At 43.9% G+C, this 140,706-nt stretch overlaps 10 protein-coding genes, 5 long non-coding RNA genes and 2 pseudogenes across 23 annotated transcripts; 10 read left to right on the forward strand and 7 right to left on the reverse strand.

Moving 5' to 3' along the window:
• The first annotated feature begins 13,745 nt into the window (after positions 1-13,745).
• On the forward strand, positions 13,746-18,955 carry LOC120700873 (7-dehydrocholesterol reductase-like). Its single transcript, XM_039985082.1, has 13 exons — positions 13,746-14,259; positions 14,404-14,629; positions 15,001-15,056; positions 15,669-15,771; positions 15,852-15,917; positions 16,002-16,115; positions 16,277-16,403; positions 17,436-17,536; positions 17,671-17,796; positions 17,882-17,946; positions 18,045-18,126; positions 18,202-18,284; positions 18,490-18,955. Exons 1-13 carry the CDS (start codon positions 13,985-13,987, stop codon positions 18,554-18,556), a joined length of 1,491 nt encoding a protein of 496 aa, XP_039841016.1. The 5' UTR covers positions 13,746-13,984; the 3' UTR covers positions 18,557-18,955.
• A 483-nt stretch (positions 18,956-19,438) lies between these two features.
• LOC120700882 (oligoribonuclease-like) lies at positions 19,439-24,484 on the reverse strand. The gene is made up of 3 exons (XM_039985088.1): positions 24,271-24,484; positions 20,159-20,249; positions 19,439-19,865 (listed from the first exon to the last, which is right to left on the reverse strand). Exons 1-3 carry the CDS (start codon positions 24,367-24,369, stop codon positions 19,744-19,746), a joined length of 312 nt encoding a protein of 103 aa, XP_039841022.1. The 5' UTR covers positions 24,370-24,484; the 3' UTR covers positions 19,439-19,743.
• Positions 24,485-25,404: 920 nt separating this feature from the next.
• LOC120651931 lies at positions 25,405-26,679 on the forward strand. Its single transcript, XM_039929577.1, has 7 exons — positions 25,405-25,564; positions 25,690-25,782; positions 25,862-25,903; positions 25,986-26,054; positions 26,140-26,235; positions 26,333-26,401; positions 26,490-26,679. The coding sequence occupies exons 1-7, from the start codon at positions 25,463-25,465 to the stop codon at positions 26,652-26,654; spliced, it is 636 nt and encodes a 211-aa protein (XP_039785511.1). The 5' UTR covers positions 25,405-25,462; the 3' UTR covers positions 26,655-26,679.
• A 344-nt stretch (positions 26,680-27,023) lies between these two features.
• LOC120654128 (protein FAR1-RELATED SEQUENCE 5-like) lies at positions 27,024-28,733 on the forward strand. Its single transcript, XM_039931694.1, has one exon. It carries the CDS (start codon positions 27,024-27,026, stop codon positions 28,731-28,733), a length of 1,710 nt encoding a protein of 569 aa, XP_039787628.1.
• An 807-nt stretch (positions 28,734-29,540) lies between these two features.
• On the reverse strand, positions 29,541-35,074 carry LOC120654140. The gene is made up of 15 exons (XM_039931702.1): positions 34,521-35,074; positions 33,355-33,987; positions 33,095-33,262; positions 32,841-32,915; positions 32,533-32,743; positions 32,389-32,454; positions 32,201-32,263; positions 31,294-31,392; positions 30,856-31,042; positions 30,577-30,763; positions 30,372-30,470; positions 30,115-30,267; positions 29,910-30,022; positions 29,745-29,817; positions 29,541-29,651 (listed from the first exon to the last, which is right to left on the reverse strand). The coding sequence occupies exons 2-15, from the start codon at positions 33,985-33,987 to the stop codon at positions 29,541-29,543; spliced, it is 2,238 nt and encodes a 745-aa protein (XP_039787636.1). The 5' UTR covers positions 34,521-35,074.
• Positions 35,075-35,105: 31 nt separating this feature from the next.
• On the forward strand, positions 35,106-38,281 carry LOC120700893. Its single transcript, XR_005685959.1, has 5 exons — positions 35,106-35,697; positions 35,808-35,957; positions 37,052-37,162; positions 37,589-37,807; positions 37,893-38,281. It is a non-coding gene; the product is annotated as an uncharacterized LOC120700893 (long non-coding RNA).
• Positions 38,282-41,793: 3,512 nt separating this feature from the next.
• Positions 41,794-43,268, forward strand: LOC120700912. 2 transcript variants are annotated; one of them, XR_005685962.1, is made up of 3 exons: positions 42,142-42,304; positions 42,389-42,870; positions 43,199-43,268. It is a non-coding gene; the product is annotated as an uncharacterized LOC120700912 (long non-coding RNA). The 2 variants fall into 2 exon arrangements; XR_005685961.1 differs by lacking the exon at positions 43,199-43,268 and having other exon boundaries at positions 41,794-42,304; positions 42,389-42,951.
• A 106-nt stretch (positions 43,269-43,374) lies between these two features.
• LOC120700900 lies at positions 43,375-47,104 on the forward strand. 2 transcript variants are annotated; one of them, XM_039985106.1, is made up of 4 exons: positions 43,375-43,871; positions 44,086-46,057; positions 46,158-46,276; positions 46,371-47,104. In XM_039985106.1, exons 2-4 carry the CDS (start codon positions 45,412-45,414, stop codon positions 46,923-46,925), a joined length of 1,320 nt encoding a protein of 439 aa, XP_039841040.1. In that variant the 5' UTR covers positions 43,375-43,871; positions 44,086-45,411; the 3' UTR covers positions 46,926-47,104. The 2 variants fall into 2 exon arrangements, with proteins under 2 accessions (XP_039841040.1, XP_039841036.1); XM_039985102.1 differs by having other exon boundaries at positions 43,375-46,057.
• Positions 47,105-47,711: 607 nt separating this feature from the next.
• LOC120700921 lies at positions 47,712-49,353 on the forward strand. Of its 3 annotated transcripts, XR_005685965.1 has the most exons (5): positions 47,712-47,843; positions 47,930-48,088; positions 48,157-48,604; positions 48,702-49,002; positions 49,165-49,353. It is a non-coding gene; the product is annotated as an uncharacterized LOC120700921 (long non-coding RNA). The 3 variants fall into 3 exon arrangements; XR_005685964.1 differs by having other exon boundaries at positions 47,930-48,604; positions 49,078-49,353; XR_005685963.1 differs by having other exon boundaries at positions 47,930-48,604.
• Positions 49,354-50,646: 1,293 nt separating this feature from the next.
• LOC120651938 lies at positions 50,647-50,962 on the reverse strand. The gene is made up of 3 exons (XR_005666369.1): positions 50,928-50,962; positions 50,796-50,828; positions 50,647-50,694 (listed from the first exon to the last, which is right to left on the reverse strand). It is a non-coding gene; the product is annotated as an uncharacterized LOC120651938 (long non-coding RNA).
• A 656-nt stretch (positions 50,963-51,618) lies between these two features.
• LOC120651946 lies at positions 51,619-55,436 on the reverse strand (annotated as a pseudogene).
• Positions 55,437-60,689: 5,253 nt separating this feature from the next.
• On the reverse strand, positions 60,690-66,993 carry LOC120700934. The gene is made up of 11 exons (XM_039985130.1): positions 66,977-66,993; positions 65,090-65,302; positions 64,891-64,995; positions 64,709-64,780; positions 64,553-64,621; positions 63,830-64,396; positions 63,670-63,738; positions 63,518-63,586; positions 63,373-63,438; positions 63,221-63,289; positions 60,690-63,133 (listed from the first exon to the last, which is right to left on the reverse strand). Exons 2-11 carry the CDS (start codon positions 65,280-65,282, stop codon positions 62,157-62,159), a joined length of 2,256 nt encoding a protein of 751 aa, XP_039841064.1. The 5' UTR covers positions 65,283-65,302; positions 66,977-66,993; the 3' UTR covers positions 60,690-62,156.
• A 6,553-nt stretch (positions 66,994-73,546) lies between these two features.
• On the reverse strand, positions 73,547-77,000 carry LOC120700942 (gamma-glutamylcyclotransferase 2-2-like). Its single transcript, XM_039985137.1, has 9 exons — positions 76,523-77,000; positions 76,091-76,227; positions 75,883-75,959; positions 74,758-74,814; positions 74,591-74,647; positions 74,470-74,510; positions 74,323-74,394; positions 74,141-74,220; positions 73,547-73,971 (listed from the first exon to the last, which is right to left on the reverse strand). The coding sequence occupies exons 2-9, from the start codon at positions 76,197-76,199 to the stop codon at positions 73,808-73,810; spliced, it is 657 nt and encodes a 218-aa protein (XP_039841071.1). The 5' UTR covers positions 76,200-76,227; positions 76,523-77,000; the 3' UTR covers positions 73,547-73,807.
• A 3,151-nt stretch (positions 77,001-80,151) lies between these two features.
• On the forward strand, positions 80,152-85,648 carry LOC120700953. 3 transcript variants are annotated; one of them, XR_005685969.1, is made up of 2 exons: positions 80,152-80,685; positions 85,156-85,648. It is a non-coding gene; the product is annotated as an uncharacterized LOC120700953 (long non-coding RNA). The 3 variants fall into 3 exon arrangements; XR_005685968.1 differs by having other exon boundaries at positions 85,159-85,648; XR_005685967.1 differs by lacking the exon at positions 85,156-85,648 and adding an exon at positions 81,159-81,798.
• Positions 85,649-97,279: 11,631 nt separating this feature from the next.
• On the forward strand, positions 97,280-100,147 carry LOC120700964 (glutathione S-transferase T3-like). 3 transcript variants are annotated; one of them, XM_039985160.1, is made up of 5 exons: positions 97,280-97,859; positions 97,968-98,098; positions 98,434-98,569; positions 98,659-99,003; positions 99,401-100,147. In XM_039985160.1, exons 3-5 carry the CDS (start codon positions 98,441-98,443, stop codon positions 99,980-99,982), a joined length of 1,056 nt encoding a protein of 351 aa, XP_039841094.1. In that variant the 5' UTR covers positions 97,280-97,859; positions 97,968-98,098; positions 98,434-98,440; the 3' UTR covers positions 99,983-100,147. The 3 variants fall into 3 exon arrangements, with proteins under 3 accessions (XP_039841094.1, XP_039841090.1, XP_039841085.1); XM_039985156.1 differs by lacking the exon at positions 97,968-98,098 and having other exon boundaries at positions 97,280-97,543; positions 97,614-97,859; positions 99,401-100,059; XM_039985151.1 differs by lacking the exon at positions 97,968-98,098 and having other exon boundaries at positions 99,401-100,059.
• A 265-nt stretch (positions 100,148-100,412) lies between these two features.
• On the reverse strand, positions 100,413-101,689 carry LOC120700988. Its single transcript, XM_039985170.1, has 3 exons — positions 101,346-101,689; positions 100,886-101,133; positions 100,413-100,806 (listed from the first exon to the last, which is right to left on the reverse strand). Exons 1-3 carry the CDS (start codon positions 101,433-101,435, stop codon positions 100,572-100,574), a joined length of 573 nt encoding a protein of 190 aa, XP_039841104.1. The 5' UTR covers positions 101,436-101,689; the 3' UTR covers positions 100,413-100,571.
• Positions 101,690-109,636: 7,947 nt separating this feature from the next.
• LOC120654153 lies at positions 109,637-110,094 on the forward strand (annotated as a pseudogene).
• Positions 110,095-140,706: the final 30,612 nt, after the last annotated feature.

Here is a 140,706-nt window from a genome sequence, read left to right on the forward strand (position 1 = left end):
TAGTACTCTGCCCTGAGAACCGATGCGAGTACTTAATTTATGATCCGGCGGGTCAAGGAGCCGAATGGAAGAAATTCTGGTTCCATGTTAGGAACTTTGAATCCCCACTTCTAGAAAGGACTGCTGGTGCCCCCCAAGTCCAGGAGAGTTGGTCGAGTAGAGAACCTAGTGGCAAGCAAGTTGAAACCATTCTTCGTGCGATTGCCATTATTAAGAAGAAGGGAGTATTGGAGATCATGTGGTCTTCTCATTTATCGATCGCCGGACGCAGCCTCTCCAGCTGTGAAAGCATCCTGCCTTTAGATATGAAGGTACGCAGGATTCTACTAGGATGTCCTCATAACCAATGGCTCAGTCTGAAGTAATAAAGAGATGCTGCAAAGTACTCGATAACTTCGACAAGTCTTTGACGCTTCCAATACTCTTCTCGGCACAAAATCCTCCCGAGAATGCCTGGGTACATGCTTTGGATACCATGTCGAGTACTTGTACTCAACCATTTTTGATCTTCTGACTAAGTATTAGCTTCTTTCTGCAGAAAAATTATAAATCCTAGTATTGTATGCCTCCGACTTTGGCAAATGCTGATTCTGACGACAGCAAGAAACGGAAGGTGGCTCCCGGATCAATGTTGCAGTGGAAAATTCCTCGTCTCGATGCCGACCAGTAAGTATATAATATTTTGTTGATTGTATCCCTTTTGCCTCAACTTTCTTATTCAGATTTTTGCTTGGCTAGTGTCCAACATCTTTCAGCGCATGAAAAAGATCAAGTCCAAGACTTCCGCAACTGGGTGTCGAGTGTTTCGGAAGGAACTAGTCGATCAACCCCCGATTCTCCTATAATTGGGTTGATCAAGACCCCGGCTGCCAGTTTCCCGAGTGCAGACACAGCTGAGAGACCAAGCGAACCAAGCCATGAAACATTTGATACTCCTGCGGCTGCTGAAGGAGCCTCCAAAGCTGGTGGATCTGGGAGTTGTGGAGCAGAAGGGTCAAAATGTCCTTCCGTTCGACTGGTACCATTCCAGTCTATGCCTCCGTCAGCCCAGAAAGAGTTGGGAAAGGAACTATTTGATGATCCACTATTGTCTCTAGACAACATGAAAAAACTTGCAGATTGTATGCAGTGGAGCTTTAAATTTACCAAGGTGAGTCTTCTGCCACTACTTGTCTTTGTCGAGTAGTTGTTGATATCTGACCAAATTCACCTTGTATGTCTCAGGATGTAGCCAATCGATCTTTCTAGAAGTCTCATGCTTTATATAAGACTGTAGACAATCGAAAGATCTTAGAGGAGCAAAAGGCCATGATTGCCAAACGACTAGATGAAGCCCTTGCTGCTCGGAACAAACTTTATGAAGCAAGTCAGCAGCATCATCTGGAAGTTTGTGACATGAAGCGCCAGATTAAGAGCATTGAAGAAGAAAAATCGAAGCTTCAAGAGGAAAATTCCAGGCTTCAGAAGCAATTGCAGTCTGCCCAAGCCTGTAAGCACTCGATATTTTTTCTTGATTTTGCTTTGTCTTATCAATTTCTGAGATATCTTCCCATCAGGTTCTCCGGAAGGCCATACTCGATTAATAGCAGCAGCTCAAGCTCTTGTGGATGTGGTTGCTACTGAAGAAGAGTCGTCAAGTAGCAAGTTCTTGGTGGAGCGTTTGGAAGAAGCTCCCCAGAAAATTTTTGATGTCATGACGACTACTTCCAAAAATTATCTAACCCATTTGATAGGAGTTGTCAAGTCATACTTGCCTCAGTTTAATTTAGCTCCGATAGCTAAAGGAATAGCTCCCAGTTGCTCTGATGAGAATTTCCGAGAGTATTGTAAGGAATCAGAAGTGATTGCGGAGGAAATTTTGAAGAACATGGCAGAGTAAACTGCTTGTAACAACTCTTATAATCTTCAGTGAGCTCTTGTCGTTGTTCATAGCTTGTATCCTATTGGTGTGTCTTCAGAAGCATAATCTGATACCGTAGGATAAGTATGAGCTAGTCGATCAATTGAGTAGAATACCCACATGGAGTAATCCTTAAAGTTAATCAGTTAGGATGAGTCCCGTCGGACTATCCAAATAGAAAAAACTTGTAAAGACATCCAAAAACTACTCGAGCAAGCGAGTAGTATGTCCTAACCAAGGACTGGAGTAATCCGTAAGACATAATTGTTAGGTACGAACCCTGTCGGGTTGCCCAAGATGTAAATGTCGAAGGGATATCCAAAAATTACTCGAGTAGGGCGAGTAAGGTGTCCTTTAACAAAGGACTGGAGTAATCCTTAAGGCAAAACTATTAGGTATGAACCCCGTCGGGCTATCTAAGACGTAAATGCCAGAAAGACATCCAAAACTTACTTGAGCGAGGCAAGTAAGGTGTCTAACTTGTAGACTAGAGTAACTACTAAGATTGACCTGTTAGGGCGAACCCCGTCGAGTTGCCCAAGATGGACAAAATACAGTAGTATCCATAATATACTCGGGCGAGTGAGTAGTTTTGCATTTACAGCAATGCTAGAGTTCCTCATAGTTGACCTGTTAGGATGAACTCCATCGAGTTATCCAAGATGGACAACTAGTAAAGGTATCCATTCACCTTCTCGAGCTAGGCGAGTAGGTTGTGCCCTTTAAGGGAAAGGATGCGGCTTGTGTAGTTGTTCTGATGGAAAACTGTGTAAGCTTATCCTGAACTAATGATGCCATAAAATTGCCTTTAATGTAGTCGATATGCCAATAAGGATCCTCACTTTATTAAAGAAATTAACTAACACCACTAAGCTACTTAGATCAGGGATAAAACTTACACAGGTGCTCGATGTTCCAGGAATTCGGTACTTCATTACCATCTGCATCAGTTACGATGAACCTGGTCTTGTAACCTTAGTTACGATGAAGGGACCTTCCCATCTGGAGTTTAACTTGTGCAATCCTGTCTCATCCTGAATCCGGCGAAGTACTAGATCTCCAATGTTGAAGGATCTTTGCTGGACGTTGCGATCATGATAGCGTCTGATTCCTTGAAGATATCTAGCCGATTGAGTTAAGGCGTTGACTCTGGCCTCTTCGACTGAATCTAACTCCAATTGTCGAGCTTCATCTGCTTCTCCTTCTTGATAGGCTTCTACTCTTGGGGATCTCCACATGATATCAGCGGGTAGTATAGCCTCTGACCCATAGATAAGGAAGAAAGGAGATTGTCCAGTTGCTTTGCTTGGCTGGGTTCGCAGCCCCCAGACTACATGAGGTAGTTCTTGAATCCACTTGCCGCCTTTCTTGGTGTTGGCATCATAGAGTCTTTTCTTCAAGCCGTTGAGTACTAAACCATTGATGCCCTCAACTTGTCCATTTTCCTGAGGATGAGCTACTGAAGCATATTTGACCTCAATGCAGGAGTTATCATAGAAATCCCAAAAAGATTGTGACATGAAGTTGGAGCCAAGATCTGTAATAATGGTGTGAGGAAAACCAAACCGATGGATAATGCCGGAGATGAAATCCACTGCTCTATCTGATGAAATCTTGACAATGGGCTTGTACTCGATCCACTTAATGAACTTGTCGACTGCTACCAGCACATGATTGAATCCTCCTGGAGCGACGGTTAATGGTTCGATCATGTCCAGACTCCAATAGGCGAACAGCCATGATGGAGGGATTGTTATCAAGTTGTGTGCTGGGACGTGAGTCTTCTTGCCAAAGAATTGGCAGCCAGGACACCGTCTGACCAGGTCTTCTGCATCCGAGACAGCTGTTGGCCAGAAGAATCCTAACCTATACACCTTGCCAACTAGTGTCCATGATGCAGCGTGGTTGCCGCAAACTCCTTCGTGTATTTCTCGGAGGATGTCTTTACCTTCTTCAAGGGTAACACACTTCATGAGGATGCCTGAAGCAGAGCGCTTGTATAGGTTGTCGCCAACGAGGATGAAACCCTTACTGCGCCTGGTGATGTGGGCAGCTTCAGCGCTTTTAGGATCAACATGTGGTGGAAGCTTGAATTATTTGATGAAATCAATAAACTGAGTTCGCCAATCTTCATCAATCATCAGCACTTCTCTGACTGTGGCCGGGGCCTCCGTGCCAGTGGCTTATTTGCTTTGTTCCTTGACTGATGGGTGGTGAAGTTCATGGACAAAAACTCCTGGTGGAACAGCTGCTCGAGTGGACCCAAGTTTGGAGAGGACATCAGCTCCCACATTGTTGTTGCGATCGACATGGTGGATTTCCAAACCTGAGAACTTGTTTTTGAGCTTTCTGATTTCTGCAACGTATGCGTCCATTGTATCCTTGTTGACGTCCCATTCTTTATTGACTTGTTGAACGACAAGTAGAGAATCGCCATAGACAAGTAGTCGCTTGATGCCGAGACATACTGCTAGTCGGAGGCCGTGTAGCAATGCCTCGTATTCAACTTCATTGTTGGAGACCTTGAACAAGATTTGGAACACATACTTCAATTGTTCTCCCTTGAGAGAGATGAACAAAACTCCTGCGCCGCCTCCATCGGTCTTGAGTGATCCGTCGAAGTACATCACCCAATGCTCTGGAATGCTCTGGGGTGCTGTAATTTGATTTTCCCGCCATTCAGCCAAGAAGTCGACTAGTGCCTGTGACTTGATTGTTGTTCTTGGCTTGAAGTTGATTTCCAAAGCTCCCAGTTCAACTGCCCACTTTGAGATTCGTCCAGTGGCATCCCGATTGTGGAGTATATCCCCCAATGGGAAGTTAGTTATGACTGAGATCTTGTATTCGTCGAAGTAATGCCTGAGCTTCCTGGAGGTGATTAGAATTCCATACATAAGTTTCTGAATTGATGGATATCTAACCTTTAATTCAGAGAGTACTTCGCTGATGAAGTAGACTGGTCTCTGGGCATCGTAAGCGAGGCCTTCCTCCGGGCGTTCGACTACTATCGCTGTACTGACTACATGGGTAGTCGCAGCGATGTAGAGAAGTAATTCCTCACCGGGTAGCGGGGCTGTTAGAATCGGTGGTGACTGGAGATGATGCTTGAGATTCTCGAGTGCTTTCGTGGCTTCTGTAGTCCACTCGAATTTATCTTGTCACTTTAGGAGTTTGAAGAAGGGTAATCCCCATTCGCTAAGCCTGGACAAGAATCGATTTAAGGCTGCCATGTAGCCTGTAAGCTTCTGGACGTACTTGATGGTAGCTGGGGCGTCCATGGCCATGACGGCATTGATCTTCTCTGGGTTAGCTTCAATTCCTTGGTTGCTGACGATGAATCTGAGTAGTTTTCCAGAGGGTACTCCAAAGACGCACTTGGTTGGGTTGAGCTTCCAGCGGAATTTTCGGAGGCTGTTGAAGGTCTCTTCCAGGTCAGTGATGAATTGATCTTGGGTCTTCGTTTTGACAACGACGTCATCAACATAGGCTTCAATATTGTGATGTAGCTGGTCGGAGAAGCACAGCTGTATCGCACGCTGGTAAGTAGCGCCAGAATTCTTCAACCCGAAGGACATGGTCTTGTAGGCGTATGCCCCGTAAGGGGTGATGAAGGCCGTCTTGATTTGGTCTTCTTCTTTTAGGGCGATCTGATGATACCCTGAGTAGCAGTCGAGGAAGGATAAAAGGACACATCCTGCTGTCGAGTCGATTACTTGATCAATACACGGTAGCCCGAAAGGATCCTTCGGGCAATGTTTGTTTAGATCAGTGTAGTCGACGCACATCCTCCACTCATTGTTCTTCTTCTTCTGGACGAGCACAGGGTTGGCCAACCAATCAGGGTGGTAGACTTTCTTGATGAACCCAGCTGCGAGTAGTTTTGCCAGCTCTTTCTTGATGGCTTCTCGCTTGTCCTGTGAGAACCGCCGTAACCGTTACTTTTTTGGTGTTGCTTTAGGGTCGACCTTCAAGGCATGCTCGATCAACTCCATGGGCACCCCTAGCATATCCGCTGGTTTCCACGCGAATACATCTCGGTTGGCCCTAAGGAAGTTGACGAGCTCGAGTTCCTATTTGTCACCCAGTCCTGCTCCGATGATGGTTGTTTTGGAGTCGTCTCCCTCTTGTAGCTGGATAGTCTTGGTGCCCACACCATTGGTTGGTTTAACCGATGATTGGCTTGGCTTCTTGGAAGGCATCGACTCCTTGAGTGAGAGTTCTTTAGCGGCAGCGAGTATTTCGCTGACAGAGCTAGGAACCCGGATAGTTGAAGCATGATCTATTGCTTCCTTGTCGCACTCGAAGGACTTGAGGAGGTCTCCCCGTAGTGAAAGGACTCCTGTATTGCCTGGCATCTTGAGGAGCAGGTAGACATAGTGCGGCACTGCCATGAACTTGGCTAGTGCAGGTCTTCCCAAGATAGCATGATAAGAGGACTCGAAGTCGGCTACTTCGAATTTGATGTACTCTGTCCGGAAGTTCTGTTCTGTACCAAATGTGACTGGGAGGGTAACCGAGCCAATTGGAGTAGAGGAATTTCTGGGGATGATACCGTAGAACAGAGCCTTGCTTGGAGTAAGTAGGCTCATATAATTGAGGCCCATCTTTACCAGTGTGCTTGCAAAGATCAGGTTGAGCCCACTTCCGCCGTCGATGAGTACTCGAGTAAGCTTGGAGCCCTGAATGACTGGATCGAGTACTAGCGGGAACTTTCCAAGTCCAGAGAAGCTGGTCCACTGATCCTCCCTAGAGAAGGTAATGGGGACCTCGCTATATTTGAGTGGCCTCTGAATTGCTGGTTCGACTGAGAGGATCTCTCTGAGTAGGAGCTTCTGAGCTCGCTTGGAGAAGCTAGAATCTCCTCCAAATATGACGTTGATGACATTTTGCCGCTATTGGAAACCATCACGGTCTTTCTTGTCGTCTTCATCATCTTTGTCTTGTTCTTTCTTTGTAGCAGTTGCAGATGCCGACTGGAAGGATTTGCGCAGGATTGTGCACTCCCACATCGAGTGGTTGCTCTTGGGGTGGATTGGACATCTTTTGTTGTGAAGTATCTTGTCGAACTGGTCCTGCGGTTTGTCACCCTTCTTACCACGCGGTGTGTGATCCATAGTGCCCGACAGTGTCGTCAGGCTTACGCTTACGCGTAGGATCCCGCTGGTTGCTGGGCCCTCCACGGTCGTTGTGGTGCTTCCCGTTGTTGTCGTTGTTGCGGCGGGAAAGCGACTGCATTCTTGCTCCTCTTCATCTGCCCTGCGCTGCATCATGTCACGTAGATCTACCACCGTTTTGGGCCGATTATGCCCAAAGTCGCGGTATAGTGACTGGACGGTGATGCCGCTCTGGAAATAGTCGATGACGTCGTCGGCGGTGACGTTGGGGATGGTGGCTCTTGTGTCGAAGAAGCACTTGACATAGGATCTGATCGACTCGCCTTGCTCCTACTTGATCATGGATAAGGCGTGACGAGTAGCTACTCGATGTAGCGACCCTTGGAAGTTGTCGACGAATGCCTTCTTGAGGTCCTCCCACGAGTGGATTGACTCGCGCGCCAAGCTTTCGAGCCACGTGAGGGGTGCGGGCTCCAGGGCCATCGGGAGATAGAGGACCTTGGTGTTGGTGTCTCCCCCTGCAACACTAATAGCGGTCGAGTATAAATGTAACCATTGAGCAGGGTCTTGGTTACCGTCGTACTTTTGGATGTTCGTAGGCTTGAAATCCTTCGGGTACTCGATGTTGTCGAAAGCCTTGCTTAGGGCTTGGAAGCGGTCGGAGTTGTCCGTAGGTTGCGCTCGGCGTCTTGCGTTGATGATGTCCCGTGCGTCCACAATGGAATCGGCTACCTCTTCCCTGTTGTTCCCACGGTTGTTGTTGTTTCGGTTTGGCTGAGGGCCAGAAGCTTGATTTGCTTGTGGTTGGCCACCTCTGGGGCGATGACTACTCGCAGCTTCCTGATCCTTTTGGTTTCTTCGGTTCTGCTATTCCTGCTGCTGTTGACGCTGGTGGCCTCGGGGGGTACAACTTGCTTGAGGTATTGCTGTTGCGGTAGCACTTGATCGTGTACCGTGAAGCGAGGACAGGGGGTTCTGTTTCTCGAGTTGTTCAACAGCATTTTTGGTGAGATTTATGGCTCGTTCCAACTCGGGATTCTAGGGCATCGTCATGAGTCGCAGGGTTGCTTCTGTCATTGCAGCGATAGGTGTTCTGAAGATGGGATCCGCAACATTGTTGAATTCGTTGTTGGGGTTGCGTGGCGGGAGATGACCACGTTCGGCCACACGAGTTCTGCACACTTCTTTGCGTTGATTCCTTTTCCTGCGGGCTGTACGAGTGACTTCGTCTTCATCAGCCGGAGCATCTTGGGTCAGGTTGTCTGCTGAGATCTGATCCAAGGCTTCGTTTGGATCATGGTGGCTTGGACCACCTCCGGGCTGGATCATTACCGGAACCAAACGCTCGTGAGAGAAGCTTTCTAGGTCTGATTCGTAATCAGCTAGGACAGTTCCACCGGAGCCAGTTTTCCTATCGGTTTCGAGGGGAGTGCCGTGTTGAAACGGGAGATCATCAATACTGGCGACTTCTCGCAGGTTGTCGAGTAGTTCTGTGAGGGTATGACCTCGGCAAGATTTGAGTTGCATCTTAGCCAGCGCATTGGTGATGAAATCCAGACTGTCTTGAGGTGACTCTACTGGATCTGGGTAAACGTCAAAAACGGGTGCCTCCCGGCTAGCGGTGGTTGATTGGTTTTCGACGTGAAGTAGGCGATCAAAGCTATTTTCATAGGAGGATCTAATCATCTGTTTGTAAACAGACAATGAATTGCACAAACCAAAGACGGGTTGCGTGATAAGAGTCCCAATCCGAGTGGATTTCGGTTTGAGATCAATCTGAGTCCGAGTAGAACTCGAGTTGTTTTCGAGTTTCGGCTCGATCTCCTTGGCAAGGTCGGGAAGCAACATAACACCGCGATCATGAGATCTAGCGAGCTTGTTGGAGTCTTCCGATGTTGAGCTCTTCGGCGTGGGAGAGTTGGTTAAGTGGCTATCGAAGCCGCCTGAACCATTGGCGACGCAAACCCACGAACCGAATATGAAGGTGGCGCCTCTGGGAGGCGTCATGGTGCTGAAGGAGAAAGTGGCCATCGAACTCGCCGAGTCCCATACTTGGTGCGCCAGCTGTCGGTATTTACCGCCAAGCCTGCTCAGGGATACCCTTAGCAGTAGGGTTTGTAGGTATGGATCGACGGCTCTGGAACTCGATGGCGCAAGGAACACAAAGATTTAGACAGCTTCGGGCCGCGAGTTGCGTAATACCCTACGTCCTGTGTGGTGGTTTGTATTGCCTTATGTGTAGATGTCTTTCGAGGGGCCTGCCCGCCCTTATATATCCGGGGGACAGGGTTGCATGGAAAGTCCTAGCTGAATACAGTTGGAGTCATTCTACTACACGATCGGGTAGTTTCCTTGTACTGCAGCTAGTACTACGCCTATTCGGGTAGTTACAAAATAGGTAAGGTACATCCATGAGCTATCCCTTACTCTAGAACATTATATGCCAGTGAGCAGTCCCGCTGTCACGGGTCTGACAATGACTGTAGAGAACTGTGGCCAAAATGCAGACATGGTGAGAACTGCTTAGTGCAGATGTGCACCGACGGGATGGATGGCGGTCGGCGTTTCTTCAAATGCCCCCATGCATGGGCAATTCTCGATTGTTTCATCTCTTTATCTTCATTGAGACACCTTACATGAAATTTATTTTGCAGTCTTCCGATGCTCCAGAAAACTGTGGTTTTACTAGATGGGTCGATCCTGCACCAATTGATTCAGTTCAGGAGTTCATCGAGTACCTCCAGATAAAGATCTTTGATCTGGAATGCATGGTGAACCATTATGAGGAAGTGAGCGAGGGTAATAAAAACGACGAAGATGATGATACCAGCAATGCTGTCGCTTCACAGGATGAACCATGCACTATTCCTTACTGCAACTGCCCTTGTCACAAGAAGAAGGGCCCTACGCCTCCGCCACCACCGCCTGCACCACCTGCATTAGGTGGATACTACGAAGAAGGCTCAACGCAGTTTGCTATGTGGGGGTACGGCTACTAGGACTACCCTAGTGCTAGTGACATGCTGCATCGTTGTGTTTGTTGTGTTTTCTTAAATTACCTAAGGCATGTTAGGTTAGTTCAGAATATGTTTACCGTAGTTTGCAACGGGTTCTGCCATGCCACTGCATGTGTGATGTGTGTTTCATTACCGTTGTATTATGATGTAATCCCGATGGTTGACATTGTGTAATGCAGTTCTTAGTTCTTAATTCTTACCGTTATATTTAATGTGTAGTTCACAGTATTCTAGTCATCTGAAAAGCTCCGAAAATATTAAAGACAAGTTCAAAGGTTTCATAGATTCCCGGCTAGCACTGCAAATTAATGGTACAAGTTACAACACAGAGAGTCAAGCTCTCAACTGAAAACATAAATAACTAACTGCAGTGGCATGTGCACGCGACAAGGTAATTTCTTGTTGCATCTAAACCTACCATGCCTTAGGGAATGTAAAATGCCGGGATTATATGGTACTACTCTACTGAGTGCACCGTGGATATTTGCCTTTCCTAATTGTTTCGGACCCGGCTTTCTTCGCACGGTGTGCCCTCTCTCACTTTCTCTCCCTATCAGCTTCATGTTCCGCCGCCGCCTTACGATCCACCTCCTCCATCCTCTTGCGGATATCTTCTTGCTCTTTCTTGCGCTTCTCCTCTTGCTGTTCCTCGTGCTTCATTCGGCGCCAACGTTCTGCAGCCCACCTTATTTATTGTTCCACAAAGTCCTTTGTCTGCTGCGACTGCACGGTGTCGAACCACTGCATAAAATCACAAAGAGGCGGAGGAGACTTTATCCAACAAAAATTAGAATCATAACTCAATATTAGGTCACAAATAAAAAGAGCGTCCGTTGTCCTACTACCTTAACTCGGTCTTTGCCGTATCACTTAGGTGGATCATATTCGGAGTTCTCACACATAAAGAACATCATGCCGTAGTCATCTCCTAAAACCTCAGATTGCATAAACTTGCACAACGAACCGCATAAGCACATTGGCACATCAATTCCTTCGGGTACGGTGGCTTTACACTTGCTCCACGGAATGTAGATTGATCCGGACGAAGACATTGGCGCTATAGTGTGGTGCGCCAAATGACGAACAATGATTTCAATAATGCACCTATTGTATACCAAATCGATGCGTGAAAATATAGGAGGGGATAGAGGATACCTTGCTCTTGCAAATACGCGGTTCCAATCGGAGTTTCCAAGATCCAATTTCTTGATTCGGATGGTTCGGCGAGTGGGAGTGGAGAAACTAACCAAGAAGATGGTGAAAGAATGGATGAAACCTCGGGGAAGAAAGGCAAGGGCCTATAAAAATTTACACTCGGCGCCGTGGGCTTTGGCGCCGAGCTCGGCGCCGTGGTCTTTGGCGTAGAGAAGTACGGCCACGTCAGCAGCCACGACGGAGTTAACGACACAGTGGCAGAGAGCACTGCGCCATGGGCCCGAGACATTAAAGCGCGCCACAGCCCATGGCGCCGACCCGGGGGTCTAGAAGCACAAAACGTTTCGCCAGGGGTTTATTTGTGAATTTCTTTCGTGCGAAGGGCTTCGCGCTAAAAAGCAAAAAAGGGAGTTCTTTTTTCCACCTCCGTTCGTCTAGTTCATTCTGTAGATGAGTTTCTGATCAGCTTCGCCAACAGAGCTGTTTTCACTCGCACTGTTTGGTACAGTTTCACCGGGAGCAATAATTGTGTTGGTGTTTTAAAAGGGAGTAGGTTTGCAATAATTGTATCCAATTTAATAACATTTCAATATGAAGTCCAAATGTCCATAGTACGGCTCTGTTTAGTTCCAAAAAATTTCTTGTAATACCCATCATATTAAATTTTTTGACATATGCATAAAATATTAAATAAAATTAAAAAAATAATTAATTACATAGTATAACTGATTAGCACGAGATAAATCTTTTAAGCCTAATTAATTTATAATTAAATATTATTTATCAAGTAATAATAAAATATACTACAGTATCAAAACTCAAACTTTTTCACCACTTAAACGTACCCGTATTCTTTTCTCCCCCCAACTTGCACGAGGTTGGCCTATCGACAGCCGCATGCTATGAATACTTACCTGCCTTTCCGTTTACTTGTCTGTTGTCACCTTTTTACTGAAGTAAATTTGACCATCCATTTTTTCTACAATATATTTATGAACATTTAAAATTTATACACTAATAGATTCATAATGAATCATACTTTGTTAGTGTGATATACTTTTAAGTATCTATAAATGTTTTAAGGAAAAATGCCCGTCAAAATTGCTACAGTAAAAACAAACAAGTGACGATTATTTATAAAAACGAGGTTGGTACAGGGACAACCGGATAACACGAGTCGCACGAGACACGACAAGCCGTGCGCAGAGCGCTCCCCCGTGGCGGATCCGCGGGCCCACCCGCGCCTCGCTGTGGCACGCGAACGGCGTGGCGGCCCCAGATCCGGATCGGGGAGTACCCCCGCCCGCCGGCACCACTGCTCTTCCAATCTTTTTCCCAGTCAAGTCGCTTGCCCCTCCCCCTCCTGCTGCTCCCCGGGGGTTTTACATTTTTACCATTATAACGAATGTCACTCATCAGATTATCACTCTTAGAATGACACCTACAACTATACCAGCGGAGAGAAGTTTGAGTTTCATTTTTACCACATTTGCTGATGTGGCACGCCACGCCAGCCGCACGCGCTGGCACCCGGTCAGCAGGCTCAAGTGAAATGTCCTTCCTGCCCTTCATCTGCCCCTCTCTCCGACAGCTGGGTCCCGCAGCTCATCTCACTTCCATGTGGGCCCCGCACGACAGCTCTGTCCCCTACCTCCAGCACCAAAGACACGCCAACAATGGCCATGGCGGCAGGCGCGGAGGCCGAGAGCGCCCCCGGCACCGGATCCAAGGGCGAGGGCGCAGGACAGCACACGGGATGGCCTCTCCCTCCTCACGTCCTCCCTCCCTCCCCCGAGCTCGCAGCGCCCCTCCTCCCTCCCTCCCTCCCTCCGCTCGCGCCGGCCATGGCGAGCTGGGACGGGCGGCCGCGGCGGCGTGGCGAGCTGGGGCGGCCGCGAGCTCCTTGTCCTACCCGTTCTGCAGGGCCCCTCTTCGCCGGCCTCGCCCACCTCTGCTTGCGGCGGCGGCGTGGGACAAGCCCGGCGGCGGCGGCAGGGGACGAGCCCGACGGCGCGCGCGTCCTCCATCCTCCTCACTCACCGGCGCCTCCCCACCCACGAGATGACACGTCGCCGCCCGCGCTCTCTCCTTCCCCTACAGCGGCGAATCGGCCTCCCCTGCGCACCTCCACCTCGTCGTGGCTCCTCCTCGCGTGCGTGGTGGCGTCCATGGCGCGCGCGCAGGCCGGTGCCTGCCCCTGCCTCCCGGAGCTGCCGTGGCGGAGACTCGGCGGGGAGGACGTGGAGAGGAGCGGAGCGGGACGCGGCGTGGCGGGGTGGGGCGGGGTGGAGCCGCCGCGGCGGAGGCTCGGCGGGGAGGACGTGCGGCGGCAGGGCTCGGCTCGGCTCCGGCCATGGCCACGGTGGTCCTCCTCTCCCTCCCGGCCACGGCCGTCCTCCACTCCCTCCCTCACCAGCGTGTTGCCGGCCTGCGCAAGCTCCCTCCCTCCCCACGGCCAGGCAGAGGCGCTCACGGTGGTGGAGGCGGCGTGGGTGGGTCGCGGTGGCGGCGATGCCGCGGAGCAGGGCGAGGGGAGGACAGAGCAGTGGCTTTGGTGCTGGAGGTAGGGGACAGAGCTGTCGTGTGGGGCCCACATGGAAGTGAGATGAGCTGCGGGACCCAGATGTCGGAGAGAGGGGCAGATCAAGGGCAGGAAGGACATTTCACTTGAGCCTGCTGACCGGGTGCCAGCGCGTGCGGCTGGCGTGGCGTGCCACATCAGCAAATGTGGTAAAAATGAAACTCAAACTTCTCTCCGCTGGTATAGTTGTAGGTGTCATTTTAAAAGTGATAATCTGATGAATATCATTCATTATAATGGTAAAAATGTAAAAACCCCCTGCTCCCCTCCCTCCTCCCCAATCCCCACACCCATCTCACTCTCACCCCCCGCGCCCGCGCACACCGCCGCGCGAGATCGCGAGGAGGCCATGGCCAAGGCCAAGCCCTCCTCCTCGGCCGCCGCCGCCAAGCCGGCCGCCGCCGCGGCGCCGGCCACGGTGCACTCGGCGCTGGTCACCTACAGCTCCATGCTCGCGCTCCTCTCCCTCTGCCCGCCCTTCGTCATCCTCCTGTGAGTGCCGCTTCTTCCTCTTGCCCCCCTGTTCGTTCCAATCGCGCCGCGTTCCTGGCCCCCCGCTCGGATCGACCCCGAGTCACACGCACTAAGAGCGGATTCGGCTGTTTGTTAGCATTGATTTTGCTCGGCGCGGTGCAGGTGGTACACGATGGTGCACGCGGACGGATCGGTGTTGAAGACCTACGAGCACCTCCGGGAGCACGGCCTGGTGGAGGGGCTCAAGGCCATCTGGCCCATGCCCACCGTCGTCGCGTGGAAGATCATCTTCGGCTTCGGGCTCTTCGAGGCCGTCCTGCAGCTGCTGCTCCCCGGGAAGCGGTTCGAGGGCCCGATCTCCCCCACGGGGAACGTGCCAGTCTACAAGGTCCGTGCTGTCACTCCTGGTGTCAAACTTGATATGCATTTTGCCCCTTAGCTAAAATCGAATTGTTCCACATTGCCTGAAATGGAGGAGGGTCCATTGCCCATTGCTACCTTATTTGTAACATATTTTTCCTGGTGATTGCACATGCTTTTCTCTCTTAATTACTACTAACTTGAACAACATTGAACAAAAATTGCCCGACTACCTGCTGCATCAGTGACAATAGGAGTAGCGTCTTTAATTGTTATTTGTATCATGGTCAATCTTGTTTTGGGATTCATTGGATTCACTCTGAGCAAACTAGTCCATAATAGGTCAAGCTTTTAGTACTTGCCTAACATTTTGTTTATTACCCTTCTCTTTGTTGTCAGGCAAATGGCTTGCAAGCATATGCAGTGACCTTGATAACTTATCTCGGTTTGTGGTGGTAAGGCTATCCTTTTTCTTTGGTGGACCTGCTATCCTTGTAAAATCAACTTATCTCTCTCTCTCTTTTTTTTTGGTAAAAAGTATTTAACTGATCTTGGATAGATCATAGATCATTCGCCATAAACATGATGGTCCCGTGTCAACTGTTACAAGCTTACAATGTGATCTGACTCATACCAGATATAAAATTATTCCACTGCCATTTCTTTCCTTTCAAGAGGTGTTGAAGGGCATAAGTGAGATGAATAAATGTTGACATCCTACAGTTTACCTGTTATCAACACTCCATGCATGTATCTTGGCTATTCATCCATCTCGCAACTAGAGCAAAATAAAGTTCTGGAACCTTGGATCTCATGGACACCAAAGTAACAGTAATTTTCTAAGTGGTCAATTACTTCCCTGTATTATCCTTGTAGTTTTTCTGTCTTTTGGTAATTCCTCTTGCATTTTTATGTATCTTTGTGTTATACAAAAATAGAAAGTAGTTTGCTATATCTCCCCAACTTTTTAACACACATTTCCATTTTCAAATTTTGTATTGAGTCTCAGAAATTGTGTACATTAGCATATGTTACCACACACTGACAAAAAGAAAGTTTTGTGTCAGGTTTGGAATATTTAACCCTGCAATAGTATATGACCACTTGGGGGAGATATTCTCTGCTCTTGTTTTTGGAAGCTTTGTATTCTGTATTTTTCTGTACATAAAGGTGAGCTTAGTTAAAAATATCTTTGTTTCCTTTATTAGCTACTATGTTTCATTTCGTTAACATTTTCTTTTCCTTGCCAGGGTCATGTAGCTCCATCTTCATCTGACTCAGGATCATCAGGGAATCTGATAATTGACTTCTACTGGGTACGCATTGTTGAATATACATGCGTTTGATAACAAATTATATGCTTCTTTGCTGGCCCATTGTTATAACGCATAATTTTCCAGGGTATGGAACTGTACCCTCGGATTGGCAAGTACTTTGACATCAAAGTCTTCACAAACTGTCGTTTTGGCATGATGTCCTGGGCTGTTCTTGCTGTAACCTACTGCATAAAGCAGGTCAGAATATTATAATATCATCTGTTGTGCTAGTTCATATTTTTTGGTATTATTGCTCATTGATGTGTTGTTGTAATACCTTGCCAATTAAAAAATGGAAAGTCTGCATTATATAATGAAGTTATCCCTTGGATTTACGGTTGATTCTTTGAAACTTGCAGTATGAAATGAATGGCAGAGTCGCAGATTCTATGCTTGTGAATACTGCACTGATGTTGATCTATATCACTAAATTCTTTTGGTGGGAATCTGGATATTGGTGTACCATGGACATTGCTCACGATAGAGGTATACAACTCTATTGTGCGTTTAATTGCAATTGTTTTCTCACTAAATGATATATGATTATTTTATCAACTAGCTATCTTTTTATCGAAAGTTCTGCATGCATGTTTAATTTGTTTCACATTGATAATTTTTCTTCTTAAAAACTAATGTTCAATTTGTTTCGCATTGATAATTTTTCTTCTTAAAAAGTAAGTGAAATAAGATTCTATTTGAACAACATTAACTTCATGTGTGGAAGTGCTCACATAATGTAATTGCTCGAATGTGGTCACAAAACTGCAAGCTATGTTGGTCGTCTACTGCCGCATGTAATGAAGAAACAATTGTCATGACAATTTAATAAACTCGAAGGACAATCGATATTATCTAAATTAACCAAAAAAACTAGACCAACCTAGGAGGAACGAGGCAGCTTTGTATTGAGAAGAAATAATTGCCAGAATTCGCCTTGACAGGGGCTTGAACTTTGGACTGGGCGTACATTCTCACTTTCAAGCCAGAACCAACTAACTGACCCTAACTCAGTTCCTATGTGATAAACATAGAATTCTGGTGTATAACACACAAAATAGATCGTTTTTTTAATAAGATCACAACCATTTCACTGCCGTCGAACCATCGGGCACTGGGCAAAATCCTTATTATGAGTTACTACAATTGCCAGGTGGTTCAGACACAAAATTGATCCTACTGAGCAAGGATTTCGAACCCTTAGATAGTGCATATTAAATGGTTTAGAATCTATTTAAAAATAATGATAAAGGAGTTTATATAATTATATAAGGGCCTGAACCATCAATTCCATTGGTGTGTGAATCAAACGCATTGATGGATGGCCCTACTATAATGAACATGTTTGTTTCTTCTAAATTACAATTGTTCCAGGGGAACAGTGGGTTCATAAGAAACCCTCGATATATTAGGATAAGTTTGTATAAAAATTTAGTTTTCAATTTATTAAGTGCACTCTATAAATTGCTTGGTGATATATTTTATTGTTCTCATTATTTTTCTGACATGATTTCCCACCAGCTGGTTTCTATATTTGCTGGGGATGCTTGGTTTGGGTTCCATCCATATACACCTCTCCTGGAATGTACCTTGTAAACCACCCTGTGAATTTGGGTCCCCAGGTTCTCTACAGAAGCCTTTTCTTTACTTTTCTGTACCTTGTAGTTTCTTGATATGCTGTTTGCTTTCTATCCATTGCTTATTTACGAGCTTAATCTCAAAGGCTTAATTTTGTCCTCTGCAAATATTTCTGCAGCTTGCACTCTCAATTCTTCTTGCTGGAATTTTGTGCATATACATAAACTATGATTGTGACCGCCAGCGCCAAGAATTTCGACGCACAAATGGGAAATGCTCAGTCTGGGGCAAGGCTCCATCCAAGGTTAGAACAATAACCTAACTGGTTCCAAAATTAATCCATAGTAAATTCATGCCTTAATTGCTTCTCTTTTGGCGCAAAATTTCAGATTGTTGCCTCATATCAGACTACAAAGGGAGAAACTAAAACCAGTCTTCTCTTGACTTCTGGATGGTGAGTTTTTGAATTCTTTACATGGTTCATAGAAAATTTTGTAACCATATGTTGCAATGAAATGTAACGGTCAGAGATTTTGTTATCTATTTTAAAAGGTGGGGCCTGTCACGACACTTCCACTACGTCCCAGAGATATTATCTGCATTTTTCTGGACTGTTCCTGCTCTTTTCAGTCATGTAAGCTTGTCTTGATTGTGCTACACGTGCAAATTTATTCAGAATTGTTGTGACTTGGTCCTTTTGTGTTTGCAGTTCCTACCATACTTCTACGTGATCTTTCTTACAATATTATTGTTTGACCGAGCAAAGAGGGATGATGATCGGTGCTCATCAAAGTAAGTAAACATGACAATCGCTAACAGATCAGTTAAATATTTGTCTTTGTTCTTGGTTAGCATTGGCACAAGATTAATGTTCATTTTAGAAATATTGTACCCATTCTATTAAGAAAGATTAATGTTCCAGGATACTTGGTTACAAATTCAGCACTTTGTATATCTCGGATAAGTAATCTGATGCAAGTTGCCTGCATTCCCACAGGTATGGAAAGTTCTGGAAGATGTACTGCAACAAAGTACCTTACAGGGTCATCCCTGGCATTTACTGAGCATCTAAGATGCTGCAACTCTCTTCAGCTCGGCAGATGCTTCCAGTCTTCAACTTCATCTGCCACAGCTTGTGTAACTTCAATGCTATTAGCTTCCCTTGTATGCAGTATTAGATGTAGGCAGCTCGGCATCTACCTTGAATGTGATGTACCCAGGACTGGATTGTTTCTTTCGCCGTTCCTAGTACGGGAGGAATTAAAGTGCAGGACAGTACTCTGCCTTGTCGGGTATTTTTCGCTTAGAGTCACAAGGCAGCATAACAATAAGGCACCGAGATGCTCGCTTGAATAATACTGTGCTGTACGAAATGTAACTATAGTTGCTATGGTTCAAATATTTTACCTTTGCCAAAACATTTTGTGCATTGTGTATGGGTATGTAATAGCTTGTATGCTGTTCCTGCTTGCTTCTTGGTTCAATTCCTTTTTTTTTTTGTGTGTGGGTGTTTGGGGGGGGGTTGAGTTCTGTTTGCAACATGTTGCTTGAGAAAAAAGTACCTGGGCATTTGTTTCATTATTTTATTTTAACATGCATCAGTGGTATCTTTAAGATCGTAAGGAACTCAACAAAATTAGGCAAACGGCACAATTTTAACTAAGGATCTGATCATGCTAGCATTCTAATAAATAATATGCTCGAGCCTGAAAAACAAAGGAAGAGGTGCGCTATTACTCGAAACATCATAACATATGCCTAAATATTTGTAGATATAAATATAGAGGGGATTATCTGTGTGCATCGTTAAAGATGAATCTCGTGGGAAATGCTCATATTCATTGTTACATCGATAAAAACCATGTGCATTTTTATCTAGGGAACCAGAAACTGCATGGCCCTTCAAGTTGCTTAGAAGGATATCACACACTTGCAGGGGCACAAGCTATGCTGAGGCTGAGGTGGCATCTATGCCAATCATAGACACCATGCCATTTAACATAGGAAGTAGCCAAGTAATTGCAATCTATACATGTAAATGTACGTGATGCAGTAACGAGGAGGTTCATCTAGTAACGTTCAGAATCCCACCAAGAATACGCCATAAGTCCCAAATACTAAACAATGTATACAGAACATCAATGGAACCTTTGCATGTGAGCTCAAAAGCGGCATGAGACCTTCAACCTGAAAAGCTCTCAGTCGATTCAATTATTCAACACGATGGTGGCTGCATACTTCACTCATGCAGCTACCGCTTGGATTTCTGTGGTTTGAAAATGTTGTCCTTGTAGTACTTTAGTTCTCTGATGCTTTCTTTGATATCATCCATTGCCCTGTGGGCCTTCTGCTTTCTTGGAGTTTGCTTCCTTTCTGTGGATGGTAAAATGACAAAAGAGCAAGTTCAGATTTCATCAATTCACAAGTCTTTCAAGATTACTTACATTCACAGTGGTCCTTAAAGATGCTAGCATATGGTAAACCACAGCCGCATTACCTTACTGGATTGCTGCAAATTCTAATTTGGTATGTCCAAATAGCTACAAATGAAAACTATAGCGACGCTAAAACATGTAACATGTTGCCACTTCTAAGCATTTTGTAACTACCAACTTCAGAAACTTGAAGTGCTTATTCATGGCCATCGGTCATCAGATTTAGTTTACCTTTGGGATACCATCGCATGCACAGAGCCATCACACTACTCACATCAACAATTACATGAGAGAAAATGGCTGCAAGCTGTGGCATATACTTCTGGCAGGAAAACAGAAAACATAAGTGTCATCCACCAAGAGCTGAAAATACCTCAAAATTGAAATGGAAAATGCTTTCACAAAGTGGGGATAGCCATCCTTTTTTATAATGAGAAATATGTTATAGTTAATGTGCTCCACATCCGTTCAGTCATGATTACATGACATGTTTTGCCAAGTTTCCAAAGCCTTAAACCCAGAGTATCAATATTTTAAAATTAATTACAATAGAAATATTAACATTGTAATTTTATTAACTTTATAGGCACAATCCAAAAGAAAATAGTGATAATTTGTGAACACAGGTAGTAACAAGCATTATTTTTAACATCCTTAAAATGTTATTTAAGCACCTCATCACCTAAAACCCAGGTACTTTAACATCCCTAGATAGTCTAGATGGTGAATTTGAGACTAATTGGTTAGTGGGAAAAGCAAAACCACGTCAATATCAGCAGCAAAATTTCCAAAGAAAGCATCGGGGTAAAAATTATCTTGCAACAACAACAACAACAACATAGCCTTTTTTCCCAAGCAAGTTGGGGTAGGCTAGAGATGAAAACTAAAAGAAATAAAGGTCATGGTTCAAGCACATTGATAGATAGTCTCCAAGCGCTCCTATCCAAAGCTATCTCTTTAGAGATATTCCAATCCTTAAGGTCTCTCTTAACCGACTCATCCCAAGTCAGTTTAGATCTACATCTACCACTCTTTACATTATCAACCCGCTCAAGAACCCCACTACGCACCGGCACCTCAGGAGTCCTCCGTTGAACATATTCAAACCATCTCAGCCGATGTTGGGTAAGTTTCTCCTCAATTGGTGCCACCCCGACCCTATCCCGAATAGCTTTGTTTCGGACTCTATCTCTCCTTGTGTGCCCGCAAAACCACTGCAACATCCGCATCTCTGCCTACGTTACCCCGATACTCTAGAGGAGGTGCGAATTACGTATCCGATACGTATCGGATACCGATACGCGGCGGATACACAACGAATACGTATCGGAGAAGTATCCGTAAAAAAATAAATGAAACATAAATCGGATACTTATTTGGGTACGTATCGGGTACTCTATTGAACGTATCGCAGAGAGAGAGCAGAGGATCTGCTTCTGATCGACCGATCCAGAGAAAGAGAAGGTTATATGGGCTGTTTGCTAGTCTTTTGGTTTTGCTTTCTTAGTTTCTTCTTCTTTTCTTTTTTATTTTCATTTTCCTACCATTAAAATGCATTAATATTTATTTTATAAAAATTTACTAAAACGTATCCGCGTATCGGGTTTTTTGGGAAAATGACGTATCCCCGTATACGTATCGGCCCGATACCGTATCCGTGCTGCATAGATCTCTGCTACACTCAGTTGCTGGACATGTCGCCTTTTTGTAGGCCAACATTCAACACCGTATAATATCGCCGGGCGAATTGCTGTCCTATAGAACTTGTCTTTTAGTTTTTGTGGCACCCTTTTGTCACAAAGGATGCCGGAAGCTTGACGCCATTTCAACCAGGCAGTTGAAATTCTATGCCTAACATCTTCATCAATGTCACCATCCTTTTGTAGCACCGATCCTAAATACCAAAAAGTATCCTTCTGGACCACCACTTGCCCATCTAGAGTAACGTCTCCCCCCTCATGCCTAGTCATGCTAAAATCACACATCATGTACTCAGTCTTAGTCCTACTAAGTCCGAACCCTTTCGACTCTAACGTGCGTCTCCACACCTCTAACTTCCTATTGACCCCTGTCATACTCTCGTTAACTAACACCACATCATCAGCAAAGAGCATACACCAAGAGATCTCACCTTGTATATCCCTTTTGACATCATCCATCAATAAAGCAAATAAATAAGGGCTCAATGCTGACCCCTGGTGTAGGCCTATGTTAATAGGAAAGTCAGTGGTGTCACCATCACATGTCCGGACAAACGTCGTCGCATCCTTGTACATATTCTTGATGAGGGTAATGTACTTAGTTGGGACTTTGTGCTTCTCCAAGGCCCACCACATGACATTTCTCGGTACTTTGTCATACGCCTTCTCGAGGTCAATAAAGACCATGTGCAAGTTCTTCTTCTACTCCCTATATCTCTCCATCCATTGTCGTATTAAGAAAATCGCCTCCATGGTGGACCTTCCAGGCATGAACCCAAACTAGTTTTGGGTCACACTTGTCACTCTTCTTAGGCGATGCTCACCCTCTCCCAGAGCTTCATCGTATGGCTCATCAGCTTAATCCCACGGTAGTTAGTACAACTTTGAACATCGCCCTTGTTTTTGAAGATAGGTACTAATATACTTCTCCATTCTTCCGGCATCTTGTTTGACCGAAAAATGAGGTTAAAAAACTTAGTTAACCATACTATTGCTCTGTCACCTAGGCATCTCCACACCTCAATGGGGATACCATCAGGGCCCATCACTTTACCTCTCTTCATCCTCTTCAAAGTATCCCCGATCTCTACCTCCTAAATTCTCCTCACAAAGCATATGTTGGTATCGTCAAAAGAGTCATCTAACTCAAGGGTAGGGCCCTCACTCTCCCCATTAAACAACTTGTCGAAGTACTCTCTCCATCTATCCCTGATCTCCTCATCCTTCACTAGCAGTCGATTTGTCCCATCCTTGATGCATTTGATTTGGTTGATGTCCCTTGTCTTCCGCTCGCGGATCCTAGCCATCCTATAAATGTCATTCTCTCATTCTTTCGTGCCTAGCCGCAGATACAGGTCATCATACGCCTTACCCTTTGCTACACTCACAGCTCGCTTTGCAACCCTCTTCGCTAATTTATAGCCCTCGATATTGGCTGCACTCTTGTCAAGGTGGAGGCGCTTGAAACACTCATTCTCCTTAATAGCCCTTTGCACCTCGTCGTTCCACCACCAGGTGTCTTTCCCCTCCTGTTTGCCTCCCCTACTCACGCCAAACACATCTGAGGCCACCTTTCGAACACATGTTGCCATCTTTAGTCACATGTCATCTGCATCTTCTCCTTCTTCCCAAGGCCCCTCACCTAGCATCCTCTCTTTAAACGCTTGTGCCGCTTCTCCTCTAAGCTTCCACCACTTTGTTCTCGCAATCTTGGCACGTTTGTCCCGGTGGACACGTACCCGAAGACGAAAGTCCGCCACCACAAGCTTGTGTTGAGGGACAACACACTCCCCAGGTATCACCTTACAATCTAAGCAATCACGTCTATCATCCCTCCTAGCAAGGATAAAGTCGATCTGCCTCGAGTGTTGTCCACTACGAAACGTCACAAGATGAGATTCCCTCTTCTTAAACACGGTATTCGCTATCAACAAGTCGTAGGCTAACGCGAAGTTCAACACATCCTCCCCCTCTTGACTCCTGCTACCATACCCAAAAACCCCCGTGCACTCGCTCGAACCCTACATTAGTCGCACCCACATGGCCGTTGAGATCTCCTCCTATGAAGAGTTTCTGGCTGGTAGGCACGGTACTAACCATGCTATCTAGATCTTCCCAGAACTGCATCTTGGTGCTCTCACTAAGGCCTACCTGAGGGGCATAGGCACTGATCACATTCAAAGCCGAATCTCCAACCACCATCCAGATTAGGATAATCCGGTCGCCTTACCTTCTAACCTCTACGACTCCATCCTTAAGGCTCCTATCAATCAAGATACCTACACCATTCATACCCGGTGTTGCCCCCGTGTACCAAAGCTTGAAGCCAGTATCTTCAACCTCCTTCGCCTTCTGGCCCTTCCATTTAGTCTCCTGAACGCATATAATATTTACACGCCTCCTAATTGCTGCATCAACTAGCTCTCGCAACTTACCCGTTAGGGACCCTACGTTCCAGCTACCTATATGAATTGGTTCCATAAAAAAGAGGGAATTTAATATTTGATTCAGAAGTTGAAGGTCAAGTGTACTACTTTCATTGTTCTTGGGGGTACATTAGACCTAATAGAAGTGCAGAGTAGAAGTAAAAGAAACTGCACCAACGATGAGACAAAAGAAGGATTTCAAGTTATTCATACTAACCTTCAGAAATAATAAATCCACATAAACAGAATTCCCAGCTAATAATGGGGTGCCTGAACTTATATGCCTCCTAACGAAGTCTAACACCTGCCAATGCATCAGTAGAAGAAAATAAGAAAAAACATTACATTGACTATGGCAATTCAGGAAAGCGGACTCTTGAGATCTAATGTCTTCAGTATGACAACTAGTTAGTTAGATATAAAGAGGTGGGGAATATTTATGATTTGATGTAATTGTTGTACTAAAATAATGCAATACTGTTAGCCAAAAGAAAGAATTTAGATGAACTTCATGTAAGTTGGTAATTACCTTTACATTGTAACCAAAAGGTGGTGCTGGTTTTTTGAATTTACCAGAACTTTTTGACATTGTTTTGTTGCAACTGGTATTTCAAATAAAAAACTGTTAGTAGAATACTAAGAGATGGTAATGAAAAAGTAAAGTTATTGGTGAGCATCATATTTAGAGATGAACCAAGTGATCTATGAGGATTCAATAAAACAAGCAGGAAATGGGGTCCAGAAATATACGAATGCGATAATTATTAATCTAAAAATGAACTTCTATTCTAGTAGGATCCATGAACAACCAGCAAAATATGTTCTAGAAAAACCTACGAATTAGTAATCCACTGAACTTTATTCATTTATATCTGAGCCGATCTACAAAGTTAAGAATTGGAAAAGAACAGTTGAGGATGTAAGGAATCAGGTTTCTCTAATCTCAGTCTCCGAAGGAATGGGTGATACTGCATTAAGGTATAGCATGATAAATCCGAAACCATAGAACAAGAAATTTCAGGGTGAGAGCGCCAAATCCAAAAACCAGCGGATTAGATTAAGATGTCAGAAATAAACAGGGTAAACTTGCTGAAAAGATGAATTAAGGGTACCTGTTGTTCATTGGACGAAGAGGTAGTTCGTGGGGATTGCAAATTATGGGGAAGGATTGGTGGCGGCGCTCTCCATGGACTCTGTGGCGAAAAATAGAATGGGGGAGAGAAGACAAAACTGATTAGGGTTTAGACGTCTTCGTTACAGGGGAAAAATACTAAAATACCCCCAAGGCTTTAGTTGTTTTACCAAGGACAGAATAGGAAAAAGGGGAAAATAACTCTTTCCTTGCCTTGCGTCCTCTCTTTCGCCAAGATCTGGCGGATGACAAACTCCGCCGCCGGAGAAGTAGAACCATGAATCCTTCTTCGGAGGACAATTCAACCATCGAGAGGGACTCAAAGAAGGTTCCTGTTGTAGGATTATACCACCACAACATCGGGAATGATTTGTGCCAGGTTTTATTTCGTGATTCTTTTGTACCAGTACAAGATTGTCGCGAAGATTTCGTGATTTCGTGATTCTTTTTTACCAGTACAACATCGGGAATTATTATATCTCTTGCATTTTTAACAAATCGCAGAACACTTCAATACTTCTTGTGCCTGAAACCAATGAACAGGATTCTGAAATGTTGATTGAACCTTGTGAAACTGTTGAAAAATCAATGAACAAGGTAATTTTTAGCACAAAAGAATTTTATTTTGCTTTCCAATGTGAATTAAGATGTTAATTAGTCAAAAATTCCTACACAGATTGATAATCGAATTGAGAATGCTGTCAAAGAATTGAGAAAGGTAATAGTTCATATTGCTTTCAAATTTGTACATATTGTTTTCCGTAGATGTAATTTGTAAATGTAATTATTTTTGAAACTAGAAAATGAAGGATAATGAAAGTTCCAGGAATGAAATGATTGCTGAGAAGAATGAAGATGTTATGAAAATGGTAATGAATATTTTTTTGTTATTATTAATATTATCCTAGAACTGTGTAACTTATTGACTGTGCTTCTCTTAATTTATAATTGCAGATTGCTTCAACATCAGAAACTCAAATAGCTGAGCAGATCAGTGATCAAATTGATGTTGGCTCTGTTCTTAGGTTCTATGGTCAGAACGAAACAGAGGTAATATGATGGAAAAAAAATACTGAGTTCATAACCATTTTTTTTGTTTTGCAAAAAAGGTAATGAATATTTTCATTTTGCAAATGTATTGTTACAGGATGGAGTCGGTGAAGAGGGTTCAGGAAAAATGAAACCATTTTTTGATGAAGAGTTGATTGATTCAGAGGTAAGACATTTGCATCCTGATGAAGCTGTGGTTGCCAAAAAAATGAAATTGAAAACAACTGAAAAACTAAAAATAAATAACCTTACAGGAAGATGTCAACTATTCAGATGAAAAAGGAGAGGATGCACTTGCTGAAGATGAAGAATATTATTTCCCAAATCCTGATGAAGCTGAAGGATCAAACAAGCCTGCAATTGGAATGAGTTTTGATACACTCAATGAAGCACACAGATTTGTAAACATATATGGGTAACTCAATGGATTTGCAGTTTTTAGGGGCCGGAACTATAAGAACAGGAAAATATTTCTGATGTGCAATAAAAGCAAGAAGGCAGCTGAGCCCAATAATCCAACAAAAAAGAGGAAGAGATCAGTTGTGAAGGGGACTAGTTGCAAGATGCAGGTCGTTGTTGTGTTAAAAGGAGAAAGATGGGAGTTTAGTGATGTTGAGTTGGAGCACAATCATCAGTTAGTGTGTAGCCCTTCATTGACAAAATTCTTCATTAATCACAGAATTATGTCAGAAGAGGAGAAGAATTTCTCGAGAATTTTGCAAGAAGCAAGGATAAAACCTAGAAGAATTATGCAAATATTCAGGAAAATGAAAGGTAGCTTCAAATACATGACTTTTGGAAGGACTCAGCTGAAAAATCTGAAGCAAGCTGATCGGTTGAAGAAAATTGGGAATACTGATATACAGAGTACATTGAACTATGTGAAGAAACTTCAAAAGGATCAGCCAGGGTTCTACTATTCTATGAGAACAGATGAGGAGAACATAGTTAAAAGTATTTTTTGGACAGATTCGTCATCAAGGTTGAACTATAAGTTATATGGAGATTTCATTTCATTTGATACCACTTTTAGCACAAACAAATACAATATGCCATTTGCCCCAGTAGTAGGTATAAATGGTCATGGAAGAACTGTGATTTTTGGATATGCTCTTCTAGAGAATCAAAAAGCAGAGACATTCAGTTGGGTGTTCAATACCCTGATGGAAGTAATGGATGGAAAACGACCAGGAATAATAATAACGGATCAAGATGCTGCCATGAAGAAAGCAATATCAGAAATATTTGGGTCAGAAATTCATAGGAACTGTTTTTGGCATATAATGAGGAATGCGAGGGAAAATCTAGGAACAATATTGAAAGAGAAACCAGAGTTTGGAAAAGAGTTGGAGAGGGTCATTTATGGATCAATCAATAAAGAAGAATTTGATCAAGGGTGGATTGCAGTGCTAGAAAAGTATAATGAAATAGAAAATTCATCATTGAAACTGATGTGGAATTCAAGAAGTATGTGGGCACCAGCATACTTCATGCATGTGTTTTGTCCATTCATTAAGACTACTGGAAGAAGCGAAAGCACAAATGCTTCTTTTAAAGATTATGTGAAGAGAAAGGATAGAATCGAAACATTTCTGCAGCAATGTGAGATATTCCAGGAAGAACAAGCTGAGACAGAAAGAAGGGATAGATTTGAGTCAAATGTTCAAGAGCCAGTGTTTGCTAGTATGCATCTGATTGAAAGGCATGCAGCTCAGGTGTACACAAGAAATATTTTTCTGAAATTCCAGAAAGAAATACACTATTCTTCAGCATACTCTATAGAAGAAATAGAAAACAATGTGAAATACAAAGTTCATAGGTTGATTGACCATGATGACATTGAGTTTTACAGGAAGAGTTTTGATATAGAAGTTGACAAGGGCAATAATACATATGAATGCATTTGCAAAAAGTACAAGAGAGATGGAATTCTTTGTTGTCATGTGCTAAGATTATTTACACAGCTTTGCATTAACAATATACCAGAAAAATATATCAAGGAAAGATGGACTAAAGCCTACTTGGAAGACGAACTAAAAAAGGAGAAGCTTAAAGCAGTCGAGGATGTTGGGAAATCAGGTGATGAAGCAGTATTGCGGCATGCTATGATGGTAAATGCTTTTTCCGAAATGTGCTCTAAAGTCTGCAATGATTCAGTGAAAAGTGATGAGTTGATGAGGCAAGTTGAAACTTTTTTCAAGAAGTTTGAGAGTAAGGAGGTTGCTGTTAGTCAAACCAGTGAGGTCATGTACAAAGATCCTCCAATTGTTCAAGCAGTTAGTGTTGATTTAGGGCACAGATTATTTCGGCCAGCAGAGAAAAGTAAGGAAAAAAAGATCCAACAAGAGAGAGCTGCAGCTAAGAAAAAAGCAAATCCAAAAAAGCAGGGTGAAAATGAGAAGATAACAAAGGCTAAGAAGTCAAAGCAAACAAAGACAAAGGAAGTTTGTGATGTTGTTCCATCTGTACAGGATGCAAATCTAAATATCTGTAGTTGATTTATTTAATCGATGTAATTTATAAATGTTATTGAATGCTATGAGGAACTATTAAATATTAGGAATAACACTTGTTTTTTATGTATTACAACAAAGTAGAAGATTTTGATTATGTTGGAGGACATGTGAAAAAAATAGGCTGGCCAAAAATGAATCAGGAGTTGCTAAAAATAAGATTGAAAAACTTAGTTCCATGAAGTGGATGGGCGTACTAGGTTTTTTTTCTAGGATGATAGGAAGTTGCATAAATTTATTTATAATGTTTTGGGAACATTTAAAAAAAGTTTCGAAATAATTTAAATTTTGAAGAATTTTGAAGATCGTAGGCTGATAATAACCTAACTTTCGTGTGTAAAAACAATTTAATTTATAAAACTTCCTTTAGTCTAGATAAACTATTGATGTAAATATTGAAAAGTTATGAAAGTTTGGTAAAACAATTTTATAAGAATAGGAATAGATTTCTGAACTTTTTCTTAAGTTGAAAAGATTTTTTTGGTTAAAAACTAATAACTGCAGAAATTTGCAAAACATGAATAAATGTTGTATAATGAAAAAAAAATTGAAAAGGTTCAGGATGTACACAGGGTGATATAACATTGCAAAAAAAGTAACTGTACAATAGTTCATTGAAGCATTCCAGAACATTTATTTCACAAGCCGTACATTGGAAAAGTCAAGTAATTCTGTCTGAACCCCCAACATAAAGTCGTCGATCAACTGGTTAAGAATTACAAAATATTCAGTAAACAGTGAAAAACATGAGCAATCTGTCTTAGTACACGCCTCTAGTTATGATAGAATATTTCATTCCTTTTCCTCAGTACTCAGTGTCTGGTCTTGGTTGAGAGCTTTTTCGTTGAAAGCTGAATTCATCATCTTGAAAGCCACGTACTTCCTAAAATTGTCTGCTTCAGCCTACAAAGACAATGTTGAACAGAAACAAATTAATTTGGACTAAAAACATTATAATAACAAATCTTAAGAGTATGTGGCGAAAAAAATATTTACATGACCCATTGTCTTGAAGAGTGAACCATTCCAATACTCCATGAACATCATAGTGAAGATGCCGGAATCAAACCTGAAATAAAAAGATTACAGATAAAATTTTACTTTCTTATTGGTATAGAAGTAGAATTTTGAGATAGATAATGGAAGAAGAAAATAAATTACTTTTGGAAAGCAGATGCGGAGTGCTTGGGGCATTGTGGGACTGTAAATGAGTACTGTTGTAGGTCTCTATCAAAAATTTGTGCCACTTTACAGGTTCTCTGGAAATTTTGAACCTAAAAAGTAACAATGATTAATATATTTCATCATTTAAAGGTTCTCTGGAAATTTCGAACCTAAAAAAATGATCAAAGATGAAAAACATTACCAAATTGTCTGTCACATATTTCATAGTATTTTCAGGTAACGCAGTCTCAGCAGAAAACACTCGAGTTGCTGGGTCAATAAACTGTATTTTCTTATCCAGGTAGTTGATGCAGATCATAATCCAATGGCCATTGAAGTTCATAGGAAACAATAGCTATGGGTGGGAAAAGAAATAAAAGTTTAAGACAAAGAAAAATAATTAACTAGGGATTGATGAACAAAAATAAATTAAGTAAGCTAATGTAGTGTTATACTGACCATATCAGCGTTAGCAATATCCATTTCCTCATTGATTCTAGTCAATTCAGACTCATTTGACTCTGGAATATAAGTTTTATGATCCATCATCAGTTTTCCCTAAAAAAATAATAATGAGATGGGGAAAATGATAACAAGGTTAACAGAAATATAAAAATAATAGAAAAAATGCTGAGATCTTAGAGAAGTAGATTAGAATATATACCACTAAGTATGGCGTGAATGCAACTTTGTTACGCTGAAATCGACTTTCAGAGTTTTGCTTATGATCTTGGTTGAAAAACTGAACATAGACAGCCATAAGATCATCTAGAACTTGTCCTCTAGGTTGAAGTGATAGGCAAAAATTTTTATAAGAACAGTTGAAGCCAAAAATTGAGATGAAAGTGGGACTGCAATACAGTAAAGAAATATAAAGTTAGCAGAAAACTATTAGTGAATAAGAACCAAAAAAATCGAAAAATCAAAAAACACAAACACTTACGATGGTTCATCATCATTAACTGAAATATGATCCAAGCGAACATATTTGATATAAGATTGTTCCATTTCATTAGTTAGTTTAATCTTGATATCTAAGTTATCATCATCAAATGGGATTGCAGCTCTCTTCTTCCTTTTCTTTTTGTCAATTGTACTTGAACCCATTCTAGTCTTCCATTTTGGACCAACTGAAGATTTTAAAAACAAGTTAGAAGAAAAAAAACAATGGCAAAAAAATATGAACTGTTATCTGAATACCATTGTTTTCAATTTCTATTTCATGTGTAAGGTGATCTGAATTGAGTGTCATAGGAACAGGGTCTGTTGGAGTTCTTGCTTGAGAGACATCAGCTGGTAAAATGAATGTAAAAAAAAGTTTGAAAATGATAGTTGGATATAGTATATCCAAAAAAATTGAAGGATGAGAGAAAAAAGATACCAGGGCAGATCTTCTCTAGTGGCTCAATAAAATTTGTATCCTCATGTTCCGTTGCGCAAGCTTTTGCTGGTGTGATTAGATCAATGAAATCTGAACAAGCTGTCAGAGAAGTAAAAACATGATAAAGTTATGTACTGAAATTTGAAAGTTGAGCACAATGAGAACAATAATATATGTTTGGCAGAAATGTAAAAGTTCTGCACAATCATATAAGTTCAGCGGAAATTGAAAAAGTTCTGCACAAATATATAAGTGCGGCGCAAAAAATCAAGGTGCGGGACAAATGTGAACAATCTAATAAGTTTGGCACAAATTTAAAAGTTCTGCACGTTAGTTTGGAACAAATATATAAGTTTGGAACAAATCTAAAAGTAGTGCACAATGATATAAGTTTGGCACAAATTTCAAAGTTATGTGAACAAATATATAAGTTTGGAACAAATGTAAAAGTAGTGCACAATGATATAAGTTTGCCACAAATTTCAAAGTTATGTGAACGAATATATAAGTTTGGAACAAATGTAAAAGTAGTGCACAGTGATATAAGTTTGGCACAAATTTCAAAGTTATGTGAACAAATATATAAGTTTGGAACAAATTTGTAAGTAGTGCACAATGATATAAAGTTTGGCACAAATTTCAAAGTTATGTGAACAAATATATAAGTTTGGATCAAATTTGTAAGTTGTGCACAATGATATAAGTTTGGCAAAAATTTCGAAGCTATCAGAACAATTTAATAAAAATTGAACTAATAGGAGTTTGGAACAAATAGAAAATTTCTAGATAATGTTCAACAATGATAAAAGTTCCAAAACAAAATTGAGACTATTAAAAGAAGTACCAAGCAAATTTAACAAAAATATTAAGAAAAGTTGAAAACAAGATCTGTTTTTGAGATGTATACCATTGGAATTTTTATCTGGTGGTTCAGTACTAGTTTCAGCATCATGTGCAGTTGCAGAAAATTCTGCCAAAGTAAACTAGTGTCAGGCCAAAAAATAAAGTACAAAAATTAAAAGTTATACACTATATAAACTTCTAAACAATTTAAAAAAGTTCGTAGCAAATAGAAAAGTTGAAGATAAGGTTTACCTTGCTGTTCCTCAACTATTGAGATAGGTGACTGAATACTTGTGTCACTGTCAGAAAAAACTGGATCTGGCCAATCATGTATTTGAGGCTTCTCTTTGTGAAACAAATGAAATCCCTCCAAAGTTGAATTAAGATTAAGATTACCAGAAGTATTATCATGATGAACATACTGACCAGACTCCTTAAAGCTAAAGATCTCAGTAGACAGCAGTGACAACCGATTCAGAAAAACAGGGTAAACTTGAGTGGAAAAGTCAGAGTAAGCTTTTGGCCCCTGACGAACAATTACATCAGAAACATCAGTCTTCAGTGAGTCACAATGTTTGTTGATTAATTCTTGAATACTAGGTGTCACCTACAAAGAGTGGAAGTAATGTTACTAAAAAAGGGAGAAAACACCATATGCACAAAAAAAATACACATTAGAAAAAAAGAGGGTGTGTGAAACAAACTTGAAATGAAGGACCAGAATCAACAGGAGCCTTGGGCTGTAGTTTGAAGTATGGAGTGGCACTTAAATTGCGAAACTGTGAAAAGAAACAGATTAACAAGACATATTATATATGTATATTTAGTGGACTAGAACTTAAATTGTGAAAATCTAAATTAAATGGATTAACGAAAGATAGCTGCAGCTAAGAAAAAGAAAAATATGATAGACAGTGAGAATAAAAAAATAATAAAGTGTGTAGATTATAAAACTTACTGGAAGAACACCAAATGAAGGGCGGCCAGGATTCTTCAAATTACGGTCCACAGTAGCCACAAAAGAGAAATCAGCAGATGACACATTGCAAAATCTGGGCACTTTGTATGATATGTTATGATGATTGGCATAGTCAGAACTGAAGTCTAGAAAATCCATGTAAGCAATCTGTACCATAAGAAAAGAAATAAATAAATATAGGATACTTAGAATAGAAATTTCAGTGACCAAAACCAAATAATTATAGCAAAATGACTTACTGCAATGAGAGGGAGGCAAGAACCAACATATATTTGGCCATCATCTTTTGAAGAAATAAACCCTTGATATTTCTTAACCTCAGATAAAAGGTAACTCAAGACATGATTATACCAATCATACTTTTTAATTTCAGAAATATCCATGAGGTAAGGAAGGTAATTTGTGTTGATAAAATTCTGAGTGGTTGGACAGATAATAGTAGAAAGAGAAACCAGCATGAACAATCTGATAAAAGAATTTTCATCATGTTCAGCACAAAGCTTCGCAACAGCGTCACGAATGGAGACCTTTGATCCGGGGAGAAGAGCGGAATTTGACTGAACTGATGTATTAGATTTTTTTTTAGCACAGTTACCGAGGATAATAGGAATGTCTCCAGATGGAATTCCAATGATTTGTTCAACAAAATAGGTTGTCAACTTGAAAGACTTCCCTCTATGCTTAAATTCAGATGAATCAGTGATGACCTGACCCATGACCCATTCAAGGAGAGGAATGGGAATGCTGAACTTACGAACACCCATCAGATTTTGAAGACCATGCTTGACAACAAAGCCTTTTTGATCTTCAGAAAGTGAATCAATGACCTTTTGGAACCTCATACTAGAGAAACGGATCTTGACATGATCCATCTAGAAACAAAAATACATCATAACTCTTTCTTAGCACAATCAGTGTGAACAAGAAAGAAAACTGAAGAACACCTAGAAACAAAATACGAAATGCCACATAACTCTATCAACTATTTTCGACTGACCAAAATAGATTGTACTACACAAAATCAAACAGACAACACTATGGACTGATGAAAACCATGAAGGATACCTGAGCGGATAACCATGTTGGAGAAGCAAAAATCACTATTAACCGACGAAAAACCATGACGAATAAATAACCATTTCAATGTCACCGAATACTAACAAAAAGTTGTATCTGACAAAAAGGAAATAAACTAATCTACGAGATGGGAATACATTGAGAGGTAATGGACTAAAGAGCTCTAGCGGAATGGAGAAAGGAATCGATGAATCTACAAAACGAACAACATACTTGAACAAAAATGGAAGGAAAAACGACGACATGGAAATACATGAGAGGTAACGGACTAGAGAGCTCTAGCGGAATGGATAAAGGGATCGATGGATCTACAAAGTGAACAACATACCTGAACGAAAATGGAAGGAAAAAGTGAAATCGCCTCGACAGCTGGGGTAGAAATCCGAAACCCTAGCGGAGGGTTTCAGGATAAGACGACGGGGGGAGAAGAAAAGAACGAGCAGAACAAGCCGAAACGCACGACAAATATGGGCCGCGGGGCTTAATGGGCCGGTTAATGAAGAAAAGCCGAGCACGGAAACAGCTTCTGCGATGGGTTGAAAAAAAATTGCATATGCGATAAATAGAAAAGCCGTGTTTGAGCAGCTCTCCGCGTCCCACGGGGAAAACAGGACCCGTGTCGCCTCCCGCGAGCTCTGGCTACTTTGCAGAAAAATACTCATACTTTCTAAAAATCACAACTAAACCCAAATCATCCCGATGGTACAGGACCCAAGTCTGTATAATTTTCACTTAGACCCTCATACTAATATTTATTTCGATGAAAAGAAGAAAAATTCGAGAATCCTGTCATTTTTGTGAAACACCCCCAAGAAACTTTTGCATTTACCCCCTCTCCCTTCTCCCCGTCTCCCCGCCGCCGTCTCCCTTCCTCGCCTGTTCCCTGCCGCCGCCCTCTCCCTCCCTCGCCTGCTTCGGCTGCCGCCCTCTCCCTCCCTCGCTCGCCTTCTCCCCGTCGCCGCCTCCCCTCCCCTTCACGCTCTCAGCCTGCCTCCGTCGCCTCTCCCCGCTGCTGCCGCCGCTCGCTCCTGCGGGATCCAGATCTAGCGCGGGGCGCGGCTCGGAGGGAGAAGGGAAAGGGCGTGTGCCGACCGGCCACGCCGCGGCTACGCGCGGGGCTCGCCGCCGGGCTGCAGGAGCTCAGGCTCGGCGGCCGCGGCCCGAAGCACGGAGCCGGGACGGTGGCCGGCACCAGCGCTGATGGAGCCTACTCCGGCCCCGGTGCGGCTGCTGCTCTGCCCATGGCCGCGGGCGCCGGTGAGGGGTCGGCGAGCAGAGCAACGACCGGCGGTGGCAGTCGTGCGGGCTGGCCACAGGTCCTGCTGCTGGCTGTGCTGGCCCTGTCGCGTGGGGGCGCTGGGCGTAGTGAAGTCTCAGGCCGGTGACCGAAGACGGCGGCTGCGATGCGGGCCTTGTCCCTCTTCCTCGACTTCGCCAAGCAGTTCGTCCCCTGCGTGCACCCCAAAGCTCGCGCCGTCAACAATGCTGCTCTCGATCTCCTGGCGGTGAGTGGGTTTCCACGGGATTTCTGTCAAATTTGTTAGGAATTGGATTGATCAGTGCTGTAATCGATCTGTTAAACTGGTAATTGATGTGATGGGAATGCTTGTGTCAGGGGAGGTGGTTCGAGAACTTGGACGATGAGGAGAGCTACGAGCGGTTCCGGCGGTTGCACGCGACTTATCTGAGGTGTACGGCTGCACCCAGTAGCGACGGCCCTCTCCTCATGGAGCAACGTGACGTCATGGTGAACTGGATCATCGAGGTCAGTCCGTCAGTGTATACTACATTCTGCTATGTGCGTAACCAATTTGTTGCATTTGTAGAAGCTACATAGGCTTATCATTGAGGTCAGTGTATACTATATTCGTCTTTGTGCGTAACCAATTTGTTGCATTTGTAGAAGCCATATAGGCTTATGACTGCATTGTACTGGTGGCATACAATACTGACTCTAGATCCTCTGTTGGTTTATTGTTTTGTTGTCAGACCTAATGGTCTAGAATTTGTTTCCAGTGTTCACCAAGCATGTAACTGCATAATTGCATAAGAAGCTGCTTTGTTGTGTAAATGTTTTTTAATTGATGACTATCTGGTTCCATTTCGTATTTTGTACTGGCCAAATTATCTACTATCTAAATGTTATTTGTTAGTTTACCATTAATTGATGAGTGGATTTGAAAATGGCGAAGCTATTGAGATATCAGGGTTCAGGAGTGACCTTGTAGCTTTTTGTCATTGAGTAACATGCCTGTACTGACTTAGTTTGAGCACTCATTTTTGCAACCAAATTGTCCTTGTCCCATAGAACTGCTATGTCTAACATGGGCTGCTTGAAGTTGAAGAAAGAAATAGCTGGTTGAGTTGCTCAAAAAAAAAAATCTCAAGAGGACATACATTACTTGTTAAGTTGCACACAAAAAAAAAATTCTCTGTAGTTCCCATTTGGCATCTAAAACATCATTTCATTGGCATGTTGCTTCCATGTCTGGGATTATATATTGTATTTTTTTTAGACATATTGTAGCAATTAGGATGCCTGAACCTGCGCTCTCTAAATGCAATTGTCTATCTCTAACTCTGAATATGCCCTTTATTTCATATGCATCCCCATGAATTTGAGCTTTTTTATGCACTTGGTATTTATTTGTTTGAGATTCAGAGAACTCCTGAAAGCATTGCCATCACCATTTTCCATCTGAAGGTTTCTTGAAATTAAGCATTACGAATGTTTTCGTTGGACTTTACTACTGTGTCACTACTCAAAAGTTTGACACGAACATTTTATGCTCCTTCATTTCTGTTCTTCCAAAATTAAAGTTCACTTGCAAAGAATGACTCTTTCCCTTGCAATGGCAGCATTCGCACCTCATGAAGTTGCAGCCAATTACCATGTTCATGGGATTGGACTGATGGACCGCTTCTTGACACAAGGATACATGAAGGGTCTGAGAAATCTGCAGTTGCTGGGTATTGCCCGCACCACCCTGGCTACCCACATAGAAGAGAACCACCCGTACAATTGCTAATGTTCTCCCTTATGTTGCATGTTTTAATTTTTATGTCTGGTTTTAAAATACGCTATTCTGCACATTTGATGAATCCTAACTAGACCGCTAGCTCCGTTCCATGCTCTCTGTATCGGTTAGCTTCTTGACCGTGGCATCTACCCTATTCAGCATCCGATGGATCTCATCTATGGTCTCAACATCATACTCTTTGTTGTCTATCATAAAAGTGATGTCCTGTGTGTTCTATCCTCTAAAAATATGATTTTAGATTGACTATAACATACTATGGCATTTAAGTTATAATTGTAGACTCATATTTCAGTTTATTGTATAGTCAATAGCTCTATGCCATGACAATTTCAAGTAAAATTGTTCTATATTGCAGATGCACCGGTACAACTGCCGGAGTTAGCGACTATGAACTGATGTGACCGCCGAACTCAAAATGGCGCAACTTGCAGGTAGAATGGGATGAACATGGGTATGGAGGACCTGAAAGAGTTAGCCTACGGGATATTAAAACCCCAGAAAATCCTCTGGTAATCCTCTAGTTTTCTCTTCTCAGTTGAATTAGAAGCGGCTATGGTGGCTACCAGTTATGGAGGTACATCTCTTCTCTACCATTATCCAGGTTTTCATTCTTTAGGATCAAGCAGCAAGCTGAAACAATCTTACTTTTCCAATCACAGTTCCTGGGCTACAAATTGAATCTGTAAATATGTCATCAATTCCAAGGGCACAATCAAATCCTTTTGGTGTCTTGCAACACATGCAAGGGATCAGCTCAGAGTTGGCTTCGATGCTTCTCAATCAATCTGGCTAGATGATGTTAACATGTTGATGATGTGCTTGCTACCGGATGTGGTGGTTTCGTATTGAATTCATCTTATACTATGCATATATTTTAATTATCACTTTTTTGTCTTATGGTTATTTATATTTGATTGTTCAAACAGTAGGGCGCGCATCGCGCGCCGAATGTTCTAGTTAGAGATTCAAAGTGTATGAAATGTTCTATGAGGAGATGGGCTGATGGGCATGACTTGTCTGACGTCAATAGTGGACACTTTTATGATCACTGATTCACTGTTTCACCACATGAGTGGAATTCTTGGATCAACTGATACTGAAAGCAGCCTCTTTTCTCACACTAGACGATGCCATTCCATTAAAAAACTTGAGAAGCAGAAGGATACAAGAATTGACTTGTTAGTTCATTTAAATATGCGCCTACCCTTTCTTAAAAAAAGAAGATAATTTCCTCACAAAAATGGACCTACCACTGCTTCTTGAATCTTGCCTCCTTTAATACACACGCATACACTCTTTCATGCAACAGTGCTATTGTATCTAGGTGAACCACACAGCAATGCCGAATACAGAATTGGTCATGCATGTTTCACCCAATCAGAGTATTCTCATTCCAATTAGGTTCAGGTCAGGCCACACCCGGGGGGGGGGGGGGGGGGGGGGGGTTGGGTTTTGGGACATAGCTGCATGTAACTGTTTATTAGCGGTGGTTGTCACTGCCAATGAGTGGAGGTAGGGGTGGTAATGGATCATGATCATAGTGGTCTCTTCACAGTCCAGTACGGCCTTTAAATTTTTTAGCTTAAAATTATATAAAATTAGAGTTCGGCCCTTTTAGTGTCAATCCTTAAATTTTCTAGGTCAAAATCTAAGGCAGTTTACCACCCCTAACGTGGATGGAGCCACCGCTGCCGCGAGCTGTGCGATTCAAGACGAAGATAAGGCGCGCCCATAGGGGAATCATGGAACAAGTACCTCCCTATTATTTCTATATATTACTATTCAAGAGTGAATTATAGTTTATTCATGTCCTATTCAAGAGTGAACCATAACCATTTATATTGGTAACGCATATTTTATTGCTCGAAATTGCCTGGCTCGGCTGTAATGGGACCGCATTAGGCAAAACAAATGTCACAACCGAGCACGCTAAAGCTAACCAACCAACAAATCGTAGACGCTAGATCATTGCTCCGAGCCTCCACCAGGAGGATCTGTTCTAAAAAGTGGCCCCCCTCCTAGTTCAGGAACTGTTTACCCCCTTTTTCTTGTCAAATTATGTGGATTTGTTCTAAACAGTGACCCCATATTTCTTCGACATTCTTGGTGTCCTGAGGAAGTGTCAAAACGAATTTCATCACGCACGTTGTCTACATCTTAAAACAACATCATCCGAGCGTCATTTAGAAATTTGAAATCTTTATTTACTTTCAAAAAATAAATATTACAAAACAAAGGGCCGAAGGGCGAAGGCAGACACACCAACTGTGGGCTGTGGCCGCTACCATTCACGCCCATGGGCCATCTCTGTTTCCGTTCCTCCTGGCAGCCTTCAGCCTTTTTTATTTTTATATTTTTTAAAAACGTTTTTTACAGAAATATATTTTTAGTTTCATAATTTACAGTTTTATACCCCTACCGCCCGGCAGGGGGCGGCAGCGAGGCCCCCGCTGCCGCCCCTGCCGGGCGGTAGGGATCTATATGTAATTAAAATTTAAGTGCTATCGTATAGAGGCCCCTACCGCCCGGTGGAGGGGCGGCAGGCAAGCTGACCGCCCGGTAGAGGGGCGGCAGGCTCCCCCAATATAAAAGCTGACGCCCCCACCTGCATTTGCAGCAAATAACATCCATAGAGGGAAAAAAGATAGACGTGGAGTGAGGGAGGGAGTTGCAACAGCGAAGTCCTGCCGGATTCCGCACTTGTAATCTGCAGGTAAGTTACGTATGAATCTATTAATATTGTAAAATAATTTAATTTAATTAATGCTATAGTATTAAAATTTCAATTCAGTATTAAAATTTCAGTTTATTACAGACTTGTTTCTAAATTAATTATAAATTAAAATAGAATTATGTTTTGGATAGTGAAATGTAAGGTAAGAGGTAAGAGAAAGGTAAGAGGTTCGTCAAGTAATACTGCAACACCTCAAGCACCAATTTGTATTAACTGGGATGACGATATGGATGACTTCATGCCCCCAACACATGATGTTTGTCCCCCTGTACATGAACCTAAAACCAGAAAAGAGAGAAAGGGAAAGTCGAGAGGTTCGTCAAGTCATGCTACACCACCTGCAGCACCACCATCTGTCAACTGGGATGACGACCTAGATGATTTCATGACATGATCTATAACATATGATGTTCATGACATGACATGATCTATAACACAAGAGGAAATCCACGAACACGACTCATTATCATATTGTAACACTCAGCATGGTTGGTTGTCTCGATCCCGTAACGTCTCCCATCCGTCATACAGAAGTGACCACTTCTCTTTAGGTGCACCATCAATCCACTGTGTAAATGGTTTAGCAGCTCGAACAAATTCATTAGATCCTTATTCTTGAACCGCTCATAAAAGTTAGCAGCCTTATGCCTCACACACCACCTACTGACAACATCTAGCCATATAGGAGGTGAAAATGGACTACCTTCTTGGATCTGCCTTATAGCTGCAAAGATACACGCATGCCTATCACTGATAAGACAAACATTAGGCCATCTAGCAACAATGTGATTCTTCATACATTCAAGAAAATAGTACCAGCTTTCTGTGTTCTCATTCTCAACAAAGGCAAAGGCGATGAGAACTATCTGCTTGTTGCAATCAATTCCGATCGTCGTCAATATTGTTCCCTTATATTTCCCTATCAGGAAAGTGCCGTCAATACACAGAACAAGATGAGAGTAAATGAAGGCCCTCACACATGCACCAATGCAGAAGAAAGCTCGCAGCAAAATGCTTGGTCCCCCTGACAAGCTCGGTACACTGTATATATCAAAAGCATTTTCAGGATTTCTGTGCACAATTGCTTCAAGCATACGAGGTAGGTTGTCATATGAAGCCTCATAAGTGCCAAACCGCATCTCAAACACTTTTTGTTTTGTCCGCCAAGCCTTTGCATAGCTGATCACATATTGGAAATTCTGTTCAATGTCCCTAATTATCAATGCAGGCTAGTAATCATTTTGTCAAGAATCACCCCATACATCTTCTTGTCCACGAAAGTAGATGTGATATTACGGTGATGTCCCACAACACCTGTCAATCTACAAGTATGTGGTTTAACAATTGAACATTCCCAGTGTGTTTTGAACTTCCCCTTGTAGGCATGCACTCGTCATGTACAGTCTCTATCTGCACACCTCACCTCGTATTCTTTGCTGCTAGACTTCAACACTCTGAATTCATTCCTCAGAGATACAGCCCAGACCTTCACAGCATCCTTCACATCTTCAATGTTACGATACTTTGCTCCTTGTATGACCTCACTCACTCTGTATTCAAATTCCGGACATTTAATATCTTGTACCACTGGATTCCCAAAACCCTCTTCACGCCATTCACCTAGCACTGGGAAGCGCTCATCGTCCGATGAGTCCCCACATTGCTCCATTATTTGTGCATCCTGGTCTTCTTTCTCTATATCCTCCACAATTCTAGGTATCCGCTCGCCTTCATCTGCTAAACCTTGTGCTTCTGGTTCCGGTTCTTGAGTTTGTACATTCTCTTCTTTTTTTTATCATATTCCAACTCTTCATTCCAGTCATATGTTCTGTGTGTTGATCCGTCACCTAAATCACCGACCTTCTGGTGAATCTGAATTACCATTGCGAGAGGCCACCCTCTTTGAAGAGCTGCGTGCATGTAATGTTTCCATTCTTCCGTACTACTTATAAGCGTCAACTCCTAGAAATCCCCATTTGTTTCCCAGGAAGTCATGGTATGAACCGTAAGCAAATGAGTCTTTGGATTCACATTGAACTTCCCGTGAAGCCATTTGCGTATGGAACCAAAACTCCTCTCTAGGGGTTTATCTAGACTGCACTGTATTCGTTCCACCGCCCACTCCAAGCTGTAGCACGCGCTCCACCGCCCTCCACCGATCGAGCCGCTAGCCGTGCCGCTAGCCGTGCCGGGTCCCGTCGGCATGTCCCGCCGTGTGAGTGCCGCGCGCGACCGATGCTTGGAGCTGGAGCGAGCCATCGCCGGCCGCGTCCGCTCGGGAAGCCTCGGCCTCGACGACGCCGTCAAGCTGTTCGACGAATTGCTCCCGGTCGCCAGGTCCGCCTCTGTTCACGCCTTCAACCACCTCCTACACTTAGTTTTGAAGCATCATGTTTGATGTGTGTTCCCTGATGTATGCAGGCACTGAATGCTAAACCCTGCACGACACCGACCTTGAGCGGCCTTGTGACCGCGGGCTCGGCCGACAGCACCAGCGACAACCGGAGGCTGGCCAAACGGGTTGGGGAAGAGCTTGGCAATCTCATCTGCACCAGATCAATTAAAAACCAACAAATCTGATGAGCTCAAACCCATCGCAGACTGGACGACAAGCAGGACCCGAGATACGGCGCACTGTAATGGTCTCCTGAGTAAAACTTACCGGGGTTTCCTACGTTTCAGGAGTCTCTGAATTATTACAACTTTTGGACGGGCGTAGGGAGCCGTGTCAGTGAGCATGTCCATCTATCAGACTGAGCCGTTTCAGGAGTCTCTGAATTATTACAATTTCCTCTTGCTTCAGGAACATATACAAACAAACCATGGATCTGTATCGTTTGCCATATATGGTGACCATCATGATAAGCCTGCTTTTATTACTTATCCATATATTGCCTTGAACTGTAAGTTTTATAATCATACTTTATTGTTACATATAAGAATTATGCAGCACTATGACTGAAGTCAACTATTGTTCAGTCTTATATGTCTTGCTTCCAAGGACTACTCTGCAAAGAAAATTCGTTTTATCCCGTACTAGCATTTTTATTCATGATTTACTTTGCAAAAAAAATTATTTCCTCCCGTAGCAATGCACGGGCATACACCTAGTACTACTAAAAAGAGGCGGTTTTTTAATGTGCCCGCCTCCGAGAACTTTTCAAAGCGCCTCGGTTAATCAATTTTTGTAGTAGTGTAGACCAACATAATGAACCTGACTTGTGCGTGCAGGATAAGTTGCTGGATTACACTAGAGGGGTGCACCTATTCCCAATCAGTAAGTACATCGGAGCGCTGGCCACTGGCCTTACAGGTATGGTTGGTCAGAAATGCTGTTATGCTTTGATTTTTGCTTTAGATGCCCATTAGCTATGCCATGTTATCTAGTCGTCCGACTAATCGCTTAGTCGCGATTAGTCAGGCTTATCGGTCCATGGACCTCGATAAGGGGCACCGATTAGGTTGGAGCGACTAGTTTTCTAGTCGTCCGACTAGTCGTCGACTAGTCGTCGACTAGTCGCGATTAGTCACACCGTTCATGTGAAAAACCGATCAGACATGAACTTTTCCTGGGCTGTTTTGCGTTATGGGCTTGGGCCGGTGGTGGGCTGGAGAGGTGGCCCATTAGGTTTTAGGTATAGAGGTATAACAGCTCCCCAGCAGTCTACCCTCCACCATCCATCCCGACGCCCGCCGCCCCGCCCAAATCGCGCTGCTGCCAGCGGCTCCGGCTCCGCTCCGCCTCGCCTCCGCCTCTGCCTCCGCCTCTGCTCCGCCTAGCCTCCGCCTCCACCTCCGGCTCCGCCAGGCCTTGGGCACCGGCGTTCCTTTGCTCCACCTCCGGCTCCGGCTCCCCCAAGGCTGCCACCACCAGCGTGCAAGATGAGCTCCTCTTCCTCCGACGGTAAGTGTTCTGCTTGCTACTTTTCCGCTTCCCCTCCCCTGCTCTGCTCTGTGCTCTACTGTGCTCTGCTCTGTGCTCTGCTTGCTATTCTTCGGCTTCCCCTCCCCTCCCCTGCTCTGCTCTGTGCTCTACTTGCTATTCTTCCGCTTCCCCTCTTGCTTGCTATTCTTCTAGCTTCTTTCTCTCCTCTGCTTAGTGTTATGTGTATGTGCAGAAGTGGATCGACGCCACAGAGCTGTGGAAGTGTTGCTGCCTGAGAATGAAGTAGGTGCCACAGGGACAAGGTCATCAGTTGCTGAAACTGCTTGTTCAGCCGCTCCAGATGGCCAATCCCTTGCAGCAAAGGCCATAGCTGCACTACCACCAGATCTTGCAGAGATGGCTCAAGATCCTAAGAGGAAGGCAAGATCTAGTGACCCTGGATGGAAGTATGGGTTCTGGCCAGATGTTCTGAAGAAGGAGATGGTGCAATGCATATTTTGTAAGAAGGTTGTCCCTGCAGGAATCAAAAGGTTTAAGCAGCACCTTGCTGGGGGTTTTGGTGATGCAGTGAAATGTCCAAAAGCTCCAGAGTTGGTTAGGAAAGAGATGCATGCTTACTTGAAGAAGAACTCAAGGACTGTGCTTCTGAATTTGGATGAAGGTGAACAAGGTGAAGCTCAGGAGGGGCAAGAGGGTGGTGAATCCCAAGAGCAAGCGGGTGAAGTTGAACAACAACCTGCAAGAGTTCCCAGTTCTGGGACAAAAATAAAGCAATCAAAGATTAAAATTGCTCAAACTGCAATCAGTTCCTTCCTGGTTTCTGGTCCAGTAAAGCCACAGACACAGAAGTACTCCAAGTCCGTAAGTTCCATGCTTTGTGATACACTAGAAGAAGTAGTAGCAAAAAGACATAAATCCAAGACCTCTCAGCCAACTCTTGAGCATTGCACAAAGAAAGATAAGGAGGCAAAACAAATTGTTGATGACCATGTTGCTGATTTCTTTTATGAGAATGGTATACCATTCAATGCCAACAACTCAAGAAGCTGGGAGATTATGCTTGAGTCCATTGGCTAATATGGTCATGGGTATCGCTCACCAACATACCATGACATTAGGGGTCCGTTGCTTGAAAGGGCTGTTGAAAGGACAGCAAAACTAAGGAAGAAAAATGAGGAGGCTTGGAAAGAATATGGTTGCACAATCATGTCGGATGGGTGGACAGATACAAGCCATCGCCATCTCATCAACTTTCTTGCCAATAGTCCAGCAGGGACCTTCTTCCTAGGCTCAGTGAATGCTTCAAGTGAGGTAGCAGATGCAAATATGTTAGCAGATTTGTTGGAGAACCAAATTGACAAAGTTGGGAAAGAATATGTAGTGCAGCTAGTCACTGACAACGGAGCCAATTTCAAGGCAGCGGGAAGGATTTTAATGGAGAGGATCCCACATTTGTTTTGGACACCTTGTGCTACACATTGCTTGAATTTGATGTTGCCGGACATTGGAGAGATAAAGGATTTCAACACAGCAATCAATTGGGCAACATCTTGATCTTATGAGGGATAAGATAGGTGGAGATCTTGTAAGGCCAGCTGTGACTCGCTTTGCTACTTCATATCTCACATTGGCAAGTATGCATCAGCACAATAATGGTCTGAAAACTTTATTTGTTAGTGATGAATGGCAGGCTAACACCTTGTCTAAATCTGCTGAAGGACAGCAATGTCAAAAAATTGCCCTTTCATTGCCATTTTGGAACAAAGTGGAAAATTGCCTAAGAGCTTCTCAGCCACTCCTTGTTGCTTTAAGAATAGCTGATGGAGATGAGACACCAGCAGCTCCTGAGATCATGGCAACAATGGATATTGCAAAGAGCTCCATCAAGGAATCTCTGAAAGACAAACCTAGTTTACTTAATGAAGTAATGGGGTGCTATGAGAAGAGGTGGGAAAATCAAATGGAGCAAAAGTTGTATGGTGCAGCCCTATTCTTGAATCCAGGCAAGTTCTTTGTTATAAGAGAAAATGACAGGAGACAAGCTGCAAGGCTAAGGTCCATGTTCAATGATGTTTTCTGGAAGATGGTCTTGGATGATAATGAACAGACCAAGATTAGTAAGCAAGCTGATGATTACGAAAGGTCTGAAGGTGATTGCTTCTCAAAGCCATTAGCAATAAGAGATAGAGATAAAAAGAATCCTAGTAAGTAATTCTATAATTATTTGTATTGCAGTTTCTGTTCCTTTACTTCTCCACTTTCTTTGGTATTGGTAATACACTGAGCATTGTATTTATATTGCAGTTCTTTGGTGGGGATCATATGGTGGCTTAGCATATGAGCTCCAAAGTTTAGCAAAAAGAATCATAAGTCTTTGCTGTTCAGCATCTGGATGTGAGCGTAATTGGAGCGCATTTGCTCATGTAAGTAACTGAGTAGTAAATACTGCTAATAATTGGAGTTTTGTAGCAATATTCCTCACAAACCATTCTGATTTCGTATTATTTATTTGTGCAGGTCCATACCAAAAAGAGAAACAGATTAGAGCACAAAAGGCTGAACAAGTTGGTGTATGTTAGCTACAACCGGAAGATGGCAAATAGATTTCAAAAAATTAGAGAACTCGGTTCCAAAGGAAAGAGATCGAACCCACTGCTACTTGAAGAGTTTCAATGGGAGAATGAATGGGTTGATGAAAATTGTGAACCAGTTCACACAGGAGCAGCAGCTGATGATGCTGGCAATACTTTGACTTGGGCTCAAGTGGATGTAGCTAGTGAGGCAACTGAAGCTCTACGGGGTCGTGGCTTGCCTAGGGCTGCTACTGCTCGTGCTGCTGCTACTGTCTGCCATACTTATGCTAGGAAGAGGAAGCGTCCAAGGAAGCAGCGAGCTACAGATATTGCTGAAGAAGATGACAGTGATCATGAGATGATAGATGCGGCAAATGACCAGCTTGATGGATCTGATTCAGACGCAATAATGGATCAAGATCAGGAGGATGCAGATTCTGGAGGATGTGCAATAGCTGTGGCCGGAGGCTTCCAATTGAATTCTGATTTGCTTAATTAGATGCATGGCTGTCTTATTTTGTTGTTGACTTGTTGAACTCTTGAATGGTGTTGTGTTGAGCTGACAGCTGAGCACTTCAGCTTTTGTTGTGTGAAGTGTGAACCAATTTATGAACTATGTAGTATGTAGTTATGTACTGAACCTATTTAGTGATCAAGTCATGTGCTTTTTTAAAAATATATATTTATTCTTTGCTCTTCTGTTGTACTACTATTATGTTCTTACTATATGGCTTATTTTTTGCTACTTACTTCAGTTCTTTTCTTTGTAATTTCAGATTCAACAGCAAATCAGCGAGGATATGGACTATGGGACAGGAATGCAGAGTTCTGGACAGTTCACAAATCATCTCTCACAAGTAAGTGAAAAATCGACCATCATTGTTGCCTTCGTGCTTGATTTTTATTAAGTAATATGTAGTACATATATCATATCGGTCCTGGGACACATAGGACGACTAGGCAGACGACTAGGACCGACTAGGCTCGACTAATCGGCCTGGTCGACGATTAATCGCGACTAGTCGTCTTATCGGTCCCATGGCGACTAGGTCCGACTAGACGATTTGAAAACATTGCAGCTATGAAAAATTGCTCTAATTCCTGTCAATTGTGGGGTTCCAAATATTAGTTTGTTACAAGCCAGTGGAACTTGACTGTGTTGGTTACTTTTTGTTTTGTTACAAATATCAGTCGACAGAGAGATTGTGATTTGCATCTCTTTCAGAAGAGTAATCTGCATCTCCTATGTGTTCATTTCTTCTAATAATCATGTATATTCTATAGGCATATCAATCGATTGAGGGCTGCTTTGCTTGTTCGCTGCTGGCCCGCATCGGTGGACTTTCACCGACGACGCCGTCGCCCCATCACTAGAAAGTGTGAAAGCAGATGGATCCTCTGAAGAGTAATACTAAAGGTAGTACACTTTTGTCTCAATTGCCATTGTTGTTTATTTGCATCATGGTTTTTTCTCCTCCTAAGGTGCAAATATTGTTGATACAGACACGGGTTTAATTGAAAATGCCTGTCAGCGTAGAAGAGAACGGGATAGAGCCCGTGCTGCCTTGATGACAGATGAGGAAAGGGAGAAAAAGAACATGAAGCGGCGTGAGGCATATAAGAGGAAGCAGTGTCATGTGCACAACAAGGAGAAGGATACAGGTTTGCACCATTTCGTGATAATGGTTGAGCAGTTATTAGTGTACATCTGATGACTGAGTAATCTGCAGTGGATTTAAATATGAGTAATCCTACTAATAATGCGGACGCATCGTTTCTGCCATGGCACCCCATTCTAATTGTTGATTTCTAAATTCGGGCTCTGCTTTGCTCATACAAAAAAATGATAGAATTCTGGCTCCCTTGAGGTCAAATGATGGAAGTATTGGAAGAAGTAAGAATCGCCGTGAAGAAAAATGATAGAATTCTGGCTCCCTTGAGGTCAAATGATACCCCGGCTAAAACTACCCAGTGTGGACAGAGTGAAGAAAAACCCACACCCACTCGATTGAATGACTGCTGCTATCTCAGGGCAAACCTACGCAAGATATGCCAATGATCAGGACAAGATGAATACATATTCCTGATTGCCATGCTAGATATGCCAATGAGCAGAGAAGAATTGACAGAAATTTTATGTGATTATATAATGTCAATTGAAGATGTTGGGACCTTGGAGTACGATCCTAATCTTATTTCATTCATGAATTTAGTAGTATTTCATGTGCATTCTAATAAGACACTAATAGTCTCATCACAAATAATTGATTTATAGGAGAACTTGGTTGCGAAACTTCAAACCCTACAAGATGGCATTAACTGTCAAGGAACTTCAGATGTCATTGAGGATTGATCAACCAATGTCCACAAGTTGTTTCAACATGGGTGTGTGTATCCTTGCATACAAAGACTATAAAGTGTTGCAATATTCCAAGTCTGTTATGCCAACACATTTTATGGACCTCCGGTTCTGTGTGAGTATTCACAGAGCATTTAATCACAGGTGTTTGACTGACTATATAGTTCTGCAATATATGGCTGCCTGGAAGCATGCGAGGACTACACCAATAAGTGTGGTGCGTATATTATGTTTTTCTAGGTTTATGATTTAGTCCAGCACAACATGATTCTTATGACAATCTTAACTACAGGATGGACAAGCACTGAGTATATTATGTTTTTCTAGGTTTATGATTTAGTCCAGCACAACATGATGCTTATGACAATCTTAACTACAGGATGGACAAGCACTGAGGAATTTTGTGATTGACATGCTGGCGTTCGATGGAAACTCATATCGAAAAATACTTCCTGATTGTGTTAAGAAGTGTCTAACCCGCATCACAGGAAAAAACATTTGAATTAGATATATGAGATAAATTATTCAAACTATGCTTATGAGATTATGGATACTGTGATTTTAGCCATGTTGTCTAGATGAAGGGCCTGTTTGGCAGGGCTCCGGCTCCTCCGAAAACAGCTCCAGCTCTAGCTCTTCCAGTGGAGCGGCTTCTCTGGTGGAGTTGGAGCTGTTTTGAAAAACGTTTGGCAAAACGGCTCCGCCTATTGGATTGAAGTTGTGAAATGTCCACATTGTCCTTCCATATATTATTCTTTTCTTTTTTTCCTTTCATTTTCCTTTTTCTTTCTTTTTCTTTTTCCTCTCCTTTTCTTTTTCTTTCCTTTTTTTTTCCGTCCTCTCCTTATCCAATCGCCCCCACCCCCCTGCCTCGCTGCGCCTCCTCCCTCCGCCCCGCATCCTCGCCGACACCAGCCTCCTCCGCCGGCCGCCCTTCTGGCCTCCACTCGCGCCGCCGCCTCCCGACTCCTCCGCCAGCACCGCTGCCTCCTGCCTCCTCCTCCGGCGCCGCCGCCTTCCGGCCTCCTCCGCCAGCGCGGCCGCCTCCCGGTCACCTTCGCCCGTGCCACCAGGCGGCCGCCTCCCGGTCACCTTTGCCCGCGCCACCAGGCGGCCGCCTCCCGGCCACCTCCGCCCGCGCCACCATCTCCCGGCGTCCAACAGCGCTTCCTCCTCCAAGACGCTGGGGAGGGCAAGGCGGTCCAGGAGCTCCGCGGAGCCGCGTGGAGCCATGATTTTGTGGCTCTATCTCCTCCGTTCTGCTCCAGAGAGCGGCAATTCCGGGGCTCCTTCTCCGGAGCTGCGGTGCTGCACCCCGTTTGGCAGGGCTCCGCGTGGAGCCGGAGCTGGAGCTCCTTTTGGAGCCCTACCAAACAGGGCTGAATTCTTAATCCATTATATGGATATGGATATTTTGATTTCATGGAATGCAATATTTTTCGGACGGGCAGAATATTGTTTTGGGTTTACTTTTGTTCACTCATAGCATCGGAATGGTTCTATCAAGTCTAAATTAGCCTTAAAATATATCATGTTGCTAACACCAATGTCGTGCTACCCATGCTATATTACTTTGAGTAAACTTTTACCACTGTAGTTCAATTTTGTAGAAGTTTTATAAAGTTGCATTATGAATTATTTTAATATATATAGATTGATAAAAATTTTGTTGCCTGTTGCAACGCACGGGCACGAACCTAGTTAATCAAATATCGTTATAATGCACAGAAACATAATGGCTGAGTTTGTGTCTGGAAAATTCGAGTAACTGCCTTCCCTTATAGTAATTAGAAACTGTGAAAAAAAATTATGTCATAGTGCAAAGAGGACAGATATATAGGGTTGACTTACAGCTGGTCGATCTGGCCATCACAAAGATAATGCCAAATAAAGAGCTAAAATAAGGAACCTGTAATATAGGTACAAGCAAATTGCAACAATGATCTATCTGCACATTTTTGCTGAAAATTGCAATTACTTAAAGCAAGTAGGTGCTTAATAAATACATACCCACCAAGCCCATGCAACACCATAAAGAAAAGCCTGAAAATATATTTCAGAAATCAATATACTTAATTTTGTAACAATGTAGCTGAGATTAGTGAAAACTTATTACAGAAAGATCTCAGTGTAATAACTCACATAAGCAATGGATGCAAGGATGGAAACGCTTAAGATTCCTTTTTCACCAATAACGTGGCTAATAAGGGGAAGGACCAAAATCTACAATTTCAAAAACAGTGTCACAAACTCTAATAACTAATTTTAAACTAACACATGCAAAACATGGATCTTAATTTGAGTGGTTATAGATTTTCAGAGTGGCACCTAAGAAAAGGTGGAACCAATGTCTACCACCACAAGAATTTCTGAGAATTGATTCTTGTCAAAGCCAAATACTGACTTCAAGTAATACTAGGAAAAGAGAGGGATAGAAACTATTACCAAACTTCGGCTCTGATTTTAACTCAAGCCAAATAATTTTGAACACCATATCATATTGTTACAGCGATAGAAGCAATTACCAGTCGGACATCAATAATGCCACTCATGCCCTATTTATAGAAGTCAACATATGCTATTCCCCTAAGTGATTCACTATAAACACAACAATATAAGAAAATTTGCATTAGCAGTTATAGCTGACTTTAAAACTTGTTAGTAGTCATTGTAACTGTCTTCAATCACTGAGGCGATTATCCTTTTTTCCTTTAATCCCTTGAAGAATGAAGGGAAAAGTGTAACTCAAATCCTGATGGCAAACTAAAGATGGATGCCGACTAGGTAGTGTCTCAACCAGAAATATTTTCATGTAGAGGACTGAATAGATCAACAGAATAACATAGATTCTCTTTCTAGTGTCTAGTACTTGTATCACTAAAGATTACAAAAGTAACAAACAGTAATGCTGACTTCACAGGTGAACATAGCAAAATGTAAGTAACTAGTGAGATACTTGGAAAATCCAACTCTTGGGTAACAAGCATCTCAGCGAGTTTTGTCATCACATTCTTCTGCAGCCACCTCCTTATGGGCCTTGCACCATAAAGCTGAGGAAGATGTAGGTAGATTATGAGAAGAAAACGGACCACAGTCATGTATGTTAGCAGAAAAGATGGTATCATGCTTACTGGGTTGTGTTATTCTGATAAGACAACATCCAGAACAACCTCACTTGCAATTATATTGATGCCCTTTTCAGCTAAACGAGCAATGATGGCTTTCATCTGAACATTAGCAACCACCCTCATTTTATTTTGTGAGAGTGGCTCAAATACCACAATCTCACTGAGCCTGTTCAGGAACTCAGGTTTGAAATGTTTCTCTGCCTGCAAGAGCAAAAACTATTTTTGATCGACACTATTATCATACTATATGATTGAACATTTGGAGCAATTAAGTCGTGCAAACCTGCTTGATGACGAGGTCACGTGCAGCCTCCATCGATTTTTCACCGGTCATCGCTTCCATTAGGTACTCAGCTCCAAGATTTGAAATCATAATAATGATAGCATTCTTAAAATCTACATTTCTTCCTTTGCCGTCGGTCAAAACACCGTCATCAAATAGCTGGAGGAAAACATTAAACACTGCAGGGTCGGCCTTCTCAATTTCATCAAAAAGGATTGCGCTGTATGGCCATTGCCTGACTTTCTCAGTAGTTGTCCTCCATCGTCGTGGCCTTGATAGCTTCAAGCAACAGAGAAATGTTGTTAAAAAATATAATTGGTATGAAAGTCAACAAAGCGTGAGAAAATATCCTGCAAACAGTAGGGAGAGAGAAAAAAATGTATAAAACCTAGGAGGTGCTCCAATGAGGCGTAGCACCGAGTGACTGCCAACAAACTCAGTCATGTCGAACCGGATCAACATCCTTTCACTGCCAAACAGTTGTTCTGCAAGTTCTGTCTTGCCAACACTAGTTGAGCCCAGGAAAAGAAAAGATCCTATTGGTTGGGCAGGTTGATCTAGCCCAGTCCTTGACCTTAACACTGCATGTGCAACCAAATTGATTGCTTCTTGTTGGCCAATTATTCGCTCTTGCAACATATCTGCTAGGTGCATTAGCTTTACCTTCTCATCCTGGGTGAGTGAATTGACTGGAATGCCAGTCAATCGGCTCACAACCTAAAGCAGTGTTACAAAATAACCAAGAAAGCCAGTGAGATTGTGAACCACTCCCACAAAAAGAAAACTAGAAGTTAAGAATCTAGCATTTGTCATTCTAGTTAAACAAATAAAGTTGTTAACTAAAATAAAAGTGTAAAAATGTGATCTTCTCACTTGATTTTATATTTTGACATAATTACTCATAAACAATGATTTTTCAGAGAGATCATATGTTGTACTGGAGTTGTCTGAGATGTGAGAAGGTAATGTCAACAAATTGTCAATAAACATATTAAACCGGTGAGATATTAGTATAGCTTACCTATTGCTCAGTATTAATGAACAAGTCTTAACACAAGAATAAAGATAACATGCCTGGGCAATTTGATCTGGGCAAACAATTGATTTCTTCAGAGCATCCACAGGGTTACGCTGCATGTTGTTCCCTTTTAGCTGGTTGTCAGTATGAATCCTTGTGATGGCACTTGTTTCATCAATAAGATCAATTGCCTTATCAGGAAATTGACGACCTTTAAGAATATGAATAAAGTGAACCCATCAAGTTTAGTAGGAAGCAATTGAATCTTTCCCTCAGCCCTACACCAAATCATATTAGGTAGGTTTTTAGTTTATTTCCACAGTTGTGTCAAATATTCTCTCCTAGCATAATAACCTCCATAACATGCTACACTACTCTGTCAGTTATGACGGTTTATGGCAAAAAAGGAAGCATTTACAGCCAGGATGTACTCAGCAAAGATCCAAGCCTGATCCTATTTCCAATATATGTAACATATGTCAAAATCACACTTGATTCAAGAAAAACAATAATCATATTTTTTGAACACTATGCAAATGCAGGTAATTTTCATAATTGAGACATTCATTTCAACAAGAAGAATGCATAAAGGTTTTCAAGTACACAAACTGCAACAACCTACTTAAAATGCAATTGATAAGAAACACTTGGAGAAACCAAAATAAAAATAAGGTTTTGTGTAATATTTTCTACAGCTATTGTGTCACATAAGAAACAAGGTTACAACTTAAGCACAATTTTGGGATTAACTTTCTAGTGATCATACAAAAAAGTGGGAAATTTATCACAAACTATATATGTAACTTAATATCCAAGTTTTTTTTCTAAAGCAAGAATTCTAATCGAGCCACTTTAATTTTTTTCAGAAGCAACCTCTAAAAATGGCAGAGAGTTCTTGAAATTCACTATAGGTAGGGAGTCAGTTTGAATGTATATAGTTTATCATTAGTGAACTTTTTTTTTATTGAATCTCGTATTGACATACAAAGAAACAAGAAAAGAGATTCAGCGGGGAAACAAGAATCAAAACCAAGATATTTTACTAACCATTGTCTAGGTTAACATAACTTAGCAACAAAGGGTAAAACTTAAAAAACACATGTTCAAGATCAGCTTTCAAAGATATTAAACAAAGAAAGTTAACTGAACCGATTTTCTAAAAGAGACTAGAATTCGGATTAAAGACTAGCTTCAGCAATGTAATGTGCATGCTCATTCTACTGGCCTGACCTGAAATTCACTATAATCATGTGTATTGTTATCTCTAAAATGGAACCTAAGCATAGAACAATTTCTGCCTCTCCAATTTACTAGCTCTACACAAATATACAAAGCAACACCCCCATGCAAGTGATCAAAAATTAAACTCACCAGTGATGTACCGATTGGCAAGACAGGCAGCGGCTACAATATGGCAGCATCCTGGATTATGGTGTGATGGTGTTCTTCATATCTCTTCTTTAGGCCCCGCAGAATGGCAATGGTCGCCGATAAGCTCGGTTCGTCAACGAGCACCTTCTTGAACCGTCTTTCAAATGCAGCATCCTTCTCTATGTACTTGCGATATTCCTCAAATGTGGTGGCGCCCACGCAGCGGATGCGGCCGCGAGCCAACGCCGGCTTCAGCAGATTGGCAGCGCCCATGCTGCTAATGTTGTTGGCACCAAGGAGCATGTGCATCTCGTCAATGAATAGGATCACCTTGCCGTTGGCATCCTCTGCTTCCTGGATCACGTTCTTTATGCGCTCCTCGAACATGCCCCGCAACGTGGTTGTAGCCACCATCGCACCGAGGTCGAGCTCCATGATGCGTGCCTCAGAGAGCGTAGCAGGGACATTTCCCACCACAATGCGCTAAGCAATTCCCTCGGCAATGGAGGTCTTGCCCACTCCGGGTGCACCGACAAGGATGGCACTGTTCTTCGTTCGGCGACAAAGGACACAAATGACGCGGTTGATCTCATTGTCATGGCCGATCACCGGGTCGGTCTTGCTAACTGTAGCCATCATGTCGCGGCCATACACCTCCAAAGCCGATGCCTTTGGCTTGAGTGCAGCAGCGGCGGATCCGGATCCTCCTAGTAGGGTGGCCGCCAAATTCATGTTTGCCGGTGTCATCGAACCGCTCTGCGCAATTGATTGAGCATGAAGTGTTTCCCTTGGTAAGACACCCAACGTGGCTGGTGATTGCAGGTAGCGCCTGGCTTCGCCCATTCCACTGTGAGACCGCAGCAGTAGAAGGCCCCGCTGCAGGCAGGGAAACATGGTGTGGCACATTGGAGTAGGATGCGGCCACGGATCCCCGCAACTGGGATGCCAAGTTCTCCAACACGTCAGCCATGAAGAGCGAGGTTTTGCTCAAGGAGGCTACTGAGGCAGACAAGTCTGCTACAGAGGCCGTGTGGTGACGATGGACGGCGAAGACCGATGGCATCGGCGGCATGCCCAAGTTGTTGGTGTGCCTGAGCATGTTGGCCAGTGGGATGGACATGGCGGGTTGCATCGGATCTGAATGAATTGGAAATGTTGGGGTTTTGGTTGTGGAGGAGTAGGCTGGTGCTGATGGTGGTGGGGCCATTTTAGTAGAGGGCTGCCTATACGTGTTGGAGTCGGAGACGAACCCGGTGAGGTGATGTGCTCTCTCCGGTGAGCAATGAGGTTTTCTAGGATGAGGTTGTGTGTCTCCAGGGGTTAAGGGGTCCATATATCGGTGGCGGGCGGTGGTGATATCCATCGGTTCACGTGTCTTGGATATCCAAAAATAATAGCACGACTAAAATAATCAAATAATGAGGAAAGTGATATCTTCAATAGGATATTTGGAGTATAAACGTAAATGTTCAAAGATCCAAATCTAGACGGAAATCTCAATCCTCGTTGCTCTGAGTCGTCATAGTTTCCTGGTGGTTGGGTTATGCCATAGGTGTATCAGAACCATCATTTCATTTTCCCTGTGTCGTTTCTCCAAATAAATTATTAGTTTCCACACTTTCCACCCTCCATCTGTCATGCATTATGGCCAGGTGAAGCAGGACTACCATGCGATCCTGCAGCCCTACTCTTCATAACAACAGAGATGTTGGCACGTCATATGCCACTCACCAAATCATTACATAGTCCCAGATATCTCGAATATGATCTATATATATTACAAATATATACGATTGAAGATTGAAATCTAGATGGGAATCCCAATCCTCATTACTCCATATCAACATAGTCTTCAGGCAACAACTATATCTCCACCGATCTTTTCTTTGTCCACTATCGTCTTTAAGAATAAATTACGTGATTCCAATCTAGCTCTCCCCTGCCTGCATCTATCACCAGCACATCCCCCACCCCACACGCACATGCCTCAAATGGAACCCACTTCTGCTCTCCGTAGTGATAGTGGAGGCGATGCATCACGCCACCTTCCATTAAATCATTACTCGAGCTCTAGATATGCTAGACTTATGGTACCAATAAAATGAACAAAGAGACAAAAAGAAATTGATATCTTCTACAAGATCCATATATAATACACGATATATAAATTTCTAAAAATCAAAACCTAGATAGAAATCTCTATTCTCGTTGTTCTCTGTTATTTGATTTTGCAACAATTTGACCTCCACCATGCTTTCTTTTGTCCTCTATTATTTTCCAAAGAAATTATAATGTTCCAAACTCACTCTCACATCACTCCACTTGTTGTCGCCATAGTCCTCTAGGTATAGGACTAGCACCCACTCCTGCTCTCCACAACGACGACAATGTTGATGTGCCATATGCTACCTCATATCAAATCTCTACATGAGTCCTAGATATCCTAGGCATTATATCACCAATAAATTAACATAGAAAGAGGGAAAACCACATCACCAATAGGATCTATGTATGTAGTGCGGGAAACCTGGACGGAAATATTCACCCTTTTTTCTCCATGTCAACATATTATTTGGGCAACAACATGATTTTCCATCCATATTTTCTTTGTCTTTTGCCATATTTCAAAAAAAAACTTTGAGGTTCCAACCTGGCTCTCCTAACCCTACACCTATTACCAGTGTGCCCCAAGGTGTAGGACTCACCCACTCCTACTCTCCACAGTGACAATAATTAGATTTATGGGCTTGGCCCATATAAATAATCCTAATAAATCTCAAAGGCCCATTAGCGCTAAGAGGAGGTACACCATCTATTAGTCTCGTATTGCTAATGGACGAGGGTGTAAGGGTTTTTCTCCCTTTAAATACGGACCACCTCCCTCATGGAAAAAGTGCACCATAGATCGTTATACGTGGAGTCCCCTAGGTTTGGGAATTCATAAGTAGATCTAATCGAGTTAGGGTTTTGCCTCTCCTCGCTGCTACGCCGCCTTCGTAGTTGCTCCACCCCGAACATCGGCGTGCACCGGCGAACGGGAGAGCAGGTCTCCGGAACCGCTCTCTCTTGTGATCCTGCACCGGGAGAGGGCGAATAAGGTTTTTGGGAAGCACCAAGCGCGACTGCTCATCTTCTTCGCCACGACTCGTCCTCTGTCCAAGTCAGGAGCTGCGGCATACCGTCGTCTGCATCGCCGGTTGCTGCGCTCCGTTCGAAGGACCATCTTCGTCTCGTCTGCGCCTTTCGTCTTCCCGGCGGCTCCCGCACAGTACGTATTTTGTGATCAGATCTGTTTCATAATCATGTTTTCTGAGATCATGTTTATGATATACTGTTGTCAGTCGAAACCCACCGGCGAGCAGCGACAGGCAACACGAAGAGCCGGGAGGTCGCCGGGGCGCTGGCAGGCACTGCTCCCTCGTCGACGGCCCGCAATTCCGTCACGCGCCCGGAGGTTCTGTGGAAAACCGGGCGTGCCACCTGACATATACCCGATCAAGAGGGTGCGAACGTGCTCCAAACAGTTTCCTGCGTACAAAGACACGTGTAAACATAAGTCCGAGCCGTGGTCGGCTCCCCGGGACGACTCTTGCATCGGCTTTAAAGAGCCGATCGAGTCCCGGTGTTAGATTGGATCTGATTGTATCCAGATATGATAAAATAAGCAAATAACTGTAAAGCTGCTTCAATTGAATCTAGTCAATCCAATCCACGATAGTAAAAAGCTTCACTGCTAGATCGGAACATCCTACACGTGACTGGGCCTAATGAACGTAACAGATAACTAAACCAAAACCCAAAACAGAGGCCTAAGAACTAGCAAGAGCCGATTCCCGGAACAATCCCTATTAAGGCTAAGATAAAGCATCTAATACGCCACCGGATCATCCAACCCGTTTGCAAGGCCTAACCTAGCAGATATTACGCCAACTCTTAAAGATAAGAGCAAACCATAACAGATTAGATCTACTAGACATAAAAGAAGCAGGGTGTTGTCTCTGTGCGACTAATTTTATGCGACAAGAACTAGCATAAGATTGAAACGTGATTGCACAGAGACAACATGATATTCGTAGATGATTAGCAACGAAGCACAATGGATCTACTAAAAGCCATGCTACGAACATCAGGATAACTAGCATTACTCGCCATAAAAAATGCTTCAGTACGAGTAATACCAAGGTAAAAACAAGAACAACGCTGCCCTGATCGCGAGAAGCGATCAGGGCAGCATGGCGCTTACTTGGATGAAACCCTAGGATTAGGGGTGGCGATGCGCCGAGAGTTGTTGTTTGCGAGACGTGATGACACTCTTCTTTCATGAATAACATAGGGTACATATTTATAGTCCGGAGACTTGGGAAACAATCTAAGCTAATCTTGTCCCGATTAGACTCTATCTCTAATCTTAAACTAAATCTAAGGATACATGGCCCATGTGGCCCAAATGCTCACGCAGAAGCCGATTTACAAGCCTTCTTCAATCTTTTGCTTTAAGCCCATCTTGCTTTCGGCCCATAAATTAATCCTGTTAATTTATGGCGATAACATATACGTATTGTCTAGTATGTTAGAGTCATGCATGCTAGGTTTAATTCTTGTCATGATAAATCTAGTTCGGAATTTAAACTTACAGTTGTCTATTTCTCCAACAATCCAAAAACCTTATTATAGGCAATCTGTTGATTTAACAATGGCTAGTTTCGCTAAGTCACTGAGGGCAGAAAAGTTTACTGGCGTGAACTTTAAGATCTGGAAGTCCAAGGTTCGCCTCTGGTTTACTGCTATGCTCATCTGGGACATGAGACTTGACAAGCCTAAGGGCGTACTTACTGCTGAAGAGCAGAAGAAGTACGATGAGGCTAATAATCTCTTTGTCGGATGTATCATTAGCAATCTGTCAGACGGATTAGTCCATGTGTACATTGATGAGACAGAGGCGAAGACGCCGTGGGATGCTCTAGTTGCTAAGTATGATGCAACAGATGCGGGTAATGAACTGTACCTCATGGAGAGTTTCCATGACTACAGGATGGTGAATAACCATTCTGTGGTAGAATAGGCGCATGAGGTGCAGTGCATTGTCAAGGATCTTGATCTCCTTAAGTGTCCTATTCCTGACAAGTTTGTGGCTGGATGCATTATTGCAAAGTTGCCTTCCCAGTGGAGGAACTTCTCCACAACTCTGAAACACAAGAGACAGGAGATATCAGTTGAAAAATCTGATAGCGACTCTTGATGTTGAGGAGAAGGCTCGGAAGAAGGATGTGCCTGAGAAAGGAGATCAAGGCCAGTCCAGCGCCAACCTGGTCCAAAAGTTCCCACATGGCAAGAACAAAGGGAACAACAAGCCTAACAAGACCACTACCTTCAAGAAGAAGAAGAACAAGGCTTTGGAAAAGTGCTATGCATGTGGTAAGCTTGGACACTTCTCCAAGGAGTGCCCAAATCGGGCAGACCGCAGGGCCAAGAAAGCAAATGAGTCCAAGGATGTCAACATGGTGACCATAAGCAACACTGGAGATGGGTACGGTAATTTACCTACAGTTCTTTCAGTTTTTCAATCCACGAGTTGGTGGCTTGATACGGGTGCTAATGTTCATGTGTGTGCTGACATCTCAAAAATTTCACGAGGAATACCATTAGCATCATCATACATCTCATCAATCTCCGAAAGAGGAAATGTCTTAATGTCCTTCCCCATTGACTGTAACATATTTCTAATATCAATAAGTACCATTTGTGTGGCTATATCGGGTGATGGACTGTTTCGTCAATAGTCCTCTGATAATGCATCCAAGTGTTTCTTCCAAAGTTCAAACACATCACTTGGTTCACAAAATACCAAAATAGTTGCAAATAGCCTCCGTAGTGAAGAAGGCATTTGGAACGTAGAAGCTTCCGTAAGGCACTCATCTAATGTATTATCTTCTTCAATTAGACCTCTTCTTTTGGCTGGCTCACGGAATGTAGCTTGCACGACACCATCAACCATTTTAAGATGGTCGAATGAGGTAGCTCCAGCAACATGGTTAAGTAGAACGCGGAGGTAATAGCGTTCTCCCTCGGCCTGGTGTGCGGAGACAATTCTACCAGCTTGCTTGCGTCCCTCATATACCCTTCGCTTCCAAAATTTACCATTGGGGTGCCAAGTATAGAATTCTGGAAAATCATGATACAATATCCCACGTGCAAATTCGTCGACCCTATTTTGAGCAAAATATGCTGTGAGCATTGACTCTTCCACACCAGGATGATTTACTATATTTTGTATATTAGAATGCTGATGGAATGACACCATATGCATATCAGGTAGATGAAGCTGCAGTTGTTTCATAGGTGGGTGGTTTTGGCTTAGGTTGAAACCATATATCCTCCACATTGCTTCTGGAGGCGTCACCCACCGAGCATCCCTAAATTGCTTTATCTCATCAACATTACCATTGCCATCAGCATTATCACCTTCTCTAACAGCAATAGATGCCCGATCATGACCCTTGTAACTGTATTTGAATAAGTATTTAACAGATTTAATGCTTCCACAAGCTTCAACATTAATATGGCAATTGAACATGCATAGCAGATAAGGGTTGTATGGGACTACCCATCTATTGTCTAGCTCACGACCTCTAACAATTTCCTTACATTCATCATTACGTCACCTATATACGGGGTAAGAGTCTTTTCCCTGAGATGTGGACTCGCAGAAGGCCTGTGGATAGCGATTCTTACAAGATGTGCGTCCCTTAGTGCAAGGACAAAACGGGTTTAGCACCCCGCACGGGCCATGCATCATGTTCTTGGTGACCATCTTGTATAACTCAGGAAACTTTTTCTTGTTTGGAAGTTCTACAGAGATAAGAAGATCATATTGCTCAGGACATGTAAGCTTGTACTTCCGTTTCATGATCAGCAAGAAGTGAGCATGTGGCAACCCCCTCTTTTGAAACTCCACAACATATACATAAGCCCGAACCTTACCAAGGATATCATTCCCCATCAATTTCTTCTTCAGCACCTCAAGTTTTGCCCTGAAAATCCTAGTTACAAGATCAGGGCGATCTTGTGCAATTTGGCCAGGCAAAAGGTCTTGTTTGATCTCATTCCAATTTGGATTGCACGTCATTGTGAGGAAGATATCTGGTTTCCCATACTTCCGCACCAATGCCATAGCATCCATATACCGACGCCTCATGTCCCGAGGACCTCCTATGAATGTCGTGGACAACACTGTCCATTTCCCAACGGAATCTGCTCGACCCTCACCTGCATGCAAACTATCAACGAGACCTTGGTATAAATCAGCCCTCAACTCCTGCTGATTATTCCTTATGTAATCTAAGCATGAACTTTCTATCTTCATGTATGTGTCCACATCAAACTGCTGGAATAGCCGCTTACCAAAAAATACTAGGTTAAATATACCGGGACACATCTGGAATCTGTAGCAGTAATAGTCACGTACTGACACACATAAATTGCCGGGCCCACCTACACATTTGTGAAGCTACTATTACCATAAAGAAATATAGAACAAGAAGTAGTGTGTAATAAAAACTATAATTATTTATTTATAATCCCCGAACTATACCTTCACCATCACCGCCATCACTTTCAGCGCGAGCCTTTCGGTTTGCACGGGCAGCCTTGGCCTCTTGCACAGTCACACCAACCTTCGGAATGCAACTATGCCAACCGAGCTCCCCTCTGGGAAAGAAAAGTGGATATGATAATGCATCATAACATGCGTGGTATGAACGAATCCCATGCACAGACCTATCCTTCCCTTGCAGGAGAACACTATGTTTGAACTGGCCTAGGAGTTCACTACCCTCAATCCAAACAGCAGCAACCTCCGATGTGAGAGGCACATTATATGTTCTTTGATCTAACTGTTGGTCAAGATTCAATGCAACATGGTAGTCCTCTACATTTTCAACGTGACCCATAGACCTCAGATGTTCGGAGTATGGGTTGCCTTGTAGTATCCCAACTAATCTTTCTATAACCTCCTTATCCTTTATCAAGCATTCTTCACGACACCTACGGTATCGGTGCTCAAGAGAAGGATCATCATCATAGAAGTACAATTCAATGTGTTTAGGTTCAATGCCTTCTTCCTTACCAAATGACCGAACATTATGGTACATCTGTCCATGTGCACGAAATGTATAAACTCCCCCATTTCGCATGTTGGTTGTCATACGATCTAGGTGGCAATACAGGGATGTGAATGAGAAATGACCATTAAAGAATCTAATATTTGAGCGGAAGTGTCTAGCATCAGCATCTGAGCTTGACCAAAGCCTCATGAGTTCAGGTGGTGTGTCAGGGGTTGGTAGATGTATCTTCCCACTGCGGCAACAAAATCCAGGGGGCTCGAACTGAAATTTCTTTGCATTGCAGTGTTCACAATTAGCAACTGGCTCAAGCTTATGCGTCTCAGATGGTACATTTTCAAACACTTTGCCGAAGGGATCAATTACATCCGACACATCGGCATCATCTCCACATGAAGTAAGATCGCCATCATCGTCGGATTCACCATCTGTACATATATTAAATGCCATTAACATTCCATTCTAGTAGAATTTAACATTTTTTTCCAATCGCAAGAATTGTGTTTTGCCAATACCTTGTCCGGCAAAAAGGTAACCCTCATCTTCTTCATCATCCTCCTCGAAAATAACATTCTCATCCCCATCTATTTCAATAGTACGATCATTAAGTTGACAAGAATGCAACATCAAATTGATTAAAGTTGTTAATGAAATGTAGGGAAAGTACCATCCTCGACCATAGGATATTGTGTCTGCAACTCAGGGTCATTTTGCAGTCGGGCGCCACCTAAACCTTGAAATCAAAATTAAAGGTACCATCAATTTGTCAACTTAGTGATCATGAGTACAGGATATTACGATGATCTTTTTACCATCACGATTGGTGCAGATTGGCTGTGACTGTGATGCCATCCAGCTACTGGCCTTAGGAGCAGATCCACCTGAAGAGAAAGGAGTTTATTTAGTCAACACAATTAGAGGGAGTAGCAAAAATTTTCCTTGGAGGTTTTTTTTTTCATTTTACCAATATCGATTTCTTCATGCTCTTGAGTCTTAACTCGCTCCATATGATCCTGGTGGCCGTGTTGTTCTTCTGAAATAAAAATCAGTATGCATATTAAATTAATGATTTAACATACAACTATTCTTTATAAATTTAATCTTTGATGTGGGGCAGTAATTACCCTCACAGGATTCTGTTGACAGCTGATCGCCACACTTGTCCGTATCATACGTAAAACTGCGATTTTTGCCAATGGTTGCATGGAACTCCTTATTTCTTTGATTTCGGAGTGCATTTCTCTCAACGGCAACCACACAACGCCTAGGTAGACAGTGTCCAACCCCAGACTCCATGCCCTGATCGTCTAGTGTCTGTTCAACTATCGGTGGGATGTAAACAGGTGATCCGCTGAATTTCGGAATAACCAATTCACTCACACTGGTCAAAAGTTCTATGGGGGTTGGAATTATAAGTTTGGGCACAAATTGAGGGTTTGCCATAGCTATAGAATCGGGGTGTAAGTTGTTGGCTTTGAATTCTTTCAGTCCACGTTTATATTCTCTTTTCAACCCCTTAACATTAGCCTTCTTCTGTTCTGCAGACAACTGGGGCCTATTCGCTTTTTTGGCATGGTACACGTCTCGACGACGCTTATTAATTAGTTTCCTCTTCTCGGCAGTCATTGTGTCCCTCTGGGCTCTAGCCCTCTCACATCGGCGTTCCTTAGGACAAACTCGATGAGTTTCACCTGTTGCATAGTAAACAATAAAATTACAAATATAGTATTACCAATGTTGTTCTGTGCTATGGGCGACAACTATAAAATGTAATTATACTTGACTTAAATACATGCTTATAGTCGTCTATACCAAGTATAACATTAACAAGCTATAATATCATGCACCTGTACTGGGGTCCTTGCTGGGAATGCTATCATCTTCGCCCATATTATCAATAGTACCCTGGTAGACATCTGTATAGGCAAAAAAATTCAATAAATTCTTGAAAAGGTAATCAACTTGTAGCATATCAACATATGGACCAGCTATAGCAAATGTACCTAAAATATGATTTGCGCTGGTAGTATTGACTGTAATGTCTCCAAGTGTGGTATGCGTGCCCTGATACCCTTCTGCATGTGCACAAAACGACAAGCATATGAACCCTATATAATTGCAACATGACCCCAAACGAATGTCCAACACATTTGCCTAATAATTACTCGAACAACCAAAACACTACCTGGCACATCTATCGACCGGCTGAATTCTTGGGCATAGGAGTCATTGCGATGAAGCCAATCAGCAGTTTCATTAGTCGTCGATGGACTTACATCTGTTTCTACACCTTGAGGTTGTATGTAATTGAGTTAACCTCTAATTAATGAATCAGTGACAGTCATATAAAGGATTGCATAATAGATCGATGTATGAAGGGAGACCTGTTGCCAATATTTCATCTTGTACGCCTGGATACTTGTTTTCATTACATTGGGCTTGTATGTTTTTCTTCATCAAACGTGCTTCTCGGCGCTTCTTGTTCTTTTCTTCTTTTTGTTCAGCAGACATCCCAGCATACCGCTCCCTTTCTCGTTGCCTCTTCCGTTCTATTTGGTCAAGGGCAACTGGAGTCATATTGGAAGTGTCTTTAGTATCTGCAATAGTTACACCCTCAGTTAGGAAAACTAATTTCAGATGTGTAATTATCTTGACCACTAATAAGAAATTAAAAGGACAGATTCATGTGAGGATAAGCAATTTTATATTCTGCAACATCGTTCGATCACCCAATTGCACGACAACTGCAGCTATTTCAGTTCAGACAGCTGGTGCTGCGCAATGGCCATCTTTTCATCATGAACCAAAGTACCTGCTTTGCAGTAGAGTTGCCATTCATGATTACCTGAGCTAGGGCTTCCAGCCGCGTCGGCGAGGGCGATGGATCATAGGGCAGTCCAGGTGTTGTTCGGCGCAGCAGGCCAATCGTTCTTTTTAGTATTAGAGATGAGAAGCAAGAAGGGGGCACTGCAGACCCGCCTCAACTCTCGGTGTCGTAGTCTTCAGAGAAGATGAGCTGCACGTTCAGGATGTAGTTCCTCGAAGATGAGGTTGGAGAAATGGAGGACTGAGAGGTTCTCAACCAGGTCCTTGCCCAAATAATGGCCAATCCTGCAGGAGCAAGAACATTCAGTAGGAAATACTACTTCACTTCATGTGGTGCGCTCACAAGAGAAGAGAATATGCCATCTGAATTGAAATTGCTAATCCCGTTCCTATCATGTAACTAAGGCTACCTGAATATCTGCTGCTCGGCCAAGTACCTCTTCAAGGACCGAGCGAGCTCCCCTTTGTTATCAGAGTCGTGGCCGAATGGCTTCTCCACTGAAGCAGACGCGGTGCGGCTAACAGGCTAGGTGTTGTTCGGCGTGGACACGCCGGCGCTTGCCCGAATCACTGGCGCCGGCGCCGGCTACGAGGATGCTGGCGAGCAGCGCTCGCCCGGATCGGTGGTGGCGGCGGCGGCTATGAGGATGCTGGCGAGCAGCGCTCACCCAGATCGGTGCTGGCCGCGGCGACGAGGACGGCAGCGGGCTGCGCGATGGGATCGCGGGGGAGGGCAGCGCGACGGTTTGCGAGGGAGGGCTGCGCGATGGGATCGCGGGGATGCCGTCGCGCACGGGGATGCCGTGCGACGGGGGAGGGGGCGGGATCGCAGGGATGGGAGGGTGCCGTGCGATGGGGAGGGAGCCTCTGGGATCGCACGAAGGACTGCATTGATCGGACGGATGCAATACATCGCAGGGCAGAGCCACCGCAGGGTGAGGTTAGGGTCACACTAATTTTATTTCTCCCATTCGTTCTATTTGGTCAAGGGCAACTAGAGTCGTATTGGAAGTGTCTTTAGTATCTGCAAGAGCAACCATAAGTCACGGGACACCGACATTGCACAAAGCATGGAAAACACAATCATAGAAATACAAGTCACCTATACCAATAGCGTTTGATATATCAGCAAAGGGTATTCTTCCTGAGTGCGCCATTGTTGTATAGAAAAATACTCAGTGCTGACCAATTACGTATCTGCATTGGTTACACCCTCAGTTAGGAAAACTAATTTCAGACGTGTAATTATCTTGACCACTAATAAGAAATTAAAAGGACAGATTCATGTGCGGATAAGCAATTTTATATTCTGCAACATCGTTCGATCACCCAATCGCACGGCAACTGCAGCTATTTCAGTTCAGATAGCTGGTGCTGCGCAATGTCCATCTTTTCATCATGAACCAAAGTACCTGCTTTGCAATAGAGTCGCCATTCATGATTACCTGAGCTAGGGCTTCCAGCCGCGCTGGCGAGGGCGACGGATCGTAGGGCAGGCCAGGTGTTGTTCGGCGCAGCATGCCAATCGTTCTTTTTAGTAGTTGAGATGAGAAGCAAGAAGGGGGCACTGCAGACCCGCCTCAACCGTCGGTGTCGTAGTCTTCAGAGAAGATGAGCTGCACGTTCAGAGAAGATGAGCTGCACGTTCAGGATGTAGTTCCTCGAAGATGAGGTTGGAGAAACGGAGGACTGAGAGGTTCTCAACCAGGTCCTTGCCCAAATAATGGCCAATCCTACAGGAGCAAGAACATTCAGTAGGAAATATTACTTCACTTCATGTGGTGCGCTCACAAGAGAAGAGAATATGCCATCTGAATTGAAATTGCTAATCCCGTTCCTGTCATGTAACTAAGGCTACATGAATATCAGCTTCTCGGCCAAATACCTCTTCAAGGACCGAGCGAGCTCCCCTTTGGAATCCGAGTCGTGGCCGAATGGCTTCTCCACTGAAGCAGACGCGGTGCGGCTAGCAGGCCAGGTGTTGTTCGGCGTGGACGCGCCGGCGCTTGCTCGAATCGCTGGCGGCGGCGGCTACGAGGATGCTGGCGAGCAGCGCTCGCCCGGATCGGTGGTTGCTGCGGCGACGAGGACGACGGCGGGCGGCGCGATGGGATCGCGGGGGAGGGCAGCACGACGGTTTGCGGGGGAGGGCTGCGCGATGGGATCGCTGGGATGCCATCACTCGCGGGGATGACGTGCGACAAGGGAGGGGGCTGGATCGCAGGGGCGGGTGCCGTGCGATGGGGAAGGAGCCACTGGGATCGCACGGAGGACTGCTTTGATCGGACGGATGCAATACATCACAGGGCAGAGCCACCGCAGGGTGAGGTTAGGGTCACACCAAATTTTTTTTTCTCCCAATCGTTCCTTTTAGTAGTAGAGTGTAGAGATGAGAAGCAAGAAGGGGGAACTGCAGACCCGCCTCAACCCTCGGTGTCGTAGTCTTCAGAGAAGATGAGCTGCACGTTCAGGATGTAGTTCCTCGAAGATGAGGTTGGAGAAACGGAGGACTGAGAGATTCTCAACCAGGTCGTTACCCAAATAATGGCCAAACCTGCAAGAGCAAGAATATTCAGTAGGAAATACTACTTCACTTCATGTGGTGCGCTCACAAGAGAAGAGAATATGCCATCTGAATTGAAATTGCTAATCCCGTTCCTATCATGTAACTAAGGCTACCTGAATATCTGCTGCTCGGCCAAGTACCTCTTCAAGGACCGAGCGAGCTCCCCTTTGGAATCCGAGTCGCGGCTGAATGGCTTCTCCACTAAAGTAGAGGCGGTGCGGCTAGCAGGCCAGGTGTTGTTCGGCGTGGACGCGCCGGCGCTTGCCTAGATCGCTCGCGGCGGCACCGGCTACGAGGATGCTGGTGAGCAGCGCTCGCCCGGATCGCTAGCGGCGGCGCCGGCTACGAGGATGCTGGCGAGCAGCACTCGCACGGATCTGTGGTGGCGGCGGCGACGAGGACGGCGGCGGGCAGCGCGATGGGATCCCGGGGGAGGGCAGCGCGATGGTTTGCAGGGGAGGGCTACGCGATGGGATCGCGGGGATGCCGTGCGATGGGGGAGGGGGCAGGATCGCAGGGATGGGCGGGTGTAGTGCGATGGGGAGGGAGCCGCTGGGATCGCACCGTGGACTGCTTTGATCGGACGGATGCAATACATCGCAGGGCAGAGCCACCGCAGGGTGAGGTTAGGGTCACACCAATTTTTTTCTCCCAATCATTCTTTTTAGTAGTAGATAGAGTAGAGATGAGAACCAAGAAAGGGGCACTGCAGACCCGCCTCAACCCTCGGTGTCGTAGTCTATAGAGAAGATGAGCTGCACGTTCAGGATGTAGTTCCTCGAAGATGAGGTTGGAGAAACGGAGGACCGAGAGGTTCTCAACTATGTCCTTGCCCAAATAATGGCCAATCCTGCAGGAGCAAGAACATTCAGTAGGAAATACTACTTCACTTCATGTGGTGCGCTCACAAGAGAAGAGAATATGCCATCTGAATTGAAATTGCTAATCCCGTTCTTGTCATGTAACTTAGGCTACCTGAATATCTTCTGCTCAGCCAAGTACCTCTTCAAGGACCGAGCGAGTTCCCCTTTGGATCCGAGTCGCGGCCGAATGGCTTCTCCACTGAAGCAGACGCGGTGCGGCTAGCAAGCCAGGTGTTGTTCGGCGCGCCGGCGCTTGCCCGGATCGCAGGCGGCGGCGCCTACTACGAGGATGCTGGCGAGCAGCGCTTGGTCATATCGGTGGTGGAGGCGGCAGCTACGAGGATGCTGGCGAGCAGCGCTCGCCCGGATCAGTGTTGGCCGCGGCGACGAGGACGGCGGCGGGCAGCGCGATGGGATCGCGGGGGAGGGCAGTGCGATGGTTTGCGGGGGAGGGCTACGCGATGGGATCGCGGGGATCCCATCGCGCGCGGGGATGCCATGCGACTGGGGAGGGGGCGGGATCGCAGGGATGGGCGGGTGTCGTGCGATGGGGAGGGAGCCACTGGGATCGCACGGAAGACTGCTTTGATCGGACGGATGCAATACATCGCAGGGCAGAGCCACCACAGGGTGAGGTTAGGGTCACACCAATTTTTTTTCTCCCAATCATTCTTTTTAGTAGTAGAGTGTAGAGATGAGAAGCAAGAAGGGGGCACTACAGACCCGCCTCAACTCTCGGTGTCGTAGTCTTCAGAGAAGATGAGCTGCACGTTCAGGATGTAGTTCCTCGAAGATGAGGTGTGAGAAACGGAGGACTGAGAGTTTCTCAACCAGGTCCTTGCCCAAATAATGGCCAATCCTGCAGGAGCAAGAACATTCAGTAGGAAATACTACTTCACTTCATGTGGTGCGCTCACAAGAGAAGAGAATATGCCATCTGAATTGAAATTGCTAATCCCGTTCCTGTCATGTAACTAAGGCTACCTGAATATCCGCTGCTTGGCCAAGTACCTCTTCAAGGACCGAGCGAGCTCCCTTTTGGAATCCGAGTCGCGGCCGAATGGCTTCTCCACTGAAGCAGACGCGGTGTGGCTAGTAGGCCAGGTGTTGGTCGGTGTGGACACGCCGGCGCTTGCTCGGATCGCTGGCGGTGGCACCGGCTACGAGGATGCTGGCAAGCAGCGCTCGCCCGGATCGGTGGTGGTGGCGGCAGCTACGAAGATGCTGGCGAGCAGCGCTCGCTCGGATCGGTGGTGGTGGCGGCGACGAGGACTGCGGCGGGCAGCGCGATGGGATCGCGGGGGAGGGCAGCGCGACGGTTTGCGGGGGAGGGCTGCGCGATGGGATCGCGGGGATGCCGTCGCGCGTGGGGATGCCGTGCGACGGGGGAGGGGGCGGGATCGCAGGGATGGGCGGTGCCGTGCGATGGGGAGGGAGCCACTGGGATCGCACGGAGGACTTCTTTGATCAGACAGATGCAATACATCGCAGGGCAGAGCCACCGCAGGGTGAGGTTAGGGTCACACCAAATTTTTTTCTCCCAATCGTTCATTTTAGTAGTAGATAGAGTAGAGATGAGAAGCAAGAAGGGGGCACTGTAGACCCGCCTCAACCCTCGGTGTCGTAGTCTTCAGAGAAGATGAGCTGCACGTTCAGGATGTAGTTCCTCGAAGATGAGGTTGGAGAAACGGAGGACCGAGAGGTTCTCAACCAGGTCCTTGCCCAAATAATGGCCAATCCTGCAGGAGCAAGAACATTCAGTAGGAAATACTACTTCACTTCATGTGGTGCCGAAAGCGATCGGGTGCTCTAGTCTAAGAGGGGGAGAGGGTGAATTAGGCACTCTTAAAAACTTTAACCTATGGCTCCAACTAGTTTGCACAAAACTTAAACTAAACCAAGCAATCTAGATATGCAATTATGGTTCACCTTAGTGTAAAACCCTCATCCCAAAAGAGTTTTGCAACCTATAGCCAATCCTAGTAAGATATTACACTAAGAAGGTAAAAGCACACAAGTTGTAATATGAAATGCGGAAGCTTAAAGAGAGGGATGAGAGAAAGCAAACTCTCGACATGAGGATTTATCCCGTGGTTCGGATTGCCACAAAGGCGCCCCTACATCCACGTTGTTGAAGCACACACGAAGAGTATCGCTTCCCGGCAATCAAATCTCTCTCGTGAACACAATCACGGTCACCTTGATCCCGATCTTCACTAAGGGAGCTTGCCCACGAAGGAGGGGTCTCCGCCCCCCTGCATAATGTCGTCGACGCCGCTCCACACCAAGCCGGAGGGTCGTTAACTTGCCGGCGAGCCACCAATGCTCCAAGGGGCCGGCGCACCGAGATACAAGAGTGGTTCACTTTAGAACCAGCCACAAGGATCACAACCTTGCTTGTTCACTCACTCAGGAGCTAATCTAGCACTCACACTTCACAAAGCTAGTGCTAAAACCTAAGGATATGATCACTATGCTCTTGGATGGCTTGGAGGTATTCTTGGGTGTGTGTGTGGGATGTCCAGCAACTCCAGCAAACTCAAAATAGCCGGGGTGAGGCGTATATATAGGCTACCCACTCAAGAGAGCCGTTACTAGCCATTGGCCAGTTTTCTGCGTAGGCATCGGAACTTCCGATGTATAGGGCATTGGTTCTTCCGGTCACTCTGCGGTCTGAAGTGGCCTCTCTGACACGCTGCAGCAACTTCAGGGACCATCGGATGAACCGATGCTAGGGCGTCAGAACTTCCGGTGACACTTGTCCTTCATATAGCTGTTACACCTTGCTGACGTCATTGCACCGACGCATTACTCCGGTGGCCGTCGGATCTTCCGGTGCGGAAGACTTGGCTGCTGCATGCTTGACATCATCTCTGGAACATAGTATGTTGAATGCACCGATGCTTAACTTGGCCTCGTCGGTTCAACCGGTGCTTCACTCTTTCTTCACTTGATCTCCAGATGTGCTCAGATTTGCACGGATGCCACGGTGTCGGATCTTCCGACAACCATCGGATGCACCGATGCTCATGCATCGGTTAAACCGGTGCCTCTGTTTTCTGCCGAACTCGTACAATGCATCGCAGCGATCAAAGAGAAGAGAATATGCCAACTGAATTGAAATTGCTAATCCCGTTCCTGTCATCTAACTAAGGCTACGTGAATATCTACTGCTCGGCCAAGTACCTCTTCAAGGACCGAGCAAGCTCCCTTTTGGAATCCGAGTCGCGGCCGAATGGCTTCTCCACTGAAGCAGAAGCGGTTCGGCTAGTAGGCCAGGTGTTGGTCGGTGTGGACACGCCGGCGCTTGCCCGGATCGCTGGCGGCGGCGCCGGCTACGAGGATGCTGGCGAGCAGCGCTCTCCCGGATCGGTGGTGGCGGCGGCGACGAGGACGGCGGCGGGCAGCGCGATGGTATCGTGGGGGAGGGCAGCGCGACGGTTTGCGGGGGAGGGCTGCGCGATGGGATCGCGGGGATGCCGTCGCGCACGGGGATGCCGTGCGACGGGGGAGGGGGCGGGATCGCAGGGATGGGCGGGTGCCGTGCGATGGGGAGGGAGCCGCTGGGATCGCACGGAGGACTGCTTTGATTGGACGGATGCAATACATCGCAGGGCAGAGCCACCGCAGGGGGAGGTTAGGGTCACACCAATTTTTTTTGTCTCCCAATCGTTCTTTTTAGTAGTAGAGAAGGTGAAGCGGCTTCCTTGGTCAGGTCATCCCTCACTGGTTCTGTGTCTAGGTTCATATCCGATCTCTTTTAGCTCGAACAAGGCTGTCATTGCTTCAATCTCTTATTTATTTTAATTACGTTCACAACCTATCGATTTCTTTTAATTGCTCATAGAGCTGCACCACCCGATCTCTTATGCATTTTTAGGAGATTTCACAATTTATCTGACACCAATGAGAGATCTATCAGCTCCCGTCTAATCTTTCCACTGCCAGAGATTCTAAAACTTTTAAATAGTATATAACACTAGAAAGGCTAGCGCGGCGTTGCCGCACCATTAATTGTAGACCAGTGATTGTTACAAATGTTATTGATGTTTTTACAAAATTTTAGACTATAGGTTCTTTTTTTGAAATTTTAGGAGTTGTTCAGTAAAAATGCAGGGACTATGGGTTGATTTTCACAAAGCTTTGGGACTTTTTGGCAAAATTTTGGACTGTGGGTTGATTTGTAAAAAGCTCAGTGTCTTTTTCATAAAAATATACGGGCTGCGGGTTGATTTCTGTAATCTTGAGGGACTTTTCTATAAAATTTAGACTCCAGGTTATTTTGTAGAAATTTTAGGGTTTGTTTAGTAAAAATGCAGAGACTATGGATTGATTTTCACAAAGCTAGGGGACTTTTTGGCAAAATTTTGGACTGCGGGTTGATTTGTAAAAAGTTCAGGGTTTTTTCATAAAAATATACGGACCGCGGGTTAATTTCTAAAAAGTTGAGGGACTTTTTTGTGAAATTTACATGCGATCCGACGGCCTAGATCTCTTTGCTGGCCGATCGGACGGCCCTTGTTTTTTTGATGTGGCTCGATGGCGGGCCAAAAAACACCCCCCATTTAGGTCTTTAGAAGATAGTATTATCAAACTTTGTATAACCTAATATTATGCGCCGTAAAGGAGCTCAGAAACAAATATCGCTAGTGCTGTCTTTAGCATTCCACACTGAAAGGTACAGACTCACCACAACCGTGGTAAAGAAGAATTCAAATTCAGTACACGATGGCCACAAACATTAAAGAGGTGAAAGCAAATTTGGAGTCTCCGATGGAACAACATCAAAAGTATGGTCAGAGGACATTCATCTCCTTCGCTGATCCAGCTGGGCTTCAAGGTTCTTGCTATCTCGAGTCCACAACGGTGCCTTCGGGAAGAGCAGACAGGTGCACCAGCTGAACATGAGATTTCAGGGTTATGTCGGAGCCAGTGACCTTCGCCTCCTTCGCTCTGTTCAGCACCATCCTCACCTCATTCGCAAGCTCAATTATCGCATCATCTTCATGGCCTGCAGAGGCGTGTCAGAACCATTTGGTAAGGATGGAACCATAAGAACTGAACTTCGTGAATAAAACCATGTTTGAAATTGATGAATGCTAGGCATCGTTCAAGAGAAAAAATGAATGCTAAGAAGTGCTTAGCCAAATAAAACTACAATAAAAGGGAGCCTCCCATACTTATGCTGGCCAATGCCTTCTCCATGTTGAACAGGTAATCCCTATTATAGCCATTGGGGCCATTGGCTGTAGCAATTTGCCTGCCATTGCAAACAAGAGAACATGTCAGACAAAATGCTTGATGATGTACTAGTTGGACCTGTCTTGCCATAAAAAACAGTAAGGGAGCGGCAATATCCTACCTTGCCATATCCTCCAAAGGGGCAGGACCAAGATAGTATTTGTTGCCGATTGGATCAGGTGTGGATACAAAACTGAATGAAAATCAAGCTTTGTGAGTTCCAGAGAAATTTAACACATAAGTGACATTTTTGGGTTCGTATTCTTACACTAGCACGTTTGTCACAGCTGGCTTCAGAGAATCTCCTTCCTGACATTTCGCAAAGGACAATGAGAGTTGTGAAAGGAAAAGAAAATTAGTTCAAACTAATGCACATAAATGAATAGTACCTTGAAGAAGTCAACAGATATCTTCTGGTCATACTCACACTCTCTTCTCTCCAAGTACTGAAATGTGAAAAATAGATTTTCAATGTAAATCTAACCCAAAATATCTAGGTCCCCCCCCACCCCCCTCTCTTTTGAACTACAAAACACACTGGGATAATGCACTGCACCTGCATTGCTTTCCGCTCTTTGTCTATACCACCCTTGACGCAATACGCGATTCCCCACTGCAAACAATTATATTATATCAAACTGTTAATACAAGTTACATAAGGAAATCAGAATGGGAATACTAAATTACATCATTCCAATACAAAGAACATGATATGAATAAAAGACATACTTATCAGAATAAAAAAATTAGAACAAGAATCAAGCATTTTTACTTTGTAACGAACTGTATTTGTACATTCAGGACTAAAATGCACAGCAAGTCTTTGACAAAAGTGTGGAGCAAACTAGCATACAAACAGGTAAAGCATGATCGCTAGCCTCTTGCATGTGTCAATGTCAGATATACAAGTATTGAGTCTGTTATTGAGTTCAGCTTATGTGCGGTTGAACACACCAATATGATTGAATAACTGGTACAAAGATATGAATCAAATAAGACATGAGGCCGAGGTCAGTGCAAGAAACTACATGTTGGAACATTGAGTGGCCCAGAACAAAATCAGGATCCAGAACTGCATTTCAGAGAACTTAAGTGAATTCAATCTGTTGCCAAGAGAAAACTAAATTTCAGAGAACTTAAGTGAATTCAATCTGTTGCCTGCCAGGAGGCAACAGTCCATGTTGAAATCCGTTGCCAAGAGAATACTAGATTTCAGACAACTTAAGTGAATTCAATCTGTTGCCAAGCGAAAACTGGATTTTAGAAAACTTATGTGAATTAAATCACAGGTGGCACTTAGAGGTGGTAATGGATCATGGCACTAATGCCCTTTCACATATAAAAATTTAGTCTGGCCCTTTTTTAGCCCAATCCTTAAAATTTTATAGGCTAAATGTTCAGGTGATTCAAAGTCCAACTGAAACAGTGAAGTTTCGGAGAATTCATACAATGACTTAGTTCTCCATATGGTTTTCAAAATCAACCATTTTCCAGGATTCGGTAAGTCCTGGAAGCGCCACTCATTGGACACTATTGCAAAACTAGATGCATCTCCTGAAAGAAGTGTGGTACTCTAGAATGCCGTTGAAAGCACACTCTGCCACCTTTGGTAAGAAAGATAATCCATCTCTGCAACAAGAATACTGAACAACGGGGAAATAAACAGGGAGTGTTCTCTTACACATATGGCCTCCTCGTCGGTTTCAAGCGTGCAGGTCCTCGCTGGGTGCTCTGGTGTGCCTCTATGGTCAATGCATGCTGTAGAAAGAAAAACAAAGCAGACGGCATAAACCATGAGGTTCAGGTCAAAGAGGCGCCACCATAAAAAAAAAAAGTTACAGGAGCTGGTCAACTAGGATTGCCAATCAGGGGCGTGCAAGCATCCATACCAAGGTTGAAGGTGCGCTTGTAGCCCTTGATGAAGCCAAGGATCTTGTCGTCGAAGTCGAAGCCGGGGTTCCAGATCAGGGAGCCGTAGCCGAATACCCAGAGCACCATCCTGCAGCTTCTTGTTTATGCGATGTCCCTGCAACAAACGAAAACAGAGTCATCAAATTCACAGTCCCAATCCCAAATCCCAACCATGGTGCTACCGCAAGAACCCTCCGACAATGTCCGCGTCGCAGTCAATCCCTGACACCCCAAACCCCTACTTGGCAACCGACCAAGAGAGAAGAAACGCTTGCTCCGGCAAGCATCCTTGGAGGCACCAAAACCGGCCGCCGCCGCCGCATTACGCGACCGCTGTCACCATTAGCCCCCACCAACCAATCCCCACCCACCCAAAGTTAGAGGAGGGCCGGGTGCAGGAATCGCCTCACCTCGGAGGATGCGGCGGCGGCGGCAAGAACGGCGCGCTGATTGGGCACGGGCGGGCGGGAAGGAGGAGGTAGGATCTGCGATTTCAGGGGTCTCCTCGGCCTCCCCCGTCCCGACCCCGGCGGCTCGGTCTTGCTGCCTCGTCTGCCCTCCTCCTCAGCGCCCTTGCCTGCGCGGGGATTCGGAGAGGAGCGAGAGAGGGGGGAGGAAAAGCAGGTGGCGCGAGGACGGCCAGCATTTATAACACGCCACGCCAGCACACCACCTTGGTCCCGGTCACGGGCTCACGTCGCGGCGAGCGAGGGGATGACAGGATGAGGATCGCGGAGCAGGATGCCCAGGATCAGGACGGTGGCGGCGGGTGGCCTGCGGCTGGGGCTGGTGGTCGCCGGCACGTGACGCCGCCCGCGCGCGTGGCAGCTTCTCCGGCCGTTTTCCACGGGATCTCACAGGGAAACGAGCCCCCCACTGGGTGTTTTCCCCGCGTGGCGGGGCACGCACGTGAGCGGGGGCATGGGGCGCGGGTACGGACGGTGGGAGGTTGGGAGAGCGAGGGTTCACCACCCCACCGGCGCGCGTCGCTGGTTTGACGACATGCGCGGGGGCGCGATGGATCTGGACGGGGTTGTGCGCCGGGTGAGGAGAGGGAGGGCGAGTTCAATGGACGGGGCTCTTTCTTGGTCATCGGGGGTTGAGGCCGGCCACGCCTGTTCCATCACATGTCGACCGTGTCAAAGTCAAACCGTGAGTGGAGTACAAAGATGGCATTTGAGGAGCGCAGCTGTTTCAATAAAGCTAGGTTTAGAGCATCTCCAACAGTTTAGGTATAATTTTAGTTAAATTTAGATATTTTAAAGAGTTCTAAAAAATATAGAAAGCTTTCTAGGGTATTGGAAAACCAACAAACTCGCTATTTAACTCTCCATATCCAACTCAAATCTGCCGATGCCTTTTTTTCTTTCTTCCATCCATCCATCATCCTCTTCGAGCAGGTGCGCCGCCACCCATGCCTCCGCAACCCCGCCCAATCCAGCTCCTCCTCGCATCAGGCCCGCCGCCACCTCCGCGAGCGCGCCGCGCCGCTTTGGCCGATGTGCCGCCACTCAGGCCTCCGCGACGGTGAAGCGAGCCGATAGCAACAGCGGCAGGGCGCGAAAATGGCTGAGGGCGACGGCAGCAAGGCGGGACCTCGGCACGCACAACGATGGCAGGTTGTGCAAACATGATAGGGTGCGACGGCGACTACGTACGGGAGAGGCCATGACGCGACGGTGATAGCGCGAGGTAGAAGAAGGGCGGCAGGAGGGCGTGGGGGAAATTGCCTGGTGCGCGCGCGATGGGCTGATAGCGAGTCCAACCTGCTCAGCATACATTGCTAGCGGGAGGGGGGGGGGGGTTATAGCTAGTCACATAGAGAAGCGAGTCAAATAGAAAGTCTGTTGGATCTCTGTTTTACGGTTAATTTTTTCATTTTTACATAACAAAACAAGTTTAGTCAAGCTGTTGGAGTTGCTCTTACATTGAAAAAAATCACTTCTTGGAGCTTCCTTAGCAGAGCTTTTGGAATGGCTCCATGGACACTTTACCTAAAGTTGTATGAAAGAAGCAATTTAGAAACAGGTTTATGCACGAAGCACCCTCTACAGCCGGAAACAAATTACACTACGTGGACCGTGGATGAGCCAGATATACAGGCTCCGCCTCTTTAATCCATTCATGAAAAAAAGAGAGAAATCGTTTCGCCAAATATTTTTCAAAATGGATTCACTTCCACCAGAGAAGTTGCTTCACCAAAGGAGCCATAACCACAATCATTTTTGGAGAAGTCGCAGTCGTGCCAAATGGGCTCTTTGTTTAAGAGCTCTTATGTCAGTGAGGGATTATATTCTGTGCTAAATTATACACATTTTAGATTGTTCATCATCTAGATCACAACCGAGATCATACCTTTGATCCGATGATTCTAGCTCCAGAACTCCGACATGGTTCTTCCTCGCAGGGTGACCACGTCGGCTAGAGAATAGCCTAGCCCATCCTCCAAATGCTTGCACAACCCTCTGCTCTCCGGATGGTGTCCCTTAAGTTCTCGGGCTTCTCTGCTGCGATGCGAATTGTTGTGTGTCGAACCCTCGGGGGGGGGTGGCAATTTATAGTCCGAGGAGAGCGCGTGGTAAAAAGGGGAAGCGAAACGGGGCCAAAAATAACGTAGGCAGATCGGCCTGCCCCTTTCCTTTGGCAGCTCGCGATGATCTTTGGCGACAAGTTGCTCCATGCTTCTAGAAGAGTCGTGGTCACATTCATGTGGGCCTTGGACGCCATCCTCTTCGCGATTCTGATTGCTCTTGATAATCTTTCCATCTGCCGGTTTATTTGGTCGCGATTTGATTTGGGCTGCCATTCTCTTGATTCCTTCACCCTTAAGTCATCATCTTTCCTTGCTTTGTGAAGGTGGGTTGTTAACGGGCTCTGAATTGGCTTGGGCCAAGTGTTTGGGCTTGAATTCTAGGCCATCTGGGGCCCTCTTTGAGGCCTGTTAGCTTCACGTGCTCTGGGCTTTAATCCATGGTTTTGAGCCTTGTACAAAAGTGGCCTATTTTGGGCCATTTTCCTGCAAAAATCAACATTGCTCCAAAACCAAGTCCATATGTGAAAATCACCTGATTGTTAGGTATGATCGATGATAATGATGCAATATTCATATGATTATCGAGGATAAACGTGGGTAAAAGTGTGCACTTAACGAGCGTCAACAACCCCCCATGCTTAGTCCTTACTCGTCCTCGAGTAAGTAATCAGCGCCGCCCTTCATTATTTAATCTTACATTTAATCATACATAGCAAAACTAGATGCTCATGTTAAGATTTCAATTAATGTTAAAGTGTTAACCAGCTCATCAGTATGAAAGGTGATCATTTTCAACAACGAACATGCCACAAGAGTTAAGAACAATGCTCTCAAATTTAAATAAACTTCAGACCTTTTTTAGTTTTAGATTTTTTTAAGAAAATATTTTCAACAAGCAACAAATTCTTGCAATTACTCAGAAAACTCTCAGCTCACAAGTCTCTCAAAGCCTATACTAGAATTTTTATCACTCCTACACTTTATTTGCAAGTGGATGGCTTTTATGTGGAGCTCGGTAGGTGTGAACAATCCTAGCAAAATATTTTATATTCAGCATATTATCAAACTAGGAAAAACTTCTATTGGTTTTACTGAGACTTGTCAAAAAGGTCATGAGAAAATTAATGTTGATGGAAGGATAGAAAATGAAACACACACATTTGAGATGGTGGACATGTGCAAAGGGCAAGCGGAAATCTTGAGACACAGAGAAGTTCTCAAAATTGGATTGCACATGGTTGGAAAAATGAGTATGGATTTCACATGAAGCCTTGAAAACAATGCTACTTTTGGATTATCAAGGGGCTCTTTTTATTTTTCTTTTCATATATATATATATATATATATATATATATATATATATATATATATATATATACAGAGAGAGCGCTATTCTACACCGGGCTTCGTTTGGAAACTCCAATCCCCGCAGGGATCCCTGCGTTTTCCCCTGGTGGGAAGACCACGGGAATACAATCCACGGGTTGATTTAATCGGACATTTGGAACACCAAGCGACAGGGTTCTCATGCCCCGATCTGCCTCCTTTCCACGGGGAAACACGCCCCACCTCGACAGGTCGGGGAGCAACCCCCCGTCTTCTCCCGAGTCTCGAGCTCTCCGTGTTGCTCGCGAGATGCGACGAACGGCCGCCGCCGCCGCCGCCGCGAACGGCCGACCTTCTTCCCCACCTCCATCGTCCCCTCCTCCACAGCTGTTGCTTCCACATCTCCACACCTTTGCCTTCATGGCCGCCACTACTTCCACGCCGTCGGCGTCTCCGTCTCCGTCTCCGTGGCCACCGGCACCTCACCTCCAAACTGTGGCTCAGCATCTATCTGTATGCTCGTTTCCTGCAACCCCCTTTTCCTTCTCCATTTCCTCTTCCTTCCCCCTTCCTATTTTTTCTAGGGTGTGCTTACTTCTTAGAATAGATCTTGTGAAATTGATGATTTCTTCCCCTGCTCCTCCCCGGTGTAGAGTCCTCCGACACCATCTTTCGATTGCTGAAGGCATCTCCTCCCTTCCACAGACACTGGAGGTTAGTTCACACGGCTGAAACCTATAGCGTCTGTTTTATATGCTAATTCCGATGACCAGGTATAGATTTTTAGAGCTTTTGCTTGCTGAAACAGTTAGCTGTAGCGCCTGTTCTATATGCTAATTCTCGTGACCAGGTACAAATTTTTAGAGTTTTTGATTGGGAGTCCTAGAAATCAGTCTCGCTCTTGTCTTCCACTGGTAAAAAGCTATGCAGTTCAGAAATTCAGATACAGCATAGCACTGGACTGAATTTCATAGTCAAGTAGTATTGGACCTAATCTAAGTTCCATTGTTGGAATCCAATATGTGAATTGCTCTATACCTGCAATGTCATAGTGTATTTAAATAAGAAATGTTTCATTCTTTATGTAGGCAGATGCAATGGTCCGACAAAACCACATTAGCCGATAGTAGTGACCAATAAGGAAATAACAGTCACCTTTTCAATGCAATTCAATCTTTTTGGAACAGGTTTTCTGCCACCAAGCTGAACAAAGCAAGGATAGGGTTACCAATAAAGATCCTATTCTTTCTGATTGGATTTTATTCACTACACAGCTACTACATGATCACTACCTTGATCTTTTAATATGATTAATTACTTAGCCCTTGCTCTATTTGATTTAGTCTCTCCCTCTGGCTTAGAGTTCTACATGTAAACCAAACCGAGGTAGTTGATGAATTCTATTATGTTAGAGTAGTTTAGTTGATGAAACAGTTATGCAGAAAATGGAACCTGTAAGAATCTTTACCTTTTAATGTAGTCTGAGTTTTCAGTTTGATTTCACTTGGACATGCACATGTCTTTTTTCCAGGTTTCTTTACTCTAGTTCTGAATTTAACTTGCACATGTACAGAAAGTTACCTGCAACTTAAATGCTATGGTATTCAGTGGAATGCGTGAGTCATGATCTGTAGTAGACTAGTGGCTACTTGGTTTCTGAAGCAATTTATCTAGGTTGTAGTAGACTAGATTTTTTTTTTTTGAAATTTAAGATCTAGTCGATGGTAAAAGGTTGCTACTAGCTATATCTAGTGAAGCTTCATGATCTTTAGTTCATTGTGTATTGCATATGTGCTGCTTGAATAATTAAATTTTAATTCCTACTGATCATATTTTTACTCCTGATGATGATGCCTAGTATTGTTTCTTTCTTCCTTTGGCAGCCTGTTCATCGCGTGCTTTTGCTTCTGCTGAATATATTTTGTACGTCGTAGATTTTGAGTTTTCGCACGTGCTGGGATTTTGAGTTACATGCCAATGTGTGTGTACGTCCCCGTGTCGCCGTGTTCGGAGGGCTGGAGTGGGCTGCTCTTGGCTGCAGCTGCAGCAGCCGAGCAGCCTAGGCCCTGTTTGGTTGTGAGTAGCACAAGCAGCACAAAATTTTTTACTAATAATTAGGGGTATTAAATGAATGCAATTTGTAAAACTAACTCCACAGCCCTGCGCTATTTCGCGAGACGAACCTAATGAGGCCTTTGACCGCACGATTAGAAGTTGAGTATTGTAGCATCATTGTAGCCAATCATCGATTAGTTACACACATCCGTGAAAATGTTTTGCAAATAAACTTCGTTTAGTACTCCATGCATTGAAGATTCTTTTCTCAGAAATCGTGTGTCGTAGTTGTGATACGAAAACAAACAGGGCCCTAGCAGCCAGCAGCAGCAGAACGGCAGCGGCAGCAGCAGCAGCAATCCGCTCGGCAGTAGCAGCCGGAAGCAGCGCAGCAGCAAGCAGCAGCAGGGAGTAATCATCCCGCAGGACCAGGGGAGGCGCCAAATGCTGCCCGGGATGGGCACCCTGCGGGGAGAGCGCACCCCTGGGTTCTGACGGGCACAGGGATGGGGGGCCTAGGGGAGCGAAGCCCTGGGGATTAATCCCCGGCATCCCAAACTAGTCCTAGGTGTAGAATGGGATTCTACACCCAACCAGCCTAACACCTATCTAGCTAACCGACCCGCCCCACCTTGTCTAGCTTCTTCATTCGCGAGCACGAGCGGCGAGCCGCGCGGAGCGCGGCGAGCGGCGAGTGCGAGACGTCCCCGGATCTGCGGCACGCGGGTCCAGTGGCAGTTGCGGTGTGCAGGCCGGCGAGGGCAGCGGCGGTGCATAGGCCGACGAGGGCAGCGGCGGTGCATAGGCCGACGAGGGTAGCGGCGGCGCGCAGGCGGGCGCAAGGCTGCGGCGGCGAGGCGCAGGCCGGGCGAGGGCAGCAGCGGCGCGGTTCATTGGGCGCTCGAGGCCACGCCATGGCGCGTGGCGCGGTCGTCGCGCGGGCCTGCTACTGGGTAGGCGGCGGCGAGGAACGTGCGGCAATGGGGGAATTCCAGGAGCAGCAGCGTGCAGCCACACGGGAGCAGCAAATTCTGTGTCAATTGTGCTTCTCACTAAGTAATTGCGGGCAGAGGAGGAGTAGGCCAGCAGAGGAGGCTGCTGCGGTGTGGTGCGACACGGGGGAGGTGGCCGCACGGGCCAGCGGAGGCGGCGGCTGGCCGGCCAGCAGCTGCGGTCTGAAAGGAGTAGGCACGTGCAGAGGCCGCAGCTGGAGCGTGCAGGAACTCCAGAGGCAGGGGCGCGGGGACCCTGTCGAAGGCGGCGGCGCATACTGTGGTTGGCCAGGCGTGCGGCATGACCCGCCCAGGCAGGGAGCAGCGGCAGGGAGTACCCCCATGCCTAGAGGTGTGCTGTGGTGAGCAGATTGGGGATGAAAAAAATTACTGAACCTTCCATTGGAATTCGATAAATACAGAAGCACTCAACTTCTCTCTCTCTCTCAGTAATTGAGCTAATACCTCTATTATAACTTTTCTCCGTGTGTTTTGCTGTGATGGACTGATTGAATTCAATAATTTATGGTTTGATTTCTAGTTATAGTGGGTGCCATCGAGATCACTATCCGGTGCTAGGATGGTTCAGTATTGGCCTATTCAATCTATATTTAGTTACTAAATTTGAAAATTTTACTAGCTTAGTTTTCAGGTAGTATCAGGTGATCTATTCAATCTATTGTAGTTCAGTAGTCTTAGTATTTAGGTTTTTAATCCATTAATTCAGTAATACTAATATGTTCAGTAGTCTAATGTGTTCAGTAGTGTCGAGAAGCGTTATTCAAATCTCATGTAGTTCAAGAGTCTAGTATTATCTTTTTGATACATTAGTTCAGCAGTCTAGTATTATTCTTTTGATTCAGTAGTTCAATAGTCCAGTATTTTGATCCAAAAAGTGAAGAAAATTGATTCGTCGGTAATGGAGCAATCCCTACAAAAGGCACTAGTTTAGTAGATTTTTTTTGTAGTTTTGGTAGGATCAATTACTGAATTATCTCTGTCTCATCTACATTTGTGGTCCAGTAATTTGTATTGTGTTGTGTGATGGCGATAGTTCATTAGTTTTTTTATTTCCGGTAGTTCGGTAGTCCAATTATTCAATTGCCGAAGAAATGTATTCGCCAGTTATCGGCGTATTACCAGAAAATGCATTTGTTCAGTAGTTTCTGTAGTTCAGTATTTTTTAGTTAACATGTTCTTTCAATCCATTATTGTTCAGTATTCTAGTATTTGTATTTCAATTAATGTGCGCGGGGAACAGCGGTGGTCCGTGCCACTGTGCCCGAAGATGACCGTGTGTGAGCTGTACCGAGGCGAGCAAGTTGGGGCATCGAAAAATTATTGAAAAGCTTTGTCATGGCTTGGAGTATCTGGCTCTAGATTGTTCAACCTATGTTGAGTTACTATGTTGAGTTACTGAATATAAAATTCCACGAGTTTAGTAGCTTTTTAGTTTTAGTAGTTTCTGTTACTAAGCTCTATTCAATCTCATATAGTTCGGTAGTCTAGTATTTTGTTGTTTGATTCAGTAGTTCAGTAGTTTCTAAATAGTTCAGTATTGTTATGTCGAGGGCGCTAGGGGGGATACCTCGGTTCCGGACGTCGCCGTTCGAGGGCGCGGGAGTGGATCCCGACGCCAGGCTGCGGCCGCGCCGCCGCTGCACGCCTGGGATCCCGTCACCGGGCTGCGGCCGCGCCTCCGCCGCCGCCCCCCGCCCGCCTGGGATGCGACGCGCTTCCGTCGCCGAGTCCTGGAGGGGCACGATTGGATTAGGTTTTGCGTGGGGTGGGTGGGGGTCGGGCCTTCGGGGTGCTTCAGGAGAGGCAGCCGGGCCCGGGGGGGGGGGGGGGGTGAGCGCGAATGGGGTGGCGTGGACCTGCGGGGTGGGAGCTGGTGGGTCGGGCCGGAGGTGGTGGGCTGGTTCGGTTCGGTTGTGGCTGAGTGGGCTGATTTGATGTGGCTGGGTGTAGAATGCTATTCTACACATAGGGTGTAGATTAGCACATAGGTATATATATATATATATTCTATTCTTTTCTCTCTCTTTTTTTCTTTTTTTTCCTTTTCTCTTTTTTATTTTTTTATTTTTGCCTCCTTGACTTTGAAAATAGCATGATTATACCAACCTTATTTCAGCAGGTGATCTTGATGCACAGACCCCCCCAATGCTTAGACATTGCTCGTCCTCGAGCATGAGAAGTCGACAGAAATTCTGCTGAAATTAATCTTCTTCTTCAGATGTCTCCGCACCACCGGTCTTTGATTCTCTCGAAGTTGAAGCTCGCCAAAATTTATCATGATTGGGGGCAACAGGGGCCTATGCCGAGCGGCTCAAGGGGCAGGCCGCAGGCCGCTCGGCCTGGGCTGTTTTCATGCCCCCTGGTGCTTAGTCTTGGCCCACGTCTTCATCTTCTTGTCCTTTGATGATTGATACACAGATGATGTACAGAAACTGACTGATTTTTCTCGAAATAATTCCATACTCATCGATAGGTTGTGTCAAGGTGGGTAATCGCAAAAAGATGTTCTTGGTTTAAGGTGGAATGTTCATTGAGGTTTGCGAAATTTCCAATGTAGAAAAATCACAATGCATGAACAGAGAGGCTAGCAATAAAAAGATATACGCCAAGGAATGACCGGCTTCTAAGTCTTATACCATAGAAATAAATCCTAATCCAATTCATCTGAGAATAAAATTTTGCACTGTTAAGGTTTTATCTTTGAATCATTATTATGGCTCTGGATGGGTGGAGTTCTTGCAAGAATTATTACTGAAGTGAAAATCAAGTGTTTTTTCTTTTCAAAATGACATCTTCAGTAAATTTAAACAAGAGAGCATGTAAAATATGTGGGTCTTAAATGAATGATAATAACCTCCACGAATGTTAGCTGGTATTTAATTCATTTTAAGAGCTTTTTGGTGAGCATCAGTTAAGACATGCATAATTAAATACATTATTAAATAAAGCGGCATCGATCATCATATTACATCATATGAATAGTATCATTTAGCAAAGATCAATATCAATAGTTCACATAGATGATGAATTTATTGTTCCGATCGTTATTGTGCCATAACTAAATGTAATAAAGAAAATAATATGCGCATACACACAAGAAAATATGTAGTAATAATAAAGGGAGAAGGTAAAGGATCTCAAACTGTGCGCGTATTTTATTATCTTCCTTGCTTCTTCCGTCATCCTCAAATGCGTCTTGATACACGTAAAGCCCTCTTTGTTGTTGCTGGTATTGCTCTTCCTTTGAACTTCATTGAGCCTCTGTGTGTTGTAGAGCTTCTTCTTCATCTGCACACTCAATAAGATCCAACAAAGTTCTGCACATATTTACTGAGAGTGGTGCACTCACCTTGGCTCCACATCACTTCTTGCATTGGTCATGCCGGTATTACCTTATTTTATGAAAGAGTAGAGCAAAAATCGTGCTAGACCGTGCATGGTTCATGGGTTGAAATCTTAATTTTGGCCAAATGAGATAGAGAGATTTTGAAATAAAATAACTCAAAGGCTCGGGAAAATTCTTAACTAGGAAAATCAGATTTTTTTTGAATAATCTTGAAATTCATAAGGCAAAAGTTAGTCTTAGTTTTTCGTGAATCCTAGCATGTGCGCAAATATGATTCGTGCATATAGTTTGTGGGAGCTACACCACAAACATCTAACAAGATTGCTAGCTAGGCATGAGTTTAAGTATCAACCATTCATTGCCACATGTTAGTAATAACGATGTTTAAGACACGTTGAAGAACATGTCAAATTAAATTAGCATGAAGCTAAATAACTTGACCAGGGAATTTTGCCTAACCTTTTGATTTTCCTATGTTTAATGGAATGGCTCAACAAATTATTTTAATAGATACAAAACCAGCAATTATCGAAGCAAAGAGATTACTTGTTATGTTTTTATTTCAGCAAAGGAAGAATATTTACAAAGAAAGATTATTCTCAGGGTTGTCCTCCCAGTAGCCATGTTATTGTTGAAAGAGATAAACAAACATTACACCGAGTTGATGGTTGATGATTTATATATAGGCATTGTGAAGAGTTGGTTGGAATAGAGAAGTTTTATCGAGATGTTACCTTTTCAATTCAGCAAGGCCTCTCCCATGCTAGCATGTGCTAGGCATGGAAGAAGAAGTAGAAGCATTGTGTGGTCATCAAAATCCAGTTCCTCTGTTGCTAGAGCTTTACATCACATTGCTTCACCTCTCTCTTGTCTTCATCCTTCAATTTCCTCGTCATGAGAGCACTGCCTCTCTTGCTAAAGATTACCGGGGCGTCCCCCATGCTTAGCATCACTAGGCATAGATGAAGAAAGCGAAGCACTTGTGGTTATTAAAATTCAGCACTCTGCTTTGGAGTTTCCATGGTTCAATGACCTTGGGTCTTATGAGCTCCACTCCGTTGGTCCATACGGTGAACCACGCCGAGGGCAAGAAGCTAGCAGATATACCAGTGGTATGCGAATATCCGGACGTCTTTCTGGATGATTTGCCTGGAATGCCACCTGATCGTGAGGTGGAGTTTGCCATTGAATTGCAGCCGGGAACGGCACCGATCTCTAGAAGACCATATCGAATGCCACCCAATGAATTGGCAGAATTGAAGAAGCAATTGCAGGAATTACTTGATAAAGGCTATATCCATCCTAGCACCTCACCCTGGGGCTGTCCTGCACTCTTTGTCAAGAAGAAAGATCAGAGCCTCAGGATGTGTGTGGACTATCGGCCTTTAAATGTTGTCACAATCAAGAACAAATATCCTCTGCCCCGCATTGATATTCTATTCGATCAGTTAGTCGGGGCTAAGGTATTCTCAAAGATTGATCTTCGCTCGGGGTATCACCAGATCAAAATCCGAGCTGAAGATATTCCCAAGACGGCTTTCTCTACCAGATATGGGCTTTATGAATATCTGGTTATGTCATTTGGGCTGACAAATGCCCCTGCTCACTTCATGTATCTCATGAACTCGGTATTCATGCCTGAATTAGATAAGTTTGTCGTGGTTTTCATTGACGACATTCTTATATATTCCAAGAATGAAGAAGAACATGCAAAGCATCTTAACATTGTTCTCCAACGCCTCAGAGAGCACAAGCTATATGCCAAGTTCAGTAAATGTAATTTTTGGCTCAAGGAAGTTCAATTCTTGGGCCATGTTATCTCTGAGGGGCGGTATTTCTGTTAATCCTAGCAAGATTCAGGATGTCCTGAATTGGCAGGCACCCACGTCTGTTTCAGAGATTCGCAGCTTCCTTGGGCTAGCGGGTTATTATCGCCGGTTTGTACCGGACTTCTCTAAAATTGCTAGACCCATGACCGAATTACTCAAGAAGGGGGTGAGATTTAATTGGGACGACAAATGTGAGTAGGCTTTTCAGACTCTGAGAAGGCTTCTGACGTCTGCCCCTATCCTCGCTCAGCCAGATATTACCCAGCCTTTTGATTTGTATTTTGATGCATTAGGTACGGGTCCCGGCTACAATGTCATCCCTGTTGTCCTCGCCGGATATTATTCGGCCATTAATACTTGTTGTGATGCATCAGGTACGGGCCTAGGCTGCGTCCTTAACTCCTTATGTAGGATCAGCGAGTGATTTCTTATGCCTCCAGAGCACTCAGGTGACACGAAGAGAACTATGCCACTCATGATTTGGAGCTGGCAGCAGTAGTGCATGCGTTGAAGATCTGGCGCCATTATCTTCTGGGCAATCATGTTCATATATACTCGGATCATAAGAGTTTGAAGTATATTTTTACCTAGAGCGAGTTGAATTTACGCCAGAGATGGTGGTTAGAGTTGATCAAAGATTATGATCTGGAGATTCACTATCACCCGGGCAAGGCTAATGTTGTAGCCGATGCATTGAGTCGCAAAGCTAGTTGCAGTTGCATCTTAGCCACAGCGGTGCATGAAACTTTGTGCCAAGAAATGGAGAAGATGAAGTTGGCTATGGTGTCTGAGGGTACTCTTGCTAACCTTACCCTCACTCCAACACTGCGCAATCATATTATTGCGGCTCAGAAAAAATAATGTTGGCATGGGAAAGATTAGGCAAAGGATTGGAGAAAATGACCCTCGAGTGGCGTGTTTCCATCTAGATGGCGAGGGAGTTTTATGGTTTAAGAACCGACTAGTGGTACCTAAGGACTTTGAGCTTCGGAAACAAATTCTTGATGAGGCTCATCTTTCCCGATATTCCATTCACCCGGGCAGCAATAAAATGTATCAAGATCTGAAACAGCATTTCTGGTGGATGAGAATGAAGCGGGAAATTGCCAGATATGTGTCCGAGTGTGACATTTGTAAAAGGGTTAAGGCGAGTCATTTGAGATCAGCTGGTCCCTTGCAGCCCCTGAGTATACCCTCATGGAAGTGGGTAGATATTAGTATGGATTTCATTGTTGGACTTCTCAGGACCTCCAAGGGGTATGATTCTATTTGGGTTATCATGGACTGTCTCATGAAGTCAGCCCATTTTCTACCTGTGAAGACCATTTATATGGCACAACATTATGCTGAGTTGTATATCAGTCGAATCCTTAGTCTGCATGGGGTACCCCGGACTATTATTTCTGACCATGGTGCCCAGTTTGTTGCACGCTTTTGGGAACAGTTACACTCAGCCCTCGGTACTCAGCTCATTCACAGTTCAGCCTATCACCCTCAGACGGACGGTCAGACAGAAAGAATCAATCAAATTCTAGAGGATATGCTCAGAGCATGCGCGCTTACCTATAGCCAGAAATAGGATGAATGTCTACCTTTAGCCGAGTTCGCCTATAACAATAGCTATCAAGAAAGCGTCAGAATGGCTCCTTTTGAGGCATTATATGGGCGAAGGTGTAGAACCCCATTGAATTGGTCTGAAGCCGGTGAAAGGAACGTGTTTGGCCCTGACATGGTTAGTGAAGCGAAAGAACAAGTTCGGGTCATACAGCAGAATTTAAAAAACCGCCCAATCCCGCCAAAAGAGCTATGCAGATAAGAGGCGCCGGCCACTGATATTTGAAGTTGGTGATCATGTTTACCTTCGGGTATCTCCGATGAAAGGTGTGCAGCGGTTCGGCATCAGAGGCAAGCTAGCACCCCGCTATGTTGGGCCTTTTCCTATTATTGAGCGTTGTGGGCCGGTAGCGTATCGAGTGGAGCTCCCATCACATCTATCAGCAGTTCATAACATTTTTCATATCTCCCAACTCAAGAAATGCCTCCGAGTTCCCACTGAGGTTCTTGACATGGAAGGGTTACAGTTGGAGCCCGATCTGGCTTACCCAGAGCATCCGGTGAAAATTGTGGATCACAAGACTCGGGTTACTCGGACTCAAACGAGTAATTTATATAAGGTGCAATGAAGCAATCATTCTGAGCGAGAAGCCACATGGGAGACCGAAGAATTCCTTAAATCCAAGTATCCGGAGTTTTTGGCTACTCACCAAGGTACCCCACATTAACCCCCAAATTTCCTTTTCAAAGTTGAATTCCCATCGTAAATCTCGAGACGAGATTTCTTTTAGGGGGTAGGATTGTAACACTACAGGTGTTAATCCTCTGTAGTTAACTTAATCATGGTCATTAGATTCAAACTTACGCGACAAAGCAACAAATCAAAACTACTCCTGTCAGCCTAGGCAGGACCGGTCTGACCGGTCGGAGCAACCGATCTGACCGGTTGAACCTGGGTTAATCGTTTTTGGGGCCCCACAGCATTTAAACCACTCTCTCACTCCCTCCCTCACCAACTCCCTCATTCCCGTGCTCAGCTCACCTGCTGAGCTCTCTCCCTCTCATTTTTCTTTCCCAAACCCTAATCCCCAAATCCTCCCTCTCCATTTGATTCCAAGGCCTAGAACGGATCAAATCAGCGTTAGGAAGCTTCATCTCCTCGATTCCTTCCCTAGTGTGCAGTGGATTCAAGCTCTCCACGGGTGAAAGACTCACTCAAGGTATTTTTGCTTGGTTTGGATCGATCTCCTTTTCTAGATGATCTTAGGTGATTTCCTCTGATCAAAAACATCCAAATGTATCCCTGAACTAGTTCCTAGAAGGGTTTCAACTTTGGTGGGTCGGTTGTGGCGCAGCAAAGATTTTAGTTGTTGGAGCTAGGTCTAGGCAGGACCGGTCTGACTGGTCGGAGGGACCGGTCTGACCGGTATCGTGATTGGGTTGAGAGTGACCGGTCTGACCGGTATGGGGCACCGGTCTGACTGGTGTGGCAGTGGCTGAGAGAGGTTAATAAGGGGTTGCTAATGTAAATAGTTAGAAATTAATTGGGTTATTGATTACTTATAATTTTTGCAAATCATGCATGCATTCTCTCATATCATATGCATATGCACACGTCAGCCGCGGCGGAGGAGATTGTATACAAGGTGGTTGCGGAGCCACAGGAGCCACAGGGGCAAGCCCCGCAGCAAGAGGTCCGTGGAGAGTCGGCCCAAGGCCCATCTCACATTAGCACTGAGCAGCAGACTCAAGGCAAGCCCCGGTTTAAGTCCTACTATTTTAAATTATGAAGCACTATATATATGCTTATTACTTCTGCATTTCATTTCAGGAATTGTTTGAAACCTTAGTTGCATGATCCCTAGGTTTTCCCGGGCCTTATACTAGTATGGATAGGTCGTTAGCACTGCTATGCTTAATAGGGCTCGATAGAAGTCGGGTGACAATTCTGTCACTCGCGAGATATAGGATGTATTTATATTACATTATATGAGTTGCTATGTTTAAGATGAAAGGAAGTGGAATGTGAGACCGGGCGGGGAAAGTGTAGCTCCGTCTGTGTTGGTTAAGGACCGTCCGTTGTCTGGCCCTGCTGATCATGTTTGAACTGTACTAACCACATGCCGGGAGTAGGAGGTAGTCGAAATCGGTAAGCCGAGTAATGCTTTGCTTCGAAAGTACAGAACTTCTACCCACCCCTTAGGGCGAGTCGAGTGGCCGCGGAGAATTGGGATGCATGAGTTTACTTTTGGTGGTCTCTCGTAGGGCTCGGCTGACTATATGCAGGTGGGGTGGTTTTGTAGTTCGAGGCGGAGAGGGGAAAGGTTGGTGTGTAGGGTCCGACGGGGCTTTTGCGTGCCGTGTTGGTTAGGTCCACCTTGCAAGGTTTAATCGGATCAATTCGCCATCAGTCGCCCTCGGATATGAGCACCGTGATCGCAGCACCGCATCATAGTAATGCTTTATGGAATATAAATGATGTTTGGAACTGTTATCCTGAACTAATATTCAATGTTGTTATGGTTGCTTAGAAGATGCAAATACTAGTTGATAATTTAAACATATAGAATATGGAGCTAAAAAGTTGAAATTAAGGAATTACTTTAGTTGTTTTTTCTGCAAAATAACCACCAGCCAAATGCCCTGCATGTCTAGGTATGTGGGCTAAGTATACCAACTGGTCGGGTAAGTCTTGCGGAGTATTAGTTGCTCAGGGTTTGTTGCCACCCAAAAATGTATTTCAGGGCACCCCGACATCGACTTCTGCCCCTGCTGTATCATGTTCATCCGCCGGGATGCAGAGGGGTGGGAGGTGGTGGAGCGAGACCCCTAGACTCGAGAGTTGGCGGGTTGCACCTTTGTGGGCTGAGCGTGCAGCCCCTCTGTTTTGCCAGGACCGGTCTGACCGGTAGTCTAGGGTTGGGCCGTGCAGGCCGGTCTGACCGGTTAGGGTAACCGGTCTGACCGGTGGTGTTCAGACTGGGTGTGGGCAATAGTAGTGTATGAACTTTTCTATGGTGTAAATCCTAGTTTCAATCGTTGTAAGACTTGTAAGTATTATATGTACTTGAACTAGGTTTGTAAAACTATTGTATTTGAACTCAGTTTGTAAAAGTTATATTTTATCCTTTTCTGTTACGCTGTTATATTTTCAAGTATCCGTTGTACTTGTACCATCTGCGCCCGCCTTTGTGCGGGACTACCGGTGTTGTTTCGATCGGGCCGTGGGTTGAGAAAGGACCGCCAAATTAAACGATTAAGCTAATGCGCCCGATGTGTTCAAATGATGGCCATTACGCTTAATTTAGAGTGTTAATTTGGCGGTTCCGTCACACTTTTCCCGATAACTTATCTATTGGGGTCTTGGGCTTAAGCAAGCGCAAGGCAAGATAGGGATTTGCAGAACTTATGATGAACATATACGTCCATAACGACTACCACAACTAGATTGTAGCAACAAAGCATGATGTTGTTAAATGGATCATATATTCGTTGTATAGCAGCGGGTTCTCCCTCAGGCAAAGGTTCTTTAGGCAAATAATTTTTGTTTTTAAACATAAGTGTTGCCTTTCTATCATTCTCAAGAAATTCTAGATATAAACATGATCATCACAATTGCAAGGCATAGAATTTAAGTTTTGAATCATACTATCAGTTGAACATGGGCATTCAAAAATGTTATTATCAATACTAATAGCATCTTGAGAGTTTAACACGTACCTTGCCTTTGATCCCTTCAACAATAGTGATTTTGATTTGCGTATTAGAATTGAAATGCACACCATTGAGATTGCTTGATGTAAGCACACTCTTGCCTTCTTTAAGCACCACCATGTCTTTATATATTGATGTCCCGGAGGGTTTGATTCTGTTCTAAGCTTCTGAAATTGATCATTTATGCTTGATGAAAGCGTTGCCCAAGCGTCTTCTCATTACCGTTGTCTCAATCTCCTTCGTCTCGTCGTCATCCCATTGTTGCCGCCTCTTTTTCGTGGATTTTCACCTCTGTACTCAACATAACATATAACAAAATATAGTTCTATTGAATGCTTTATAAAATTAACTTTCCAACGAGTGGTCATTCGCCAAAACGGAGTCCGAACGAAGGAGTTATGCCCGATTTGCTCCGGCACTGCTTGCTGTCCAGAACGTTTTCAGCACGCGCAGTGTTCGGTGATTTGCCCATAACGCCTTGTAGGGACCTCCGATTGCCTTGCCGCTTGATCCGTTGGAAAGAGGACTCGATGAGGCTTCTGGATATCTAAAAATATCATGATCTTTTTTCTGTTGAGGTCGAGATAAATGTGATGAAATCAGAAAGTTTCACATAATCGCTCCAGAGATCTTGACGGTTTTGATTTTGTAGCTTTTTGGACAACATGTTTTCATGATTGCTTTCATAGCCTGTAGCTAGAACAAAAACAAACCTCCACAAACATTATTAGTATTAAAAACAATTTGACAAAGTGGCATACCCTTTTTTTTCTCATTCCTTGCATCTTTAATCGTTGTCGACTCGATAGCGGATTCTGGGCCACTAACATGGTTAGCACCTACCGCTAAAGAGGTGAGCTTGATGTCACGCCTTCTTTGCCTCCAGAGTTCTTACAGATTGTCCGAAGAAAACATTTTTTTCTAATATATATATATATATATATATATATATATATATATATATATATATATATATATATATATATATAGACACACACACACTTTATTGGAGATGGTTTATCTCCCGTTAGCGTTAGTGAAAAAGTATATATACGAAAGAACTATACAAGATTGATCTAGAATATACAAAACTAAAAAAAATATCACTGAAACATCTACTGAAAAATTATGTACAAAAATCATATGTACAGATGAATAATTAAATTAAGACTTGATCATTAGTTCCCCGGCAACGGCGCCAGAAAAGCTTGTTGATGCGTCATAACGCGCCAAATATTATAACCCGCAAGCGCACGGTTCCAATTGTAGCTTTTCCCTCGTGAGTATTCTCCCAAGGTTTATCAATCCGTGGAACGAAGATACAAGAATTAATCTAACTAAACATCAAGAGCACAAAGAGTTTTGATCATGAATCTAATAGTAATCGAATCTACTCGCCACCTCTGGTCAAACTCCCGAGTACTAACCGCCCTACTAGGCCCCCGGTCCTGTCACGACCAGGGTTTACCTTCCCGACCGGTCCGGCCAAACCGGAGGCGTCCAGTTCCGGTATACCGGTCCGGTTTGTCCGGTTACCGGTCGGAACCGGTCAAATTCAAATTTGAATTCAAACTTCGCCGTTCAACCGGTTCGTACCGGTATACCGGCCGGTTTGGCTGGTAACCGGTCAAATTCAAATTTTTTTCTTTTTTGGTTTAAATTCAAATGCCCGCAAAGTATATTAAATAAATGTTTGTATAACATATTTTAGTCTAAATGAACCCTCCAACCCTCTTTTGTACTATTTTTACATTGTATTTGTATACTTTTGTATGCACGCTTTTTTTGTTTAACTTCAAATCCCCGCAAACTATACTAAATGAACGATTTTTTGAGAAAATTTGACACCATTATATTTGTCGCACCTTGAAGTATTTTTAGGAATTTTTTTGGAAATTTTTCATTTTTTGAATTTAAATTTAAATTTTGAATTTGGGCCGGTTTGGTACCGGCCCAAACCGGAACCGGGCCGGACCGGTTTGACCGGTTTAGGTGAACCTTGGTCACGACCCTTCCGTTCTACGCGAGAGGTTCCAAGGGCACGCACACAAGGTACGTGTCTAGCTGTCATGATAGATTCGGTATGCAATTCTAGTCACCACGACTACAAGAACACCCTAAGCAATCTAAATCGATTTATAGATTGAGATGAAGCATGATCATAACAGTAGAAGTCATAAAAGGAGGCACATGGATCGCTATTGAATCGGAACATCAAGATTACAATGCTACGAATGATTGTTCATAATCTAGATCACAACCGAGATCATACCTTTGATTCGATGATTCAAGCTCCAGAACTCCGGCGTGGTTCTTCCTCGCAGGGTGACCACGTCGGCTAGAGAATAGCCTAGCCCATCCTCCAAATGCTTGCACGACCCTCTGCTCTCTGGATGGTGTCCCTCAAGTTCTCGGGCTTCTCTGCTGCGATGCGAATTATTGTGTGTCAAACCCTCGGGGGGACGGGCAATTTATAGTCCGAGGAGCGCGTGGTAAAAAGGGGAAGCAAAACAGGCCCAAAAATAAGGTAGGCCGATCGGCCTGCACATTTCCTTTGGCGGCTCGCGATGATCTTTGGCGACAAGCTGCTCCACGCTTCTAGAAGAGTCGTGGTCACTTTCATGTGGGCCTTGGACGCCATCCTCTTTGCGATTCTGATTGCTCTTGATAATATTTCCATCTGCCGGTTTATTTGGTCGCGATTTGATTTGGTCTGCCATTCTCTTGATTCGTTCACCCTTAAGTCATCATCTTTCCTTGCTTTGTGAAGGTGGGTTGCTAACGGGCTCTGAATTGGCTTGGGCCAAGTGTTTGGGGTTGAATTTTGGGCCATCTGGATCCCTCTTTGAGGCTTGTTAGCTTCACGTGTTCAGGGCTTTAATCCATGGTTTTGAGCCTTGTACAAAAGTGGCCTATTTTGGGCCATTTTTCTGCAAAAATCAACATTGCTCCAAAACCAAGTCCATATGTGAAAATCACCCGATTGTTAGGTATGATCGATGATAATGATGCAATATTCATATGATTAGCGAGGATAAACGGGGGTAAAAGTGTGCACTTAACGAGCATCAACAGTAGTCCAGGGCCTACTAGAGGCTACCTAAGGTGTGTTTCCTCTATGTGACTGCGGGAGACGCATATGTGGTAGTAGACCTGGGCATCCTCCGGGCCGGGTCGGGTTCGGGTCGGACCAAAAAAAGCCCGGTGTTTTTTCTAGCGGCCCGTGCCCGACCCGACCCGGTGGCCGGGCCGTAAAATTGAGCCCGCACCCGACCCGACAGCCAGTCGGGTCGGGTCGGGTTCGGGTCGGGTCGGGCTGGGCCTATGTAAAATGTCGGGTTCCTTCGGGTTTTTTCGGGTTTCGGGTCAAAATTTTTAGCCCGTGCCCGGCCCGTCAGTCATACCGGGTCAAAAATTTTGACCCGAGCCCGCCCATCAAACTCTTCGGGTCGGGTCGGGTCGGGCTATTTTCGGGCGGGTTGGGTCGGGTCCGTCGGGTCGGGCAGCCCATGCCCAGGTCTATGTGGTAGCCACAGATCGAATGGCCCACTTCCTCTCCTCTCTCTGATTGTGCTTTCTCTGAGTCAAAGGAAGAGGGAACCACGGATTGAATGGCCCACTCCCTATCCGCAGTCTTAGTATGTTTTCTCTGAGTCACAGGAGCCACGGATCGCATGCCCCACTCCCTCTCCTCAGTCTGAGAGTGCTTTCTCTGAGTCACAGGAAGAGGGGAGCCACGGATTGAATGCCCCACATAGGACATACGGTGGCCTATTTATACCACGTTCATTTCTTCACATCATATGGCAAGTAACAACTAGCGATGGCGAGCGACGATGACTCCGTAGGGCCAACCTGCTTTATAGAAGCTCCACCGGAGTTTTTTGAAAACTTCCAGCTGTAGGAAAAGAGTGATTTCAGAAATCACAATCGCCTCCACCCTTAGGCTGTTTCCAGCAGGCCCCCTATCAGCATGCGCATGCGGAAAATTCGCTTTCTTGGCAACTGTAGCGGCGTCCAGCAGACTGCGGGTGCGAGCGCGCAAAAAACGGATCGGTCCGGTGCGTACCCCATTTTCATTCATTCTCTCTCATCCTCGCATCCAAGAAAATCAACTGCTTCTTTCCCCAGCCCGCGACTCTTCCGCCCGAGCCTTCCCAGCCCCGGACTCTTCCGCCGAGCATGAAGGTCGCCTCCCCCGACCACCACAAGCCTGGACTTGGAGTTGAAGGCTAGATCTCGGAGCACATAGCAGGGGGAAAGCAGAGAAGCAAGTCAAGAAAGGCGGAAGCAGGGACGACGCACGAAATCCCTAGGCTCCTCTTCACCCGGGAGTGCCAGTTCTTCGTCGGCTCCGACGACTACAGCTGATACAAGGTGAGTTTTTGAATCTCCCAAGTTCTGGATTGGTGGTATAGAGCTCGATCTGGAGGTGGATGAAATGCATAGGTCGGTTTATTTTCCACCCGTGTGGGGAACGCGCAGGGATTTGGGGGCGCCGTGATATTTTCCACCTTGTGGGGAACGCGTACATCCAGGGATTTGGGCGCCGGGAAGAAGATCTATGCCTACGTCGAGAAGGGTCAAAGGAGTTCGCGAGATTTCTTGATTTCTAGGTCACAAATGAATCTCCTTTATTTTCAAAATCTTGGGTTTTGGTAGAGGCAGATTATCATGTAGGTTTGAATTAAGAGGTTGACACACTTTGACTTCCAACGATTGCCATTGTGTAGCAAAAATTATAAAAAAACATGAAGAACCTGTTAGACAAAACTTGATTTTATCCACATTTGACATGTGCTATGTGCTGATTATGTTGTGTATGCATGTATAATTGTTAAAGTTTATACAGTAACCTCTTTGTTTGTGCTCAAGTGATGGCAATAATATGATATTTTTATCCTCGGCTATGCTCTAGTCTTCACCATAGTGAATATTGCATATATGACAGGGGATCAATGGAGAACGTGTGGCAAGGAATGGGTAATTCCTCTCAACCAATTGGTGAGGTTAATTACACCCCTGGCATCGACATAGGTGAAGCCTACATGCCCACTGAACAGCAACTTAACAACCTCCCTCCAGATGTATGGCATTGAAATTGTGTTTCCCTTTTCTTTTAGCAAAACATTATTTAATGTGTTAGCACTAACTATTTTCTTATATGCATTTAAAGGGGTCCGAGAACATGAACACTGCCGTGCCAGCTCAACCTAGCGCCCCCGAAGCACGCAGGAAAGGAACTTCCAAATGTTTGAAGAACTTCTCAACAAAGGAGGATGAATCCTTATGCTCAGCGTACATTAATGTGAGCAAGGATCCTATTGTGGGAACCAACCAGCCAATCCGATCCTATTGGGGAAGGATAAAAGCTTACTTCGAAGAAGATAGTGAATGTACCAGGTCCCAGTCTTCCCTGCAGCATAGGTGGGCTGATATCCAGAAGGATACTTCAAGATTTTGTGGGTTTTACTCTGAGATTGAATGGAAAAACCAGAGTGGCAAGAGCGATGGTGACAAGGTAAGGAAACACTCATAGATAAAATAGAACTCTTGTCTGGAGTATAGAAGTGTTGAATCATTTAACTTCAGTCTGTAAAACATCTCTTATTCCTTTTAGAATATAGTTGGACTAGCACAAAGGAAATTAGTAATTGAAGAACACTAAATCATATTCCTTTTAGATTATAGTTGGACTACCATTTAACTTCAGTCTGTAAAACATCTCTTATTCCTTTTAGAATATAGTTGGACTAGCACAAAGGAAATCAGTAATTGAAGAACACTAAATCATATTCCTTTTAGATTATAGTTGGACTACTATTTAACTTCAGTCTGTAAAACATCTCTTATTATTTTAGCCTACTAGTATTATAGTTGGACTACCATTTAACTTTAGTCCATGGTTGTATGTGCAGGTGAAAGATGCTCTCCAGATGTATGAGGGAATTGTCGGTACCACTTTCAAGTTCATTCATTGTTGGTTTATATTATGCAATGAGATGAAGTGGAATGAGTGGTTCGCTACAGCCTCTGCAAGCAATGAGGAGCCGACTGTCCAACCTGTGGAGGAAAATGTAGACCCAACGCTTCCTCCTCGAATTGATAGGCCAAATGGAAGAGACAAGGCCAAGAAGGCGTGCAACAGCACCTCTTCCTCATCTTCAGCTTGCTTTGAAGTCCCGCAAAAGATGTCCATGGATCGGAGCGCTTATGAAGAACGGGTTCAGGCTGCAAGCGAAGAGGAGGCTAAAGAAATCGCTTCTCACTCTGAACGCAAACTCGCTATACAGGAAGAGCAACTACAAATCCAGAAAGCCCAAGTGGAGGTACAAAAAGAGATGCTCCAGTTGCAGAAGGAAGATCGGGAAGAACGGATCATGACCATGGATGTCGAGAAGATGCAACCATGGGTCCGCGATTACTACATCAACAAACAGAAGAATATATCTGCTATGAGCTTCAGAGATGATGGTTCCAGTGGCCCTGGTGGGCAGTAGATGTGATTTTATCAGCTTCTTTATTGAATTATGTGTTGAACTATGCATGAATTTGCTTACTTTGCTTCATGAGCATACTTTGCTTGCAGCACACCAAATGCACGCTCCACATCCTTCCGGTACTCCGCTTGTTTAAGTGTAAAGTACTTGTGCTTATTGCTTTGAGGACTAGAGATGCCATTGATCAAAGTAGCCCAAGGAGGGTAGATACCATCAGCAAGATAATATCCCATATTGTAATCCCTCCCATTGACATTGAAATTCACTGCAGGTCCAATGCCTCTAGCAAGGTTGTCAAACACCGGAGATCGATGTAAGACATTAATATCATTGCAAGATCCTGGCATGCCAAAGAAGGCATGCCAAATCCTAAGATCATAACTTGCTACAGCCTCAAGGATAATTGTAGGTTTCTTGTAATGGCCCCTATATTGACCGTGCCAACTTGTAGGGCATTTCTCCCACTCCCAATGCATACAATCGATACTACCAATCATGTCGGGAAATCCTCTTTCTTCTGCTTTCCGAAGGAGCCTAGCAATGTCTTCAGCATTGGGTGGTCTAAGATACGACTGTCCATAGAGATCAATCACAGTCCTAGTGAAGTGATCCAGGCTCTCAAGGATGGTGGTCTCCCCATACGAATGTACTCAACAAGGCGGTCCGCACACCCTCCATATGCAAGCAAACGCAAGGCAACGATTACCTTCTGTACCGTGGTGAACCCCGGCAGACCTGCGGCATTGGGTTTCCTCTTGAAGTAGTCATTCCGCGCCGCAACAGCATGACAAATGTCAATAAACATAGCTTTGCACATTCGAAAGCTGCACTTAGACGTATATGTCATCCAATAGAGATTTTCACACTCAAGCTACAGAGAAAAATCCATGGAGCGAAACTAACCGGCGACGGAAGTGATTATCGCCGAAGACAGGAGGATCGAGGAAATAATCTTGCATCAACCTCCAATAGCCTCTGAACCTGTCCCTGGGCACCATTTTCCTGCCAACTATACAGCCGCGACGAGGACGTTCTTCTTCTTCTTCTTCAATAATTTGAACAATGGTTGTCATGGTCAGAAGTTCATGGTGGGCGTGGAACTGCTGCAACTTGCGCTGGCGCTTTCTTGCCCTTCTCCAGGCCATCTTCAGCTACAACAATTAAGCAAAGATACAAAATTGTCCCTGAACATTTAAGGTTCTTGCTAAAACAGTATGTTCCTTTGAACAATCCGTCGATTTGAACAAGCGAACAAGTAATCAAATCGATTAGCAAATACATGGCTGATGTATTCCGTTGATTTGAATAAAGGAGCAAGCAATCAGATCGATTATGCAAATACATGGGGGCTGTACGCCTATACCTCGCTCTGATGCTCACTTGGTCTGTAATCCAACGCCCTCCGCCCGCTAGAACAAAGGAGCAAGCAATCAGATCGATTATGCAAATACATGGGGGCTGTACGCCTATACCTCGCTCTGATGCTCACTTGGTCTGTAATCCAACGCCCTCCACCCGCTACCTCAATGCTTGGAGGACTGAAGGCCGTACCGCTGTGGACGCGTGAGGATGGATGTCGACCTTCAGCTCGCCGACCCCGTTGCCGGTCGCCTCCGCTGGGCACGCGCTCTCTTCCGCTGCGCCCCCGCCTCGCCCTGCCTGCGCGCACCTCCGGTCGCCGCCGCCACCGCCACCGGCTCCTTCTCCCGATGCGGACAGTCGCCCGCGCCGCGTCGACGCTGCGCTGCGCCGCCGGTGCCCGGCGCGGGGCCGTGCCTTGCCAAGGTCCGGATCCCCCCTCCGCTCCCGCTCGCCGTTTCTGGTGGGAAGAAACCGGCTCTCGCGCCAATAGGACTATTTTCGCGCTCGCATTCACATTTTGCTGGAACGGAGTCCGTCTCCCGCGACGATAGTGCTGGGCCCGGTTGCGCATTGATGATGTTATCCGCATCCGCGACTGGAGTGCTGCTGGAAGTAGCCTTATGATAGCAGAAGGATCTGGCCAAAGTGTCCCCACAATCTGTACTGTGTCGTGCAGGTTTATGATGGAACCCCCGACGGTGGAACCAACGGCGGACACTGTTTCTAGCGTTGCCCACTCGGATGGGTAAGCTTGAAACCTACATTATTGTTCACCAATCAAGTTTGGCCATCCATAATGTTTGCATCTCTTCACAGGACTACTTCTCGGGAGTCAACTGCAAGTTCATAAGATGGGTGGATCCTCCGGCCCTCGACCCATATCAAGAGTACATCGCCTACCTCCACAGCGTCATCGCCAACCTAAAGTTGAGATCTGCAACACGCCTGCTCCTGACGACGACCCTAATAAAGAAGTTCCCATTTGTACTGATCGGGTCTGCTGCTGCCCATGCCATATATAATGAAGAATTATCTGACCGGCTATATGAATTCCCTGAGGCATGTGGGTATTAGCAACGGCGCTTGCTTAGGTTAGGAAGGTCAGGGTGCGCCGTACATGCCATTGCAAATTGTATTAGATTGTCTAGGTATGAGGTCCTATGGTTCCAGTATTTTGCACTATGTATTGTACTCATAGCCTTCATAAAATGTCGTGGAAACCATAATCTCTACGTCCATGTAATGTCACTACTATGTGGTTATGCAAATCGAAGCCGGTTATTCAATTTCCATTCTCACATTTCGTACTGACGAAATCACTCATCATTTCATGTGTAACATAAGACTAGTTCAAATAAGCCCATTTTCAAATCTGTCAAATGCACATGTTCACCAGGAGTCCATAGCATTTCGGTTACCAATTTAGGACATAAAAAACTATAGTTATGGATTATTCTACCTCTTTTTTTATCTTATTCTAAAATTTATTTGCACGTATCACTTCAAGTAAGCAAATACTTCGAACACGTGAAATGATGACTCCACCGTATAAACCTACTCCTAAGTATTACAAAAAAGTCAGATTTTTTACTTTATCATTTTTATCTAAATTTCGTCTATAGAGCAGACGAATAAATTATGTCCATAGAGCAGACGAAATCTATATTTCGTCCATAGAGAAGACGATATTTATATTTCGTCTAGTGGTTCGACGAAATCAAAATTTCGTCTATGGAGTGGACGAAATCTATATTTCGTCCAGAGCAGATGATATATATATTTCGTCCAATGGTCCGATGAAATTTAATTTCGTCCTATATTTTCGTCGGACAAATTGACGATCTTGTCTTTTACCAATTTTAGTGAAATCATCTACTCACCAGATGAAATTACTAAATTTCGTCTAGTAGCTAGACGAAAATAAGATTTCATCCACCGGACGGGCGACAATGGCCTAGTTTTGCAATTTCGTCAACTCAAGTATTATATTTTCAATTCCTAAGATTTTTCATATTAAATACAATTCAAGAACGACCTGCGATGACTGCCCAGCAACCAAGGACTGAAAACAACATCACAACACCAGTACTACCACAATATCTAACTACCCCAACCTTACAAAAGCAAGAATGACCTGCGATTACTGCCCAGCAGCCAAGGCTGAAAACAGCATAGCAACACCAGTATCACAAATCTCTATTACTCCCTCTGTTCCAAAATGTAAGTCATTCCAAGATTCTTGAAAGTCAAACAATTCTAAGTTTGACCAACATTATAGAGAGAATTACAAAGATTTATGACACCTAAGTGGTTTCATATGAAAATATATTTAACCAAGAATACGATGATATATATTTGGTATCACAAAGACTAGTACTTTACTATATAAACTTGGTCAAACTTTAGATGCTTTAACTTTCCAAGAATCTTGAAATGACTTATATTTTAGAATGGAGGGAGTACAAACCAACCAAGTTTTAATAGCCCGCCGAAAAGAATTCATTACAAAACTGCAAGATAAACGATGGACAATATAATTGAAACAGCTCGTGTGTGTACCTTTAATCGACGAAAATGCTAGCTTGTTGCTAGGATCTGTGGGCGTTCTTGCTTGCTTCCGCCAAAAAGCCCAGCAAGGAGATCCGCGGAGTGGACGAGTGTAGGGCTGGCTGCTTCGGGATGGAGATAGCTGCATTTCGTTTTTATACTCGATTATGTGTTCCTATCTGAATTCGGAAGTGGAAGGGTTAAGGTCGTCTCCTCGATCGTGCCGACGAAAGAACGAGATCGAACGAGCAGGCCTTCCGTTTCCAAGGTATTGATTATGGGCTCAGGAGCCATGGCAAAGATGCTCTGCAGCGCTTCCAACGCAAGGTCCGATTCTTTTGCCGCGTCACGTGATCCATCTACGGTACGGTGTTCAAAGTTTATTTTCTCTTTCAACTAGTACTTCCTTCGTCCCATGAAGAGTGTCCATTTAGGATTCAAATTTTGTCCCACAAAATAATGTCATTTTAGCTTATAGTGGGATCAATCTAATTAGAGCAACACCAAGTATCATGAAAAATTTGTGTGGAGAAGTGTATAGAGCTAATCAAATGCTTAGTTGATGCTACGTTTTCTGGTTCCAATGCATATGCATTTACTCAAAATGCAGAGTAATTAGGGGTAACATGGTCATTTCTCGTAGCTACTAACATGTCCAAAATTTTCTAAACGGACACTCTTCATGGGACTGAGGGAGTAATAGTTATCTAAACCTCGTGGAGAGACTCATTGGCTTTATATTCCAAACTGCATCACCAATTTTGCTAACTTGGCAATGAGAGATTTGGGGGAGTTTCATCACACGAGGGAGACTCATTACACTCGATTACCAGTTTCTCAGTCTTGGTAATTATGCAATGACACTGTGCACCGAGACTGACCTAATAATTAAAAACCAAAGTCAATTAATTATTGCTTTTTTATATCTATTACAATGGCTTAAAATATGTATATTCCCTCATGCCAGTTTCGAGTTCAATGGAGAGTTTCTTGAGCATTAATTTCTCTGTCACATCAGCAATTTTGCTGACTTGCCAAGGAGAGACAAGGGGAGACACTACTGGAATCGGGTTATTTGCCGTGTGCCGGGGGCACACGACAAAGGCCAAAATACCCACGGCAAAGGCTTTGCCGTGTGCCGCCCACAGCAAACGACAGACGACAAACTCTAGTCGGCAAACAGCCTTTGTCGGGCATTTGTTGTGTGTTAGGTTAGCACACAGCAAATAAAACTTTCAAAACATTTTATAAATAGCAAAAAAAGGTGAATTACGCTGTGGGTCCTTAAACTTTTCCCAACTTCTCATCTGGGTCCATGAACTTTTTTTCACTCATCTGGGTCCATGAACTTTTTCTTCGCTCATCTGGGTCCATGAACTTTTTCCCACTTCTTACATAGGTCCACAACAGGCCACATAGAACTCTGCGCCGCTGATGTGGCACCATGTGCACTCTTTTTTTAATTTCATAAACTGACGGAAACTTTGAAAAAGTGTATAAAATCATAGAAAAATCGTAAATAGAAAAATCCAGTTTTGTTAGATTCCACATGAATAGATCTATAATATGATATGCTTTAGTTTAAAATTTATACTGTAGCTATAGATCTATGTAAATCTATGTGTTTATGTGTTTAATTCATAACTGCAGCTCCTATGGTCCAAATGTGGTGAAAATTTTATGATATGCTACTCATTAAATGCTTGAGCTATGTTAAAAATTTCAGCTTTAGTGAGCACATATGACTGAGTAACTATGCAATAGATATATAATATGATATGATTTAGTTTAAAATTTATACTGTAGCTCTAGATCTACGTAAATCTATGTGTTTATATGTTTAATTCATAACTGCAGCTCCTATGGTCCAAATGTGGTGAAATTAACTAAGTCATATTTGCTGCACTGAAGCTGAAATTTTTATCATAGCTCAAGCATATAATGTGTAGCATATCATAAAAATTTCACCACAACTGGAGCATAGGAGCTGCAGTTATGAATTAAACACAGAAACTCATAGATTTACATAGATCTACAGCTACAGTATAAATTTTAAACTAAAGCATGTCATATTATATATCTATTACATAGATCTATTCATGTGGAGGCTAACAAAACTAGATTTTTCTTTTTACGATTTTTCTATGATTTTATATAATTTTTCAAAGTTTCCACTAGTTTATGAAATTAAAAACAGAGAGCATGTGGTGCCACATCAGCGGCCACGTAGGCAGCAGAGTCCTATGTGGCCTGCTGAGGACCTAGGTGAGAAGTGGGAAAAGTTCATGGACCCAAATGAGATTTGTTATTTTGACCATGCAAAAATATATTAGGTGAATAATTTTTTTCAAACTGTTGCTTTTCGACAGAAAGTGGATTCTATCACGATATTAACGTTTAAAAAGTGAATTTTAGATAAAATTAAGCAATTTCATGAAATTAATGAGTAGTGTGTGAGTTTGAGAGATAGTTTGTGTTAGTACTCGCTTCGATAGAGGATGCAGTCGTTGGGGCATGCATGTATCTTTTGCACTTCCAGTCCTAAAGGGCAAACAAGTTGTTTGGCTTCATAAGTTGTGGCAGGCAATTCATTGTCCTTAGGAAGCATTTTTTTAACAAGTTTGAGTAATTCACCAAATCTCTTGTCGGATACACCATTTGTCGCCTTTCATTGCAGCAACTCCAAGGTGGTGTCAAGTTTCTCCAATCCATTTTGACAATCTGGGTACAACAACTTATGGTGGTCCTCTAACAACTTCTGGAACTTCAACCTCTCCGTTTCACTCTCACAGTCTGCCTGCACATTGTGCAATGCCTGCCCCAGATCGTCGCTGGGATTATTTTCTGCTACATCCACTTCGGGTTCTTCCATGGGAATATTGTCATCGAATGCGCCGATTCCAGCATTTCCGGGAAAGTGGTCGTCAAAATCTTCTTCTTCATTGTCTTCCATGGTAACCCCCTGTTCTCCGTGCTTCGTCCAACAAACATACTTCTCCATGAAACCATTTGCGAAAATGTGGCTGTGTAGGATTCTTGAAGATGAGTAATCCTTGTTATTGTTGCAATGAACACACGGGCAGCACATAAAACCATTCTACTTGTTTGCCTCAGCCACAGACAAAAAATAATGCAGGCCATCAATGAATTCTTTCGAACGTCGGTCAGCATTGTACATCCATTGCCGGTCCATCTGCATTTTAAATAAATCGATTTGAATTCTTTACACGTATCGAATAAATAAAATATATCAAACCTAAATTAAACTAAATATAACATAACATGAATAATTAAAAGATATGCAATATTCATCATACATCTTGATTAATTAAAAGGAGCACTTAATCCATTACAGAACATAACAAAGGAGTACTATACATGAAACTTAAAAATTCGGTCAACAACACATAGGTTTTCAACCGTCCTTGTGTTGGAACGTAGAATGCTCTAATGGATTTCTTGCTGGCGCATAAGAAGATGGCGGAGCTGAAACCTCCGAGTTTGGTGGTGACGAACCGTAACGCCGCAATAAATCCTCAAGATCAAACGGAGGTTCCTCGCCCCTTGCCATGCATTCTCTATATTCTTTTTCCAAATAACGGAGTGCTGCCCTATGAAAAGCACTAGGTTTTTTGGACCGACGACCTACTCGAGTTGTGCCCTTCTCTCCAGAAGGACAACGATCACCCCCACCGGCGCCACTCTCTCCAGCTGCTGAAGCCATATTTTACTGAAAAATACCTTTATTTTCCACAAAATTATAAATTCTTACCATTACAATGCAAAAATTATTTACTATTACAATTACAATGATCAGATTAATAACTCTTGCAAATAACAATGAAATCATATAAAAAAGACAAAATGTATCATTAATCCTCAAGAAATCTCTAATTAATTGAAAGAATTCTCTATAACTTCTAATTACTTTGACACCCTTCAGTTACAGGAGTACACTCTTTTCAATATCCAGAAACCCTCTAGAAGAAAAATAAACCTTTATTTTTGAAAATGTATATGTCAGTAACCTCAACCCTGCGGTGATGACACTGCCTTTCGGGGGACACGGTGCGGTACAAGGATGTCACCAATCGGCCAGTCGCAGCACCAACATTTACGATTAATAGGCACAGCACTTGACACAGGCAGCATGCTCGTTGATATGCTCTCAGTACAACAACGGCCATGCTGACTGCGTCAAATGCTGTCTTCTTATCAATCAGAAGTGCTGGTGATGCGACCAACCGATTCGCGACGTGCTTATAGCGCATCGTGTATTCCCGAAAGGTAGTGCCATCACCGTTGGATGGAGATTAACGACGTATACTTGTTTCGAAATAAAGATTTTTTTAGCTTCTAGATGGTTTCAATGTGAGCCTGAATAAATACATCACTAGAGTGTCAAAATAATCCATTCATAATACAAAAAATTCTAATATACTCATTTCATTAATTCATTCATGAATACAAAAATCAACTATCCACAATATGGTCATGTATACAAGTACATCACATGAAGTGTCTACAGTCATTCTAAAAATTTCTACTATCCACATACTCATCTAAATCTAAAAGTAGCTAAATGTCCAAGAAATGAGCTAGCTACACATTTTCTCTATTTCTAAAGCATGAAATGAGCTATACAAGCCAAGGAAGAAGAGAAAAACAAGCCCCAAACCTTTAGCGCCGATGGATGGACGGTGAATCAAAGATCTTCACAAATGTGGTGAAGAAATGAGCAAGAACTCCTCTCTCCCGAGCCGAGAACAGCAAGAAACAAGTGAGCTGAATGGCTCGGGCGGGGGGGAGAGGGAAGGGGATAAGGGGGCCAAGGCCTTTTGTCCCGGTTGGAGACACCAACCGGGATAAAAGGGGGGCCTTTTGTCCCGATTGGTGGTTCCAACCGGGACAAAAGACCCCTCTTTTGTCCCGGTTGGTGTCTCCAACCGGGACAAAAGGCCACTGTACCCCGCGCTGGCCCGGCTAGCCGTTGGACCCGGGACAAAAGCCACCTATTGTCCCGGGCCCAAAGGCTGCCGGGACAAATGGCCTGGAACAAAGGCCTATTATGTAGTAGTGTATCACAAAGCATTGTGCCACAGTGTGGCAGTCCGCAACAAGATACATTTTCGATTAGCTTCTTATGCTCTTGCTGCTTATGCAAGAATACCCCTAACAAGGTTCTTTCTTTTTATTTGCAATAGAGCATAAAATTTTGTTGGGTTCGGGCCACGAGTTCCTGGTTCCTATGGCATTAACCTTTCGCTATGGCATTCCTTGCTGTTGCAGTTCAGTAGGTCCATATTGACTATGCTTCTTTTTTATTACTGTGCCAATGATGTGGTGATCACTTTCATGCATCTGTGGACTTGTCCCACGATTAATTTGCTTACGTATTGATTAATTAGTATGCGACTTGCTTGATTCTGTGTCCTCCTTTGATGCAGTGCTACTGTCCTGTGCAAATTACGGGGCTGCAAATGATTCCATAAATTTTTTGTAGGGTCTTCAATTTTTGTGTGTCATTTTATACAAATATCAACGAATGCATGTTCACCAGCAATAATAGCTTATGTAATATATTCTACCGTATATGTACATTTATATTTCTAATAAACTGTATCTTCTTAATCGTATAACAACTACATCATTGACTCACCTTATGCATTTATAGATTCGGCCACGCGCATGGGTGCGCGCAAATCACTAGTCCAACATCAATCCACTCTTGACCTTCAAGAAAAGATGCAGATCTATGTAATTGATACACTAGCAGGAAAGAACATCACTCTTGAGGTTGACAGCTTTGATACTATTTCCAATGTGAAGGCCAAGATTGAATATAGGGAGGATATTCCCAAGGTTCAGCAGTATCTCATCTTTGGCAACAAACAATTGGAGGACAACGACACCTTGGTGCACCACATTTGCAAGGAGTCTACCCTTCTCCTCCACCCACTTCCAAAGGTACGATGAAGATTTTCATAAAGAAGCTAGCCGGAATTACTCTCACCCTTGAGGTTGACAGCTTGGATACTATCGCCAATGTCAAGACGCGGATCTATGAGAAGGATGGTACTCGTCCCAGAGAGCAACGTCTCGTCTATGCTGGCAAGCAGCTGGAGCACAGCTGCACCCTGGCAGACTGTAACGTACATAATGAGTCTACCATCCATCTGACGCTCCGCCTTTGTGGTTCTTGAGATGGATGACATGCATGGTCACTCAACCACAAGTCTCTTTTGCTCCAGTCGTATTAGTTTCCGTGCTAGTAGACAATAGTTGTGTGTCAGTAAAACTATCATTGTAACGTGGTCTTGTTCATTCAAGTTGCAGTGTTGTTGACGCTGAAATCTGCCCAACACACGTCGCCCTTGACCGCGCAGCGCGAAACGCAGGAACTCCCGCACTCTCAGGCAAAAACGGTCTAGACCGCGGCCCTGACCGTTTTTGGTCAGAGAACGGGAAAAAAAACCTAGATCGCAAGCCCGGGCAGGATCCCGTCGGGGCCGACGAACGTAGGGTTGTCCTAGGATCAGCAGGCTACCTAGAACACCTTCAAACGTCACGGAGACGAAGGAAGAACAATAGAGGAGTTGGGAAAGGGTTTAGGGTTTGGAATGAAAAAAGTAAAAGTATTTGTATTTTGATCAATTGGATGCTTCAATCGGCCGTAATCCTCTGTATTTATAGAGGTGGGGTGGTCTTATCCCATTAGAACTCGTCCTTGGACGAGATCCAGGACTCTTAGATGAGTCCTACTCTCACACGGGCAGAAACGGTCATGACCGATTCTGAAAACGGTCATGACCGTTTTCCCTGAGGAAAACAGAAAACGGTCGTGACCGATTTTGCCCTGAGAGTGTCAAATTTGGTCGTCAACATATGCCCTCCTATTTTTTTTGGTAAAGCTTGCGTACCACAAAACATCTTTCTGACCAAATTCAACCTAAGGACGATGAAATTCAACAATCACCAGCCATATTTTGTTCTAAGGACGATTTATAAAAAATCGGCCATTTTTTGCACTAAGGACGATTCTCACGAAATCGGCCATGTCTTGTCTTCAAGCTTCTTGTCAAACACTTGGATAATATTTCTTTAAGTATCTCCCATTCGGAGCCTTTGGCAATTTCTCTCCATTCAGCGTTTCCACCATATAAGAATTTCTGAAAATAATCTTCGCCACTCTATATGGACCTTCCCAACTTGGAGACCATTTTCCAAATTTATTATCCTTAGCTCCAAGAGGCAAAATAGTCTTCCACACCAGATCTCCAACTTGAAAGTCTTTGATTTTACCTTCTTGTTATAAGCTTTAGCAACACGAGCTTTATCTTTTTCAATTTCTCTCAAAGCATATAATCGTTTATCGGCCACTTCATCTATATTATCCATCATTAAATCATAATAATCAATAGCAGATAATTTATTTTGTTTAGCTAACCGACGGCCAGATTCACCTCTACGGGTAAAACGGCTTCTTGTCCATAGACTAGCTCAAAAGGAGTAACCTTTGTAGCACTATGTCTAGAAATAGGATGTGCCTATAAAGCTTCAGATAATACCTCATGCCACCTTCTCGGATTTTCTTCAATTTTCTTTTTAATGAGCTTAATCAAAATCTTATTACTAGACTCGGCTTGTCAATTATCCTAAGCATAGTAAGGAGATGAATTGAGTAACTTAATATTGTAAGATTCGGCAAATTTACTTACCTCTTTAGACATGAATGAAGTCCCTTGATCCGTAGTTAAAGTTTGAGGAATACCGAATCTATGTATAATATGCTCAGTAATAAATTTAATTACCTCCACATGTGTCATATTCTTCAACGGAATAGCTTCGGTCCATTTAGTAAAATAATCAGTAGCAACTAACACGAAGCGATGTCCCTTTTGAAGATGAAGGATGAATTTGACCAATAAAGTCCAATCCCCAACCTCGAAATGGCCATGGTTTGATAATAAAATGCAACACGGCAGCAGGTACCAGTTGTACATTACCAAACTTCTGACATTCTTCAAATCCTTTATAATAACGGAAACAATCGGCAATCATAGTAGGCCAATAAAAACATGCCCTTCTAAGCAACCATCTCATTTTAGGAGCCGATTCATGCGTCCCACAAATACCTTCATGGACTTCACCCATAGCAACACTAGCTTCATTAGGTCCCAAACATTTAAAGAGAATATCATCGGTCGTTCATCCAAACAATTCATCATCAATCAACATAAATTTGAATGCCAATAGCCGAATCTTTCTATCAAACTTGGAACTTGGATTTCGTAAATATGCAACAATAGGTGTTCTCCAATCAGATTTTCCAGCTTCTAATTTAGCACTTGAAGAACTCTCACAATCAACAGCAATCTTTGCTTCAATTTGAGCCTTGACAGAAGCTTCTTGGGAAATTCGGTCTTGACCGAAATCAGAAACGGTCATGACCGTTTTCTCCCTGGAGAGCAGAATTCGGTCATGACCGTTTTCTGATTCGGTCATGACCGAATTTTCCAGAGAGCACACCCCGGCTTCATCAAACACCGGTTTTCGTTTATGAAAGTTTTGTTTCCGAACTTCATAACCAGATGCCTTGTTTCTGCATCAATCAAGCGTCGGCTAATATATGTAATGATATGCTCCTTGCCTTTAGTTTCTTGTGTCAACACCGCACCAATAACATTATCATCAGCTGCAACATATAGCCTAAATGGCTCTCTAGTTTTAGGCGCCTTAAGTACAGGTGGTGTTGATAAACATCTCTTGATCTCATCAAAAGCCTCTTGTTGCTTTGCCCCCCAACTAAATTCGGCTTCATTTTTTAGCCGAAGAATAGGAGTGAAAGCATTGATCTTCCCAGACAAGTTAGATATGAAGCGTCTCAAATAATTAACCTTGCCCAAGAACTTTTGCAAATCTTTCTTACAAGTAGGAGCATTCACTTTCTTGATAGATTCAATTTTCTTAGGATCAATCTCAATACCATGTTCATGAATAACAAATCCTAAGAATTTTCTAGCCGATACACCAAAAGCACATTTAAGTCGGTTCATTTTCAAACCATACCGACGCATTCTCTCAAATGCAAGACGCAAATCAGCCAAGTGTGAGTTTAATCCAGTTGATTTCACCACAATATCGTCAATATAAACTTCTAAGATCACACCAAGCAAATCATGGAATATAAAATTTATAGCCCTTTGATAAGTTGCACCGGCATTCTTTAATCCAAAAGTCATAACAACCCACTCAAATAAACCAAGAAATCCTGGACATCTAAAAGATGTCTTATAAATGTCTTCTTCAGCCATAAAAATTTGATTATAATGAGCATTACCATCAAGAAAACTAACAATAGGACGTCCAGAAGCACAATCAATAAGCACATCGGCCATAGGCATGGGATACTCATCTTTAGGTGTAGCTCTATTAAGATCTCTAAAATCAATGCACACTCTAAGTTTACATGAATCTTTCTTCTCAACAGGCACAATATTGGCAATCCATTCCGCATATCTATACGGCCTAATAAATCCCGCTTTCAATAACCGATTAATTTCTTCTTTAATTCGGTCATATATATCAGGATTAAAACGCCGAGCAGGTTGTTTATATGGTCTAAATCCAGGCTTAATTGGCAAACGATGCTCAACTAACTCTCTACTTAAACTAGGCATTTCAGTATAATCCCATGCAAAGCAATCAACATATTCTTTTAGTAGCTCGATTAATTTAACTTTATAATCGGCTTTCAAATTTTTGTTTAGAAAAGTCGGCCTAGGTACAGTCCCATCTCCTATGTCTACCTTTTCTAAAGGATCGGCCGATGTAAAAACTTGTCCTAATTTATCCATATCTTCAAATCCCTCAATAGCTTCACATAGATCGGTCTTAAGTGCCCGATTATTTTCAATCCTTTGTTTCAACCATTCTGAGTTTGAATCCATTAATCTTCACCTTGTGATCTAGCCGAATAACTTATCGGCTTTAAATTAGCAGCAACAAAGCCATCTTTATTACAACTAATATATTCAGAATCTGAAAGATCAATACTAGTTAAGCATCGCATATTATCATGAGCACCAATAGAAGAAGATGCAGCTATAGCAACACAAGCAGAAGTATCTCCATAAACAGATTCTACTTCATCATTTATCCATTGAATTAAGCATTGATGTAAAGTAGAAGGTATGCATTGATTTGCATGAATCCAATCACGACCCAAAATTAAACTGAAGTTACCTTGCACCTCAGTGACGAAGAAAGCCGTTGCCATCGTCTTGCTCCCAATAGTTAACTCCATAGAAGCAACCCCTTTAGCACTCAATGACTCACATCCACCAACACCATTTATCGTCATATGGGTCTTGATCAGCTCGCTGTCCACTCCACCAAGCTTCTTATATAATGAATATGGCATCAAATTAACGATCGCACCTCCATCCACTAGCATCCGAGAAATTGGCTACCCATTGATATGACCCTTTAAATAAAGAGCTCTCAAATGATTGTCTGATTCTGTAGGCTTCTTGAACACAACATTCTTAGGAGCAAAATCAAATTGAGCCACTTGTTCATCATCTCCCAAAAACTGATAATCATCTGAGAAATAAATTGTATTGATCTCCATATTCTCTCTATCCGGTGACATCTCATAATCAACTAAATCTTCATTATAATCACCCAGGTCCTCATCTGAATCTCATATAGTTTCTGATGTTAAAACAGCAGAAGACGAAGAAATTACCGAAGAATCTTCAACTCCGGCATTGGTTTGAACTTCCTAAGCCATCTCTGCAGAAAATGGTCTAGACCGTTCTGGAAAACGGTCCCTGTGGGAATTTCTTCAGCTACAACAGCCAAATCTTTAGAGGAATTACATTGATTTTCCACCCCAATCATCTCTGAAGGAATATCATCTGAATTAGTAGCTTGAATTGGGGCAATTGGAGTCTCTGACAAAAATGGTCTTGACCGTTCTGGGATTCGGTCATGACCAAATTTCTCTGTAGGAGTAGAAATCTTCGGTCTCCACTCTTTCTTCTGAGGAAACACAGGCTTTGCTTTATTGAACCATTCATCTCTCTATTCCTCTTGTTCTCTGTCTTTCATTTCCTTGATACGAAGTCTTTGCAATCTTCTCTTCTGAGTATGAGTTAAACCGGGAGGACACCATCTAGGATACTCATGTACTGGCTTACTCCCGCTTCCACTAGCTTCAAAGTCATTAGCAGCAGGTTTAAAACCAAAATTTTCATTTGGGATCGTTTTAGAATCTCCTATAGTAATTGGCCCACTGAAAACACTCCCCAATTTAACACTAGCAGAACCAATTTGAATCTCATCATCTTTATTCTGTCCAGCATCAAGAATTTTAGCAAGCACAAGATTTTTTGGCTTGTACACTTGCTTAATAGGAGCTTCACCCTTGTCTAGAGAAAAACGGTCATGACCGATTTTAGGAACGGTCTTGACCGAATTTGGGAGATTTCACATCTCATTCCTTTCTGTGCTTCTAAATGAACGCTGCATTGTTTCAAACACAGAAACTCTGTCTTGAACTTGTTCTGAAGGTATTTGAGAAGGAAAATATGGCACCCACATCACATTGCCATCCCACTTAGGTTGTAGATTTCTTGACGGTGATGGCACCCTTGACATATGGGAATCATCAGAAATCTTCTGTCTTGTGGATATCCTATGTGGAGAGATTGGTCTATTTTCTCTGAATGGTGACCTAAATCTTTTTTTACTGGCCGATTATCCTGATCGGCCTTTTGACGCATGTACTTGGTGATAAGCTGATCCACAGTAGGCTTTGTACCTAGTGGAAGTCTTCTATTCTTTCCCTGATACTCTTTCCAAGCATTAACCTCGGGATTCTTTGGTTTAAACATTCGCGGACGTCTCTGAGGAAATTCGGTCATGACCGAATTGGGATTCAGTCGTGACCATTTTTCCTTGTCATCAGGGGTTTTGCTCGTCTCATTGTTTTCTTAAGTAACTTTCTGCCCCCCATGACCAACAGTAATGTTAAATGTCTCTTTGCCATCAGAAGCTTTGATTATCTCAACTTTTCGCTCTATTGACCTTTGTTCACGCACGATCCTTGGTTCGCCAATTATCACATTCTTGTCTTTGGTCGTATCGGCTTGATGTGGCTGAACCAATACCTTAGGCTCTTGCAATTCAAATGTATTAACCGGGAATGGCTGCTTGTCAATCTGCATCTCCGGCAAACTTAAACGGCCTTCATTAAGGGCCGCTTGCACCTGTCACCGAAACACATTACAATTATTAGTAGCATGAGAAAAAGAATTATGATATTTACAATACGCTCGCCGCTTCAGTTCTTCACTTGACGGCAATGTGTATTTGATTTTAATGTAACCATTTTTATGCAATTCATTAAATATACGATCACATTTAGAAATATCATAAGTAAATTTTATTTCATCCTGCCGACTTTTATGAAACGGCCGTAATGAAGGACAAGTAAATGATTTAGCTTTTGAAGGCCAAACAAATTCAGCAGCAAGTACATCACTAGACTCATCGTTCGAACCATCAGAATCATATTCAACATTATGAACATTAGAACGAAAAGTCTTAGCAGATTGTTTCTCATTTTTTACTTGTTTTTCAGCATAAGTAGCTTGTACATGCACTTGAGCAACTGAACAAAAATAAGAACCTACAAGCTTCTCTCTAAGATGTGAACGTAAACCATTATAGCATAAATCAGCCCTATCTTTTTCAAATAAAGACAAATTAAAACATCAATTTTTAATTTCTTTAAATCTAATAATATATTCCAACACAGATTCATCTTTTTCTTGCCTAATCGATGTTAAATATATCAATTTTAATTCATTGGTTCCCGTATAAAAATGATCATGAAATTTTTCCTCTAATTGATTCCATGTATTAATTGAATTAGGAGGCAATGCAAAAAACCAAGAGAAAGCTACACCAGTTAAAGAAAGTGGAAATAATCTAACTTTCAAAGCATCATAAAAACTAGCTTCTCCTAGTTGAGCAAGATAATAGCTAACATGTTCCATTGTTGTTTTATTATCAGCACCATTAAATTTAACAAAATCAGGAATACGCCAACCAGTAGGATAACCAATCAAAATTTTCAGGATAAGGTTTTTGATGCATTCTACTACTACCCATGTCAATTCACAATTTAATTCTCACTAAACTGGCCAAATCTTCCTTAAATTTTGCAAATTCAGAACTAGAACTAGAATTTGGCTGCTGAAAATTCGGAGCATACGAAATAGGATTGGTAGTAGAATAAGTAACATTGCCCCGATTCTGGTGCACCGATGTGTTAGGCAACGGCACCCTAGAATTTCCTGTCCCTGTAAGAGGAGGCACAGGAACTATTGATCCCATCAAATTGCTTTGGCTAGCAGCAGCCAAAGCGAGAATCATAACAAGCGGCGTAAGCTTATCAGAAACCACCACCTGAGAACCGGTCATGACTGAATCCAAATTCGGTCCTGACCGATTTTCACCAACCAGCACTCAGCTGGTGGAGGTGTCTGTCCAACGCAAGAATTCAACGGCATACCATATTGTGGTTGTGCTGGCGACGCCGATGAACTAGGATCAAGATTTTCAACAGTTTTTCCTTTAGATAAATCACCAGATTTCTTTACCATTAAATCAGATATCACACTAAAAGTTTGTTCACTGGACTGAGAAATCTGTTCTTTAATAAGTTCATTAACTTGATCAAACCATTCAGGCTTAGAAGAAGAACTTACCTGATCAATATCCTTGATTTGTTGATCCTTGACACTGAAAGATGGCATCACGAAGTCCTTCACCTGAGAGAGTCCTCGACGACTTTTCCAGAAATTCATCAGATATGCTTTCTTGACATGATTCTCCAGAGCCAACAATTCATCGTGTTGTTCTTTTGTCAGATCTTCAACTTCAACGCCGATGATATTGTCCTTATCGAGTTCCGTATTAGAACCCGACATATTGCTAGAGTTAGATTCGATCAGCTCAATGATAGCCACGATCAATCTTTCCCCAGCGGAGTCACCAAAAAGTGTGTTGACGCTGAAATCTGCCCAACACACGTCACGCTTGACCGTGCAGCGCGAAACGCAGCAACTCCCGCGCTCTCGGGCAAAAACGGTCTAGACCGATTCTGAAAACAGTCCTGACCGTTTTTTGTTAGAGAACGAGAAAAAACCTAGATCGCAAGCCCGGGCAGGATCCCATCGGGGCCAACGAACGTATGGTTGTCCTAGGATCAGCAGGCTACCTAGAACGCCTTCAAACGTCACGGAGACGAAGGAAGAACAACAGAGGGGTTGGAAAAGGGTTTAGGGTTTGGAATGAAAAAAATAATGGTATTTGTATTTTGATCGATTGGATGCTTCAATCGGCCGTAATCCTCTGTATTTATAGAGGTGGGGTGGTTTTATCCCATTAGGACTCGTCCTTGGACGAGATCCAGGACTCTTAGATGAGTCCTACTCTCACACGGGCAGAAACGGTCTCCCTGAGGAAAACAGAAAACGGTCATGCCCGTTTCCAGAAATGGTCGTGACCGATTTTGCCCTGAGAGTGTCAAATTTGGTCGTCAACAAGTGTGTTTATTAGAAAAACTTTCGTTGTCGTACGTTAATGTGTGAATTCATCAAGAGTAGTCCTCGTATTCCAGGTCTGTCTTGACATCTTGATCGAGCAATATAGATGATCTTGCTAGATCAGTTTCTGATATTTGGATTTATCTTGGTTGGAGACTTGGAGTTGCTTGAGATGACACTTGATTAGTACTCCAAGGCCATTGGTATGCATGCCAGTCATGACTTGGCTGAAATGGTGCGTGAATCTCTTTGTCAGTCTGCATCTCATGTGAAAGAAATACTTAGAAGCCATCCGTTTCGTTTTAATCTGGTAGTCCATTTGGTTTTCTCACTTTATTGGCATGTTGCGCCACAGGTTCGTTGATATCCATGCCAGTGCAGGCTGCACCCCCTGCTTTGACATCTGAATGTTCTGTGACCAGCATCTCTTGTCGCTGCACACTGACAGTTGGTTTTGCATTCACGCAAGATAATGCCAAGAGATACCATTATTTGCATCTGTTTACTGCATTGACGGAAACAACTTAATTATAAGAAACCAACAAGTTAACAACCAGAGCCGCAAGCAATTAAGGATCTACCTAACCACTGATCTCAACTGGGGCATTAAGTATGCATGCTAACCAATCCCTAGCTTCTGACCTACTAATTCGCTTCAAATGTCGTTGTTTGGAGAAGAGTTTGAGGACCTAACTTTAGTCGCAAGCAATTAAGGATATACCTAACCACTGATCTCAACTGGGGCGTTAAGTATGCATGCTAACCAATCCCTAGCTTCTGACCAACTAATTCGCTTCAAATGTCGTTGTTTGGAGAAGAGTTTGAGGACCTAACTTTAGTTGCTGCTCTTTTGCCTCCTGCACATCTTCTCACGTGCGTAGCCTTCAATTCCACCTGCAGTCTTATTATATGCAGGAGTAAATTTTAGCGGAAGTAAAACAGACACCACGCTTGACGAGGGAACAAAAGCAAATAACCATGAACAAGAAGAATCAGTAATATAATGGGCCATGAGATCGAAAGTGGAGGGCCCATGACAGCTTGCTCGGTCTTTCTATGGCTAATGACTAATGATATATATATGATATTATCCTTAGTATTAAATGATGCTATTCTTAATATTACTAATGATGCTATCATTTAAACTATTTAAAACTTATCTATTAGACAAATGATTACTAATGATATATAAATATAAAGTTTATTTATTTAATATGGCTAATCATATTAATTTTAAATACTTTAATCTATCTATTTATTGATGAAATTGTTTATGTGTCAATTTATTTATGTACAATTAAATATATTTGCACATACATGTTTTACAATGTTTATATGTTTGTTTTTAATGATTTCCTATATTTAATTGTTAAATATAAATAAGAATTCATATATTTAATTGTTAAATATAAATAAGAATATGTTATTTTTGATAAGCTATATATGTCATGTACACATACATTACTCCATACTTGTGTAATGATATTTCTTGTACTAAGATCATCGACAAAGTAAATTAATATATGCTGTTTTCTAGATTGAGTAAACATCCGAATGCGAATCCGTATTCGAACCATTCGTTTTGTATTCATATTCGATAACATTCGTATCCGTGTCCAAATTCATATTAAAATATGGCAAATAGTGCTATCCGGATTTGATTTCATGCATATTCCATCCGAATCCATCCTTAATTGAGAGGCACAAACGTTGGACCTAACTAAATTAAGGTATTTGTGTCACATGTGCACTATAGTTTGGCTATTTCAGGAGTGAGCATTATTTCATCATGTTGAAGTGCACTTAAGCTACTGAGTTTAAACTTCGGTTCAGTAACGTGTTTAGAAAAATTATGTAGCCTTACCATTACTTCGATCGAATAAATAAATTGATACTAAATGTGCTCTATGAATATGAAACATATATTAACTGTATTTTTAAAACTATGTGCATGTCATACGTGCACTTTACTGGTAGTATTAAAAAGTCAACAAAAGATTGCAATCTTAGATGCTGAACATGGGGCCCGCGCACTACTGGATTCCCCCCCTCTGCCGTGTGCCACATGCACACGGCAAAGGCTTCGCCATGCACCGCACACGGCGAACGGCGGCCACGGCGACGACAAAGAGAGCTTTGCCGTGTGCCATTTATCGGGCACACGGCGAAAACCTTTGCTGTGTGTCAAACGCAGCACATGGCGAAATAAAGCGCAAACGACAGCCAGACGGGGACGGACGGCGATGGCAGCTTTGCCGTGTGCTTGCCACGGCACACGGCACAGATTGGCTAATTTGCCGTGTGCAGCCCATAGCACACGGCAAAGCTTTTGTACAAGACAAATTTGTGCACCTGGCTGTGCTGGCAAGGTCACTTTGCCGTGTGCCATGGTCATTGCACACGGCAAAGCATGCCTTTGCCGTGTGCAGTACACGGCAAAGTGACCATACAGAGCCTATTTTCACTGTTTTTTCACGTATAACGAACCCACTGAAACAAATTTCAGAGGATAGACATATATATATATATATATGACAATATCCATCACAATAATACATTTATATATCACAATAACCATCACAATATCTATCATAACATCACAATATCCACTGCTAGAAAATCTCTCATTAGTACCGGTCGGAAACCCCCAGTTTGTACCGGTTTCCCGACCGGTACCGCTCCTCCGGTACTAAGTGCACGCGCACTTAGCACCGGTCAGCTGGCCCGATACTAAACGACCCGTTTAGTAGCGGTTGGTAACACCAACCGGTACTAAACTGCTCGGCCTAGCTGCTGGCGTGGCCAGCAGTTTAGTACCGGTTGGTGTTACCAACCGGTACTAAACAGGCCAATTTAGTACCGGTTGGTAATACCAACCGATACTAAACGATTTTTTTCTTTTTGATGCTTTATATTTGTTCTTTTTCCTTTCAATTTCAATTAATTAGTATTAGTAGTCGTACTCGCAGCGGTTTGTGTATTCGTACTCGTACTCGTATCTAGAATTCGTATTTGTATATGGAGCAAAGCAAATAAAAAAAATTATATACATATACATACATGGATAAAAGAAATGTTAGAAATTATATACATACATGGATAAAAGAAATAATATTTACAAGTATGAATTCTCATAAGTTTTTTCCGACAAATTCTTCAATAATTCTAATCATCTGCATCGTCATCGGCACCGGCATCCTTCTTGCGGCGTTTGTTGAGTTTATCAGCTGGAGCCACACTTATAATTGGATCGGAATAAAATTCACCTTTTGGATTTATCACCTCATCCAACAGGAATCCACAGAGTGCTTCTTGAATTGCCCTGATTCTTTCCGGTTCGATGAGGTTCTCTTTCAGTCTCCAAATTTGTCAACAATAAATAAACACCAATAGTTTAATTTAGTACCTACATGGAATTAGATACAAGAAATTGTTACTAATGTTATACGTACTTCGAAGTTTTCTTGTGTCACCCTCTTGGTTTCTCTGCAAAAAAAGTGCATGTGCTCACATACGTAGTATCCGCAGAGGTTGGTTCCTTGTTGCTGTCTCAAACACTATATACATATATACATATATACATGTTATGAAATATTCATGTTGTTTGAATAAATGAAAGTAGATGTGCGATATTCGTACCGGCTTGTTATAGTTGAATTCAAGCTCAGTCGGTGTTGACGCGACTCCTAATTGTGTTTTGAGGAACCGAGACCATGCCCTTTGCATGATGTCTATGAGATTTTGATATAATTCTGGTGGCTTATTCAAGGAGTCCCACACAGTAACTCGGGACCGATCGATTTCGATCACAAGTAGGATCCAGTGGAAACTGATGATACATACATATGGATACAAGAAATGTTAGATATATACACTTATTGGCTAGTTGAAGTGACTCAAAAAGTGAAAGGACTCACTTGAAGTTGTACGGCAACAGAATGAATGTGCGATCGTGCTGCCCTTCCAAGGACATGACTAAATTATTCTCGGTCCGATTAGGATATTTGCGTACACACTCCTCATGTATAACATTCGGATCTATGAAGCCAACATTGTAAATCCCGCTCTTCTGGCATTCTTGCATTTTCATCCTGCACGATTACAAATAAAAGGAGGGAATGAGAAATCTAAATGACTTAGTAGAGCTAGAGTATACAATTGACAGAAAACACTTACATAGACCATACACTGACGAGGGACTTGTTTAGGGCGTCTTGATGGAATAGAAACCAAAAATGGTCAAAATCAATCCAAATGTCATCCATTCCCCAATAGAAATGGGTATGTTTAATTCGAGCAGCTAGCATTATATACCCCTTTGCACATGCTTTCAAGTACCACTGATGTAACTCACGCATTCTTGTTGGTAGGGTGTCAATCAACTCTGGCCACATCAGAGGTTCCCCCAGTACAAATGGTTTTTTTCCTGCCCCTTGGTGAAGCGGGATTTTTTCCAGACCTAGGAGCTAAGCTTTTGTGAGGTTCGTTTCCTTGACAAATTCAGCAGTAGCTTCATCCTCTTTTGAAAGTACTACTAGAGGGGGTACGCTTCGTTTGGGTTGTTCGCCGAGCTGAGGGACTTGGTTGTACCTCCGATTACTCTTCTTCTCCCATGATTTTGTAATCGAGCGGTCGTAGTCCGACATCAGTGGAGGCTTTGGTTGGCACATCATGGATAGATAGAATTTCTTCGCTGCTGGATCCACTGGTTCCTTTGGCGGAGGCTTCTTTGGCTTCAACTGCTTGCGCACGTCTTCGTGCACCCAAGCAGTCAATTCCTCTGGAGTCATTTCATAACCTGACTTCTCTGGCGCGGGCTTCTCTTTTTTCTTTCGTGCTTGGGTCTTCTTCGGCCTTGGAGGTGGCGGTGGCGGCACCCAAGCAGATTTCTTCTTCTTTGCGAGGGGAGGAGATGGCGGAGGCGGACTAACACTGGGCTCCCCGGAAGCGGCCGGTGACGGCGATGGACTAACGCTGGGGTCCTGGGCAGCGGCCGGTGACAGTGGATCCACACTTGGCCTCGGAGACCTTTGAGCAGCTGGCGGTGACCTCGGAGACGGGCTAGGATCCCTTCCTGCAATTCTTATGTACTATTTCTTCCAACAGATCCAAGTGTGGAGGGCCTGTCCTAACTCCTCTTCTCCATCGCCTCCAGAGATCTCTAGGTCGAGGTCTTCCCATCCATTCTCGACACGGTCAACCATGACTCTAGCATATCCTTCTGGGATCGCCATGCCATGGATTGTCCCGCCTTGAATGGGGACTTCAGCAACCCCGTGAGCGACTACTTTCAGTTTTTTCCTGAGCTGATATAGAAGCTCATAGGGGGTCCTCACGGCGATGTCGTCCACGGGGTAATGTTCCGCAATCGCTTCCTCTCGATCTGCGGCTGGGTGTTCTATTGAAGCGACACTGCGAGCTGATGGGGCTAGTCTCCAGTTGAGCCATTGATCTGGCTTCTGGTGGCTGCTGTTGGCTAGCTGTAAGTGCACCTTCGATCGAAGCAACCCATTCTTCTAGGGCACGCACCTTCTCTGCTACTTCAGCCTTTTTTCTCTGCCAGCTTTGATACGTCTCTATGTCGCCACTGAAGCCATGCTTCCATGGAACTACGCCCATGCCTCGCACACATCATGTGTGTTCTGGTGTGCCAAGAGCGTACGTCAGCTCGTCTTTCTCTCTGTCCGACTTGAAGCTGCCATCGGACACGGCCTTTAGTGCCACTTTGAGCCTGTCGGCCGCTTCCCTTATGGCATCGCTAGTGACGAACGACCCATCTTCCATATTCAATGAGCCTCCATGAGTGTAGAAGTAAGGTTTTGCTCGCAACGGCCAGTTGAAAGTCGCCTATACGATTCCTCTGGCAACGAGATCATCTTCCATCTTTTGCCATTTCGGAATTGCCGGCGCATATCCTCCTTGCCCAAGATGATGGAAGTGCTTCTTTTTGCTTGCATTCTCCTTGGCTTGGGCTATCTTCTTCTCGCTATCCTCGGACGACTTGTACTGCACGAATGCCTCCCAATAAGGACGTTGATTCTTGAAGTTTTTCTCGAAGTCCGGTGTGAGTCCCTTTCTAACATAATCTTTGTTCAAATTTTTCTTGAACGTCTAAAAAGAAATAGCCATCTTCTTCATGACCCAATCCTTAAACAACTGTTCTTTGTCCTCCGGAAAGGTGAAGTGCCGTTTGACATCTGCCCATAACATTTCTTTCTCGGTCTCGGGAACGACGTCAGCATCGATATCTGTGGCTTTACTTTTCTTCCATAGTTTGAAGCTAATGGGAATGTGGTCCCTGACATAACATCCACATTGAGTCACCACCGTCGTCTTCACACCCTTCGGAGACTTTGTTTACCGTTAGGATTCAATGAAGTGATAATAGTGTGCCCCTCCATGATTTTCTTCGACCCTCGTTTCCGTTTTGGTTTCCTAGTCAATCCGGATGCCTAAAAAATATGTATTTAGTATGCATTGTACTTAAATACAGAATTAATGCGTATGTTTATATATATAAGCACGAATTGTATATACCTCTGCGCTATCATCTTGCACAGTCGTTTGTTCTGTCTGGTTATCATCGCCATCGCCAGTATCGTTAAGGTATTGGCTGCCATCATCCTCGGCAACATCCTCTTCGTTGTGGTGTGTGCTCGTACCAATTATGTCCGCAAGAAAGGCCTCGTCGTCATTATGGTGAAAGGGTTCCATTTCGTTTCCTATGTGAATCAACATATGTTTGGTATGCAATTTTGTACTAATTGACAATGTATAAAATATTTACAAGTGCACCTTCAATAAAGCCGTACAACGCACACATGGACAAAATTTCTAAAATTTACATCATATACATCTTATATACAATGTGCCCTAGTATTTTATAAAATGTGCCCTGAATTTTCTAAGATTTTCAACTATTTTTCTACAATTTTCACCAATTTCTAAGATTTTCTACTAATTTCACCTGTTTATAGTATAACAACCTAAATTTACAAAGAAAATTATAAATTCAATAGATAAAGCTGTACAAGACCAAATTTACATCATATACATGTCATAAAATACACAATTCAAAAATACCAAATAAAATAATAAATGTTAAGTCCGTAAAGACATGAAGTTTTCTACAATATTCAAGATTTTTGTACAATATCCATAATTACTACATGATATAAATGTGAAGCCCGTAAAGACATGAAGTTTTCTATGTATATATCTACCAATTTTTTACAAATTTTTACAAATTTCAACAAATTTACTATATATTGAACAAATATCTATAATTTTCTACAAATTTTCTACAATTTCTACAATTTCACTATTGTGTATCTATTTCTAACAAAAGTATGATCAAGGGGCTACTTGCCTTCCTCGAAATGCTGCTGCTGAATGGCGTCTTCAAAGTCTTGCTCTTGTTGACCCTTGAACGGCGCGTCGTCTACGCATCACACGAGCACATACAACCAAACACATACAACAAATAAGAAACAGTAAACCAAACAATATAAATAGTACAAAAAGAGGGTATAAAACTATTCTACACGTTGCAAGGATCGCGTGAGCGCAAGAATCGTTGAAAACGGATTTAAAACGATGAAGTTATGGCTAAAACAAGGTGCTAAGGGCTTATTTGTAAAGGTTTTAAAACAACAGGGGCTAAAACAAAAAGAAAAGGACTAAACTGGGATTATTTTTTTAAAAGGCTTGGACGGCGGGTTGATTTTAGAAAACTAGAGGGGTTCTTTTGCAAAACGCCAGAGTTGACCGGCAATTGGCTGGTTGAGTCGGCTTGGGACAGATCTGGACCCTTGGATCGATCGGGCGGCTGGTACGCGACACGGCGGTGCGGGCGGCGGCGCAGAACGCCGGCGGCGACGCTGGGTGGCGGCGGCTCATCGGCGTAGGCCGAAATCGGCCGTCTAGGGCTCTTTTCGAGTGAGGTTTGTATGGGGAGTGAGCTCGCGAGATCACGAACTCATTTAGGGGCTAGGACGGAGCGCAGAGGCGGCGGAGGGCTTGCGCGGCGGCGGAGTGACTCGACGGAGGCGGCGGCGGCGTACGGAGGGACGGAGGCGGCAGCGGAGGGCTTGGGCGGCGGCATACAGAGGGACGGTAGCGTACGGAGGGGCAGCGGTGTACGGAGGACACCTCCGGATGATGTGCTTGCGCGGGGGAGGAGGCCGGCGCCGGAGGGGATGACGACGGGCGGCGGCAGCGCGCGCGGAAGGGCGCGGGGCCGACGTCCGCGGTGCAGGGCGGCGCAGAGGAGGCTGGCGCGGAGGATGGCAGTGCAGAGGGCCTCGGGCGATGCGCGCGAAGGGAGCCGGACGGTGGTGGCGGCGTCGGCGACGGGCGGCGGCCGGCTTCAATCGATCTCGTCGGGGGGGGATGGCGACGAACGGCTAAGTCCCCCAGGTTATATAGAGGAGGCAATTTAGTACCGGGCCATGGCTGCGCCCGGTACTAAACTGCCGACAGCGCAGTTTAGTACCGGCTGGTGCCACGGCCCGGTACTAAACTGGGCAGTTTAGTACCGGGCCGTGGCACCAGCCGCTACTAAACGTCCCCAACAGGTGGGAAAAATTGGGGAGGCAGTTTAGTACCGGCTGCAACTATGGCCCGGTACTAAACTCCCAAAACGATTTTCCAGTTTTATAATTGTTTTGTAATTCATATTATGTTTTATGTGCAATAATATTCAATAAATGATTAAAAAATAGATATATGTACTATTTTCACCATGCAAAATTACATTATTATTATTATTATTAAGCACTTAATTTATTATATTAAGTTCAAAATTTGTAACATTAGTGTGTCAAATGTGTTTTAGTGTCTAAAGTATTATAAAATGCATATATTTATTATTTAAACACTTAATTAATCGTATTGAGTTCAAAATTTGTTATATTAGTGTGTCAAATGTGTTTTAGTGTCTAAAGTATTATACAAAAGTATATATTTATTATTTAAGCACTTAATTTATCGTATTGAAATCAAAATTTGTTATATTAGTGTGTCAAAAGTGTTTTAGTGTCTAAAGTATTATACAAAAGAATAAAAAAATGAAAAAATAAGTTTCAGAATCAAATCGATTGTAGGTTTACGCTCTTAACTCGTCATATTGAGTTCAAAATAAGTTTCAAATATATTACATCAATCACTTGGTTACATGAACATGAAAGTATAACATAATGATTACACATCATTGTTTAATGGAACGTTGACAACCTTTCTTTTTACAAATGTCCCTTGATCATGATCGAGGCGTAAGTAAGGAGCGTCCTCTTTGGACAACAGGATGCTAGGGTCAATATCGATAGAGAATGGAGGACGGTCGTCAAACTGATCAAAGTCTTCTGACTTGTCCGAAATGTCTTCAACTCCAACGATTTTTCTTTTTCCTAGAACTATGTGGCATTTTGGCTCGCCATCGGACTTGCCTTGATTTTTCTTAGGTTTGCTTGCCATGTCCTTCACATAGAAAACCTGCGTCACATCCTTGGCGAGGACGAATGGTTCGTCTTTATATCCAATCTTTTTGAAGTCCACTATTGTCATTCCATACCGGTCTATTGTTACACCGCCACCTGCTCGGTTCACCCATTGGCATCGAAACAAAGGAATCTTCAAGGGGCCATAGTCAAGCTCCCATATTTCCTCTATGACACCAAAGTAGTTGTCCTTATTTCCATCATGGCCTATTGCATCAATACGCACACCACTATTTTGGTTTGTGCTCTTTTCATCTTGGGCTCTTGTGTAAAACGTATATCCATTGATCTCGTATCCTTGGTATTGCATGATTGTGGCTGATGGTCCCCTAGCAAGACATTGTAGTTGTACATCAATCGTGCTGTCACCTATGAGTTTTCTTCTTAGCCAAACCGCAAAGCTATCTATGTGATGACGTGTAATCCATGCCTCAGACTTCCCTATGTTTTCATATCAGACAATATTGATGTGCTCATCCATATATGGGGCCACGAGGGATGAATTCTGTAGAATGGCGAAATTTGCTTTGTGGATTTCACTTTCAGAGATGTGCATATTAGATTTCTTACCTAGTGTGCCCTTTCCTTCCAATCGTCCATCATAGCGTGACATGGGGACCCCAATCGGACTAAGTTCATCAATGAAATCAACACAAAACTCAATGACCTCCTCTGTTCCATAGCCCTTGGCGATACATCCTTCTGGCCGAGAACGATTCCGAACGTACTTCTTTAAGACTGCCATGTATCTCTCGAAAGGGAACATATTGTGTAGGAATACAGGGCCTAAAATGTTTATCTCTTTCACAATATGAACCAGGAGGTGGGTCATAATATTAAAGAACGAAGGTGGAAAGACCATCTCAAAACTGACAAGACATTGGACCACATCATTCTGTAGCCTTGTGAGCTTATTTGGATTGATTGCCTTCTGCGAAATTTCATTAAGAAAGACACATAGCTTCACCACTGCTAATCTTACATTTTCTGGTAGAATACCCCTCAACGCGACTGGAAGCAATTGGGTCATCAAAACGTGGCAATCATGAGACTTTAGATTTGTGAATTTTTTCTCTTACATAGTAATTCTTCCCTGCATATTCGATGAGTAACCGGACGGTACCTTCATACTGCTCAAGCAATCAAACATGCTTTCCTTCTCCTCTTTGTTGAGAGTGTAGCTAGCAGGACGTAAGTAGTGCTGTCCATTTTCTCTCTTCTCAGGACGTAGGTCTTCTCGTTGTTTTGTTTCTTTCAAATCGCGTCTTGCTTCTAGTGTATCTTTTGACTGCCCATACGTACCAAGGAATCCCAGCAGGTTCACGCAAAGATTCTTCGTCAAGTGCATCACATCGATTGCGTTGCGGACCTCCAGGACATCCCAATATGGGAGCTCCCATAGTATGGACTTCTTCTTCCACATTGGGGCATGGCCGTTTTCATCATTCAGAACTTGTTGGCTTCCACGGCCCTTTCCAAACACGACATGGACATCCTTCACCATCGAGAAAACACGCTTCCCGTTTCGGAATATAGGCTTAGCACGAGTTTCTAGTTCCCCTTTGAAATATTTTCCTTTTCTTCTTAAGAGGTGGTTGAGGGGAAGGAATTGACGATGACCCATGTAAACGACCTTCCTATAATTTTTTAGATACAAGCTGTCGGTTTCTTCTAGACAATGAATGCATGCCTGGTATCCCTTATTCGACTGTCCGGACAGATTGCTAAGTGCAGGCCAATCGTTGATGGTAACAAAAAGCAATGCTCGCAGGTCAAAATTCTCCTGTTTGTACTCGTCCCAAACACGTACACCTTCCTTCTTCCACAGCAACAAAAGTTCATCAACCAACGGTCTTATGTACACGTCAATATCATTGCCCGGTTGTTTTGGGCCTTGGATAAGCACCGGCATCATCATGTACTTCCGCTTCATGCATAGCCAAGAAGGAAGATTGAACATACAGAGGGTCACAGGCCATGTACTGTGACTGCTGCCCCACTCGCCGAATGGATTCATTTCGTCCGTACTTAAACCGAACCTTATGTTCCTTGGGTCGTTATCAAAAGCTGGGAAATCTCTATCTATGTTTCTCCACTAGGACCCATCCGCAGGGTGTCTCAGCATCTGATCTTGGTTACGCTCTTCTTTGTGCCACCGTATCAATTTAGCATTGGATTTATTTCTGAAAAAGCGCTTCAAACGTGGTATTACTGGGAAATACCACATCACCTTAGCGGGAACTTTTTTCGTGACGGCCTCCCCGTCGACCTCACTAGGATCATTTTGCCTGATCTTGTACCGTTTTGCATCACAGACAGGACAAGCATCCAGTTTCTCATATTCTTCGCCTCGATAGAGAATACAATCGTTAGGACATGCGTGAATTTTCTGTACCTCCAATCTAAGAGGGCAAACAACCTTCTTTGCTTCGTATGTTGTAGAGGGCAGTTCATTTCCCTCTGGAAGCATGTTCTTTACGATTCCAAGTAGCTCCTCAAATCCCTTATCGGTGACACCATTAGCTGCCTTCCACTGCAGCATTTCAAGTGTGGTACCCAACTTTTTAAGCCCCTGCTTGCAATCTGGATACAATATTTTTTTTGTGATCCTCCAACATCTTCTCAAACTTCTTTGACTCCTTTAAAGTTTCATAGTCTCTTTGTGAATCCACTAGAACCTGACCTAATTCATCAGGTGGTTGGTCTTCTGCTGCATTTTCTCCAGCCTCGTCCATTTCTTCAGCATCGTCCATGGGTTCATCTTCAAAGGCTCCTGCTTCATATAGATGAGCCCAGTCTGCAATATTATGATCATCATCTTCTTCACCATCTTGCATCACAACTCCAGGTTCACCGTGCTTGGTCCAAATAGTATAGTTATCCATGAAACCCTTTTCATAAATGTGGGCCTGTAGAGTGCTCCTCTTAGAGTATTCCTTATTATTTTGGCAAACGCGGCACGGACAACACATAAAACCTTTCGATGACTTGTGGGCCTCCGCCGCATCAAGAAAAGACTTTAGACCATTAATCCATGCCATGGTGCACTGGTCGCCGTACATCCATTGTCGGTCCATCGATCTACATTTTTGAATTAAGTAACAACATTATTAGTACCGGCTGGTGGCTACAGCCGGTACTAAAGCTCCCCATTTAGTACCGGCTAGAGCCACCAGCCGGTACTAAGTTTCCTGGCGCCAATTTAGTACCGGCTGGTGGCTCTAGCCGGTACTAAATTGTCACTAGCCGTTCCAGGCGGCTGTCGGGGGCTGTCGGTGGTGCACTTTAGTGCCGGCTGGAGCCACCAGCCGGTACTAAACGGCTCCCAAGGGCACTGTTTATTTGACCCGGTACTAAATTTGCACGTTAGTACCGGCCGAAACCGTGACCAGTACTAACGGCCGCGGACGAATGTGCGTTTTTCTAGCAGTGATCGATCACATAAAGTCCAGATATGACAATAAACACGAAGTATCACGTGAGGTCCACATATCATCACAGGAAGTATACATATCATAACGTAATCACTAGGGGGTTGGGTCGAACAGAGGTGGGTACGGCCGTGGGGGCTGAGGTGGAAACAACTAGACAGGGGCTAACTGAGGTGAGTTTGCCGCCAACAAGTCTGGCATATTCGAAGCCGCTGATTGACCCTGTTCAATGGAGTAGAGTTTGCATGTGTCATGAATCAAGTTTACTAAGTTAAAATGCAAATTTTCTCTAAAGTCTCTACATGTCTTTAAGTCTCTACGTGTCTTTAAGTCTCTACGTTCTCTAAGTTAAAATTCAAAATTTCTGTAAATTGTCTAAGTCTCTAAGCCTGTAGGTTCTCTAAGTCTCTAATGCTTGAAATGAACATATTGACTCACCTGAGGAGTTGCAGGAGCCGTATGGAACATCACCGGTTGCATCGGTGGCATCAGTGCCAACGGTGGCAGAGCTGGCAAGTTTCCACCCAGTGAGGTAGAAAGACCCTGCATCCACTGGTGCATGGTGGTCATGTTGGCCATCTGCTGCTGAACCACCAGGTCGGTCAACTGTCGTGCCCTCCTCTCTTCTACCAGCGCCGCCTCATACGTAGTCGTCTGCGCCGCTAGCTGGGCCTACAAAATTTGATCCCAATGTTACAATGCCAAGCACACTTATGTAGAAATTGAATGAACGATGAATAAATTTAGATCCTTTACTTCAGCAAATGCACCACTAATAAATTTAAAAATTGATATCTCACAGCTCGATGGCCGGACAGAAGGCATTAGCTCGACGGGGCTCACCTAGGGTTCAAAGGCGGCGAGGCGAGGCCGGGCCGATGGCGACGCCCTCGGACGGGGGGGGCAGCCGCGCGGGCTGTGGGTGGGGGGCCGGCGGTCAGGCCGGGGCAGCAGCTCGGGGGCGGGCGGCTGGGGCCGGGGGCCCTGCGCCAACGCGGGGGTAGGCGCCGGGGGGCCGCGGGGGCGGGGCGGAGGGGCGGCCACAGGGCCGGGGGCCCGGCGCCGGTGTGGGGGCGGAGGGGCGCAGGATGGGCCGCCGCACGCGCGCCTGAATGGGGTACGGCCGGCCGGCGGGGCGGGTCGGGGCTGGGGGCGGCGCGGTGCAGCGGCGGGCAGGGTGGGGCGAGGGCGTGTGGGGAAGGGGTGGGGAGGGCGCGGCCGGTGCCGGCAAGGCGGAGGAGCGGCCGGGAACGTGCGAGAGGGAGACAGACGCGGCAGTGGCAGAGTAGCGCGCGTGTGTGTGCGTGGTGTAACGGCTAAGTGTTGGTGAGGCGCGCTTCGCCATGTGCCAAGATCCATGGCACACGGCGAAGATGGATTTTGCCGTGTGCCAAGATCCATGGCACACGACGAAGAGGGAGTTCTCCGTGTGCAGGATCCGAGGCACACGGCGAAAGGGGCTTTTTTGTTTTTTTCCTTTTCCAAATAGACAACGTTTATTAATAATTCTTTTAATACATTTTGATAACAACCTGTTAAATTCACTGAGAATGCATATTTAATACTTCTACTTATATTATTCAATTTTTTATATTCAGATATTTATCTCTTCTATTATTTCATTTTCAGTTACAAATAGCTCAAATTCTATTATTTCATGTTCAAAACCACTAAATTTTCTTTTCAAATTCATGATAAGGTCTTACACAGGAACTTATTAGATGAATAGCATTATTTCACACAATTTATTCTATTATTTCACCTAGTTATAGCTCAAATTTGATTTTATATAAATTAAATTGAGATTATTGCAATTAATACATTAAAATTAGTAAACTGATTTCAAAAAATATCAAATTTGAACATGAAGCAATCTATGTTGTCTATTGTCTAATAGAAAAGTGTTTGAAGTCAAACTCAAATTTGAATAACACTTTGCCTACAAACCTAACCACACACCTTCCTCATCTCTATGCATCTTATTCGGGAGGGCTTCGGTTTGTAAGCAACGTACGTGACAAAATGTGCGAAACCTACTCAAATTTTTATCACAACTTGAGGACATGATATGATGAGCTATTGACAAATCTCAAGATTTTCAGACTTCATTTGCATTTAATAGAATTTAAATACAATTCGGCGCCACGTTCATGGTGATGTGTCATCAACACAACGATCGGAATTTCATTTAAATTCATGCATAATGCCTTACACATGGCCTTCATAATATGAATATTATATTTGCACACACATTATTCTATTATTTCATGCACTTGTAGTTCAAATTTGACTTGTACGGGAAAAATCATTCTAATGATACAATTGATTTAAATATAGCAAAAAGAATGAAAAAAATTAAGAAATTCTAACATACATAACCATGCAATATATAGAGAGGGGAGAAAAATTTTGAGCCCAAAAATAAAAATATTTTTGTTAGTTTGTCTGTGCCAAACGAAGACACACGGCAAAAGCTCCTCTTTGTCGTGTGCCTAGGTCTAGCACACGGCAAAAGGGCTCCTTTACCGTGTGACAAGTTCCTGCACACGGCAAACTGTGACGCCGTTACTTCTTCCGCCGCATGCCGTCACGCTTGGGGAGGGACGGCGTCGCAGGCCGTCACGCTTGGGGATGGGCGGCTGATGTAGCAGGTCTTTGCCGTGTGCTGGTCCCGCGACACCGCAAAGAGGTGATTCGCCATGTGCCAAACGATGGGCACACGGCAAAGATTTTAGTCGTCGTGTGCCGATGTAGATACCGTGTGTATTGGAATAGGCACATGGCAAATGTCTTGTTCGTCGTGTGCCCAATGGACTGCACATGGCAAACATTGCAGCACACAGCGAATAAGCATTTTCCGGTAGCGGCGCTATACTGTGGCCCCGTTTAGTTCCTAAAAAAATTCAAAAGATTTATGGTTTTGGCCACTTTTTTGGAAAAATGGCCCATGCAAGCCCAAGCAGACACAGCCCACGTACAACTTAAATAGGCGGAATGAACGGAAGCAGCCCAGCCCATCAAAGCGCATGGCATGAGCGCGGTCACTGCAGATCGCGCGCTCGCCGGCGACGACCCGGCCGGAGGAGGCTCTGCAAGCTCTGTACACTTGTGTGTAATCTTCACCAGCCTCGGAGTCCTCGCCGGAGACATCATCACCTGCCTCAGAAACCTAAACGGCGATCACTGGATACACGGAAGATACAGCCCTCTCCTCCCGTGATACAGCTAATGAGAACAAGCCAGCTGATCGATAGACAACGCCTTGCAACCTCTGCAACTCTGCTGGTTGCATACAAAACTGCAGCCTGCATGAGGAATTGAAGTTTTCTTGAGTACATTTATACCTAAGTACTTATAATGCATATATTTTTATTATAATTTTACTCATTGAGGAAAAGTTATGTTTAAAGGCTATATTTGAATCAAAGTGGTCCGCAATGCTGTTTATTCCCACTCCATTGGGGAATAAATAAGAGAGCACATGCTTCATGAACATAATTACACATCTCTGATTGCTTTGAACACAGATCAGTCATGTACGTCAATTAGTGTCATGTCCTATACGCAGTGAACACAAACAGCTGTACGGTATTATTTCTACAAAAGTGATCGGCTGTCCACACATGGCACCGCCTAAACCATCTGCCAATCCACGTCACACTGCCTTAGGACTTATACACAAAGCAAACTAGTTGTTGCACGCGATTGCACGTTTTGCAGCTTGTGAACTAATTTGATACAATGTTACAAATTGTTGTATGACGAGTGTAAAGTACTCTAGAATTATATAATGTACTCTAGATTTATATTTCAACAATACGCGTTCCCATTATTTTTTTTTCCTTCGCGTTCCTCTCTTAAGCATGGCTTTCTTCCCCAATCCCACAATGGTGAAGATTAGGCGGACGGTGGTGGCGACATGAGCGGGGAAGATGAGGGGGACTGATAATCATCTTGGGTTCAAAGCCTGAAATTTGCATACCGTTGTACTAAGTATATATCTGAAATTTATCATCTTGAGTTTAAAGCCTGAAATTTGCAAACTGCTGCAATGCCTGTAATCTGCAATTTGCAATGACAGACACTTCTGGACAGCAGAATGTTTAGGAACAAAAACCTGCCATTTCCTTTTTACTGTAAATCAATCAGATAGGAGCAAACAAGTTGCAACTTTGCAACTGCGCTCATGCCTCCAGGTTCTAGCTGCTGCACAAAAATTAGGACCCTGCTGGTCGACTGCTCTCTCTCTCTCTCTCTCTCAACCCTAAAACCATGAATCAATACCACGACAAGATGAAGATGCATGCCCACTGCAGAGGAAGCCCATGCAGTGCATATCCACAAAAGAGAAGCGACGACGCAGCGTGACTTGTGCCATCCAAAGGCCTAAGTCAAGCGTTGGAGTCAGGTGCATGGCTGTACAATGCACGCTTCGCCCAGAAGCAAATGCTCATGCTGTGAAGATAGAGATCAGGCAGCGCGCGCTACTCTAAAAGAGAGCGATACGGTGCAGTAGGGAAGAGGAGCGGACCACCAAGCATCGGAGCATAGGCGCAAAGAGCTGTAGGGTAGACAACCACCAGCACCTTGTAAGCTAGCAGAGCCAATAAGCGAGAATTGAGTGTCAAAGTTCTAGGATCACACAGTGCACGGATCGAGTATGATTTCTTTCTACTTTCTTGATCTGAGTACAAAAGGAGTCCTAGATCTAGAACATAGAGTACACAGGAAGGGAGAAGTAGAGACCATCACCACCGGTGGAGCTTGAAGCGGCTATCTCTGGTTCGTTGATGGAGATCCGCTCAAGGGCGGCGACTAGCGGTGCAGAGGAGTCGTGGGCGTAGCGCCGGAGTCGAGGACGGTGGCAGCGACGTCGATGGATTAGCGTCGACGGCGGCGGCGGTGAGTCTTCCCGCTGCTCCAGCGCCCCCTCCAGATCAGCTAGGGTTTAGGGAATGTGGGTGAGGGTGCTGGCGGCGCGGTGAACCTCGTACCGAGTGCCTGGCCCCTCACCCCCTTTTATATGGCGCTGTACAGCGGGGGCCCACCAACCATTAAGGGTTGGACGCCTGTAACACCCTGGGTGTTTAAAACACTAAACATAAAATATTAAACATAGCATCATGCATAATCATCAAGATTAAATTAGATAATGCATTTCTTGTATGTTTACAAATGCATGTGTATGTATGTGTATCTAGGTGTATGTGTGCAAGATATGTGTAGAATAGAGTGCTCATGTATTTTTCACCCTCACCATGAAATGACAAATAGAATGCAATGATATACACCCTAGGTGATGTTTAAAATTTTTGCAAGAATAATCAAATTCAAATTTTAGAGTGGTCACTTGACATGATAAAATAATTCAAATCTTTACCAACATGCTTTAAAAATAATTTTCAAACCATAGCTCAACTAAACTTTTGCCAAAAACCAAAGTTGTAGAGTTTCATATAACAAACAACTTTCATGTTCAAAGATTTTCAAGTTAGCACACAAAATTTGGAGAAAAATTTGAAAAACAATATGTATAGGGTAATTTTCTTTTGCATTCAAATTTGAATTTGTAACTTTCAAACGAAACCTCAAATGGGGAAATGCCTGAAACAAAAGTTGGAGATTTCGACATTTTGAACAACTTTCGTATTCAAAGTTTTTGAAGTTTCAATTAAAAATTTTGAGAAAATTTAAAGTTAACTCTCTGACTTTTCTCTCTTTCTCTCTCTCTCTCCCTCGCTCTCCCTGGCTTCTCTGGTCACGCTGAGCTACTCGAGCGCGCACGCCCGCACGCGCTGCGCCGCTGCCGCTGCATTGCTGCCTCGCCGCATGGCCACGTCACCGCGTCACTGCTGCCACCGCGCCGCTGCCTCGCTGCGCCACGCCATCACCCCCACTCGAGCGCGCATGCTGCCCTCGCTGACTTCCCGCTCCACCGCGCACGCCACGCTCGGCGACAGCCGCGTCCGGCCGAGCGCCGCGGCCGCTGCCCGCGCTGCCCAAGCCGCCCGACCTCCCTGCCCGCGCCCATCCCCTTCTCCTCCACCCTGCTCGCCCATAAAAGCCGAGGCAAGCCCCTGCACGCGCGCGCCCAAAGCCGAGCTCTCCCCTTGCCCAGGCACGCCGCCCGCCATTGGTGCGCCGAGCTCGAGCTCGCCCCACCGTCCCATTCCGACCTCCACCGAGCTCCAAACCACCACCACACCGCCCTATTGAAGCCGCACGGCCCAGCCTCATCCCTCCTCCATCGCCGTGGAGCCACCGCCGCACGCCATGGCCGCCGGCCGTCTGCTCCCGCGGAGCACCCCTTCCCGGCCCCCTTCCTCTCAAATCAACCACGCAGCCACCTCTACCTCACCGCAGAGAAGCTCACCGGCCCCCTCCTCTGCCCACTCCGGCCACCGGAGCTCACCTGAGCAAGCCGCCCCGCCGCCGCCCCCTGCCTCCACGGCGTCCTGCGCCTCCGCCCTCTCCCCGACCAAGACAACCCGCCCACGGGCTCCCTCTCGCGCTGGTGAAGCTCCCCGGCCCGAGCTCGCCCCAAATCGGCCGCCGGAGCGCCGCCTCCGCCGCTCACCGCCGCCGCCGCCACCCCTGCGCCGCCGACTTGCCACCTCCGGCCGCCCCAGACGCCAATAGACCCACCAGCAGGTAGCACTCGCCGCCTCCTACCTCCTCCACACCTTCCTTGCCGCCGGCGAGCCTCGCCCTCGCCGGAAATCGGCCGGCCGCCGCCCTCTGTCGCCTCCTCTGTTCCTTGAACCGGCCAAGGGCCAAAATGCGAGTTCCCAATTCTTTTTAGGGGTCCTTCTGCAAAACACAGGGGCCTAGATATAATATTAGACTTGTTTTTAAATTTTTGCAGTGAATTTGTAAAGTCAATAGAAATTCGTAGAAAAATCCTAAAATAGCAAATAAATACTTTTTGGAATCCTTATCAAAATCTCTACAAACTAGAACCATAATATGACCTATTTTAGTTAGAAACTTTTGCTGCAAAAATGAATTTATGTTTAATAGTGTATAAAGACTAATTGTTTTTACCTTCTTAATAACCAATGTTTGGAGCCATAACATGCTATGAAATTTTTATGGTATTGTGTACATGTGATTCTAGTGTTGATATAAAAATTTCATAGTCAGTTCTCATGTCTAGATATAGATGCTATTACATCTTGATTTATGATTTATGAATGAGTGTGGTAGTTTTAATTTTTTTCACCATGTTATGCTTTTATTTTGAGTTTGAAATTTCTACAGTTGGATCAACCCAACGAATATATTTTTGTGGTAAAATCTGTAAGCACCCTACTACTGTTTATCATGACCAAATAATTGATCCAGGTTTAGATTCACTAAATCATCATGGATAGTTTCTATTCTTAGAATATTATTATATTTTAATCAGTGAGTAGTTTTGAGTGCATTATCATGTTAAAAAAAAACTTGAGACCCAGAAACTGAGTTTAACTATCTGTATAAATAAATCTTAATTAATATAGATCTAGCTCGACTTATTTTCTATACTCTGTAACTTGCAAAATAAAATATGAAACCAGTAGGTTTAGTCGTGTTATGACCTGTAGTGCGCAGTAAAATATTTCCCGTGCTGTTTTTTTAAAAAAGGTTTGTAAGGTAGTGCTTTAACCAGGTCTATTCATGCGAAGTAGGTTCAGTGGGTTGTCTATAAAAGAAAAACAACGCACCCAGCTCTTTTATGAGTTAGTATAGATAAAATTAGTACTCTATAAATGATTGTCCAATAAAGAGAACATAATCTCCAACTTAACTGGAGTTGTGTTGGTTTGCAACTTCATAGTGAATTAAATCATGAGTTGAGATCATCACTAAAATAACTCACGCATATGCATTTCATATAGATTCGACTACTCTCCCTGACGGTGCGTACGAGCTGGTGCCCGAGTCCGAGAGTGAGCAGCGTGAAGCTCAAGTGAACCTAACTGAAGCCACTGAAGACCCGAACCAAGTTTTGGAAGAGCCCACAGCTAGTTACGCTCAGGAAGGCAAGCCCCGGAGCATGACCTACCTATTTTAATTTATGCAACTATTTGTATTCCTGTTTATTGTGCATTTAAGTTACAGGAATTGTTTGGAACCTTAGTTGCATGATCCTAGGTACCTATGCTTGAACACTAGTATGTGTAGGTCGCTAGTTGGCTATGCTAATGGTTCGGTAGAAGTCGAGTGATTTCCTGTCACTCGCGAGTTTATAGGAGTTGAATGATTACTACACACTGCAATATAAGGATTACGGGCGGGGTTGTGTACTTGTGATACCCCGTCTGTTTAGTGAAAATGGATAAGGCCGCGGTGTGTGGTAGTGGTGGTTAAGCGTTTGAACGTACTAACCACATGCCGAGAATATGGTAATCGGTAAGCTTAAGTACCTGATGGAACCGGCCGTGGAACATACTCCCCACTATCTGGTCTATGGTCACGCACGGGTGCAGGGCACCCTAGGACGGTGGGCCTGTTTCATGCCCGGGGAAAAAGGAGAAAAGTCGCGTGGGTGATTGCATTCCCCATGCGTGTGTTTAGGTCTGCCTGGCCAGGTTAACAAATTCGATTCGAATCGTCCGTCTCTCACGGATATTGAGACTGCTTAACCCTTTTGCCACATAGAGTAAGAAGTGGAACAATGATGATGAGAAATATGGTTGAATGATGAAAAATAATTGCTTTCCACCATGTATGCTTTAGGATAGATGCTAATGTAGAATGGTTAAGCCTAATAGAACTTGAAAGCTAAAATCGGAAAATAAGGACTTACTGCTTTTCGGCAAAGACAAACCCCTCAAGCCAAAAGCCTTGCATGTCTAGTTAGAAGGTTAGTTATATCCTAGTCGGGTAAGCCTTGCGGAGTATTAGTATACTCAGCCTTGCTTGTGGCTCAATTTTATTTCAGGTAATACTTTTGAGGACATGATTGCTAGCTTGACTTGGCCGTGTACCTTACCCCCTGGTTGGTCGGTGGAGTGGAATACGACTCCGGCCAACGATGGCAATGCCGAGTGATGTCATGTACGGGCTTCATCATGACATCATGTATCGTCGTTTAGAACTCGTTTTATTTCCGCTGCAGTGAACTCTGAACTATTATCATTTCGAATTTCAAGTACCTTTCAAAGACTTCGAACTTGGTTTGTAATAATTAAGTAAGACTCTGTAATGTAATATATTTGTGAAATGTTGTACTCTCTGGACTCACCTTCGTGTGGGTTACATGTAAGCTTTGGGTTCGATCG

This window comes from Panicum virgatum, chromosome 1K, assembly GCF_016808335.1.
Source record: "Panicum virgatum strain AP13 chromosome 1K, P.virgatum_v5, whole genome shotgun sequence".
In the NCBI taxonomy this organism is placed as follows: domain Eukaryota; kingdom Viridiplantae; phylum Streptophyta; class Magnoliopsida; order Poales; family Poaceae; genus Panicum; species Panicum virgatum.

Bases quoted from the DNA above. Each gene is read 5' to 3' on its own strand.
- LOC120700964 (XM_039985160.1), top strand. From the start codon at position 98,441: ATGGAGAACGTGTGGCAAGGAATGGGTAATTCCTCTCAACCAATTGGT. The intron at 98,570-98,658 runs GTATGGCATTGA...ATGCATTTAAAG, and splicing joins TTAACAACCTCCCTCCAGAT to GGGTCCGAGAACATGAACAC. The intron at 99,004-99,400 runs GTAAGGAAACAC...TTGTATGTGCAG, and splicing joins GCAAGAGCGATGGTGACAAG to GTGAAAGATGCTCTCCAGAT.
- LOC120651931 (XM_039929577.1), top strand. From the start codon at position 25,463: ATGAATCCTTCTTCGGAGGACAATTCAACCATCGAGAGGGACTCAAAG. The intron at 25,565-25,689 runs GTTTTATTTCGT...AACAAATCGCAG, and splicing joins TCGGGAATGATTTGTGCCAG to AACACTTCAATACTTCTTGT. The intron at 25,783-25,861 runs GTAATTTTTAGC...ATTCCTACACAG, and splicing joins TTGAAAAATCAATGAACAAG to ATTGATAATCGAATTGAGAA.
- LOC120700873 (XM_039985082.1), top strand. From the start codon at position 13,985: ATGAATATCATTCATTATAATGGTAAAAATGTAAAAACCCCCTGCTCC. The intron at 14,630-15,000 runs GTCCGTGCTGTC...CTTTGTTGTCAG, and splicing joins GGAACGTGCCAGTCTACAAG to GCAAATGGCTTGCAAGCATA. The intron at 18,127-18,201 runs GTAAGCTTGTCT...TTGTGTTTGCAG, and splicing joins TTCCTGCTCTTTTCAGTCAT to TTCCTACCATACTTCTACGT.
- LOC120700934 (XM_039985130.1), bottom strand. From the start codon at position 65,282: ATGACTCCAGTTGCCCTTGACCAAATAGAACGGAAGAGGCAACGAGAA. The intron at 64,781-64,890 runs GTAGTGTTTTGG...GTGCACATGCAG, and splicing joins CCGGTCGATAGATGTGCCAG to AAGGGTATCAGGGCACGCAT. The intron at 64,397-64,552 runs GTGCATGATATT...ACTATGCAACAG, and splicing joins CAGCAAGGACCCCAGTACAG to GTGAAACTCATCGAGTTTGT.
- LOC120700900 (XM_039985102.1), top strand. From the start codon at position 45,412: ATGAGGGATAAGATAGGTGGAGATCTTGTAAGGCCAGCTGTGACTCGC. The intron at 46,058-46,157 runs GTAAGTAATTCT...TTTATATTGCAG, and splicing joins TAGAGATAAAAAGAATCCTA to TTCTTTGGTGGGGATCATAT. The intron at 46,277-46,370 runs GTAAGTAACTGA...TTATTTGTGCAG, and splicing joins ATTGGAGCGCATTTGCTCAT to GTCCATACCAAAAAGAGAAA.
- LOC120654140 (XM_039931702.1), bottom strand. From the start codon at position 33,987: ATGGATCATGTCAAGATCCGTTTCTCTAGTATGAGGTTCCAAAAGGTC. The intron at 31,393-32,200 runs GTATACATCTCA...CTTCTCTGACAG, and splicing joins ACCAGATAAAAATTCCAATG to CTTGTTCAGATTTCATTGAT. The intron at 30,471-30,576 runs GTATATATTCTA...TTATTTTTTTAG, and splicing joins CATTCACGCCATACTTAGTG to GGAAAACTGATGATGGATCA.
- LOC120700942 (XM_039985137.1), bottom strand. From the start codon at position 76,199: ATGGTGCTCTGGGTATTCGGCTACGGCTCCCTGATCTGGAACCCCGGC. The intron at 75,960-76,090 runs GTATGGATGCTT...TTCTTTCTACAG, and splicing joins CAAGCGCACCTTCAACCTTG to CATGCATTGACCATAGAGGC. The intron at 74,221-74,322 runs GTAGGATATTGC...TTGCAATGGCAG, and splicing joins CCTTTGGAGGATATGGCAAG to GCAAATTGCTACAGCCAATG.
- LOC120700988 (XM_039985170.1), bottom strand. From the start codon at position 101,435: ATGTATTTGCATAATCGATCTGATTGCTTGCTCCTTTGTTCTAGCGGG. The intron at 101,134-101,345 runs GTATAGGCGTAC...TAATTGTTGTAG, and splicing joins CAAGTGAGCATCAGAGCGAG to CTGAAGATGGCCTGGAGAAG. The intron at 100,807-100,885 runs GTTAGTTTCGCT...GTCTAAGTGCAG, and splicing joins GATAATCACTTCCGTCGCCG to CTTTCGAATGTGCAAAGCTA.
- LOC120654128 (XM_039931694.1), top strand. From the start codon at position 27,024: ATGACTTTTGGAAGGACTCAGCTGAAAAATCTGAAGCAAGCTGATCGG.
- LOC120700882 (XM_039985088.1), bottom strand. From the start codon at position 24,369: ATGCATTGGCAGGTGTTAGACTTCGTTAGGAGGCATATAAGTTCAGGC. The intron at 20,250-24,270 runs GTTAGTATGAAT...TTTTCCTGCCAG, and splicing joins TGGATTTATTATTTCTGAAG to AAGTATATGCCACAGCTTGC. The intron at 19,866-20,158 runs GTAAACTAAATC...TACCATCCACAG, and splicing joins CATGCGATGGTATCCCAAAG to AAAGGAAGCAAACTCCAAGA.